This window comes from Papio anubis, chromosome 17, assembly GCF_008728515.1.
Source record: "Papio anubis isolate 15944 chromosome 17, Panubis1.0, whole genome shotgun sequence".
NCBI classification, from domain to species: domain Eukaryota; kingdom Metazoa; phylum Chordata; class Mammalia; order Primates; family Cercopithecidae; genus Papio; species Papio anubis.
This window is the reverse complement of record NC_044992.1, coordinates 27978570-28122748: the sequence shown is the minus strand read 5'-3', so window position 1 is coordinate 28122748 and position 144179 is coordinate 27978570. Positions and strand designations below refer to the sequence as shown.

General features: G+C 40.0%; 2 protein-coding genes and 1 long non-coding RNA gene across 9 annotated transcripts in view; all 3 read left to right on the top strand.

The window, feature by feature from the left end:
• The window catches only part of SLFN12 (schlafen family member 12), a 36122-nt gene extending 13110 nt beyond the window's left edge, over positions 1 to 23012 (top strand). For all 3 annotated transcript variants that reach the window (XM_009190124.4, XM_031657473.1, XM_003912623.5), the window contains 3 exons: positions 4113 to 5191; positions 6444 to 6551; positions 21338 to 23012. In XM_009190124.4, coding sequence (XP_009188388.3) covers positions 4153 to 5191; positions 6444 to 6551; positions 21338 to 21921 — 1731 coding nt within the window. In that variant the 5' untranslated portion in view covers positions 4113 to 4152 and the 3' untranslated portion in view covers positions 21922 to 23012. The remainder of the gene's footprint in view (positions 1 to 4112; positions 5192 to 6443; positions 6552 to 21337) is intronic.
• Positions 23013 to 68127: 45115 nt separating this feature from the next.
• Positions 68128 to 94753, top strand: SLFN11 (schlafen family member 11). 5 transcript variants are annotated; one of them, XM_021928933.1, is made up of 7 exons: positions 68128 to 68250; positions 74412 to 74569; positions 75054 to 75170; positions 78295 to 79364; positions 81739 to 81867; positions 90997 to 91720; positions 91918 to 92689. In XM_021928933.1, exons 4-7 carry the CDS (start codon positions 78314 to 78316, stop codon positions 92687 to 92689), a joined length of 2676 nt encoding a protein of 891 aa, XP_021784625.1. In that variant the 5' UTR covers positions 68128 to 68250; positions 74412 to 74569; positions 75054 to 75170; positions 78295 to 78313. The 5 variants fall into 5 exon arrangements, with proteins under 5 accessions (XP_021784625.1, XP_009188384.2, XP_021784626.1 ...); XM_021928934.2 differs by having other exon boundaries at positions 68135 to 68358; XM_009190120.2 differs by lacking the exon at positions 75054 to 75170 and having other exon boundaries at positions 91918 to 94753.
• A 4541-nt stretch (positions 94754 to 99294) lies between these two features.
• Positions 99295 to 103345, top strand: LOC110741596. Its single transcript, XR_002518060.2, has 2 exons — positions 99295 to 101266; positions 101369 to 103345. It is a non-coding gene; the product is annotated as an uncharacterized LOC110741596 (long non-coding RNA).
• Positions 103346 to 144179: the final 40834 nt, after the last annotated feature.

Sequence of the window (144179 nt, the reverse complement as noted above, 5' to 3'; positions counted from 1 at the left end):
TGCTCAGGAAAGCTGCAAGGAGACTATGGACCCCCAGATGCCTTAGGCAAGAGATTATAGCTAGAGACATAGAATAACCATCTAAGGCTCACAAGAGGAGGTGGGGTGAGATTCTTTGGGAAATTAAGACATTCAAAAGCAGCCATGTATGTAGAGGAATCAAGAAAGCCCCACTCAATCCAGGCAGGATAAATGCTCAGAAAAGACCTGAGAAGACCTTAAACTTTTTCCTCAAGCTGATCCCTAAGATCAGAGTATACTTAGCCAATCATTGAAGGTTTGCCTTGCCATAGCATTTGTCTGCAAAGACTGTGAGAGATCGTTGTTTTTTCAAATGCCCAGTTTCCAACAAAAATTCATAAAGCATACACACAACAGAAAAATACGATCTATCCAAAAGAAGAAAGTAAATTGGCAGAACACTTCTCTGAGGAAGGGCAGATACCACACCTATTAGACAAAGATTTTAAAACAATGTTCTTGATATCCACATGCAGAAAATGAAATTAGACCCTCATCTCACACTAAATACAAAAATCAACTGAAAATCGATTAAAGACTTAGATGTAAGAGTTGAAACTATAAAACTACTAGAAGAAAATATATGAAAAAGATCCAAGACATTGGCCTGGGCAGTGATGTTTTGGATGTCATCCCAATGGCGCACAGGCAATGAAAGCAAATGTAGACAAATGGGATTACATCACACTAAAAAGCTTCTGCATAGCAAAGCAAAAAATCAACAGAGTAAAATAATAAGCTACAGAATGAAAGAAAATATTTGTAAACTATAGATCTGATAAGAGGTTAATATCCAAAATATATAAGAAACGCAAACAACTCAATAGAAGGAAAAAAAAAAAACCAGATTAAAAAATGAGCAAAGGATCTGAATAGACTTTTCTCAAGAGAAGACATTCTAATGGACAACAGATATACGAAATAATGCTCAACATTACTAATCATCAGGAAAATGCAAATTAAAACTACAATGAGAAATCAACTCACACATGTTAAAATGGCTATTACAAAAAAGACAAGAGATAAAAAGAGATGGTGAAGATGTAGAGAAAAGAGAACCCTTACACACTATTGGTAGGAATTTAAACTAGCATAGCCATTACGGAAAATAGTATGGAGGTTTCTGAAGAAAAAAAAAGAAAGAAAGAAAAAGAAGGAAAATAACCACCATATGATTCAGCAACCTCACTCCTGGATAAATATCCAGAGGGAATGAAATCAATCTATCAAAGATATATCTGTACTCTCATGTCTATTGCAGCATTATTCACAATAGGCAAAACATGTAAGCAACCTAAGTGTTCACCAACAGATGAATGGATAAAAAAAAAAACTGGTACATAGAGATAATAAAATACTAGTTAGCCTTAAGAAAAAGAAGGAAATCCTGTCATTTTTGATAACATGGATGAATCTGGAGGACATTATGTTAAGTGAAATAAGCCAAGCAGAGAAAGACAAATAATGCATGATTTCACTTATTTGTAGAATCTATCAAAGTTAAACTCATAGAAATATAGAGTAGAATAGTGGTTACTGGGGAAAGATGGGGTTTAGGGAAATATTGGTTAAAGGATACAAAAAGTTAGATAGGAGGGATAAGTTCAAGAGCTCTATTATACAATATGATGACTATAGTTAACAATATATTGTATTCTTTATTATTTATTTATTTATTTATTTATTTATTTATTTATTTAGAGATAGGGTCTTTCTCTGTTGCCCAAGCTAGAGTGCAGTGCCATGATCATAGCTTACTGCAGCCTTGAACTCCTGGATTCAAGTGATCCTCCCACCTCAGCCTTGTAAGTAGCTGGGACCATAGGCACAAACCACTGTGCCCAGCCAATTCTTATTTTATTTTATTTTACTTTTCTGTAGAGATGTGGTCTTGTTTTGTTATCCAGGCTGGTCTTGAACTCTTGGCTTCAAGCGATCCTCCCACCTCAGTCTCCCAAAGTGCTTGGATTATAGGCATGAGCCACCGTGCTGGGCCTGTATTCTTGAAAGTTGCTAAAACAGTAGCAATGTTCACCAGAAAAATGATAAGTCTGTGAAGTAGTGCATACGGTAGTTAGCTCAACGTAGCCATTCCACAGTATATACATGTTTCAAAAAAACACATTGTAAATGATCAATATATAAGATTTTATTTATAAATTAATAAAATAAAAATCAAACGCTGTCTTAAATATCTTCAAAGAGCTAAGAGAAAACATGGACAAAGAACTAAAGGATTCAACCCCAACTGTCCAAATAGTTTGGGGCTCCAATGTTAACGTTGTTTACATGTGATCAGGAATTTATATGGACACAGGTGGTATCCACAACCTTAGCTGAGTATCTGCATGATATTGGTCTAGCAGTGGACAGGCATATTCTGACCCCTTTTACATTCCTTTTCTAGTATAGTAATTACAACCTATGATGGACTTTATTCTTAATTGTCTCTATGCCACTTGGAAAACCTACACTTCTTAAGTTAAACTTCTTAACTTAAAAGTTACACTTAAGTTACACTTAAAAAAAGTTAAACTTAAAGTTATACTTCTTACCTTAACTTAAAAGTTACACTTAAGTTACACTTTAAAAAAGTTATAAAAAAGTTACACTTTGGCCGGGCACAGTGGCTCATGCCTGTAATCCCAGCACTTTGGGAGGCTGAGGCGGGCGGATCATGAGGTCAGGAGATCAAGACCATCCTGGCTAACACGGTGAAACCCCATCTCTACTAAAAATACAAAAAAATTAGCTGGGCATGTTGGCAGGCGCCTATAGTCCCAGCTACTTGGGAGACTGAGGCAGGAGAATGGAGTGAACACGGAAGGCAGAGCTTGCAGTGAGCCGAGATCGCGCCACTGCACTCCAGCCTGGGCAACACAGCAAGACTCCATCTCAAAAAAACCAAAAACAAACAAACAAAAAAAACAAAAAAACTTCTTAACCTAAAAGTTACACTTAAGTTACACTTAAAAAGAGTTGAACTTAAGTTATACTTCTTAACTTAACCTAAAACTTCCCATTTAGAGCAACGCAGTGATCCCAATAGATTTTAAGGGAACAGAGCTAATGGATTAGGGATACACAGACTAAAGCACACTGTCTTAATTTGTTTAGGCTGCAAAATACCACAAACTGGGTGGCTTACAAGTAACAGAAATTTATGACTCACAGTTCTGGAGGCTGAGAAGTTCAAGATTAAGATGCCAGCACTGCTGGGTTCTGGTGAGGGCCCTTTTCCTGTCGCAGACTGCCTACTTTCTTGCTGTGTTCTCACATAGTGGAAGGGATGAGCTAGTGTTCTGGGGTCCATTTTAGGAGAGCACTAATCTCATTCATGAGGGCTTCACCCTCGTAACTTGATCACCTCCCAAAAACCTCATCACCTTGGGAGTTAGAATTTCAACATATGAATTTTGGGGGAACACAAACATTCAAACCATAGCACAGGTGTTTTGTATATAAGAATTTTCCTTATTGAAAATATGCGAATATTAGATTTTAAAAAGGCACAATGACTTAGCCCACTTTGCTTAAGATCAATGGCCAAAATTTGTAAATCTAATTCATTCTTACAAGAGGGAAAAATAATTAACATGACATATTGCTGGATGTCGTTAGACCTTAACTGGAAATCTTCCAAAAGATTTATCACCGTAAGTGGAGATAATTAAGGTAAAAGCTGAAATTATTAAAATAAAAAGAAAAGTATAAATAATATGTATAACTAAAGCCTGGTTCACTGAGAAGATAAAAGCATAGACTTACTCCAGGTGTTGTTTAAGAAAAGGAGAGAGAAAACAGGTTGTACAATATTAGGGACTAGAAAGGAGAAAAAGGGCAGATAAAGAGATTACATAATTAGAATACATTATATAAAACTATAGTAACAAATTTGAAAATTCAGTAAGAGTACAAATTATTAGAGTCTTAGCTCAAAATTTGTCAGTTTTCAGTTTCTTCATACCCATATACTTACCAGTCTAGTGGAATGTATACTGCACAGGATTTTTTTTGCATTTGCCTCATAATACAGAATTTGCTATCTTTCTAGTTCAGGTCCTATTCTAATGGCTCTGTCTATTTTACAGAAAAGAATTTCTGCTTGGACACTGCATAGCTGCTGGGAAAATGAACGTCAGTATTGATTTGGAAACGAATTATGCCGAATTGGTTCTAGATGTGGGAAGAGTCACTCTTGGAGAGAACAGCAGGAAGAAAATGAAGGACAGTAAACTGAGAAAAAAGCAAAATGAAAGTGTCTCACGAGCTGTGTGTGCTCTGCTGAATTCTGGAGGGGGAGTGATCAAGGCTGAAATTGAGAATGAAGACTATAGTTACACAAAAGATGGAATAGGACTAGATTTGGAACATTCTTTTAGTAACATGCTGTTATTTGTTCCTGAGTACTTAGACTTCATGCAGAATGGTAATTACTTTCTGATTTTTGTGAAGTCATGGAGCGTGAACACCTCTGGTCTGCGGATTACCACCTTGAGCTCCAATTTGTACAAAAGAGATATAACGTCTGCAAAAGTCATGAATGCTGCTGCTGCACTGCAGTTCCTCAAAGACACGAAAAAGACTAGAGGGAGATTGTACTTAAGACCGGAATTGCTGGCAAGGAGGCCCCGTGTTGATATACAAGAAGAAAGTAACATGAAGGCCTTGGCTCGGGGCTTTTTTGACAGAACAGAACTTGATCGGGAAGAAAAATTGACCTTTACTGAATCCACACATGTTGAAATTAAAAACTTCTCGACAGAAAAGTTGTTACAACGAATTAAAGAGATTCTCCCTCAGTATGTTTCTGCATTTGCAAATACTGATGGAGGATATTTGTTCATTGGTTTAAATGAAGATAAAGAAATAATTGGCTTTAAAGCAGAGATGAGTGACCTCGATAAGTTAGAAAGAGAAATTGAAAAGTCCATTAAGAAGATGCCTGTGCATCACTTCTGTATGGAGAGGAAGAACATAAATTATTCATGCAAATTCCTTGGAGTATATGATAAAGGAAGTCTTTGTGGATATGTCTGTGCACTCAGAGTGGAGCGCTTCTGCTGTGCAGTGTTTGCTAAAGAGCCTGATTCCTGGCACGTGAAAGATAACCGTGTGATGCAGTTGACCAGGAAGGAATGGATCCAGTTCATGGTGGAGGCTGAACCAAGTTGAGAGCGGGGGATTCGCAACAGAAATGCATTTGGCTTGGGTGGCAGGGAGGCTTTCTCTTTGGGATTTGGGGCAAGATCAATAGCCCTCAAATTTCAGCACCTAATCTATTAATCTCTGGTGGATACGGTCAATAGTTCCCTGCCTCGGCCGGGTGCAGTGGCTCATGCCTGTAATCCCAGCACTTTGGGAAGCCGAGGCGGGCGGATGACCGGGTCAGGAGACACAGACCATGCTGGCAAACATCGTGAAACCCCGTTTCTACTAAAAATACAAAAAATTAGCAGGGTGTGATGGCACTTGCCTGTAGTCCCAGCTACTCAGGAGGCTGAGGCAGGAAAATCGCTTGAAGCCAGGTGGCGGAGGTTGCAGTCGGCCGAGATTGCGCCACTGCACTCCAGCCTGGGCAACAGAGCGAGACTCTGTCTCAAAAAAAAAAAAATTGTTCCCTACCTCTTGTTTTCTTCTACACCCTTAGAAGAAGATAGATATTTCATAAAAGAAGCACATGATCTACTTTTAGTAGCCCTACCTGGTGCAAAGATCCAGTTAAACCCGGAAGTTTCTTCCCTACCACGTCTTTACTAGCTTTGAAGGAAAACCCGTTTAATCCTTTTCCTTTTTGTTTGTGAGCTCTATTTCAGTAAGTAACCATTGCTTTCTTTCAGGAACACTTGCCTCTTTTACTTCCTTGCTCCCTCGTGTTTCTTGTTCCCTTTCGGTTTATTTCCTATAAAATTGCTTCCTTTTTCTTCTCACATTTGAGAGCCACATGGTAGCCCTAATTTGTACCAATAAGGAAGGAATAATGCTGGTATTTTTATCTGGTTTTGGAAAAAGAAACCCTCAAATGAAATTGTACCAGTACTAGCAACTTATAAAATGTCTCAAAATGTAAGCTTCTTCCTCAGAATCTGCACAAAAGTCCGCTCTCCTTCACTAGCCATCACGTCTCATTTTAACTGCTTTAAAAATAAACCCAATTATATGGTAATATATGAAATACTATTAATGCATTTTTACCGTTAATTTTCATTCGAAATATAGAGTGTGTCAGTGGCAACAAAAGTTAATTTTGCAATTTGTATCTGACCTAAGAATCTAACCACAATATCTAACATTAATATTTTGGTTTTTTTCCAAAAACAAAATCAGTTACAAATAGACTATTAATATATAATACTATGCATTAGTTAGTTGGGGTCTCCCTTCTGCCAAATTAAGCATGTGATTTTTTTTTTTTTTCTAAGAATTTTCCAGGTCATATGAAGAGCTGATCTCTCAAATAAATATGTCATCACCTACTCCCCACAGTTGGCCTTATTTGGAAAGGCAACGGCAGAGACATCACCGTCCAGGTAGTTTCGTTCTGGCTTCTTTGGATTTGCTGGTGTGGCTGTATTCAAACCTCTTTCTCTTCAAACCAGCTCAGTGTTGAAATTTGTTCTGAAGGCACATTCTTGTGTTTATGGGAATTCTTTGTTGTTTTAAGTCATTGAATCTGTCCAATTCTATTTCTTCATATTTGGGTTAGAATTTTCTTGGTGCAATACAAACTCATGTACTTGAAAGTAAGAGCAACCCAAGTCAGTTTAGTTTAAACAAACAAAAAAAGGAAGCATATATATAATGTCACTGAGCAGTCTAGATTGAGGCCCACCTTCAGGCATGGCTATGTTCAGTTACTGAAGAAATGCCATCAGTACTCAGGATCTCTGACTGATCTTTTTTTTGTCGTTGTTGATGATGGGCAATTGAGCTATTTCCTGCTTTCTGCTACATGAACACTGCTACCTTGAACATTCTTAGTCTTCTAGCGCATATGTGCAAGATTTTCTCTTGGGTGCCTAAGTAGGAGTAGAATTGCTGGCTCAGGAGGTGTGTGAATATTCGAGTAATAAGATAACGCCAAATTGTTTTGAAAGTAGATAGGTCATGTTACTGCCATCAGCAATATATTAGAAATGCCACATCTTCTCCAATTGTCAAATTTTTCTTATTTACGCTTCTCCTTCTCTTAACCTCCTTCTTCTCAATCAAATGTGTATAAAATGGTATCTCTTTGTAATGTGTGTTTCTCTGTTATTGATTAGGTTGAGCATCTCTCCATATACTTACTGGCCGTATATATTTCATCTTTGTGCAGTGTCTATTTTGTCTTTGCCCATTTTTCTAATAAGCTTTGTCTTTTTCTTATTGATTTATAGGAGTAATTTAGAGATTCTAGAATGAAATCCTCTTTTAGTCATAGGTATTAACGATTACCAATGTCTTCTCCAAGCTGGTGGCTTGCATTTTCTCTTTTCTTAAGGTATACTCTCATAAGTAGTCATTTTAAATTTTAATGTAGGCAAAACTATCATTTAAAATGTTGTGGTTTACTGCTCTTTGCGCCTTGCTTAAGAGATCCTTCGATACCCCAGGATTATAAAGATATTTCTTTTAATTTTCTCCTAAAAATTTTAAAGTTTTGCACTCAACATGTAATATGTAAATACACAATCCAGAGGTGGGTGGATAACTTGAGGCCAAGAGACCAGCCTGGCCAACATGGTGAAGCTGTGTCTCTACTAAAATACAAAAATTAGCCAGGGGTGGTGGTATACACCTGTAGACCCAGCTACTCAGGAGACTGAGGCATAAGAATCGCTTGAATCCAGGAGGCGGAGGTTGTAGTGGGTTGAGATCACACCACTGCACTCCAACCTGGGCAACAGTGTGAGACCTTGTCTAAAATAAATAAATAAATAAATAAATAAATAAATAAATAAATAAATAAGTAAGTAAATACACAATTCATCTCAATAGACAGTAATGTAGCATGCTATTTCATTTTATTCCATGTGGATAACCACTTTCCCAGCTGCAATACTGAAAAGTCTCACTTTCACCATGATATGCCATGCCACCCTCAGCATATTACTAAGTACAATTCACCTTTGAACAAACCTGTATGCAGTCGAAAGTCTGTGTATAGCTTTTGACTTTCCAAAAAGTTAACTACTAATAGCCTACTTTTGACCCAAAGCCTTACCAATAATGTAGTCAATTAACACATATTTTGTGTATGTATCATACACTATATTCTTACAAAGTAAGCTAGAGAAAAGAAAATGTTATTAAGAAAGTCATAAGAAAGAGGAAATATATTTTCTATCCATTAGGTGTAAGAGGATCATTTAAAGGTCTTCATACTCAATGTCTTCACGTTGTGTAGGCTGAGGAAGAGAAGGGTTGGTCTTGCTATCTCAGGGTGGCAGAGGTGGAAGAAGATCCCGGCGTAAGGTGGATCCATGCAGTTCAAACCCATGTTGTTCAAGGATCAACTGTATATCTATAGATAACCCTCTTTTTAGAATCTTTATTATGTTTCCTTGACCAAGTCGTCTGTCCCTGCCATTGTAATGTTATACTAAGTATTGACATCTGGTAGGGTAAGCCCTTTAGGTTTTCTTTGAGCGTGTCTTGGCAATTTTTAGTCATTTAATCTTCTATACACATTATAGAATATGCTCAAGTGCCAAAAAAAATTCTTTTGGGATTTTGATTTGCATTTACAGTGCATCTCTAGATAGATTTGGGAAGAAATGGCATATTTATATCAGTAAGTTGTATCCTTGAGCATAGGAAATCTTTCTACTTATTTATATCTTCTTTATTGCCTTTATAGTTTCATAAATTTCTGTGTACACGTTTTGTACACCTTTTATTACACTCATGTCTAGGTTCCTTAATTTTTGTTGTAAAGATATTTTTCTTTAAAGTTACATTTTCTTGTTTATTGCTGATGTGTAGAAATGCAGTTGATTTTTACATAATGAGTTGATATAAGGCCACATTGTTAGGTTTCCTTATTATTTTAAATAATTTGTCCACAGATTATTTACATTTTGTATAAACAAATATGCAGATCATAAAATGTTTTGTCTTTTCCTTTCCAGCCTTTATGCCTTTAATGTCTTTTTTTCTTGTCCTAATGAACTGATGAAGACTTTTAGACAATTCTTAATGCAAATAGTCTTAGTTCAGATTTTAAAGAGAGTATGTCTATGGCTTTCCCATTTAAAGTGAGGTTTGCCCAACATGGAACATGTGTACCTATGTAACAAGCCTGCACATTGTGCACATGTACCCCAGAACTTAAAGTATAATAAAAAATAAAAATAAATTGAGGTTTGCCTTAAGTACTTTGAATATACTATTATCAGCCTAAGGAAGTTTAATGATATTTCTAGTTTACTAAATGTTTTTTCTTTTTTTACATGGATGAATACTGAATTTTATCGAACGCATTTTCTACTTCTGTTGACATGATTATATGTTTTTCCCTTTAATATGTTGATTGGCAAATGATGTTTAATATTTTCTATTAAGCCATTTTTGCATTCTGGGAACCAACTCAGTTGGGTCTTGCAGTATTATCTTTTTTACTCATTTTTATTTAGCTGCTAATTCTTAATTTAGAATTTCTGCATCTAAATCCATGAGTGACAAGGTCTAAGGGTAGTTTTCTCTCTTTGTCTAGTATTTGTATTAAAATTGTGCTGAACTCAGAATGAGTTGGGGATTATTTCTTCTTTTTCAATCCTTTGAAAAAATTTATATGAGATTAGAATGATATGCTTGATATTGTGGTGGAATTTGCCTGTACAATAGTTTGTCTTCCCTTTGTGGGAAGACTCCTAGTTCTTTTTTGAATCAGGAACTGGCTCTGTCACCCAGGCTGAAGTGTAGTGGTGTGATCATGGCTCACTGTAGCTTCAAGTTCTTGGGCTCAAGTGATCCACCTGCCTCAGCCTATCAAGGCGCTAGGATTACAGGCTTGAGCCACTGTGCCTGACATATTTCTGGTTTTTTAATAAAAGGATTGCCTACTCTTTCTGTTTCCTTTGGTGTTAATTTTGGTAAGATATTTTTAAAGAATCCTAAATTCAATAGCTGGCATCTCAATATTAGTCTGACTTATATTTCAGATACTGATTTCAGGCTATTTTTATTTTCTTGTGAGAACAAAGCAGATTGGTTTCAAAAATTTATTTATTTTGTGTAGTGAGTGCTTTTCCTAGGTATCTTATATGTTAATTTTTAAAATATTTATTTCACTAGTTTTTGGGGAATAGGTGGTTTATGGTTACATGAATAAGTTCTTTAGTGGTGACTTCTGAGATTTTCGTGCAGCTATCACCCGAGCAATGTACACTGTACCCAATGTGTAGTCTTTTGTCCCTCATTCCCCTCCCACTCTTCCCCTTGAGTCCCCAAAGTCTGTTGTATCATTCTTAGTCTTTGTGTCCTCACGACCTAGCTCCCACTTATAAGTAAGAATATACGATATTTGGTTTTCCATTCCTGAGTTACTTCACTTAGAATAATGGTCTCCAATCCCATTCAGGTTGCTGCGAATGCCATTATTTCATTCCTTTATATGACTGATAGTATTCCATGGTGTATATATACCACATTTTCTTTATCCACTTGATGGTTGATGGGCATTTAGGCCTGTTCCATATTTTTGGAATTGGAAATTGTGCTGCTATAAATGTGTGTATAAAAGTCTTTTTCGTATAATGACTTATCTTCCTCTGGGTAGATACCCAGCAGTGGGACTGCTGGAGCAAATGGTAGTTTTACTTTTAATTCCTTAATGAACCTCCATACTTTTTTCCATAGTGGTTGTAATAGCTTACATTCACACTAGCAGTATAAAAGAATTCCCTTTTCAGTGCACACATGCCAACATCTATTATTTTTTGACTTTTAATTACGGCCATTCTTGCAGGTGTAAGATAGTCTCATTGTGGTCTTAATTTTTATTTCCCTGATCATTAGTGATGTTGAGCATATTTTCATGTTTGTTGGCCATTTGTATATCTTCTTTTGAGAATTGTCTATTCATATCCTTTGCCCACTTTTTGATGGGATTCTTTGTCTTTTTCTTGTTGATTTTTTTGAGTTCCTCATAGATTCTGGATATCAGTCATTTGTCAGATGCATAGGTTGCAAATATTTTCTCCCATTCTGTGGATTGTCTTTTTACCCTGCTATTTCTTTTGCTGTGCAGAAGACTTTTAGTTTAATTATGTCTCATCTATTTATTTTTGTTTTTGTTATATTTGCTTTTGGGTTCTCGGTCATGAACTCTTTGCCTATGACTAGAATTGTTTTTCTGATGTTATCTTCTAGAATTTTTATGGTTTCAGGTCTTAGATTTAAGTATTTGATTCATGTTGAGTTGGTTTTTGTGTAAGGTGAGAGATGAGGATCTGGTTTCATTCTTCTACATGTGGCTTGCCAATTATCCCAGCACCATTTTTTGCATGGGGAGTCATTTCGCCACTTTGTTTTTGCTTGCTTTGTTGAAGATCCAATTGAACTGCAAGCATTAGGCTTTCTTTCAGAGTTCTCTATTCTATTTCATTGGTCTACATGTCTATTTTTATACCAGAACCATGCTGTTATGGTAACTATAACTTTGTAGTATAGTTTGAAATCAGGTAATGTGATGCCTCCAGATTTGTTCTTTTTGCTTAGTCTTGCTTTTGCTATGTGCACTCTTTTTTGGTGCCATATAAATTTTAGGATTGTTTTTTCTAGTTCTGTGAATGATTATGGTATTTTGATGGGAATTGCATTGATGTAGATTGCTTTTGTCAGTATGGTCATTTTCACAATATTGATTCTACCTATCCATGAGCATGGGATATGTTTCCATTTGTTTGTTTCATCTATGATTTCTTTTAGCACTGTTTTGTAGTTTTCCTTTTAGAGATCTTTCACCTCCTTGGCTAGGTATATTGCTAAGTATTTTATTTTATTTTGCAGCTGTTGTAGTAGGGATTGAGTTTTTGATTTGATTCTCAGCTTGATCACTGTTGCTGTATAGCAGTGCTAATTTGTGTACATTGGTTTTGTATCTTGAAACTTAATTGAATTCATTTATCAGATCTAGGAGCTTTTTGGATGAGTCTTTAGGGTTTTCTAGGTATACAATCATTTTTCTGTCAAAAATGACATAGGAATTTTGATAGGGTTTTCATTGAATCTGTAGTTTACTTTGGGTAGTTTGGGCATTTTAACAATATGATTTTTTCAATCCATGAACACAAGCTATCTTTCCATTTATTTGTGTCTTTTCCAATTTCCTTCATCAGCATTTTATAGATATCAGCATAGAGATCTTTCGTCTCCTTGATAACATTTATTATCAAGTATTTTTTGTAGCTATTATAACTGGGAGTATTTTCTTGATTTCTTTTTAGGATAATTTTTTGTTAGGGTATGGAAATGCTACTGATTTTTGTATTCTGAAAATTTACTGAATTCTTTTATTTGTTCTGATTATTTTTTTGGTGGCATCTTTAAGGTTTTCTATATATAAGTTCACATTGTGGACAAACTGTGACAATTTAATTTCTTATTTTCCAATTTGGATCCTTTTTATTTCTTTTTCTTCCCTAATTGCCCTGGCTAGGACTTCCATATTGAATAGAAGTGGTGAAATGGGCATCCTTGTTTTGTTCCTGATCTTAGATGAAAAGCTTTCAACATTTCACCACTGGGTATGAAGGTATCTGTAGGTTTTTTATATATGGTCTTTGCTGTGTTGAGGTGCATTCCTTCTACATCTAATTGGTTGAGAGGTTTTTTAAAATTACAGAATGCTGAATTTTGTCAAATGCTTTTTCTGTATCCATTAATATGAACATACAGTTTTTGCCCTTCATTTTATTAATGTGGTATATCACATTTATTGATTTTCACATGTTATACCATGCTTGCATCCCAAGGATAAATCCCACTTATTATGGTGAATGATCTTTTCCTTTTCTTTTCTTTTTCTTTTTCTTTCTTTCTTTCTTTCTTTTTTTCTTTCTTTTTTTTTTTTTTTTTTTGAGACATGGTTTTGCTCTTGTTATCCAGGTTGCAGTGCAATGGCACTATCTTGGTACCCTGCAACCTCCACCTCCTGGGCTCAAGCGATTCTCTTACTTCAGCCTCCTGAGTAGCTGGGATTACAGGCGCCTGCCACCATCTCTGGCTAATTTTATGTATTTTTAGTAGAGACGGGGTTTCACCATGTTGGCCAGGCTGGTCTTGAACCCCTGACCTCAGGTGATCCACCCGCCTCGGCCTCCCAAAGTACTGGGATTACAGGTGTGAGCCACTGCACCCAGCTGAATGATCCTTTATTTTTTATTTTTATTTTTTATTATACTTTAAGTTCTAGGGTACATGTGCACAATGTGCAGGTTTGTTACATATGTATACATGTGCCATGTTGGTGTGCTGCACCCATCAACTCGTCAGCACCCATCAACTCGTCATTTATATCAATTATAACTCCCAATGCCATCCCTCCAGCCTCCCCTCTCCCCATAATAGCCACCGGTGTGTGATGTTCCCCTTCCCATGTCCAAGTGATCTCATTGTTCAATTCCTTCCTATAAGTGAGAACATGCAGTGCTTGGTTTTCTGTTCTTGCCAAAGTTTGCTGAGAATGATGGTTTCCAGCTGCACCCACGTCCCTACAAAGGACACGAACTCATCCTTTTTTATGGCTGCATAGTATTCCATGGTGTATATGTGCCACATTTTCTTAATCCAGTCTGTCACTGATGGACATTTGGGTTGATTCCAAGTCTTTGCTGTTGTGAATAGTGCCGCAATAAACATACGTGTGCATGTGTCTTTATAGCAGCATGATTTACAATCCTTTGTGTATCTACCCAGTAATGCGATGGCTGGGTCATATGGTATTTCTAGTTCTAGATCCTTGAGGAATTGCCATACTGTTTTCCACAATGACTGAACTAGTTTACAATCCCATCAACAGTGTAAAAGTGTTCCTATTTCTCCACATCCTCTCCAGCATCTGTTGTTTCCTGACTTTTTAATGATTGCCATTCTAACTGCTGTGAGATGGTATCTCATTGTGGTTTTGATTTGCATTTCTCTGATGGCCAGTGATGACAAACATTTTTTCATGTGTCTGTTGGCTGTATGAATGTCTTCTTTTGAGAAATGTCTGTTCATATCCTTTGCCCACTTTTTGATGGGGTTGTTTGTTTTTTTCTTGTAAATTTGTTTGGGTTCTTTGTAGGTTCTGGATATTAGCCCTTTCTCAGATGAGTAGATTGCAAAAATTTTCTCCCATTCTGTAGGTTGCCTGTTCACTCTGATGGTAGTTTCTTTTGCTGTGCAGAAGCTTTTTAGTTTAATTAGATCCCATTTGTCAATTTTGGCTTTTGTTGCCATTGCTTTTGGTGTTTTAGACATGAAGTCCTTGCCCATGCCTATGTCCTGAATGGTATTACCTAGGTTTTCTTCTAAGGTTTTTGATGGTATTAGGTCTAACATTTAAGTCTCTAATCCATCTTGAATTAATTTTTATATAAGGAGTAAGGAAAGTATCCAGTTTCAGCTTTCTGCTTATGGCTAGCCAATTTTCCCAGCACCATTTATTAAATAGGGAATCCTCTCCCCATTTCTTGTTTTTGTCAGGTGTGTCAAAGATCAGATGGCTATAGATGTGTGGTATTATTTCTGAGGGCTCTGTTGTGTTCCATTGGTCTATATCTCTGTTTTGGTACCAGTACCATGCGGTTTTGGTTACTGTAGCCTTGTAATATAGTTTGAAGTCAGGTAGCGTGATGTGTCCAGCTTTGTTCTTTTGACTTAGGATTATCTTGGCAATGCGGGGTCTTTTTTGGTTCCATATGAACGTTAAAGCAGTTTTTTTCCGATTCTGTGAAGAAAGTCATTGGTAGCTTAATGGGGATGGTATTGAATCTATAAATTACCTTGGGCAGTATGGCCTTTTTCACGATATTGATTCTTCCTATCCATGAGCATGGTATGTTCTTCCATTTGTTTGTGTCCTCTTTTATTTCACTGAGCAGTGGTTTGTAGTTCTCCTTGAAGAGGTCCTTTACATCCCTTGTAAGTTGGATTCCTAGGTATTTTATTCTCTTTGAAGCAACTGTGAATGAAAGTTCATTCATGATTTGGCTCTCTGTTTGTCTGTTACTGGTGTATAAGAATGCTTGTGATTTTTGCACATTAATTTTGTATCCTGAGACTTTGCTGAAGTTGCTTATCAGTTTAAGGAGATTTGGGACTGAGATGATGGGTTTTTCTAAATATACAATCATGTCATCTGCAAACAGGGACAATTTGACTTCTTCTTTTCCTAACTGAATACCCTTGGTTTCTTTCTCTTGCCTGATTGCCCTGGCCAGAACATTCAACACTATGTTGAATAGGAGTGGTGAGAGAGGGCATCCCTGTCTTGTGCCAGTTTTCAAAGGGAATGCTTCCAGTTTTTGCCCATTCAGTATGATATTGGCTGTGGGTTTGTCATAAATAGCTCTTATTATTTTGAGATATGTTCCATCAATACCGAATTTATTGAGAGTTTTTAGCATGAAGGGCTGTTGAATTTTGTCAAAGGCCTTTTCTGCATCTATTGAGATAATCATGTGGTTTTTGTCTTTGGTTCTGTTTATAGGCTGGATTATGTTTATTGATTTGCATATGTTGAACCAGCCTTGCATCCCAGGGATGAAGCCCACTTGATCATGGTGGATACGCTTTTTGATGTGCTGCTGGATTCAGTTTGCCAGTATTTTATTGAGGATTTTTGCATCGATGTTCATCAGGGATATTTGGTCTAAAATTCTCTTTTTTTGTTGTGCCTCTGCCAGGTTTTGGTATCAGGATGATGTTGGCCTCATAAAATGAGTTAGGGAGGATTCCCTCTTTTTCTATTGATTGGAATAGTTTCAGAAGGAATGATACCAGCTCCTCCTTGTACCTCTGGTAGAATTCGGCTGTGAATCCATTTGGTCCTGGACTTTTTTTGGTTGGTAGGCTATTAATTATTGCCTCAGTTTCAGAGCCTGCTATTGGTCTATTCAGGGATTCAACTTCTTCCTGGTTTAGTCTTGGGAGAGTGTAAGTGTTCAGGAAATTATCCATTTCTTCTAGGTTTTCTAGTTTATTTGCGTAGAGGTGTTTACAGTATTCTCTGATGGTAGTTTGTATTTCTGTGGGGTCGGTGGTGATATCCCCTTTATCATTTTTTATTGCATCTATTTGATTCTTCTCCCTTTTCTTCTTTATTAGTCTTGCTAGCAGTCTATCAATTTTGTTGATCTTTTCAAAATACCAACTCCTTGATTCATTGATTTTTTGGAGGGTTTTTTGTGTCTCTATCTCCTTCAGTTCTGCTCTGATCTTAGTTATTTCTTGCCTTCTGCTAGCTTTTGAATGTGTTTGCTCTTGCTACTCTAGTTCTTTTAATTGTGATGTTAGGGTGTCAATTTTAGATCTTTCCAGCTTTCTCTCATGTGCATTTAGTGCTATACATTTCCCTCTATACACCGTTTTAAATGTGTCCCAGAGATTCTGGTATGTTGTATCTTTGTTCTCATTGGTTTCAAAGAACATCTTTATCTCTGCCTTCATTTTGTTATGTACCCAGTAGTCATTCAGGAGCAGGTTGTTCAGTTTCCATGTAGTTGAGGTTTTTATTGAGTTTCTTAGTCCTGAGTTCTAGTTTGATTGCACTGTGGTCTGAGAGACAGTTTGTTATAATTTCTGTTCTTTTACATTTGCTGAGGAGTGCTTTACTTCCAACCATGTGGTCAATTTTGGAATAAGTGTGATGTGGTGCTGAGAAGAATGTATATTCTGTTGATTTGGGGTGGAGAGTTCTGTAGATGTCTATTAGGTCCGCTTGGTGCAGAGTTGAGTTCAATTCCTGGATATCCTTGTTAACTTTCTGTCTCGTTGATCTGTCTAATGTTGACAGTGGGGTGTTGAAGTCTTCCATTATTATTGTGTGGGAGTCTAAGTCTCTTTGTAGGTCTCTAAGGACTTGCTTTATGAATCTGGGTGCTCCTGTATTGGGTGCATATATATTTAGGATAGTTATATCTTCTTGTTGAATTGATCCCTTTACCATTATGTAATGACCTTCTTTCTCTCTTTTGATCTTTGTTGGTTTAAAGTCTGTTTTATCAGAGACTAGAATTGCAACCCCTGCTTTTTTTGTTCTCCATTTGCTTGGTAGATCTTCCTCCATCCCTTTATTTTGAGCCTATGTGTGTCTCTGCATGTGAGATGGGTCTCCTGAATACAGCAGACTGATGGGTCTTGACTATCCAATTTGCCAGTCTGTGTCTTTTAATTGGAGCATTTAGTCCATTTACATTTAAGGTTAATATTATTATGTGTGAACTTGATCCTGTCATTGTGATATTAGCTGGTTATTTTGCTCGTTAGTTGATGCAGTTTTTTCCTAGCATCGATGGTCTTTACATTTTGGCATGTTTTTGCAATGGCTGGTACTGGTTGTTCCTTTCCATGTTTAGTGCTTCCTTCAGGGTCTCTTGTAGGGCAGGCCTGGTGGTGACAAAATCTCTAAGCACTTGTTTGTCTGTAAGGATTTTATTTCTCCTTCACTTATGAAACTTAGTTTGGCTGGATATGAAATTCTGGGTTGAAAATTCTTTCCTTTAAGAATGTTGAAAATAGGCCCCCACTCTCTTCTGGCTTGGAGAGTTTCTGCTGAGAGATCTGCTGTTAGTCTGATGGGCTTCCCTTTGTGGGTAACCCGACCTTTCTCTCTGGCTGCCCTTAACATTTTTTCCTTCATTTCAACTTTGGCCTGACAATTATGTGTCTTGGAGTTGCTGTTCTCGAGGAGTATCTTTGTGGCATTCTCTGTATTTCCTGAATTTGAATGTTGGCCTGCCTTACTAGGTTGGGGAAGTTCTCCTGGATGATATCCTGAAGAGTGTTTTGCAACTTGGTTCCATTTTCCCCCTCACTTTCAGGCACCCCAATCAGACATAGATTTGGTCTTTTCACATAATCCCATATTTCTTGGAGGCTTTGTTCTTTTCTTTTTCCTCTTTTTTCTCTAGACTTCTCTTCTCACTTCATTTCGTTCATTTGATCTTCAATCATTGATACTCTTTCTTCCAGTTGATCAAGTCGGTTACTGAAGCTTGTGCATTTGTCATGTATTTCTCGTGTCATGGTTTTTTATCTCTGTCAGTTCGTTTATGGCCTTCTCTGCATTGACTATTATAGTTATCCGTTCTTCCATTTTTTTTCCCAAGATTTTTAGTTTCTTTACACTGGTTACATAGTTCCTCCTTTAGCTCTGAGAAGCTTGATTGACCGAAGCCTTCTTCTCTCAACTCGTCAAAGTCATTCTCCATCCAGCTTTGATCCATTGCTGGCGATGAGCTGCATTCCTTTGGAAGGGGAGATGCGCTCTGATTTTTTGAATTTCCAGCTTTTCTGCACTGCTTTTTTCCCATCTTTGTGGTTTTATCTACTTTTGGTCTTTGATGACAGTGATGAACTGATGGGGTTTTGGTGTGGGTGTCCTTTCTGTTTGTTAGTTTTCCTTCTAACAGTCAGGACCCTCAGCTGTAGGTCTGTTGGAGATTGCTTGAGGTCAACTCCATACTCTGTTTGTCTGGTTATCAGCAGCGGAGGCGGCAGAAGATAGAATATTGCTGAACAGCGAGTGTTGCTGTCTGATTCTTGCTCTGGAAGCTTTGTCTCAGGGATGTACCCCGCCATGTGAGGTGTGAGGTGTCTGTCTGCACCTAGTGGGGGATGTCTCCCAGTTAGGCTACTCAGGGGTCAGGGACCCACTTGAGCAGGCAGTCTGTCGGTTCTCAGATCTCATCCTCCATGCTGGAAGATCCACTGCTCTCCTCAAAGCTGTCAGACAGGGTCATTTACCTCTGCTGAAGTTTCTGCTGCTGTTTGTTTAACTATGCCCTGTCCCCAGAGATGGAGTCTACAGAGACAGGCAGGCCCCCTTGAGCTGCGGTGGGCTCCACCCAGTTTGAGCTTCCTGGCAGCTTTGCTTACCTACTTAAGCCTCAGCAATGGTGGGCGCCCCTCCCCCAGCCTTGCTGCCGCCTTGCAGTTAGATCTCAGGCTGCTGTGCTAGCAATGAGGGAGGCTCTGTGGGCATGGGACCCGCCCATCCAGGTGTGGGATATAATCTCCTGGTGTGCCGTTTGCTAAGACCCTTGGTAAAGTGCAGTATTAGGGTGGGAGTTACCTGATTTTCCAGGTGTTGTGTGTCTCAGTTTCCCTTGGCTAGCAAAAGGGATTCCCTTCCCCCTTGCACTTCCCAGGTGAGGCGATGGCTCGCCCTGCTTCAGCTCTCACTGGTCGGGCTGCACCAGCTGACCACTACCGATTGTCCGGCACTCCCCATTGAGATGAACCTGGTACCTCTGTTGAAAATGCAGAAATCACCTGTCCTCTGTGTCACTCGCGCTGGGGGCTGGAGGCTGGAGCTGCTCCTATTCGGCCACCTTGCTCCGGGATCCTGAATGATCCTTTTAATGTGCTGTTGTATTTGGTTTGCTAGTATTTTGTTGAGAATTTTTGCATCTAGTTTCATCAATGACATTGGCCTGTAATTTTCTTTTTTATGTGGTGTCCTTGCCTGACTTCGTGATCAGGGTAACATTAACCTCATAAAATGAGTTTGGAAGTATTTCCTCCTCTTCAATTTTTTGGAAGAGTTTGAGAAGGATTGGTATACTCTTGTATTTGTGAGCGATATCTTTAATCAACTTTGAAAAAACTATAATTGTTTATCTCTTCAAATATTGCTTATCTTAGTTTTCTCTCCTTTCTCTTTGTGGGACTCATATTATAAATTTACTACAATTTTGACAGTTTCTGACATGTCTCTTATCTTCTGTTTTTACCTTTTTTTTTTGTCATTGAGTTTGAGTTCGGACTTTTGCTACCATCCTGTCTTCCTATTGATTAGTCCTGTTTTCTGCTATGCTCTGTCTGCTGTTAAACATTATCAAACAAGTTCTTAATACCACATACTGTGTTTTTCAGTTAAGGAATGTCCACACAATTTTTATCCATCAATTTTAGTTTTTCTAAGCCTGTAAGAGAATAAGGACATCTTCATCTTTTCATCTTTTTATTATTTTTTTGTTTTTAAATATATTACAGTTATTTTAAAGTCTCTTTTTTTTTTTTTTTTTTTTTTTTGAGACGGAGTCTCGCTCTGCCGCCCAGGCTGGAGTGCAGTGGCCGGATCTCAGCTCACTGCAAGCTCCGCCTCCTGGGTTCACGCCATTCTCCTGCCTCAGCCTCCAGAGTAGCTGGGACTACAGGCGCCCGCCACTGCGCCCGGCTAGTTTTTTTTTTTTGTATTTTTTAGTAGAGACGGGGTTTCACCGTGTTAGCCAGGATGGTCTCGATCAAAGTCTCTTTTTGATAACGACAATATCTGAAGCACTTGTCAGTCTTTTTCTCTGATCTGGTTTTTCTCCTATTTTCTAGTAATTCATTCTGATTTTTATTGTCTTTCAATTTTTCATTGTATCATGGATTACAAATTGTAGAGACTTTGATAGATATTACATTTCTCCAAAAACGGCTATATTTACTTCTGGCAGGTTGATAGAGTACCACCCATTGCTTTTATTCCTTTGAAGATTTTTTAAATGCTTTTCTAGGTATAACAGTTTTTAATTTTGCCCTTACTACCAGATCATGGCTTTTCTAGTGCCGTAATGTCTCTGGTGTTTACCAAGATCCCTCCATTCTTTTGGGACTGGAATTTTTGTCTGTGGTTCCTGAGCATCATGAGGCTGAAGAAACTTACATTCAGCTCTTTAGTCTCCCAGTTGATATTTTCTTCTGTGTTTCCAGCATCTCACCTGTATTAGCCAATGAGTTCAGGGAGATTAGTGCATAGACTTTGGCTTCTCTGCAGTTTCATTTTCTCTGAGATTTTACTTCTCATATTCCAGCTCTTCTTACTTCTTTTCCTCAGAAATAATAAGACTGATTATTTCCCCTTGGACTTTATTTACCCATGCCATGATATGGAAAATCTACTTAGGGAAAAAGCAGGAGTGAATGTGAAGCTACTTCCTGTGTTTCACATCTATTAAAGACTGTGGCACTTCAAATCCTGCTTTTATTTGCGCTTTCTAGTTCTTTAAATTATTGTTTGATCTATTTTATACAACATTTGCCGTGTTTTTGATGGTCTTTTACAAGCTACTTTGCCATGGCTTAAACGGGAAGTTCCTACTGTTTTATAATTTATTATCATTGTTTCCTTATTTAGGGCTATCAGGAAGGATAACATACACTCCAGAAAACCTTAGCAGAAAACTGTTCTTACAACATGAAGGACTTCAGCAATTAATATATGAAGAAATGGGCTCTGTCAGTAAGGGCTCACTAATTTTCTCTAGGAGCTGGTCTTTGGATCTGGGCTTGCAAGAGAACCACAAAGTCCTCTGTGATGCTCTTCTGATTTCTCAGGACAATCCTCCAGTTCTATACACCTTCCACATGGTACAGGATGAGGAGTTTAAAGGCTATTCTACACAAACTGCCCAAACCTTAAAGCAGAAGCTGGGACAAATTGGTGGTTACACAAAAAAAGTGTGTGTCATGACAAAGATCTTCTACTTGAGCCGTGAAGGCAAGACAAGCTGCCAGTATGATTTAAGGTTGCAAGTAATTTACCCTGAATCCTACTATTTTACAAGCACTCAAACAAGGAAAGACTTGCTGAAAGCCCTTTTTAAAGCCTTAAAGAGACTTGAGTCTGTGAGAGACCAGTTTGCCTTTGCCAGTGTCTCCCAGATCATCAGTATAGATTGCTTTCAGAAGAATGATAAAAAGATGTTTAAATATTGTTGAATGCTCACCTGATGGAAGATGGACTGGGCTACTGAGATATTTTTCATTATATATTTGATAACATTCTCTGATTCTGTGAAAATAGTCTTTGAAAACTTTGCAAGTTAAGCAACTTGATGTGATGTTGGAAAATTGGGTTTAGCCTATCTTCACTTCTCAGATATTGTTTGAGGGATATTAGGAAAATTAATTTGTTAACTAGTCTGTGCACAGTATTACTCTGTCTGTAGTTCCTGAATAAATTTTCTTCCATGCTTGAAGTGGGAAAAATTGCAACACTTTTATTCTTAATGATGACAGTGAAAATCTCCTAGCATATGTCTAGAAAACAATGATAACTTACAAAAGATTATCCTTGATGAAACTCAGAATTTCCACAGTGGGAATGAATAAGAAGGCAAAACTCATTTCCTCAAAACAAAAACTCCAGGAATTCTCTGGATCTTCTTGAGCTACCTTCACACTATTTTCTTGGAAGGATTGTGGATTTTCTAATTGGTCAGCTAGCACCTTTAAAGAACTCACAAGAATGGTTACTTGATTTTTCTACAAGCAGTTCTGAATAAAGAAGGTAAGTTGACAAAATGTGGAAAAATCCTCTCCTAACTAAGATTTGAAGGAAAGCAACCAAAGTATAAGTAGAAACTCTTTTAGACAATGAGAGTTCACATCAACAAGAGGAAGGAGCACCAGGGTTTGGCATTTCCCACTCATCTAAGATGAGCTAAGGGACCGAGACGAAGCTCAGTGGAGTGGGATACACCCTTGACTGGCTGTTCTGAATTCATGCCTAGGATGTTCAGTGGGATCTTGGAACAGAGACGTTCAGTGGGATCTTGGAACAGAGAATAGAGCCTAAATTACCCATCAGGGCCTCTGCCTTCTCCACCACTGTGCCCAATGCCAGACAAAGTGGATCAATGAATTCAGCATTCTGAGAAAAGTTTTACTAACACATATTTTGCCAAACCGAGATGATGTTTGACTATAAAGGAAACAGGCAGACATTCTTATCAAAGGATATAGGGAACATAGTTCTCTTCTACCTTCTTGAAAACTATGCTGCAATGAAATCCAGCCAATGAAGAGAATCAAAACGAAGAACTTAAAACGAGAGCATACTTGCACTCCTGGAGTCTCTCTCCAGCCCTGAACTGTGGCCAGCACAGTGTGTCAGTCTGTACCAGCTGCTGGTATGGGTGACCTGGGCACAGGCAAGACCATCATCATCACACACTGTGTGCACCAGAACTCCTCCTGGCATCTCCAAGCCAGTTCACCATTGTGTGAATTGTGCACTGAAGGAGCTCCACTGGGACTCAGAGGCCTTGGCGCACCTGCAGCTGTGGAACATTGCAATAAGGAAAGATTGGGGAAATGACAAGAACCTGTTGTCTGGAATTTATAGGTGCATTGATTGTCTTCAGTATCACCAGGCCAGCCCCATTTGAAGCACAGTCAAAGTGGAAAAATGATTTGGACTAAATGTTAACTCATGGCAGATCAGTTTCTGTGGTTCTGTTGGCCAAGAAATGTGACCGTGGGAGGGTGAATGCAGAAACAGTAGCCTCAAGATAGGCCAGATCTACATGGAACATAGTTTTGTAGGATGAGTTGAAACATCAGCAAAGGAAAATGTGAACTTGATGAAGCCTCCAGGTGCCTGGATGCCAAATAGACAAATACAGAATCTAAGAAAACACAGTTAAGAACCGTTGGCCCCGTTCCTATTTGGCATCATTGTAAGAAATCTGAGGTAGTGATAGTGGATGTATTTAGAGAGTGAAGCATAAGCTGACCTAAACAGCCTAGAAAATGTTTTACTATGAGAGTAAGAAGGAAGAACACAAGTGGATATATGAGGAGTCCTTGCAGGCTGGCCCATCAGTAAGTTTTTCATTTGTATGTCATTAGTCAAGAAAGTAGATCTGAAATTTTGGGGAGTCTTTAGTATAATCTTGGGGGAGTTGTAAAGTGGGTTAAAAGTCTGAATTATACATACATCAAGGTGGCAGGTCTGGCAGTCATATCGTTGAAGGGTATGGCTAATACATTAATAATGTATGTGTAGGTTAGCGTATGTGTGTATAACCAAGGGCAAGGGGTGGTCATGGTCAGAGACATAAGACAAGAGGTCGGCAGGGGGGAAGCTTGAGGGAGTGGTAGGGGAGGGCACTGGGGAGTGAGTGGGTCAAGGAGTTGACTAATAGGAAACAACTACCTCCAGGAGAAGGCAATAATCTCCATTAATTATTATTATTATTTTCAGGGACAATGTCTTGCTCTGTCGGCTGGGCTGGATTGCAGTGGTGTGATTATAGCTTACTGCAGCACTGAACTCCTGGGCTCAAAAGATTCTCTCACCTAAGCCTCCTGAGTAGCTAGGACTACAGACACATACCAACTCATCTGACTAATTTTTAAAATTTTTGTAGAGATAGGGTTTCACTATGTTGCTCAGGCCAGTCTCAACTTCTGGGATTAAGCAATCTTCCTATCTTGGCCTCCCAGAGGGCTCAAATAGGCAAAATTGAGCCATTAAATGGAGAAGCAGTAAGGATAATTATCCCTTTTCATAATGAGGTTCTATATAACAAGTCTTAATCCTTGAAGGGCCTATTCTAACTTAAATTGTGCCATATTAACTATTTTAAAGAGGGATTTATAGGGTTCCATTTTATCAAGCCATTTTTTAAGTCCCAAAATTTTAACTTTAATTTATTATTTGTTATGTCAGAGTCTGTGTCCAATATGAGATACTTTAAAGCAATGGGTACAAAACTATGGGAAATTCAACCAAGGCAGTAAAGTGAGGGATATTCATTTTTTTTTTTTTTACTTAGTTACCTTTTTAAGATTAGAGGGGGTACAATATTTAAATTTAGTGAGAACCCCAAGTATAATATATATTTTTTTGAGAAGGAGTTTCGCTCTTGTTGCCCGGGCTGGAGTGCAATGGTGCTATCTCAGCTCACGACAATCTCCGCTTCCCAGGTTCAAGCGACTCTCCTGCCTCAGCCTCCCTAGTAGCTGGGATTACAGGCACCTGCCACCATGCCTGGCTAATTTTTGTATTTTTAGTAGAGACAGGGTTTCACCATGTTGGCCAGGCTGGTTTTGAACTCCTGACCTCAGGTGATCCACTCGCCTTGGCCTCCCAAAGTACTGGGCCCCAAGTATAATTTGAGCCCCAGTATTGATTGAGTCCATGAAGTATATCAGTTTGTATATTTTAGCAAATACTAAAATTAATTTTAGATCTTATGTTGTAGAGACAAAAAACCCAATCAGTGTCCTATTTATCTTTTTGTAATATAAATTCTTTGGTATATACATTCTGGATTTATAATTGGGCCAAATTATGGACCTTTGTTTTAATTTAGTTATATATGTTATATCCGTATCTATATGTACATATACGATCTATTCCTTATGTCTATATTAAAATATTATATTGATGGCCTGACCAAAGTGTCCGCCATGGAGTCGCAGAAAGAGGCGCGAACACTCCAGGAATCCGTCGCTCGGCCGGCTGGGGCCTCAAGGTCTCAGATGCCAAACGACTAGGAGCTGCGGGAGGGCGGCGCAGTGCTGGCGACTGCTGCCCTGGGCACAGAGGCGGACGACGCTGGTGCGGACTGGCTATGGGAGCCGCAGGTGCAGCCGGCCGAGCGGAGGCCCGAGTGCAGCCGCTGCAGCTGGCCTCAGAAAGTGTGTTTGTGTCCATTTCTCCCAGCGCACCACTTGTACATAATTCAGCATCCAGCAGAGGAAAACAAAATGTTGTAGACAGTTCCTCTACTAGCAGCATGCCTCCCTCAGGACAAGTGCAAAGTAAAGATTGGTCTTCGCTTCAGTGAAGAAAAAGATCCTGAACTTTCAACTGTTTGCCAGAAATTTGGTACATTAATATTATATCCAGGGGGCAGCTGGCCTCAGAAAGTGTGTTTGTGTCCATTTCTCCCAGCGCACCCTTTGCATATCTACCCACTTGTACATAATTCAGCATCCAGCAGAGGAAAACAAAATGTTGTAGACAGTTCCTCTACTAGCAGCATGCCTCCCTCAGGACAAGTGCAAAGTAAAGATTGGTCGTCGCTTCAGTGAAGAAAAAGATCCTGAACTTTCAACTGTTTGCCGGAAATTTGGTACATTAATATTATATCCAGGGGCTGAAGCTGCTAATTTGAAAGAATTTATGTTAGATTCTCCTGTTTATCCTTCACAATCATCATCATTGATGGTACACGGAGCCAGGCTAAGGACATTTTCTGTAAAAATTCCTTGTTCTGACACCCCAAACAGGTGCAGTTAAAAACTAGCATTTCGGCTGGCACGGTGGCTCACGCCTGTAATCCCAGCACTTTGGGAGGCCGAGGCGGGCGGATCACGAGGTCAGGAGATCGAGACCATCCTGGCTAACATGGTGAAACCCCGTCTCTATCAAAAATACAAAAAATTAGCCGGGCGTGGTGGCGGGCACCTGTAGTCCCAGCTATTCGGGAGGCTGAGGCAGGAGAATGGTGTGAACCTGGGAGGCGGGCTTGCAGTGAGCCTAGATCGGGCCACTGCATTCCAGCCTGGGCGACAGAGTGAGACTCCGTCTCAAACAACCACCACCACCACCACCACCACCACCACCACCTAGCATTTCTAGTCAATATGTAATTCGGATGCAGCCAACTAATAGAGGTCTTTCTACACTGGAATGTGCAGCTGTTGCTCTTTCCATCTTGGAGAAAAATAATTACATACAAGAGACTTTGTTTCGCCCTTTTGAAGCTTTATGCTCTTTCCAACGTTAGCATGGTGCCCAAATTCGCCTCAGGAGGGAACACCTTCTGAAAAATGGATTATATCCTAAACCAATGCCAAAGAACAAACACAAACTCAGGAAAATGTAACTGTTAAAGAATAGTGTTAAAATTTAGTACAGTTGTTCTTTTGGTGCTAGCTTACCTGTCTTCATCTAACAATACCAAGTTAAGTTTTCATATAGTTTAGGTCTGTAGGTTTTTGACTTGCTAAAGTAGAATGAGAATTGCATACTAGTCTTGCCCAGAAGAAGGAAGTAAACCCAATATCCATAGAAACAAATAAACAAACGAAAATTCACTGACTCACTGAAAAGCAAGATTTCATACTGTACTTGTTTTTAAAAATGTGCCTCTAATAATACATGTTTTCAAACTCAGATTTAAAATGTGATTTGTTCTTGAGCTGGGTTAGAAGTTCTTGCTTGTAAAATAGAAGGAAATCATTGTGGTAGATTGAAACAGTATTGTTTTCATTAATGTTTATAAATAAGTAGGTGTAGACCAATAATATAAGATACCTACATCGATTTGCAGTCCTAACTTTATAGTTTGAAATAAGTAGCAAAAGAAAATTATGATAATCAAGTAATTCATTATTTTGTAAAATAGTATAAAGGGATAAGAAAACTTTGTTGTTAAGGGCTAAATTTGAATTCAGCTAATATGATTTAAGTATTCTATTAATTGTCCTGCTTTTTAAAGAGGTACATGTAATTTTGAAACAGCACACATTTTCATTTGCAATTGCTCTGGATAAATTTTTATTTTTCAGTGTTGATTGAACAGGCTTATTGACTATGGTAAACTTATTTTATTGAAGTTTTCAAATGGAAAATAGTAAGTGGAATATGATACAACTGTTATTTTCAGAACATATTTCTTTAGGGCTATTTAAAATAACCTTTTTAATGGGCAAAAACTTTCAACTTGAGAGAACAAATTCCTCTCCTCTGTGGGAAAATATTTGCTGAGATTTTGTATAGAATGAGAGACATGTAGGTAACATATATTTATATTCAACATAAGTCTACTGCAATCATGAACACCTCTTGGCAAGAAGAGGGGATTTTGTTTTCAGTCTTTGTTTATGACTTCTAGAGTTTCCTGCATCATACGTGTTAAGTTGTAAGGAAAAACTAAACATGCAATTTAAAGGTAAACTTGATAACTATTTATGGAACATAAGCATACACTGATGGTTATTTCTCACAGTTTTCATGCTTATTTGTTTATTATTTACTTGGATTAGACTCATTAAAAACCATAATGGTGGTCACAATTAGAATGCTAATATTTGGGGAAACTATGCAGAAAATATTTTAAAATATTAAAAGTTAGAGTGCTATCTTCTGTTGTTGATTTATTTTTGGATTTAAAAACAAATTAGGGCTGGGCCCAATAGCTCACACCTGTAATTCCAGCACTTTGGGAAGCTGAGAAGTGAGAATTGCTTGAGTCCAGGAGTTTGAGACCAGCCTGGGCAACATGGTAAGACCCCATCTCCACACAATTTTTTTTTTTTTAAATAATTATCCAGACGTGGTGGTGTGCACCTGTGGTCCCAGTTGCTTGGGAGGCTAAGGCAGGAGGATTGCTTGGGCCCAAGAGGTCGAGGCTGCAAGAAGCTGTGTTCATTCCACTGCACTCCAGCCTGGGTTACAGAGTGAGACCTGTCTCCAAAAATAAATAAATAAATAAACTCATTTACAATGTAAAACACCTAATATCAGATGATTACTTGGTGTACTAGAAAAGAAATAGCATATAATAATATATAATAGTTTCTTAACAAGTGGGGTTAAAATCATTTTATAGTAACTTTTCACATTGATGTTAAACTTCATGAGTTTCCTTTAGTAATTAGTATTTTTTAAAAAGAAAACTCCCCCATCCCTAATATACCATTTTGTACCTCAAAATTTTACTTTGTTGATTTTTAAAGAGTAATTTCTCCTTTTATCTTTTAAATAAAACATTTTCGAATATTTTTGAAGACTTAAAAAGCTTAACATTGAGTATTTTTGGAAATGTATAATATTTTCTTGAAGTATGTATAGTTTTCCAAATTATTTTACTGACCTGTTAACTCACTTTACTTGTTTTTTACCTATATTTTCCTGACCTCTTTACAAGGCGAGTCCATTTAATCATCTGTGGTACAAAGTGCTTCTCTAGTCACCTGTTCTCATTAAACAGTTTTAAGTAAGTTTTAAAGCCATTATTTTAATTACTAAAAGTTCTCAAAGTGTGTAGTATTATGTGAGTATTTTAACTGAAAATTTAATCAGGGTTTTAAAAAGTACTGTTTTATTGTATTAGTTGGCTTTTAAATTCAGATTCTTTATATTTGCTTGATTTTCCTGGAAGTTCCAGGCTTTATGAATTTGTAGCTGATAGTAGGTTTTGCTTGTGTACTCCAACTGCACTTTGATGTGGTGTAGATGGTTTTGTGAATTATTTGAACCATGTAACTCAGAGAATAGTATTTCCTTATACATAAAGTGACTTCAGTTTTAATCAGCCCATTATAGTATGTTGAAATCACTGTGTGTAATGAGAGATATTGAGAGTTTCTAGCATAAAGGGTTGAGAACTATATTATACAAAGTAAGTCACAGTGCATGGCAACTTTCTACAGGTTGGATTACAAGACTTCTTATGTGGAGTAGGATAATTATATTGGGAAAAATTATTTTTGCTAACTTTAAGACTCCAGAGACACTTTTCTCAGCCATGACCAATAATGTTTTTAAAAGATTTTGGAAGGAATAAGCTCCTCACTATACCACCAGTTCGTGATTTTAAGGGAGGAGACCACCCCTCCTATTGTCTTATGCCCAATTTCTGCCTCCAAAGAAAGAAGAAGTAAAACCTAAAAGGCAGAAATGAAACCCACAAGCAGACAACCCAGCGCCACACCCTGGGCCTGGCAGTTAAAGATAGACCCCGACCTAATCGGTTATGTTATCTGTAGATTACAGACATTGTATAGAAAAGTACTGTGAAAATCCCTGTCCTGTTCTGTTCTGTTCTAATTACTGGTGCATGCAGCTCCTAGTCACGTACCCTCTGCTTGCTCAGTGGATCACGACCCTCTCACGAGGAGCCCCTTAGAGTTGTGAGCCCTTAAAGGGACAGGAATTGCTCACTCGGGGAGCTCAGTTGTTGGAGATGTGAGTCTTGCCGAAGCTCCCGGCTGAATAAAGCCCTTTCTTCTTTAACTTAGTGTCCGAGGGGTTTTGTCTGTGGCTTGTCCTGCTACAATTTATTTATTTTAAAGAGACAGGGTCTCCTTCTGTCACCCAGTTTGGAGTGCAGTGGTATAATCATGGCTCACTGCGGCCTCGAACTTCTGGGCTTGAGTGTTCCTCCCGCCTCAGTCTCCCAAGTAACTAGAACCTCAGCCCCATGCCACCACACTCAGCTACTTTAAAATTTTTGTGGAGCTGGGGGTCTGACTATGTTGTTTAGATGGGTTCTGAACTCCTGACCTCAAGAGATCCTTCTGCCTTGGCCTCTCAGTTAGTAAATTATATAGAACACTTCTGTATAATTTATTCAGCTTATTCATCACATATTTCCAACTGTTGCCCAAATAGGTTTAAAAATGTGATCATGTTATTAGAAAATCCTCTCCACTGAATTTCAGGGATGCTGAATTTCAGGGAGCTAAATCATTGACCCTTGTATGTAATTGCTATTGGTACAGAAGTAAATTTTATTGATGCTACAAGTAAAAAAATTAGATCTGACTTAGTAAACTCAGAAGTTTTACATAACTATATTTTACTATGTAGATGTATTTCTTTAACATAGCTACAGATGGACATTTTTATGAATAAATAATATTGCACTATAGATGGAAAAATTGTATCTACATATAATTTAGTTGGTTATTATTTTCTCCCTGTGCTACAATTTTAATGTTTGTCTCCTCCAAACTTCATGTTGAAATTTAATCCTCAATATCGGTGGTGGGGCCTAATGGGAGGTGTTTGGATCAAGGAGGAGGATCCTTCATGAACAGATTAATGGCTTTCTTTGGGTGGGAGTGAGTTCTGACTTTACCAGTTCCCGTGAGAGCTGGTTGTCAAAAAGAGCCTGGCACCACCCCCACTTTGCACGCATTGGCAATTGTCTCTCTTCAGGAAGCGACCTGAGCTGCAACCAGATGTAGGTGCTCAATCTTGAACTTTTCTAGACAACAGAATAGTGTGCCAAATAAACCTTTTTTTCTATGTAAATTATTTAGCCTCAGGTATTGGTATACAGCAACACAAAATGGACTAACACACTAGAATTCAGGGTTTCTTTTTCCTCTTCCTCCCCCTGCCTCATCACAAGAAAAACCTGGGACAGTAATGTCCCTCGAAACTGGGCCCCCAAACTGGGAAGGAGCTGAGAAACGAAAGAATGGCACAGACAAGTAAAGCCTGGTGAGTAGATGAGTTTACTAGGACTTACATACAGGGGGCTCCTGTGTGACAGCAGGACAGCTCCAGAGATCTGTCCAGCTACCCGTCTTTAAGATGCTTTTAGTTAATTTTCTGGCTTGTTGACTACTGCATGTAATGAGACTGTTTTCCTTAATATGTTCCCAGATATATTCCAGGATATTTGGGTTCTCAGGGACACCTGTTCCTTGGCTGGGCACCATGGTCTTGGCTTACTGCTTGGCCTTCGGGGTTCAAGCAGTGGATATACACTGGAGGAGGATGGATCACACCACCCCCTCCCTGCCATTTTAGGCTGTTTTGGTTTTTGTCTCTGGATGACAAGAAGAAAGGACTGTAGAAGAAAGGGGCCCGGTTTCTCTAGGCAGTGCCTTTCCGTGGACAATCCCCTCCAGTCCCCTTTCTCCCCCCTTTTTTTCTTTATTAAACAAAATCTTTTAGAATGGCTGGTATCTCTAGGGTAAAATTTTCCTCGTCTCTCACACCCTTTTTGTCTCCTCTTTCCCAACCATTTTTTTTTTCCTTTTTCTCATTTGAATATTTATCCAATACCTCAGGTATCAGATCCAAGAAGCTGATGAAATCCCAATTAGGATAAACCCAACAAAATTTGTGCCAAGACACATTGTAATTGAATTTCTAAAACTAAATTTAAATGCCAAAAATCTTTAATGCTACCAGTGAAAAATAACACCTTCTTCATAGGGAACAACAATTCGAATAACAGTGGAACCATGGAGACCAAAAGGAAGTGGTACAATATTTTTCAAATGCTGAAAGATAAGGACTTTCAACCTGGAATCCTATGCACAGAGAATATATTCTTCAGAAATGAAAGGGAAATCAAGACATTCTCATATGAAGGAAAAACAAGAGAATTCATCACCAGAGGACCTACCCTAATAGAACAGCCAAAAGCAGTTAGCTAAAGAGAAAAAAAAAAGGCAAAAAGAAGGAGTCACGGAACATCAGGAAGGAAAAAGAACACAGTAACTACAAAAAAAAGTACGCTTTCCTTCTCTGCTTAAGTCTTCTAAATTATGTTTGACAGTTGAAACAAAAATTACAATACTGTCTGATGTGATTCTACATGTTTATAGAGGAAATAGTTAATACAATATTATAAACAAGTGAAAATGATTAAAGAGACGTAACTGGAGGTAAGATTTCTATACCCTACTAGGACTGGTAAAATGATGACACCAGTACACTGTGAAAAATTATATATATATATAATGCAATATCCAGAGCAACCGCTATAAAAACTATACAAACAGATACACTAAAAACATAATAGAGACATCATAATGGAATTCTAAATAATATTCACATAACCCACAGGAAGACAGGAAAAAGTAAAGAAAAACAGAAAGAAGAAATATGAATCAAAAAATAAAAGGGGATACTTAAGCCCAAACACATAAATAATTACAGAAAGTGTAAATGGTCTAAATACACTAATTAAAAAACATATTGGTAGAGTATATTTAAAAACATGACCCAACTACATGCTGTCTAAAGAAACTCACTTCAAATGTATGGAAATTGAAAGTAAATGGAAAAGGAATTATGCAAGCAAAGGAAAGCAGGAGTGGCTATGCTAATTTGAGATAAAGTTATATCTGATACTACTTTAAGTAATATGTGATATTACTTTTAGTAAAATTGCCAGAGACAGAGAGGGACATTATATAATGATGAACATCAGTCCATCAAGAAGATATAGTGATTATATGTGTGTTTCAAACAACAGAGCTGCAAAATATGTTACACAAAGAGTGTTAGAACTGAAATGAGAAACAGACTCTATGATTATAGTTGGGGACTTTAACACCCTTCTATCAATACCTGCTAGAAAAAGTAGACAAAAAATATGCAAAGGGAGCCTGGGCAACATAGCCAGACCCCATCTCTACAACAACAACAAAATTAGCTGGGGAAGACGGTGTGCACCTGCAGTCCTGGCTACTTGGAAGGCTGAAGCAGGAGGATCACTTGAGCCCAAGAGTACAAGGTTGCAGTGAGCTATGACTATGCCACTGCTCAACAGCCTGTGTGACAGAGTGAGAACCTGTCTCTAAAAAAAAAAGGAAAAATATACAAGGATATAGAAGAACGTAACACCATCAGTCAACGGAAGTCAACAGGATCTAACTGACATATACAGAACACTCTACCTAACAGCAACAGAATATACATTCTTTTCAAATGCCATGGAACGTATACCAGGATAGATCATAACCTGAGCCAGAAAAGAAACCTAAACAAATTGTAAAGATTAAAATTTTAAAGATTAAAATTAAACTCAAAGGGTGTTCTATGGCCTAAATGGAATCAAACTACAAATCAATAACAGAAAGATAACAGTAAACTCTCCAAACACTTAGAAACTAAAAACACACTTCTAAATAATCCATAGATCAAAGAGGAAGTCTCATGGGAAAATTTAAAAATGCACTTAAGTGAGTGAAAATGGAAATACAGTATATCAAAATTTGTGAGACATAGGTAGTGACAGTAAGGAGATTCAATGATGAGAGTGAAATTTAAGCACCAAATGCACAGATTAGTGTGGTAGGCTGAATTATAGCCCCCCTAATGATGTAAATCTCCTAATCTCTAGTACCTGCGAATGTGTTGCCTTAACACAGTAAAAGGGACTTTGTAGATGTGACTAAATTAACACTTTTGTGATAAGATTATCTTGGATTATCTAGGTGGATCCAGTATTATCACAAGGGTCCTTATAAGAGGGAGTCAAGAGAATCAGCCACAGAAAGAGGAAATATATAAGAATGGAAGCACAGGACAGAGCCAAGAGAAAGTGCTATGCACTTCTGGCTTTGAAGATAGAGGAAGGGGCTACAAACCAAGGCATGCAGTCAGCCTCTAGAAGCTGGAAAAAGCAAGGAAATGGATTTTCCCCACAGCTCCAGAAGGAATACAAGCCAGCTGATACCTTGATTTCAGCTCAGTGAAACTGACTTTGGACTTCTGATTTCCAGAACTGTACGATAAATTCATGTTGTTTTAAGCTGCTAAATTTGTGGTAATTCGTTGCAGCAGCAATAGGAAACTAATACAATTAGAAAGCAAGAGGCCGGGTGCGGTGGCTCACACCTGTAATCCCAGCATTTTGGGAGGCTGAGGCAGGCAGATCACTTGAGGTCAGGAGTTTGAGACCAGCCTGACCAACATGGTGAAATCCTGTCTCTACTAAAAATCCAAAAAAATTAGCCAGGCATGGTGGCACGTGCCTGTAGTCCCAGCTAGTCAGGAGGCTGAGGCAGGAGAATGGCTTGAACCCCGGAGGCGGAGGTTGCAGTGAGTCGAGATCACACCACTGTACTCCAGCCTGGATAACAGAGCGAGACTTTGTCAAAACAAAACAAAAGAAAACAAAAAAAAAGAAAAGAATAGTTGCTATGCTGCCCCTTTAAGATCATAGAAAAAGTAGAGCAGAATAAACCCAAAGCAAGCGGAAAAGAAGGAAATAAACAGCAAAAATCAATAAAACTGGAAACAGAAAAATAGGAAAATCAATAGAACAACCAGTTGTTTGAAAAAAGACCCATAAGACTGGCAAATATCTTGGGAGATTTACAACGAAGGAAAATAGCATATAAACTACCAATATCAGGAATGAAGTAGGGAATATCAATACAGACTGTTAGTCTAAACGGCACCATTTTGTAAGTACCCCTCCATTTCGCAGACCTTGGTGAAAGTGAAACATTTCATGGGGATTGGAGCCATGAGACACAGCCTGCCTCATATTCTGCTGGGAGCAAGTGCAAGGAATACCGTATTCTGCCGGTACAAGGGCCAGAACCACCTCATCCTGGGAACACATTATCAATGTTCTCCACGGAAACAAGCCGTACTACCCAGACCCCTTCCACCTATACCTATAAGTAACCCAACCTGTAAGCAGCAGTGGCCACTGGCATTACGCTGGTTCCCCACTTCTGTAGGTCTTATGCTGGACATAAAGCCTGCATTTGCTGTAGAGCCGCCACTTTCTCTGTGTCTTTCTTTAACCCTTGCTTTCCCTTCAAAACCTAACACAGACTATGTAGACATCCAAAGGATAATGAGGGAATATACAAACAACTCTGCATTCATAAGTAAGACAACATGAAATGAACCACTTCCTCAAATTGAATTTGTCTTTTACAAGCTCCCAAAAAAGAAGTATCTGTGCCTGAGTGATTTCACTAGAGAAGTCTGCCAGACATTTAAAATAAGTTAACATCAATTATACATATTCTTTTCCACAAGACAGAAGAGAGACCACTTCTCAATTCATTTTGTGAATTCATTTATGGTATTACCTAATATCAAAATCAGACAAAGACAGTACAAGAAAAGAAAACCACAGACCAATAGCCCTTATAAATATGAATGTAACAACACTTTTTTGTTGTTATTTTTTTGAGGCAGGGTCTCACTCTGTCACCCAGGATGGAATGCAGTGACATGATCACGGCTCACTGTAGCCTCAGTCTCCCAGACTCAAGCCATCCTCCCACCTCAGCCTCCCAAGTAGCATGGGTCACCATCCCTGGATTTTTCTTTTCTTTTTTTTTTCTATAGAGACAAAATCTCACTATGTTGCCCAGACTGTTCTCAAACTCCTGGGCTCAAGTGAGCTTCCCACCATAGCCTCCCAAAATGCTGGGAATTCAGACATAAGACACCATGCCTGGCCAAAAACTCTTGATAAAACACTAGCAAATACTATCAGCAATACATAAAATGACTTATATACCAGGATTTATTCCAGGAATGCAAAGTTGGCTCTATTATTTGAAAATTGATCAATGTAATCCACCATATATTACCAGGCTAAAGAAGAAAAATCTACATGACCTTGCATTTGGTGATTACTGTTCAGATGCAACACCAAAAGCATAATTCATGAAAAAAAAATAAGCCATTGGGTTTCATTAAAATTAAAAATTTCTGCCCTGAGAAAGACACTATTAAGATAATGAAAAGATAAACCACAGATTGGGACAAAGTATTTGGTAAACACACATCTAATAAAGACTTGTATCCCAAATACACAAAGAGCTCTAAAAACTCAATAACAAGAAAACAATCCAACTGAAATGGGCAAAAGATCTGAATAGACACCTCATCAAAGTGATTTATGGATGGCAATTAAGCATAGGAATAAATGGCCAACATTATGTGTCGGTAATTTTTAAAATTTATTTATTTATTTATTTTTGAGATGGAGTCCCACTGTTGTCAGCCCAGACTGGAGTGTAATAGTGTGGTCTCAGCTCACTGCAACCTCTGCCTCCTGGGTTCCAGCAATTCTCCTGCCTCAGTCTCCAGAGTAGCTGAGATTACAGGCGCCTACCACCACGCCCGGCTAATTTTTGTATGTTTTAGTAGAGACGGGGTTTCACCATGTTGGCCAGGCTGGTCTGGAACTTCTGACCTCAGGTGATCCACCCGCCTCAACCTCCCAAAGTGTTGGGATTACAGGCATGAGCCAACACACCCGGCTGGTAATTTTACATTAAAACAATGAGTTACCACTATACAACTCTATGGCTAAAATCCAAAAAAGTAAATAAACAAAACCTCACAAAAAACCTGGCAATACCAAATGCTGGTAAGGATGTAGAGCAACAGAAACTCTCACTCACTGCTGGTTGGTGGCTTCTTACAAAAATAAACACAGTCTTACCATATGATTCAGCAATCACACTCCTAGGTACTTACATAAAAGAGTTGAAAACATATATCCACATGCAAACCTGCATGTGGATGTTTATAGCTGCCTTATTCATAATTGCCAAAAACTAGAAGCACTCAAGATGTCCCTCAATAGGTGAATGAATAAACAAACTGTGGAATATCCAATGGAATATTATTTCTGAGATGACTGGATAGCAGCTTCCACCTCTCAGCCTGGACTCTGCCAGGACTCTGCCAGGACTCTGCCAGGTGCGGATTTTCAGGCCCAACACTGCTGGGCCTAGAGGAAGCCCTGCAGCCTGTTTAGGTCATGGAGCCACACAGATCTGGGTCTTGGGGTGACCACCCTGTCCCATTTGGGCTAGACCTACTTAGTCCTGATGACACTGGACAAAGGCCTTAACCGCAGGAAGGTGAGTGGAGTCCTCCAAGCACAATGGGTGGAACGGTTGGCACCCATTGGTGAGGGCTGGTCTTGGTTCTACCTACCAGACGTTGATGCTGGAAAAATGGTAGAATAACATGGTAGAATAACATGCCACAGTCGACCCACTGAAAGGCCCATCACACTTTGGGAAGATTTACTGGCCATTTATAGAAGTCCTATGTATTTAGATGAAAAAGCTGTTCTCAACTTTCCTCCCAACCTTTTATAAGAAAACATTTGCTAAATCTGGCCCTTCTAGATGTAAATAGGTTCCCAAGGTATGACAGAGTTAGAAATCACACATCTTGCATATTCCCATTTGTTTAAAAAGAAATCATAGAAAATAAATGTCTTTTGTAGATGACTCTTTGAAATGGAGTTGTCAGACCACCTCTGGAAGTGACACCAAGAGTGACAAGTCCACATTTATTCAGGGGCTTAGAGGACATGGAGCGGAAGACCTGAGAAGGAAGAGAAGGTTCTATGCCTGACTGGTTATATTTAGAAGACATTTTCATATTCTAACCACTGTTATGTGTGTGTGTGTGTTTTATTCACCACTACTGTATACATAGCTAACAATGCTAAGAACTTTCTTGAAATATTAATATCTAGTCTTTCTAGATGTTCTGAAGTGCCTGAGATTTGTTAAAATTAGAGGTAGTAAAATAACACATTTTGGTAAACGTCTCTGGTGTTAAAATTCATGTGAAATGTTGTTTTTGAGAGGAATGGCCAAACCACATCTTGTGTAATACACATTGTGTTTGTGTACTACTTTGGTGGGGAGGGAGAAGGAGGAAGTGTATGAGCTCTATGCCAGGGTGCTTATAGTGAGGCAAGATTAACCATTGTCTCTTATGTCTGTGCATTTTGTTTTATTTACCTGTGTATGTAAAAGACAAATGACTCCTAATTTACAACATGTAGTCTTTCTTGAGAGTTGAAGAGGTTGCCAGGGTATGAAAAACATAGAGTTAGTAAACAAACATATTTAGTTTACATTTACATTTTATAATTTACATTTTGTAATTTACATTTGCATTTTGTTTTAAAATTCCTAGGAAAGATTGTCTTCTGAAAAGTTGAGCATTATTGCTCAGTGGGTTGATGGAGATGGGAAGGGTTTTAAGTCCAAATGTTCATGTTTGGAAGGTTCTATCAAATTATAAAGGGAACTGCCCTTTATAAAACCCTACAGGCCACTCTCCTTTATAAAACCTCTACAGCCACCCCTCATTGGGGCTATCAAGCCAGTAGCAGCTTGGCAGCTCTCTGGGACAGAGCTCCAAGTGGGAGGGGTAGGTTGCTGTCTTGCAGCCCTCGCCCTTGCTGTCTCCAGGATCTGGAGACTCCTTGGTGGTCAGGGGCCGGTCTAGACCCCCAGCACAGAGCACCCACCTCATGGAAAAGTGGCCGTATTGTTCTCCATGCAGGTCCTGGTCCTCACTTCTCCTCAATGGGCAGGGCCACCTGACCTGGGACTCCAGCACAACCACCCTGCCCCTGCCTGATCACTTCAGTCAGAGGCATCTCAACATTCTTTTGAGGAGGAAATCCCAGAGTCAACCTGCAATTCCTCTACCACTGCAGTTGCAGTGTTACCGACCTAGCAAGACCTCAGGCTGGAGAAAGAAAAAAGCACCTAGTCACTATGCTGGCAAGACCCAATGGTATTCTGTCTCCAAGAAAACCATTTCTCAAGCATCCATTGGCTCCAAAAAAAAAAAAAAAAAAAAAAAAAAAAAAGGGATGGAGGAAAATCTACCAAGCAAATAGAAATCAGAAAAAAGTGGGAGTTGCAGCCCTAAGATCAGACAAAACAGACTTCAAGCCAAAAAAGATAAAAAAGACAAAGAAGGGCATTACATAATGGTAAATGGTTCAATTTAACCAGAAGACCTAACCATCCTAATATATATGCAACCAACATAGAAGCATCCAGATTCATAAAGCAAGTTCTTAGAGATATGCAAAGAGACTTAGACTCCCACACAATAATATTGGGAGACTTCAACATTCCACTGACAGTATTAGAAGATCCTCAAGGCAGAAAATGAACAAAAATATTCAGGACCTGAACTCAATATTGGACCAAATGGATCTGATAGACCTCCACATAACTCTCTACCCCCCAAAAACAGAATATACACTTTTCTCATTGCTACATGGCACATACTCTAAAACTGACCACACAATCAGACATAAAACAATCCTCAACAAATGCAAAAGAACCCAAATCATACCAAACACAATCTTAGACCACAGTGCAATACACATAGAAATCAAGACTTAAAAAAATTACTCAAAACTATGCCATTACATGGAAATTAAATGACCTGCTCCTGAATGACTTTTGTTAAATAAGAAATCAAAGCAGAAATCCATCAGTTATTTGAAACTAATGAGAACAAAGATACAACATACCAGAATCTCTGGGACACAGTTAAGGCAGTGTTAAGAGGGAAACTTATGGCCGCGTGCGGTGGCTCATGCCTGTAATTCCAGCACTTTGGGAGGCCGAGGTGGGCGGATCACAAGGTCAGGAGATCGAGACCATCCTGGCTAACACGGTGAAATCCCCTCTCTACTAAAAATAGTGAAACCCCATCTCTACTAAAAATACAAAAAAAATTAGCCAGGTGTGGTGGCGTGTGCCTGTAGTTCCAGCTGCTGGGGAGGCTGAGGCAGCAGAATGGCATGAGGCGGAGCTTGCAGTGAGCCAAGATTGTGCCACTGCACTCCAGCCTGGGTGACAGAGCAAAGCAAGACTCCATCTCAAAAAAAAAAAAAAAAAAAAAAAAAGAGGGAAATTTATAGCACTAAAATCCCACATCCAAAAGTTTGAAAGATGGCAAATTAACAACTTACTGTGAGAACTAAAAGAACTAGAGAAGCAAGAGCAGACCAACCCTAAAGCTAGCAGAAGATAAGAAATAACCAAAATCAGAGCTGAACTGAAGGAGATTCAAGACATGAAAAACCATGCGAAAGATCAATGAATCCAGGGATTGTTTTTTTAAAAAAATTAAAAGATAGGCGCTAGCTAGACTAATAAAGAAAAGAAGTCGGGCATGGTGGCTCATGCCTAATCCCAGCACTTTGGGAGGCTGAGGCAGGCGGATTACCTGAGGTCGGGAGTTCGAAACCAGCCTGACCAACATGGAGAAACCCCGTCTGTACTAAAAATACAAAAATTAGCTGGGTGTGGTGGCGCTTACCTGTAATCCCAGCTACTTGGGAAGCTGAGGCGGGAGAATCACTTGAACTGGGGAGGCGGAGGTTGTGGTGAGCTGAGATCACACGATTGCACTCAAGCCTGGGCAACAACAGTGAAACTCCATCTCAAAAAAGCAAACAAACAAACAAAAAAACCCGAGAAGAAAAGATAGAAGACCCAAACAAACACAATCAGAAATTACAAGGGGGATGTTACCCCTGATCCCACAGAAATGTAAATAACCATTAGAGACTAACCTATATGCACAAAAACTAGCAAACCTAGAAGAGATGGATAAATCCTGGACACATACACCCTTCAAGACTGAACCAGGAAGTTGATTCCCTGAACTGACAAATAATGAGCACTGAAACTGAATCAGTAATAAATAGCCTACCAATCAAAAAAAGCCCAGGACCAAATTCACAACCAAATAATACCAGATGTACAAAGAAGAGCTGGTACCATTCCTAATTAAATTATTCCAAAAATATTGAGGAGGAGGGACTTCTCACCAACTCATTCTATGAGGCCAGCATCATCCTGATAACAAAACCTGGCAGAGACACAACGACAAAAATGGAAGCTTCAGGCCAATATGCTTGCGAACACTAATGTGAAAATACTTTACAAAATACTTGCAAACCGAATCCAGCAGCACATCAAAAAGCTAACCCACCATGATCAAGTAGACTTTATATCTGGGATGTTAGGTTTGGTTAACCTATGGAAATCAATATATGCGATTCATCACATAAATAGAACTAAAGACAAAAATTACATTATTGTCTTAATAGAAGCAGAAAAGGCTTTTGATAGAATTCAACATCCTTCATGTTAAAAACTCTCAATAAACTAGGTATTGAAGGAATATACCTCAACACAATAAGAGCCATCTATGACAAACCCACAACCAATATCATAATATTGATATTGATATGAATGGGCAAAAGCTGGAAGCATTCTCCTTGAAAACTAGCACAAGACAAGAAAGCCCTCTCTCACCACTCTTCTTCAAGATGGTATAGGAAGTTCTGGCCAGAGCAATCAGGCAAAGGAAAGAAATAAAGGCATCCCAATCGCAAGAGAGGAAGTTAAACTATCCCTGTTTGCAGATGACATAATTCTATACCTAGAAAACCCCATAGTCTTGGCCTAAAAGCTCTCTTAGCTGATAAACAACTTCAGCAAAGTTTCAGGATACAAAATCAATGCACAAAAATCACTAGCATTTCAATACACCAACAACAGCCAAGATGAGAGGCACAACAGGAATGAAATCTCATTCACAATTGCCACAAAAAAATAAAATACCTAGGAATACACCTAACCAGGGAGGTGAAAGAGCTCTACAATGAGAATTCCAAAAAAACTGCTTGAAGAAATCAGAGATGACACAAATGGAAAAACATTCCATGCTCATGAATTGAAAGAATCAGTATGATTAAAACGGCCATACTGCCCAAAGCAATTTACAGATTCAATGCAATTCCTGTCAAACTACCAATGACATTTTTCACAAAACTAGAAAAAAACTATTTTGAAATTCATATCAAACCAAAAAAGAGCCCAGATAGCCAAGGCAATCCTAAACAAAAAGAACAAAGCTGGAGGCATCGCGTTACCCAACTTCAAACTCTACTGCAGGGCTACAGTAACCAAAACAGCATGGGACTGGTACAAAAACAGACACACAGACCAATGGAACAGAATAGAGCCCATAAATAATGCTATACACCTACAACCATCAGATATTTGACAAAGCTGATGAAAATAAGCAATTATAGGACTCCCTATTCAATAAATGGTCCTGGGATAACTGGCTAGCCATATACAGAAGATTGAAACTGGACTCTTTCCTTACACCATATACAAAAATCAACTCAAGGAAGATTAAAGACTTAAATGTAAAACCAAAACTATATAAACCTTGGAATACAACCTAGGCAACACCATTCTGGACATAGGAACTGGCGAAGATTTCCTGACGAATATGCCAAAGGCAATCACAACAAAAGCAAAAATTGACAAATGGGATCGAATTAAACCAAAGAGTTTCTGCACAGCAAAAGAAAATATCAACAGAGTGAGCAGACAACATACAGAATGGGAGACAGTATTTGCAATCTATCCATCTGACAAAGGTCTGATATCTAGCGTCTATAAGGAACTTAAACAAATTTACAAGAAAAAAACAACCCCACTAAAAAGTGGGCAGAGGATATGAACAGACACTTTTGAAAAGAAGACATACATTGAGCCAAGAGGCAGATGAAAAAAATTCAATACTATTTGTCATTACAGAAATGCAAATCAAAACCACAATGAGGGCCAGGCACAGTGGCTCACACTGTAATCCCAGCTCCTTGGGAGACAGAGGTGGGTGGGTCACTTGAGGTCAGGAGTTTGAGACCAGCCTGGCCAACATGGTGAAACCCCTTCTCTATCAAAAACACAAAAATTAACTGGAGGTGGTGGTGCACGCCTGTAGTCTCAGCTACTCTGGCGGCTGAGACAGGATAATTGCTTGAACCCTGGAGGAAGAGGTTACAGTGAGCCAAGATCGTGCCATTACATTCCAGCCTGGGTGACAGAGTGAGACTCCATCTCAAAAAAACAAAAACAAAAACAGAATGATACCATCTCACACCAGTCAGAATGGCTATTATTAAAAAATCAAAAAATAACGGATACTGGCGAGGTTATGGAGAAATGGGAACACTTATACACTTTTGGTGGGAGTGTAAATTAGTTCAGCCATTGTGGAAAGCAGTGTGACAATTCATCAAAAAGCTAAAAACAGAACTACCATTTGACCCTGCAATCTCATTACTGAGTATATACCCAAAGAAATATAAGTCTTTCTACCATAAAGACATAGATGTACATGTTTCTTGAAGCACTCTTCACAATAGCAAAGACATGGAATCAACCTAAATGCTCATCAATGGTAGACTCGACAAAGAAAATGTGATATATATACACCATGGAATACAATGCGGCCATAAAAAAGAATGAGATTATGTCCTTTGCAGGAACATGAATGAAACTGAAGACCATTATCCTTAGCAAATTAATGCAGGGGCAAAAAACCAAATATGGCATGTTTTCACCTGTAAGTGGGAGCTAAATGATAAGAACACATGGACACAAAGAGGGGAAGAACAGACACTGGGGCCTACTTGGGGCCTACTACAGCTGATGCTTTCTGGAAAGTGCTACCTCCTGGCAGAAGGCCAACCAGCACAAAAATAGAGCATTAAACCACCAAAGCTCAGAACCCTCATGGAGTCCATTGCACCCTCTGCCACCTCCACCAGAACAGGCACTGGTATCCACGGCTGAGAGACCCATAGATGGTTCACATCACAGGACTCTGTGCAGACAAACCACAGTGCCAGCCCGGAGCTAGGTAGACTTGCTGGGTGGCTAGACCCAGAAGAGAGATAATAATCACTACAGCTCAGCTCTCAGGAAGCCACATCCATAGGAAAACGGGGAGAGTACTACATCATGGGAAAGCCGATGGGACAAAAGAATCTTATCAACAGCCTTCAGGCCTAGACCTTCCCTCTGACAGAGCCTACCCAAATGAGAAGGAACCAGAAAACCAACCCTGGTAATATGATGAAACAAAGCTCTTCAGTACTCCCCCAAAATCACACTAGTTCACCAGCAATGGGCCCAAACCAAGAAGAAATCCCTGATTTACCTGAAAAAAAAAAATTCAGGAGGTTAGTTATTGAGCTAATCAGGGAGGGACCAGAGAAAAGGCAAAGCCCAATGCAAGGAAATCCAAAAAATGATAAAAGAAGTGAAGGGATAAATATTCAAGGAAATAGATAACTTAAAGAAAAAGGCAATCAAAAATTCAGGAAACTTCGGGCACACTTTTAGAAATACAGAATGCTCTAAAAAGTCTCAGCAGCAGAATTGACCAAGTAGATGAAAGAAATTGAGAGCTCACAGACAAGGTCTTTGTATTAACCTAATCCAACAAAGACAAAGAAAAAAGAATAAGAAAATACGAACAAAGCCTCCAGGAAGTCTGGAATTATGTTAAATGACCAAACCTAAGAATAATCGGTGTTCCTGAGGAAGAAGAGAATTCTAAAAGCTTGGGAAACACATTTGGGGGAATAATTGAAGAAAACTTCCCCAGCCTTGCTAGATAACTAGATATCCAAACACAAGAAGCACAAAGAACACCTGGGAAATTTGTTGAAAAAAGATCTTCGCCTGGCACATTGTCACCAGGTTATCTAAAGTTAACATGAAGGAAAGAATTTTAAGAGCTGCGAGACAGAAGCACCAGGTAACCTATAAAGGAAAACCTATCAGATTAACAGCAGATTTCTCAGCAGAAACCCTACAAGCTAGACGGGGTTGAGGCCCTATCTTCAGCCTCCTGAAACAAACAATTATCAGACAAGAATTTTGTATCCAGCGAAACTAAGCATCATATACGAAGGAAAGATACAGTCATTTTCAGACAAACAAATGCTGAGAGAATTCGCCATTACCAAGCCACCACTACAAGAACTGCTAAAAGGAGCTCTAAATCTTGAAACAAATCCTGTAAACACATCAAAACAGAACTTCTTTAAAGCATAAATCACAGAGGACCTATAAAACAAAAATACAAGTTAAAAAGCAAAACCAAAAAACAAAGTTCACAGGCAACAAAGCACAATGAATGCAAAGGTACCTCACATTTTAATACTAACATTGAATGTAAATGGCCTAAATGCTCCACTTAAAAGATTCAGAACCACAGAATGGATATGAACTCACCAATCAACTATCTGCTGCCTTCAGGAGACTCACCTAACACATAAGGACTCACATAAACTTAAAGTAAAGGGGCAGAAAAAGACATTTCATGCAAATGGGCACCAAAAGTGAGCAGGGGTAGCTATTCTTATGTTAAAACAAACTTCAAAGCAACAGCAGTTAAAAGGGACAAAGAAAGATATTATATAATGGTAAAAGGCCTTGTCCAACAGGAAAATATCACAATCCTAAATATATATGCACCTAACACTGGAGCTCCCAAATTTATAAAACAATTACTAATAGACCTAAGAAATGAGATAGACAGCAACACAATAATAGTGGGGGACTTCAATACTCCACTGACAGCGCTAGACAGGTCATCAAGACAGAAAGTCAACAAAGAAACAATGGATTTAAACTATATCCTGGAACAAATGGACTTAACAGATATATACAGAACATTTCATCTGACAACCACAGAATATACCTTCTATTCAACAGCACATGGAACTTTCTCCGAGATAGAACATATGATAGACCATAAAACGAGCCTCAATAAGTTTAAGAAAATTAAAATCATATCAAGCACTCTCTCAGACCACAGTGGAATAAAACTGGAAATCAACTCCAAAAGGAACCTTCAAAACCATGCAAATACATGGAAATTAAATAACCTGCTCCTGAATGAGCATTGATTCAAAAATGAAATCAAGACGGAAATTTAAAAATTCTTTGAACTGAATGACAATAATGACACAATTTATCAAAACCTCTGGGACACAGCAAGGGTGATGCTAAGAGGAAAGTCTGAAAGAGCACAGACAATTTAAGGTCACACCTCAACTGGAGAAACTAGAACAAACCTAACCCAAACCCAGCAGAAGAAAGGAAATAACCAAGATCAGAGGAGAACTAAATGAAACGGAAACAAAAAAATACAAATGATAAATAAAACAAAAAGCTGGTTCTTTGAAAAGATAAATAAAATTGATAGGCCACTGGCAAGATTAACCAAGAAAGGAAGAGAAAATCCAAACAATCTCATTAAGAAATGAAACAGGAGATGTTATAACTGACACTACTGAAATACAAATGATCATTCAAGGCTACTATTGTAGCAGGACAACTGCAGACAAAACCCCTCAGACACCGAGTTAAAGAAGGAAGGGCTTTATTTGGCCGGGAGCTTTGGCAAGACTCATGTCACCAACAACTGAGCTCCCCAAGTGAGCAATTCCTGTCCCTTTTAAGGGCTCACAACTCTAAGGGGGTCCACGTGAGAGGGTCATGATCAATTGAGCAAACACAGGGTATGTGACTGGGGGCTGCATGCACCAATAATTAGAATGGAATAGAACACGACAGGGATTTTCACAATGCTTTTCGATACAATGTCTGTAATCTATAGATAACATAAGCAATGAGGTCAGGGGTCGATCTTTAACTGCCACGTCCAGGGTGTGGTACTGGGCTGTCTGTTTGTGGATTTCATTTCTGCCTTTTAGTTTTTACTTCTTCTTTCTTTGGAGGCAGAAATTGGGCATAAGACAATATGAGGGGTGGTCTCCTCCTTTAGTCCCCCCTTTGAAAATCTCACTCAATAGTGGTAGTTCTCACTTTTATTCTCATTACCCATGTATTCTTGCAAGACAGATCAATAGTGATTCATATAGTACACTTTTGCTGAAGCATTTTGGTGAACCAAGGTAGCAATGAAGCTTTTTATAATTTGAAGAAGTACAAGTAGCAAACAAGGGAGCAGTAAGCACGTTCCTATTATTATAACTCCTATTATAAAAGTTTTAAATCTTTTTAGCACTGGGAACCATTTTCCAAACATGGCCCCAGGATCAAATCCATGCCACATTTGCATGGGCACATGTGCCAGTTTTGTTATATTTCTATGTCTTCAACTACTTGCCCTTGATCATCTATGTGTAGACAGCAATTATTAAGGTTAAATTTTCTACAGACCCCTCCTTCAGCTGCTAGCAAGTAGCTGAGAGCCAATCTATTTTGATAGATAGCATTTCTCATCTGAGTTTCTTGCCAGGCCAGAATAGTCAAGGCTCTGCCAGTCTTATTAGTGATTATCTGTAAGACAGCTTCTAACTGTATGATTTGGTTGAGCATGTAAATGGGGGTCGAGTATTCCCACAAGCTGTCTTATGCCTAAGTACCAGGCTTGTAATATTGTATGATTCTCTGAGGGGGCCTTTCATCATCTTTTCAATTTTCTATAGCTATGCTTCTCCTTTTGCAGGAAGCACAGACAGGGAAGCCCAGGAGTTCACCTGTCTTTATGGGCAGTAGGAAGAAAGATGGTTTAATAGTGCCAATAACACAACTACCTGCCCACTGGTCAGGTAATACGGTGTAAACTCTATGCCCACATATCCAGTATAATCCAGTGGGGGCTGTCCAGTCCTGGTGGGACTCCAGGTAGGTTCACAGTTTGCAACTTTGGGAATTTACTAAATGGATTTTTCTTAGTGTAGTTTGAACTCCACTCGGTGGCTCTTTTTGTAGCGTTATTATACAGTTTTTGCCCAAGGCAGCTGAGTCCTCCCATGGAAGACTGAAATCCTTCCCCACCCTTGCTATACAGTATTGTCTAATGATTGAGGCTTTTAGGACCTATAAGTTACCAGGGCGATTCTTTTGAGTTGGGAATTCATCAGGAACTGGGTCTGTAGGTACTAATTCTTGGGCTTCCCATGGCCATTGATCTCCTACTACAGTTCCTCTACATACATAACATGAAGTGATATTGAGAGACTGGGCTACATACTTAGCTAATTGCAAAAACAAATTTCTTGTTTTTCCTGGAATTTCTGATATTGGCACATTCAGTTTATCATAGCAGGTTTGAAATACTTGTTCAGGAGAGCACTTATAAACTTCTCCTCAAGCCACAATATTTACTCCAGGATCCAGTCCAGCCCCATTGATTCCTAGGGTTACACGCTCCCCCCCCTTTTTTTTAGTGAGGATCAAGGGGGTTGGTTATTACTAGTTCTAAGGAGTTACACTGACCACTGGTCAGGAAGGGTCACTTTTCCCTTTCTGAAGGTGGACAGGATCCTTTTCATTTTTTATCCAAATAGCCTAAATGACACAAGACCAGTATCCACATTCATTTCCACATAGTCCTAATTCATGACAAATGTATTTATTTTCTGCCACATAGCCTCTTTCCTAATTAAGAGAACCACATCCTATTTCTAAGTTATTACTATTAATGACAGCACAGGCATCAAACTTCAAGGTGACCTGTTTGGGCACCCCTTTTCCTTTGTTTTGGCTAACACTTTACTTTTATTGTTTATGAGCCCCCACCAGTCCTCAGTCCTTAATATTATTTCAAAAACTGTGGTCATGGAAGGCTCAGATGGGTCATAACACACATCAGGTTGGTCATTTCCTGGGCTACATACCTTGCATAGAATAGCATTATACAAACAATTTTTTTTAGAGTCCTGGTACACTTATAATAATCATAAAATAATAGGACTGTAGCAACTTTTTGTCCTACCTCAGTGACTTGATGTATACACTGGGAACAGTCCTCAGTCTGAGGAAGGTCAGTTAAAGTCCTTACTGTACAAGTCCAAATTTTAAGGAAAATGAGTCCCGCGATGAGTTTTCTCATGCTTCAGCTGTGCGTGGACCAGTCAGCTTCTGGGTATGACTGGAGCAGGGCTTGTCATCTTCTTCTGAGTCACTTTGCAGGGGTTGGCAAAGCTGCTCCCATCTACATACTGCTCACAGTCTACTGATGTTCAAGGATGGTTTCAGAGGTTGGGGCCTGCTAGAATAAATGGAGTCCAACACCTCTACACAGTTATATTCAACTGGGCTCTCTGATACCAGGAGCAAGGTGGTGGGGTTTAGGGTGTTGCACACTTCAGTGGTTATGCGGGGATTTACACATAGCAAGCTTTGGTACTTGGTTAATGTAGCATTTGTCAATGAATGATGTCCTTTGGTAGTCATTAAAGTTACCACAGCATGGGGGGTCTTTATATTCAGGTTTTGCCCAAGGGTTAGTCTATCTGCTTCTTGTGCTAACAGAGCCATTGCTGCCAGGGCCCTTAGACATGGAGGCCAGCCTTTGGAAACCCCATCTAGTTGTTTTGAGAGATAGGTCACTGGCCTTGGCCAGGGTCCCACAGTCTGGGTTGAAACTCCAACTGCCATGTTTTCTCTTTCTGACACATAGGATGTAAAGGGTTTTGTCAGGTCAGTTTGCCCCAGGGCTGGGGCCGACATGAGTTTTCCTTTTAACTCATGAAAAACTCATTGCTGTTGGTTGTAATAGATGTAGTTTATCCAATTTACATTTTTATTAACTGGTACCCACCAAAATATTGACTCAAATCCTGCAGCTGTTTGATTTCAAGTTTTAAATTGATCTGGTATTCCCTGTGGGACTCCAATTGCATCTAAATAGACGTGAGAGTCAAAAGACCCATAAGAGGCTTTCAATGTCTTATTTTTCCTCCCTCTGGTTGATGAAATGCCAGGGTGAAAGGGATAGCCAATCAGACTAAAGTACAAGTGCCATTCTAGTTATTTGGCAGAGTGTGCAGTAAATGTCCACCACAATGCTACCATACATCTGCTCAGGGATGAACATGGCCTGACTGATTGATAAGCTCTTGAAAAATTTTAAGCTCACTGCATCCCTTCAGGTCTCCAAGGAATCCTAAGTTTCCTCCCTGTGGTGAGAGACAAGAAGTGAATTTAGTGTTGGGAGATGGAGGCTGGATGGCCCTCAGGGGCTGACCCGCAGGGTGCTGGACTCTGGGATATAGCAGAGAGAGCTTGGCACGACTTATTACTCCAGGCTGTAGAATCCTGGAAAAGAACTACCATGCAGCCCATGCCTGGTGGACTGAAGGACCACCTTAGTGGAAAGGGGACAATCTGAGCCTCTGGCCTGCCATGTGCACAAGCATAACAATTCCTTTTGTTTAATGTGCGGATGGAATATTTGATCCATTCCAACCAGGCACTTGCATCTTGGTATGCTGTCTTAATTGCCAAAGCTTGTTTTAAGTCTTTAACTTCTATGATCCTCTAGTAAAACGAATGTATGATTTTGGGAAGTTACAAAAACCAGTTGAGGCATTCCATTCTTGCTTTTTAGTGGTCCATAGAATGTTGGACCAACTATGCCATAAAAGCTCTACATTGGGGAGCAAGACTCCTGGTTGACACTGGAGTCTTTATTGAAATTTCCCCAGATTAAATGGTCCTAATTTACTAATGCCCAGTCTAAGGAGAGTCAGGAGGGACAGAGGTACTTTTCTGAAGTAGAAAGCTGTCTTTGACTTGGCAAGTCCCCACAGGGTAGAACAAGGCAAGCATTAAATGCAATACTTTGAGGTGAAATCAACTTGGTTATGTTAATAACCAGATGGTCAGCAATAGACTGAGGAAAGAAGAAAGAGTAATAGAATAGATGAAAGAGTTAAATGTTTCTTAGCTTTAGTTTGGTAGGGTTTTCCCCTGGGTCTGTGGCCTACAACTCTGGAAGGGGTGGCACCTTGACTCGGTTGTGATGAGTCCATCCCTTTTCTGCTGTATGAACGGCAGTCTCGGTGGCTAGCAGCACAAGGTAGGGTCCTTCCTAGGCTGGCTTGAGTTTTTCTTCTTTGCACCTTTTGATAAGAAGTACCTTCACGCTGGTGCTGGATTACTGGAAATTCTAGGGGTGGTACCTGTGCTAAAAGCCTTTTAGTTTTGAGGGAAAGGAAAGTGGAAGATAAACCAAGTACATAATTTCTAAGAAAATGACTTTTTGTTTTAAATGTGGGGACATCAGCAGTGGACTTTATAGTCTTTGGTGCCTTCTTATGAGAAATTTCCTTTAGCACCTATTTTTATTAGTTTTTAGGCCGAAGGAAGCCTAACACCATTTTATATTTAATAATGCTTCCTGTATGATGTTTATACTAGATAAACTAAATTTCACATTTATATTAGTGTGCTATTAAGGTTAAACTTAGTTTTAATAAAACTTTGTATACATATTTATTCAATTTTTAATGTCAGACCATAAGGTAAGATTTTTACAGACTCTTTTTAACCTTTTATAATCTTTGTTAAAGAGCAGGTTAGTGCTTTAAGAAAAACCACTTGTGTTTTTACTTTAATGTCCACTTCACAGAAAAACTGGATGATACCCCTTTAACTTTAGCTAATATGTTTACACACAGAATTTTTTTTTTATAATTAATGTTTTAATACTTGCTTAAACCTTCAAAACAAATTTTTTTAACCTTTTATTGTAGGTAAAAATTTACATTCTTACACCTCCTGATAATCCTTTTACCAAAGATATATTTTACTTTTCTTATACACCTTGCACATAAACTGTTTTTTTTTTTTTCAATAGTTTTCCATTCAGGAGGCCTAGTTATTTTTAAATTATACAAAATTTCTTGCATAAATTTTTTATAACATTTTTCTCTTTCATGACTTTCACAGACAATTCTTCAACATGCCTCAACTTTCTGACTTATTACAAACATTTCTTTCTTTAAAAAGCCATTTATTTCAGGACAAGAATCTACCATATAACATTCTTTTTACATAAATTCTGCCCCTCCTTCCCCCCCCTTTTTTTTTAAGATGATAACCATTCTTTTTCAAAGCGAATTTCTTTTATGTCTGTGGACTAGACTGTCTAAGGCCACAAGATTAGAAGTTACTATAATACATGTTACACTGTTAACTTTCAGCAAACTTTACTTTTGTTGAAAATCTTGTAAGTTTGGGATTTTAATTATCCTTTGGTATTAATAAGACTTTGTTTTGTCCAAATTAACTCAGAATTGGTAGAGATGGCCTTTTTTTCCCTTCACTTACCTGGGAGGAGACATGGATCATCTTGTCCTGAAGGGAGTTCCTCCTAGAGTCTGGTCGGACTTTTGTATTGTAATTAAGATTTAGATCCCCTGTTAGGAAACCTGCTAGGTTAAGGGAATTTTCAGTGGTTAATGTTAAATAATCCTTTATTTATTTATTTTTTTCCCTTAGGATACTTCTGGTGAGATGTGCTCACAATGAGGTTTCCTCTAAAAGTTATTTTTTTAACTTTTTTCTGTTAGCAAAGCAGTTGCCACTACAGATTGAATTCATTTGGGCCATCTGCGGGTTACTGGGTTGAGGATTTTTGATAGGAAGGCCTCAGTGCTTTCAGGATATGCCCTTGTTTACACTGACAACAAAGTGGTATTGGAGCGTTATAGGGTTATGGAGAATACCTTCAATGATCAATTATAGGTTTTAAATTTCCCTTGACTTTTAAAGGAATAGGGTATACTGTTTTTTCCTTAACTACTTGTATGTCTCTTTCTTTCTTTCTCTCTTTGATTTTCTGTCTCATTTTCTCTTTGACTTTTCTTTTGCCTCTCTTTCTCTCTCTCTGTCTTTCTCTTTCTCTTTCTCTTTCTCTCTCTCTCTCTTTCCTTTACTCCCTCTTTGTTTCTCTTTCTCTTCCTCTTTCTCTCTCTGCTGGTCTTTCCTTGCCTCTGCCAGCCACTTATGCTGCTGTTCTTTCAACCACTGTTGGGGCGGGGTGTCTAAAAACAGCTGTAACCAAGTGTCTATGTATGGAAACTGGTCTGGGTGCCCTGGCTTACAGGTTACCTTGTGCCATACCTTTGAAACAAGGGACCTGTCCAGGCTTCCTTCTGATGGCCAACTCACCTGTAATGCTGACCAGTCTATCTTAAACAAAGTTTTAAGTTTTCCTGGTGTCATAGTACCCCATAGTCTCCCTTAAATCCTTTCTTGAAATTTTTCAACATAGTTTCTAGTGGGGTGGGCTTACTTTGTGCCTGACCCATGCTTCTTCGAGACAAAACACGACACTCACCCCACACGCACACCACAAAACAAAGAACGGGTAAAAAAAGGCACACACACACACATTTACAGTTTACAACAAACCAGAATCAAAACCAAAATCAGAGCATCAAGAAATCCCAGCTGAGTTGGAGGTGGATTCCAAGATGGCCGAATAGGAACAGCTCCTGTCTATAGCTCCCAGTGTGAGCAATGCAGAAGACAGGTGATTTCTGCATTTCCAACTGAGGTACCGGGTTCATCTCACTGGGATGTGTTGGATAGTGGGTGCAGGACAGTGGGTGCAACCCACCAAGTGAGAACCGAAGGAGGATGAGGCATCGCCTTACCTGGGAAGCGCAAGGGTTAAGGGAACTCCCTTTCCTAGCCAAAGGAAACTGTGACAGACAGCACCTGGAAAATTGGGACACTCCCGCCCTGATATTGCGCTTTTCCAAGGGTCTTAGCAAATGGTACACCAGGAGATTATATCCTGCACCTGGCTCAGAGGGTCCCACAACCATGGAGCCTCACTCATTGCTAGTACAGCAGTCTGAGATCTAACTGCAAGGTGGCAGCGAGGCTAGGGGAGGGGTGCCTGCCATTGCTGAGGCTTGAGAAGGTAAACAAAGCAGCTGGGAAGCTCAAACTGGGTGGAGCCCACCGCAGCTCAAGGAGGCCTGCCTGCCTCTGTAGACTCCACCTCTGGAGGCAGGGCATAGCCGAACAAAAGGAAGCAGAAATCTCTGCAGATTTAAATGTCCTTGTTTGACAGCTTTGAAGAGAGTAGTGGTTCTCCCAGCACCGAGTTTGAGATCTGAGAACAGACAGACTGCCTCCTCAAGTGGGTCCCTGATTCCCAAGTAGTGTAACTAGGAGGCATCCCCCAGTAGGGGCGGACTGACACCTCGCACGGCTGGGTACCCCTCTGAGATGAAGCTTCCAGAGGAACGATCAGGCAACACCATTTGCTGTTCAGCAATATTTGCTGTTCTGCAGCCTCTGCTGCTGAAACCCAGGCAAACAGGGTCTGGAGTGGACCTCCAGCAAACCCCAACAGACATGCAGCTGAGGGTCCTGACTGTTAGAAGGAAAACTAACAGAAAGGACATCCACAGCAAAACCCCATCTGTACATCACCATCATTAAAGACCAAAGGTAGATAAAACCACAAAGATGGGGAAAAAACAGAGCTGAAAAGCTGAAAATTCTAAAAATCAGAGTGCCTCTCCCCTCCAAAGGAACACAGCTCCTTGCCAGCAATGGAACAAAGGTGGACAGAGAATGACTTTGACAGGTTGAGAGAAGAAGAATTCAGATGATCAAACTTCTCTGTGCTAAAGGAAGAAGTTCAAACCCATTGCAAAGAAGCTAAAAACTTTGACAAAAGGTTAGACGAATGGCTAACTAGAATAACCAATGTGGAGAAGTCCTTAAATGACTGATGGAGCTGAAAATCATGGCACAAGAACTACGTGATGAATGCACAAGCTTCAGTAAGTGATTCGATCAACTGGAAGAAAGGGTATCAGTGACTGAAGATCAAATGAATGACATGAACTGAGAAGAGAAGTTTAGAGATAAAAGAGTAAAAAGAAACGAACAAAACCTGCAAGAAATACGGGACTATGTGAAAATACCAAATCTACGTCTGATTGGTGTACCTGAAAGTGATGGGGAGAATGGAACCAAGTTGGAAAACACTCTTCAGGATATTACCCAGGAGACCTTCCCCAACCTAGCAAGGCAGGCCACCATTCAAATTCAGGAAATACATAGAACGCCATGAAGATACTCCTTGAGAAGAGCAACTCCAAGACACATAATTATCAGATTCACCAAAGTTGAAATGAAGGAAAAAATGTTAAAAGCAGCCAGAGAGAAAGGTCAGGTTATCCACAAAGGGAAGCCCATCAGACTAACAGTGAAAGTCTCAGCAGAAACTCTATAAGCCAGAAGAGAGTGGGGGCCAATATTCAACATTCTTAAAGAAAAGAATTTTTAACCCAGAATCTCATATCCAGCCAAATTAAGCTTCATAACTGAAGGAGAAGTAAAATCCTTTACAGAAAAACAAACGCTCAGAGATTTTGTCACCACCAGGCCTGCCTTATGCGAGCTCCTGAAGGAAGCACTAAACATGGAAAGGAACAACTGGTACCAGCCATTGAAAAAACATGCCAAAATGTAAAGACCATCGATGCTAGGAAAAAACTGCATCAACTAACGAGCAAAATAACCAGCTAATATCACAATGACAGGATCAAGTTCACACATAACAATATTAACCTTAAATGTAAATGGGCTAAATGCTCCAATTAAAAGACACAGACTGGCAAATTGGTTAAAGAGTCAAGACCCATCAGTGTGCTGTGTTCAGGAGACCCATCTCATGTACATAGACACACATAGGCTCAAATAAAGGGATGGAGGAAGATCTGCCAAGCAAATGGAATACTAAACAAAAAAAAACATGCAGGGGTTGCAATCCTAGTCTCTGATAAAACAGACTTTAAACCAACAAAGATCAAAAGAGACAAAGAAGGCCATTACATAATGGTAAAGGGATCAATTCAACAAGAGAGCTAACACCCTAAATATATATTCACCCAATACAGGAGCATCCAGATATATAAAGCAAGTCCTTAGAGACTTACAAAAACACTTAGACCCCAACATGTAATAATGGGAGACTTTAACACCCCACTGTCAATATTAGACAGATCAATGAGAGAGAAAGTTAACAAGGATATCCAGGAATTGAACTCAGCTCTGCACCAAGCAGACCTAATAGACATCTACAGAACTCTCCACCCCAAATCAACAGAATATACATTCTTCTCAGCACCACATCACACTTACTCCAAAATTGACCAAAAAGTTGGAAGTAAAGCACTCCTCAGCAAATGTAAAAGAACAGAAATTATAACAAACCATCTCAGACCACAGTGCAATCAAACTAGAACTCAGGATTCAGAAACTTGCTCAAAACTGCTCAACTACATGGAAACTGAACAACCTGCTCCTGAATGACTACTGGGTACATAACGAAATGAAGGCAGAATTAAAGATGTTCTTTGAAACCAATGAGAACAAAGATACAACATACCAGAATCTCTGGGACACATTTAAAGCAGTGTGTAGAGGGAAATTTATAGCACTAAATGCCCACAAGAGAGAGCAGAAAAGATCTAAAATTGACACCCTAACATCACAATTAAAAGAACTAGAGAAGCAAGAGCAAACACATTCAAAAGCTAGCAGAAGGCAAGAAATAACTAAGATCAGAGCAGAACTGAAGGAGATAGAGACAGCAAAAACCCTTCAAAAAATCAATGAATCCAGGAGTTGGTATTTTGAAAAGATCAACAAAATTGATAGAACACTTGCAAGACTAATAAAGAAGAAAAGAGAGATCAAATAGACACAATGAAAAATCATAAAGGGGATATCACCACCGACCCCAGAGAAATACAAACTACCATCAGAGAATACTATAAACACCTTTGCACAAATAAACTAGAAAATCTAGAAAAAAAGGATAAATTCCTGGACACATACACTCTCCCAAGACTAACCTAGGAAGAAGCTGAATCCCTGAATAGATCAATAACAGGCTCTAAAATTGAGGCAATAATTAATAGCCTACCAACCAAAAAAAGTCCAGGACCAGATGGATTCACAGCCGAATTCTACCAGAAGTACAAGAAGGAGCTGGTACCATTCCTTCTGAAACTACTCCAATCAATACAAAAAGAGGGAATCCTCCCTAACTCATTTATGAGGCCAACATCATCCTGATACCAAAGCCTGGCAGAGACAAAACAAAAAAAGAGAATTTTAGACCAATATCCCTGGTGAACATCGATGCAAAAATCCTCAATAAAATACTGGAAAACCGAATCCAGCAGCACATCAAAAAGCTTATCCACCATGATCAAGTGGGCTTCATTCCTGGGATGCAAGACTGGTTCAATATATGCAAATCAGTAAATGTAATCCAGCATATAAACAGATCCAAAGACAAAAACCACATGATTATCTCAATAGATGCAAAAAAGGCCTTCATGCTAAAAAGTTTCAATAAATTAGGTATTGATGGGACATATCTCAAAATAATAAGACCTATTTATGACAAACCCACAGCCAATATCATACTGAATGGGCAAAAACTGGAAGCATTCCCTTTGAAAATTGGCACCAGACAGGGATGCCCTCTCTCACCACTCTTATTCAACATAGTGTTGGAAGTTCTGGCCAGGGCAATCAGGCAGGAGAAAGAAACAAAGGGTATTCAATGAGGAAAAGAGGAAGTCAAATTGTCCCTGTTTGCAGATGACATGATCGTATATTTAGAAAACCCCATCGTCTCAGCCCCAAATCTCATTAAGCTGATAAGCAACTTCAGCAAAGTCTCAGGATACAAAATCAATGTGCTAAAATCACAAACATTCTGATACAGCAATAACACACAGAGAGCCAAATCATGAGTGAACTCCCATTCACAATTGCTTCAAAAAGAATAAAATACCTAGGAATCCAATTTACAAGGGATGTGAAGGACCTCTTCAAGGAGAACTACAAACCAGTGCTCAATGAAATAAAAGAGGACACAAACAAATGGAAGAACATTCCATGCTCATGGATAGGAAGAATCAATATTGTGAAAATGGCCATACTGCCCAAGGTAATTTATAGATTCAGTGCCATCCCCATCAAGCTACCAATGACTTTCTTCACAGAATTGGAAAAAACTACTTTAAAGTTCATATGGAACCCAAAAAGAGCCCGCATTGCCAAGACAATCCTAAGTCAAAAGAACAAAGCAGGAGGCATCACGCTACCTGACTTCAAACTATCCTATAAGGCTACAGTAACCAAAACAGCATGGTACTGGTACCAAAACAGAGATATAGACCAATGGAACACAACAGAGCCCTCAGAAATAATACCACACATCTACAATCATCTGATCTTTGACAAATCTGACAAAAACAAGAAATGGGGAACGGATTCCCTATTTAATAAGTGGTGCTTGGAAAACTGGCTAGCCCTATGTAGTAAGCTGAAACTGGATCCCTTCCTTTCACCTTATAGAAAAATTAATTCAAGATGGATTAGACTTAAATGTTAGACCTAAAACCATAGAAATCCTAGAAGAAAACCTAGGCAATACCATTCAGGATATAGGCATGGGCAAAGACTTCATGTCTAAAACACTAAAAGCAATGGCAACAAAAGCCAAAAATGAGAAATCGGATCTAGTTAAACTAAAGAGCTTCTGCACAGCAAAATAAACTACCATCAGAGTGAACAGGCAACCTACAGAATGGGAGAAAATTTTTGCAATCTACTCATCTGACAAACGGCTAATATCCAGAATCTACAAAGAACTCAAACAAATTTACAAGAAAAAAAAAAAAGAACCACATCAACAAGTGGGCAAAGGATATGAACAGACACTTCTCAAAAGAAAACATTTATGCAGCCAACAGACACATGAAAAAATGCTCATCATCACTGGTCATCAGAGAAATGCAAATCAAAACCACAATGAGATACCATCTCATGCCAGTTAGAACGGCAATCATTAAAAAGTCAGGAAACAACAGGTGCTGGAGAGGATGTGGAGAAACAGGAACACTTTTACACTGTTGGTGGGGCTGTAAACTAGTTCGACCATTGTGGAAGACAGTGTGGCGATTCCTTGAGGATCTAGAACTAGAAATACCATTTGACCCAGCCATCCCATTACTGGGTATATACACAAAGGATTATAAATCATGCTGCTATAAAGACACATGCACATGTATGTTTATTGTGGTACTATTCCCAATAGCAAAGACTTGAAACCAACCCAAATGTCCATCAATGATAGATTGGATTAAGAAAATGTGGCACATATACAACGTGGAATACTATGCAGCCATAAAAAAGGATGATTTCACCTCCTTTGTAGGTACATGGATGAAGATGGAAACCATCATTCTCAGCAAAATATCGCAAGAACAGAAAACCAAACACTACATGTTCTCACTCATAGGTGGGAATTGAACAGTGAGAACACTTGGACACAGGAAGGAGCATATCACACATCGGGTCCTGTCGTGGAGTAGGGGAAGAGGGGAGGGATAGCATTAGGAGACATACCTAATGTAAATGACGAGTTAATGGGTGCAGCACACCAACATGCCACGTGTATACATATGTAACAAACCTGCACGTTGTGCACATGTACCCTAGAACTTAAAGTATATATATATATATAAAAAAAAAATCCAAGCCAAGTCAAAATCAAAACCAAAGTATCAAGCAATCCAAGTCAAGTCAAAAACAAAAACTAAAGTTCTGGTACAGGAATGCTGTGGGTGAACAGGTCACGCTTCCACTCAAATGGAGTGGTTAAGTCTTACCAAGTTTCAGATGTCTGGACTCCAAGTTCCAGTTCCTTCCTGGTGTTCAGCCACTGTGTTGATCCTTCATGGGGGCCTGCCACGCACTGCTCTGGCGAGGCGTTCCACCAGGGCAATTGCCTATCCCAGAGCGCTCTCTGGACCTGGGTCACTCAAGCTGGCTGGAGTCCCCCGCAGTGATGCTCCACAGGGCAGGCCTAAGCTGCCTAAGGGGCAGCCTTGACTGTCTGTTAATCATCTCGCTTCCTGGTCAGGGAACCAAGAAATGTATCAGGACAAGCTGCAGACAAAACCCCTCAGACACTGAGTTAAAGATGGTAGGGCTTTATTCAGCTGGGAGCTTCGGCAAGACTCATGTCTCCAAAAACTGAGCTCCCGGAGTGAGCAATTCCTGTCTCTTTTAAGGGCTCACAACTCTAAGGGAGTCTGCGTGAGAGGGTCGTGATTGATTGAGCAAGCACAGGGTAAGTGACTGCGGGCTGCATGCACCAGTAATTAGAATGGAACAGAACAGGACAGGATTTTCATACTACTTTTCTATACAATGTCTGTAATCTATAGATAACATAATCGATTAGGTCAGGGGTCGATCTTTAACTGCCAGGCCCAGGGTGTGGCGTCGGGCTGTCTGCTTGTGGATTTCATTTCTGCCTTTTAGTTTTGACTTCTTCTCTCTTTGGAGGCAGAAATTGGGCATAAGACAATATGAGGGGTGGTCTCCTCCCTTACTATGAACACCTTTACACACATAAACTAGAAAACCTGGAAGAGATGGATAAATTCCTGGAAAAATACAAGTCTCCTAAATCAGGAAGAATTTGATACCCTGAGCAGACCAATAACAAGTAGCAAAATTGAAATGGTAATTTACAAATTACCAACAATAAAAAAGTCCAGGACCAAATGGATTCACAGCAGAATTCTACCAGACATTCAAAAAAGAATTGGTACTAATCCTTTTGACACGATTCCACAAGATAGAGAAAGAAGGAACCCTCCCTAATTCATTCTATGAAGCCAGCATCACCCTAATACCAAAACCAGGAAATGACATAACAAAAAAGAAAGCTACAGACCAGTATCCTTAATGACCATAGATGCTAAAATCCTTAACAAAATACTAGCTAACCAAATCCAACAACATATCAAAAAGATAATCCACCATGATCAAGTGGGTTTCATACCAGGGATGCAGGGATGGTTTAACATATGCAGGTCAATAAATGTGATACACCACATAAACATAATTAAAAACAAAAATCACATGATCATCTCAATAGATGCAGAAAAAGCATTCTACACAATCCAGTGTCATTTTACAATAAAAAATATCAGCAAAATCGGCATACAAGGGATGAACCTTAATGTAATAAAAGCCATGTATAACAAACCCACAGCCAACATAATACTGAATGGGGAAAAGTTGAGAGCATTCCCTCTGAGAACTGGAATAAGACAAGGAGGTCCACTCTCACTACTCCTCTTCAACATAGTACTGGAAGTCCTGGCCACAGCAATCAGACAAAAGAAAGAAATAAAGGACATCCAAATCGGTTAAGAGGAACTCAAACTGTCACAGCTGATGATATAATAATTTACTTTGAAAACCCTAAGGACTCTTCCAGAAAGCTCCTAGAACTGATAAGAGAATTCAGCAAAGTTTCCGGATACAAGATTAATGTACACAAATCAGTGGCACTTCTATATACCAACAGCGACCAAGCAGAGAATCAAATCAAGAACTCAACGCCTTTTACAATAGTTGCAAAAATAAATAAATAAATAAATAAATAAATAAATAAATAAATAAACAAACAAACAAAATACTTATGAATATACCTAACCAAGGAGTACAAAGACTTCCATAAGGAAAACTATAAAATACTGCTGAAAGAAATCATAGACAACACAAACAAATGGAAACACATCACATGCTCATCGATGGGTAGAATCAATATTGTAAAAATGACCATATTGACAAAAGCAATCTACAAATTCAGTGCAATTCCCATCAAAACACCACCATCATTATTCACGGAATTAGAACAAAACAATTCTAAAATTCATATGGAACCAAAAAAAGAGCCTGCATAGCCAAAGTAAGACTAAACAAAAAGAACAAATCTGGAGGCATCACACTACCTGATTTCAAACTATACTATAAGGCTATAGTCACCAAAACAGCATGGTACTAGTATAAAAATAGGCACATAGACCAATGGAACAGAATAGAGAACCCAGAAATAAATCCAAATACTTACAGCCAACTGATCTTTGACAAAGCCAACAAAAACATCAAGTGGGGAAAGGACACCCTTTTCAACAAATGGTGCTAGGATAATTGGCTAGCCCCATGTAGGAGAATGAAACTGGATCCTCAGCTCTCGCCTTATACAAAAATCAACTCAAGATGGATTAAGAACTTAAATCTAAGACATGAAACTATAAAAATTCTAGAAGTTAACATTGGAACAACCCTTCCAGACACTGGCTTAGCCAAGGATTTCATGACCAAGAACTCAAAAAGCAAATGCAATAAAAACAAAGATAAATAGCTGGGACCTAATTAAACTAAAGAGCTTTAGCACAGCAGAAGGAACAGTCAGCAGAGTAAACAGACAACACACAGAGCGGGAAAAAATCTTCAAAATCTATAAATCTGACAAAAGGCTAATATCCGGAGTCTACAATGAACACAAACGAATCAGTAAGAAAAAAAAAAAAACAAAAAACAAAAAACTCCATCAGAAAGTGGGCTAAGGATATGAATAGACAATTCTCAAGGAAAGATATACAAATGGTGAATGAACATATGAAAAAATACTCAACATCACTAACGATCAGGGAAATGCAAATCAAAACCAAAGTGCAATACCACCTTACTCCTGCAAGAATGGCCATAATAAAAGAGTCAAAAAACTCTTTAGATGTTGGTGTGGATGCGGTGAACAGGAAACACTTCTACACTGCTGGTGGGAATGTAAACTAGTACAGCCACTATGGAAAACAGTGTGGAGATTTCCTAAAGAACTAAAAGTAGAACTACCATTGGATCCAGCAGTCTCACTCCTGGGTGTCTATCCAGAGGAGAAGTCAATTATTCGAAAAAGATACTTGCACACGCATGTTTATAACAGCAAAATTCACAATTGCAAAATCATGAAACCAACCCAAATGCCCATCAATCAATGAGTGGATAAAGGAACTGTGATATCTATAGATATACATATAACAGTAGTATTCCATCGTGTGTGTGTATATATATAATATGTGATATGTATATATGATTATTCCACATATATACGGATATATATATGATATATGATATATATTCCATATATATTATGTGGAATTATATATGTGGAATAATATATGTGGATAATATATGTGGAATAATCATATATATGAATATTCATATATATCACATATAATATGTGATATGTATATATGATGGAATATATGTGATATGTATATATATGATGGAATAGATATATCATATATCACATATTATATATATACACACACATGATGGAATACTACACGGCCACAAAAGGAATGAATTAACAGCATTTGCAGTGACCTGGATGATATTGGAGACTTATTCCAAGTGAAGTAACTCAGGAGTGGAAAACCAAACATCATATAATCTCACTGATACGTGGAAGCTAAGCTATGAGGAGCAAAGGCATAATAATAATGCGGTGGACTTTGGGGACTCTGGGGGAAGCATGGGAAGGGGACAAGGGATTAAAACACAACAAATACGGTGCAGTGTATACTGCTTGGATGGTATGTGCACCAAAATCTTACAAATCACTGCTAAAGAACTTACTCATGTAACCAAATACCACCTGTACCGCAATAACTTATGGGGAAAAAGTCTATTGCATGTTTATAAAGCAAAAACAGGTAGGACAAATAATATTTTTATAAAAACAGGAAGAATATAGGAGTCATAAGGAAAAGTCCTTTTTTGGTTTATTATCTATGTTTTTGTTCCCATTTCTTCAGTGGTAGCTCTAGGGCTTACAATTTGCACCTTCAACTTACCACAGTTTAGTCATAGTATATGACTTTGTGAACTACGTAAGAGCTTTACAACAATACACACCCATTTCCTCTATTTCTTAAAATAAAATATTTCTATTATAAGCACCACAATACATAGCTTTATTCCTTTAAAAAATTAATTATTTTAAGAATAATTTTCAGCACAGTGGAGGAAGTAATGCTACCCCGCAGAGTTGGCGTGTGTTCTAGATTCATCCCGGCACCATGTCGAAGGTTTCCTTTAAGATCATGCTGACATCTGACCTGATGTCTGATGCCATACAAAGTACTCTGTGTTCCTGAAAGTACACCTTTCACAGCAGTCTTAAAGTTTGCAGCCGAAGAATTTAAAGTTCATGCTGCAACAAGTGCAGTTATTACCAATGATAGAATAGGAATAAATCTTGCACAGACTGCTGGAAATGTTTTTCTAAAACAGGGTTTAGAACTGCGGATTATTCCTAGAGATCATGTTGGAAGTTGTGAATATCTACTACTTGGGCCGGGCGCGGTGGCTCACGCCTGCAATCCCAGTACTTTGGGAGGCCGAGGCGGGTGGATCACGAGGTCAGGAGTTCAAGACCAGCCTGGCCAAGATGGTAAAACCCCATCTCTACTAAAAATACAAAAAAATTAGCTGGGCATGGTGGCACGCGCCTGTAATCCCAGCTACTCTGGAGGCTGAGGCAGACAACTGCTTAAACCTGGAGGGCCGGAGGTTGCATTGAGCCGAGATCGCGCCACTGCACTCCAGCCTGGGCGACAGAGCGAGACTCTGTCTCAAAAAAAAAAAAAAAAAAAAAAAAAAAATCTGCTACTTGGAACATACAATTTGGAACTTACGATTGCCTTTCAGAATAAATATTGGTATTTTTGTGGAAATCAGGCATTTAACATACTATGAAAACACCAAGAGTCAATGAATAATGAAAGGTGACTCATCTGGTTTTTTTTTTTTTTGTCCATACTCTTCATATGAAGAGCTAATGCATAAGAATTAAGGCTCCTACCCTCACAGAAGATCATAGTCTTTGATTGCTACCTCACAACACAAACAGGTAGTTTAAGGGGGGGGGGGGGGGGGGAGGTGGGGAAATGAATTAGCGGAACTGTGTTAACTGGAAGCTTCTGATAATTTTATTTTTTAGAACAATTTGGAACATTAAAATGTTCTGAGTCTTATATATTCATCTGAGTTAAAATATAAAAAGAATTACGGATCTTAGATGGCAATTTGCTTGATAGCATCTGATTTGCACACTCATAGTTTGATTTTTAATTAAATATATAGGTTATGATGAAGTCAATAGACATATCAGTGAACAGTTAACTATATTAAATTTTTATAATTTACTTTTTAAAGATTCAGACCTCATGTATTATATAAATTTCAGTTTAATATCCATCAAAAAAATTAAAATTATAATCTAACTCTTATATGTATAAATTGATGTCTCATACCAGGTTTTAATGTTGGACTTGCAGAATCCAGTACTTGTAATGGTGGGAATTCACAATAAAGTAGAAGCATCCTTTGCTGAGTTATAGATTCCTTTATCAATCTCTTTTGATACAACTTTTAAAACAAGTATCTTTAAGAAACCACTGGTGTTTTGAGGATAATATTTCTAAATAGCATTCAGGAAGATAATATTGTACAGAAGATCTGATGATTAAAAAAGCAACAACAAAAGCTCAAGGAAATGCAGATCGAAAGTGCTGATGAGTTATATTTACTGAAGATCCAACTTTTAAGGAAGTTCTGAGATTAGTCACCCATGTGAATAAAAAGCCAGGAAAGGAAAGATGGGGAAGTCCAGATGACCAGGCTTCTGTTAAGGAGGAAAGCAACAGAGGAAAACAGTGAAGGGGAACAGAAAGGTGTAGCAAAGTGTTACAGAAAAGCCGACTGGATAGACAAAACTGCAGAAGGTAGAGGTTAGGGAGAACTGAAAGGGAAAACAAAATACTTGACATAGTCTGAAGTAGTAGAAGGCAATTAGAGAAAACTAAGTATCTACTGGCCTTGTCAACATACAGACTTCAAACTACCCCTTATGAGAATCCAAAGAATGATGTAAGGGAAGATTTTATTTGCCCTTCCAGAAGAAATCAGTATCTATGTAAATCCTGAAAGATGAAATCAAAGCTCATAATGATTCAGAATCAGTGCTTGCCCTGCTGTATTCTGAATGGTGAACTCTGGAAGCAGGGATTGTGTCTGTCTGGCTCTTTTTTAGAGCTGGAAATGTAGCGGCTTTCATTAAACACTTGCTGTGAAGTCTCTCTAAGACCAATTGGTACCTTAGTATGTTTCAATATCTTCTCTATCATAGGCCCTAGGTTCATTGGGGGAAAAAAATATATAAGAAAATTCAACAGAATCAGCATTTGAAGTGTGCCATTGGTAGTTGTTTATGAAGTTACCAGATATTCATAAAAGTGACAAATGAACAGCAGGATTATGAATTATCAAAGGAAAAAACATTTGCTGAGGTGAAAAAATCTGACGTTTGAGGAAGTTTTTATTTTTATAAACAAAATCTGATGTTCAAAGGCTCCTGTTTCTTACAATAACTATTGAGCCTCAGTTAACCAGAAATTTATGAACACCCATTTCCTGACTTTTTGCTTTAAATTTTTTCTCCACTCTGCAAACACAGCAGTTTGCCTGCTGTGTTGCAGAAATAAATTTATGTTGTCCTCTGCCATAAAGTGATGTATTTAATATTTTTATTCTTTGTTTTTGAAAATTATATTGTGAGTTTCTAAAAACGTTTTATTAAACTAGACATTTTGTTATTAAATAAATGTGATCTGTAATTTGTGCAGAATGATTTGAGGTATTGTATTTAGTTTACATGCATTATGGGTTCATAATTAATATCCGATGAAAATACATTTTGTCGTATTGAAAAAAGAATAATTTTAAGTGCAAAAGGATTTTTTATATTTATCTACATATTTACTATCATCTGGGCTCTTCACTGTTTTTTGTAGGTCTGAGTTTCATTCAGGTATCATTTTCCTTCCACCTAAAACACTTCCTTTAATATTTTTTCATAAGAAAGATCGGCTGGTGACAAATTCCCTCAGATTTTCAGAATTCCTTTTTTTTTGTCTGAAGTCATTACTTTGCCTCCATTTAGGTAGGTCTCTTTTTTTTGTGGTTGTTATAGGTTGTTATAGGATCCTAGGTTGACAATCTTTTAGCATGTTGTAGATGCATAGTTCCGGATTCGGTACAGGTTTGCACAAACTATCTGTAAACAACATGTTAAAGAAAAATGGAGAAGCTGGAATGTGAGAATACGAAGATTTACTGAAATGAAAAGGTGGTCATTGAAAGAAAGTGGGTTATGAAACAGCATGAACATTATGACCTCATTGTAACAAACGTGCGTTACATACACATATGTGTAATATATACGTACGTGTATCCATATACACATTGTGTATATATACTGCAATTCGTTTTACTTACTTACTTTCGCCTCCACTGGAGCCTGTATTAATCAGCCCAGCATTAACCGCTGCTCGCACCTTTGGGCTACTCAGCATCAGCGAGAACTGGGCCTCAGATAGAGCCGCCCGGGACATACGCGAGGGTCCCGCAAGGCTGGCAGCACGGAGCCCGGCCAAGGGCGAGCTCTCGGCCAAGGATGGGGAGTTGACCAAAGAGAGGAGGATTGCAAAATCCAAATACTCGGACAGGTGCTAAATACTCGGGCGGGTGCTAAAGACTGCAGTAGGGCAGAAAAGCAGAACGCTGGCTGGTTTTTTTCGTATCACGAGCAGTGTGACGGTTACCGGGGTTGACCAAACACAGCGCACCGGCCGCCGTTAAATCCTACTCTGGCTCGGGGTCCGCGGAGCCTGCCTCGGCCGCAGGCTCCATAAACCCAGCCAGGAACCAAGAGTGGACCAATCTGCACACCTGCCGCATTTGGCAAGGGAACAGAAGCGGAGGTCCGAAACAGAAGCCGAGGCCCAAATTTTTGCCCCGGTCTCCAAGACCCACTTTCTGGCGCGTTGGGGAGAGAAACTCAGCTTGGGTGTCTGGGCAATTCGAGCGAGTTGGAAGGGGAAAGCTCTAGCGAGAGCTCAGGTGGACTCTCCGAGGGGTACCTGGAAGGTGGGACCGCAGGCACCGGGATAGAAGAGGGTGCGAGGAAGGAACCCGCCCACCCCGTTGGAAGCGCAGGAGCAGACGGCTGCGTGGGCCTGGGAAGCTCTTCTCTTTCTTCATAATGTTCATTCTTTGTTTTAGTGTAATCCAGATAGATGAATAGACAGATGTTAGGGAGGGAGGGTTGGATGGAGGGAGCGAGGAGACGGAGGAAGGGTGGCAAGAAGAGGGAGGAAAAAAATCCCCAAATTTCCCGAAACTAAGACACGTGGCAACAACCAGGAAGTTGGGAGCTTCCAGAAAATCAAACACTGCAAAGAGTTCGCGGGCTTAGTAGACCCGCCCATTGGCGCGTGCATCCTCTGCGTGGGACGTGCACAGGATGGCGCCAACCCGCTAATATATAAGGACCCGACCTGGGCGCTTCCAGGGAAACGCGAAGGTGGTTTCGGACCCGCTGGAGCTTGAGAGGTCAGAGAGGGTCCCGGCCCCTAGCCTGGGACTCCGGAGTTCCGTTTCTACCCGTGCTTCAGGGTCTAGTCCAGCTGAATCCGCATTGGGCTGTAACTCGAATGCCAGGTTCGAGAAGAGAGCAGCACCCGCCCCACCTTACTCCAGCCAGGGTGTGGGGTGTTGGGGGTGTGGGGAGGGGCTGGAGGGGTGCGGAGGGTCTGGGGGTGGAGTGGAGTGGGGGTATCTGTGCTTTTCTCCCCTGCCTGGGGGCCCAGCTAGTTTGCTCAGCAGGTGCCTGAAAAGCGGGCTATGGAGGACTGGGAGGCGGGGCGGGGGTGGATAATGGCTGCGGAAGGCATTGGGGGCCGGGCGGGCCTGACCTGTGCACCTGCTCCCGCTAGAAGTTGGAAGAGCCCCTGGCCAGCGAGCAGCGGTTTCTGGGGGGCGCGGAGCAGGAACCGAAGCCTGGGAGGTCACAGGGTCAAGTGCACCTTGGTGGCTCCCAGGGCTGCAGGTCTCAGGCTTCAGAGTTCTTGGTATTGTAGACTTGAGAAACTAGTTCTACAGGTTTCGTGTGACCGACCAACCGCTCTAAGCTATGTTCCTTAATATAGAAACTTACAGCAGAATTAGAATTGCCATTACCCTGCGGGGAGGTTTATAATCTAGAGAGGGGAGAAATGAGAAAAATGTCTCCCTGTGGACAAGATCTGTAGAATACACGTGCTACCCGAGAAGGACAAAGAGCTCTATGTTTTAGTTTTCCAAGAGGGCACGTCTGTCGCAGCCCACTTTCCTTTCTTTTCTTTTTTTTTAAATTAATTTTTAATTTCTGTGGGTACATAGTAGATGTATATGTTTATGGGTTACATGAGATATTTTAATACAGGCATGTCATGTTTAATAATCACCTCAGGGTAAATGGGGGTATCCATCACCTCAAGCATTTGTCCTTTGTGTTACCAGCAATCCAATTATGCTCTTTAGTTTTTTATCTTATTTTATTTTTGTAGGTACGTAGTGGATGTATATATTTATGGGGTACATGAGATGTTTTCATACAGACATGCAATGTGAAATAAGCACACCATGGAGAATGGGGTATCCATTCCTTCAAGCATTTATCCTTTGAGTTGCAAACGATGCAGTTACACTCTTCAAGTTATTTAAAAACGTACGATCAAGTTATTATTGACTGTAATAACTGTTGTGCTATCAAATAGTAGGTCTTATTCATTCTTTCTATTTTTTTTTTTTTTCGAGACAGAGTCTAGCTCTGTCGCCCAGGCTGGAGTGCAGTGGTGCGATCTTGGCGCACTGCAAGCTCCGTCTCCCGGGTTCAGGCCATTCTCCTGCCTCAGCCTCCCGAGTAGCTGGGACTACAGGCGCCCACCACCACGCCCGACAAATTTTTTTGTGTCTTTTATTAGAGACGGGGTTTCACCGTGTTAGCCAGGATGGTCTCGATCTCCTGATCTCGTGATCCGCCCGCCTTGGCCTCCCAAAGTGCTGGGATTACAGGCGTGAGCCACCGCGCCCGGCCATTCTTTCTAATTTTTTTGTAGGCATTAACGCTCCCCACCTCACCCCTTCCCTTCTACCACCCTTCCTCAGGTAGTCATCCTTCTGCTCTTAGAATAAAATTGTTTTGATTTTTAGATGCCACAAATAAGTGAGAACATGCGATGCTTGTCTTTCTGTGCCTGGCTTATTTCATTTAACCTAATGATTTCCAGTTCCATTCGTGTAGTTGCAAATGATTGGATCTCATTCTTTTCTATGGTTGAATAGTACTCCACTATATATATGCACATCATTTTCCTGATCCATTCATCTGGTGTTGGATGCTTAGGGTGCTTCCAAATCTTAGCTATTGTAAACAGTGCTGCAAGAAACATAGGAGTGCAGATGTCTCTTGGATACATGATTTCCTTTCTTTTGGGTCAATACTTATGAGTAGAATTGCTGAATTTTGTGGTAACTCTATTTTTAGTTTTCTGAGGAACCTCCAAACTGTTATCCATAATAGTTGTACTCATTTACACTCCCACCAACACTGTATGAGTGTTCCCTTTTCTTCACATCCTTGCCAACATTTGTTATCGCCTGTCTTTTGGATAAAAACCATTTTAACTTGGATGAGATGATACCTCATTGTAGTTTGGATTTGCATTTTTCTGATGATCAGTGATGTTGAGCACCTTTTCACGTGTCTGTTTGACATTTGTCTTCTTTTGAGAAATGTCTATTCAAATCTTTTGCCCATTTTTCAACAGGATTATTGCATTTTTTTCCTATAGAGTTGTTGGAGCTCCTGTTCTATTCTGGTTATTACTCCCTTGTTGGATGTGTAGTTTGCAAATATTTCCTCCCATTTTGTGGGTTGTCTTTTCACTTTGTTGATTGTGTTCTTTGCTGTGCAGAAGGTTTTTAACTTGATGTGATCCCATTTGTCCGTTTTTGTCCATTTTTGTTTTGGTTGCCTATGCTTATGGGGGTATTGCTTAATGAATTTTTGCCCAGATCAATGTCCTGGAGATCTTCCCCAATGTTTACTTGTAGTAGTTTCACAGTGTGAGGTCTTAGATTTAAGTCTTTAACCCATTTTGATTTGATTTTTGTATGTGACAAGAGTTAGGAATCCAGTTTCATTCTTCTGCAGATAGATGCCCAGTTTTCCCAGTGCCATTTATTGAAGAGAATGTCTTTTCCCCAGTGTATGTTCTTGGCACCTTTGTGAAAAATGAGTTCACTGTAGGTGTGTGTATTTGTGTCTGGGTTCTCTATTCTGTTCCATTGGTCTGTGTGTCTGTTTTTATGTCAGTATCATGCCATTTTGGTTACTACAGTTCTGTAGTATAATTTGAGGTCAGGTAATGTGATTCCTCCAGTTTTGTTCTTTTTGCTTAGGATAGCTTTTGCTATTATAGGTCTTGTGTGGTTCTATATAAATTTTAGGATTTTTTTTCTGTTTCTGTGAACAATGTCATTGGTATTTTAATAGAGATTGCAGTGAATCTGTAGATTGCTTTGAGAAGTATGGATATTTTAACAATATTGATTCTTCCAGTCCATGAACATGGACTTCCTTTCCATATTTTGGCTCTTCAATTTCTTTCATCATGATTTTACAGTTTTTATTGTAGAAATCTTTAATTTATTTGGTTAATTCCTAGGTATTTAATTTTATTTGTGGCTATTGTAAGTGGTATTACTTTTTTTATTTCTTTTTCAGATTGTTCACTGTTGGCATATAGAGATGCTATTGATTTTTGTATGTTGATTTTGTATCCTGCAACTTCACTGAATTTATCAGTTCTAATAGTTGTCTGGTGTAGTCTTTAGGCTTTTTCCAAATGTAAGATCGTATCATCTGCAAACAAGGATAATTTGACTTCTTCCTTTCCAATTTAGATGCCCTTTATTTCTTTCTCTTGTCTAATTGCTCTAGCTAGGATTTCTATGTTGAATAACAATGGTGAAAGTGAGGATCCTTATAGTGTTCCAGATCTTAGAAGAAAGGCTTTCAGTGTTTCCCCATTCAGTATGCTACTAGCTGTAGGTCTGTCGTATGTGGATTTTATTATGTTGTGGTATGTTCCTTCTATACCCAGTTTTTTGAGAGATTTTCCATGAAGGGATAATGAGTTCTATTAAGTGCTTTTTCAGCATCAGTTGAAATCATATGGCTTTTGTCCTTCATTCTGTTGATATGATGTATCACATTGACTGATTTGCATTTGTTGAACCATCCTTGCATCCCTGGAATAAATAGCACTTAGTCATGATAAATGATCTTTTAAATGTATTGTTGAATTCAGTTTGCTAGTATTTTGCTGTAGTGTTTTTTCTTTGATATGTCTTTGGTTTTGGTATCAGTAATACTGGCCTCATAGAATGACTTTGGAAGTCTACCCTCCTTCTCTATTTTTTGAATAGTTTGATAAGGTTGGTATTAGTTCTTCTTTAAATGTTTGGTAGAATTCAGCAGTGAAGCCATTGGATCCCAGCCTTTACTTTGCTGGGAGACTTTTTATTATGGTTTTATTCTCATTACTTCTTATTGGTTTGTTCAGGTTTTGGATTTCTTCATGGTTCAATCTTGGTAGGTTGTATGTGTCTAAGAATTTATTTTCCCTAGATTTTCCAATTTATTGGCATACAGTTGCTCATAGTAGCCACTAATGATCCTTTGAATTTCTGCAGTATCAGTTGTATTGTCTCCTTTTTCATCTCTGATTTCATTTATTTGGGTATTCACCTTTTTTTCTCAGGTAACCTGGGCAAAGGTTTGTCAATTTTGTTTATCTTTTCAAACAATAAACAGGTGGTGAAGCCAGCCAAGCTGTGTTCTTTTCTTCAGAGTGGCAAGTTCCCTCAGGACCTAGGTGGGTTCATAGATGCTATCCAGGAGCCAGGGACTGGAGTAAGAAAAACCTTAGAAATCTACCTGGTGTTCCATTCTACTGTGGCTGAGATGACCCTCAAATCGTGAGACACAGTCCTTCCCACTCTTCCCTCCTTTTTCCACAGGCAGAGGAGATCACCCTGTGACCATCATGACCATGGGTCCACAGGGAGTACTGTTAGCTATTGCTGATATTCACTTAAAGCCCAAGGGCTCTTTAGTCAGCTTGTGGTGAATGCTACCAGGTCTGGGACTCACTCTTCAGGACAGTGGACTACCCTCTGACCCAGGGCATGTCCAGAAATGCTGTCCAAGAGCCTACTTGGTGCTCTACCCCTGTGGCTAAGCTGGTATCTACAGTGCAAGACAAAGTCCCCTTTACTTTTCCCTCTGCTTTTCTAAAGCAAAGGCGTCTCTGCCTGTATGTGCCACAGCTGGGATTGTGCTGAGTCTCACCTGAAGCCAGCAGATTCTCACCCAAGACCCACGGCATATTACCTGGGTATCATTGCTGATTACTCAGGGACCAAGGGCTCTTTAGTCAGCAGGTGATAGATCCTGCCAGGACTGGGTCCTTCCCTTTAAGGCAGCAGTTTCCCTTCTGGCTCAGAGTGTGTCTAGAAGTGTACAGGAGATAGGGTCTGGAATGGGTGTCTCATGACCCTGACCAGTGTCCTATCCTACTGTGCCTGAGCTGACATCCAAGATGCAAGAGAGAAGTCCTATTTAGTCTTCTCTCTTGTCTCCTCAAGTGGAAGGAAGTGATCTTTTTGGAGCTGAGAGCTACACTATCTGGGGTTGGCAGGGGTGTGGTGCAAGCACTCTCTTAGTTGCCACAGCTGGTATCTCAGTAGGTTGTGTGCCCTTCAAGCTTACTGGCTCTGAGCTCAGCTCAGCACTAGGACTTGCCTAGGAGTTTCAGTCCTTATGGCCTAGAATGCTTTTCAAGTTTATTTAGAGCACAATAGCACTTCAGCTACAGTGGCGAGGCTTGCTGGAACTCAGGTTTCAATTGCTGGGATGGACAATTTCTATCTCACTAGGGCTGGTCCAAATTCTGCCTTCATGGGCAGGTATAAGCTGGATTCAGCCTGGTTTTGCTTTCCACTGTAACAGGGCAGCACTGAGTTCAATGCAAAGTCTTAAAATCGCTGTGCCCTCTCTTCCCAAGCACACAGATTTCTCTGCACCACGTGGTCACTGTAGGAGAAGGGGGATGGTGGGTGGAGCCTTCTATTACACAACCTTGTTCTGCCCTCCCATTTCCCTTTCTGTTCGGTTTCTATCTGAGGCTAGCCAATCCCCTGTGATCTAGGGGAGATGGGTGGGAGGATGGAAGGAAAAGGGAAGTAAAACAAAAAAATAAGAACCACCCAGAAGCATACAGAAAATTGGGCACTACTAGACAATTTGACTTGCAAAGTTTTCCCAGGCTAATTCGTCACCTTTTAGGGAGTTTGCTGAGCAAATTAGGTAAGCCTTCCTGGCAGGGGAGAAATGCACAGATGCTACCCACTCAGCCCCCTGTTTGGGGGTGGTTGTCCCTGCGTGTTCATGTCAGACTCACTGTTCCATCAGGGGTCCTGCAGGACTAGATCCTGGGGCATGGGGAGAAATGGGGACAGCTAATAAATGGAAACCATACAGCTAATAAATGGAAACCGTACAACTAATAAATGGAAACCGTACAGCTAATAAATGGTGGAACTGGGATTTGAACCTAGGAAATCTGAGTCTTAATCCTTGAACTCTGCTACCTCTGTCTATGTAGGTTTCTGTATACAGAGCCTTCAGGACTGCTTTTGGTGGAAAGAGAGCATTTGGCGCTAATTCACTGTGTTGGTGGGAACACTGGCTACACTGAAAAGTTTGAGAAAGTTATCCTGTAAACCGACTAGAATCAGGTGCTTTTGTTTCTGAAGTGCTTTGGTAAGTGTCCTGAGTTTCTTTTCTGAATTCTGAATTTCTTATTAACTTAGTTTAATTTTATTTAGGATTTCAAATTTGTATGGGACAATATCTCTACCTTACAAAGAATGTGCAAGTGATGCTGATTATAATTCCTTTAATCCTAAGGAAAGAGCTAGGGATAGAGCTCCCTAAGCCTTTTTTGCTTGCAAAAGAATCTAAGCAGATGGTGGGGTTGCTGTTTAAATACAGTTGCCAGTGAAAAACTATCAGCATCTATTGGCTTTGACAATAAAGTTTAAAGGCAGAGAAAGTATTTAACTATGAAATCCCTATATATCAAAAGGAATATTTTACAAATAACTTGATAAAAATGTTTCAATGGTCTTGGAATGCAGAATGGAATTTTGAGAAATATAAATTTGTAGGCAAGGATCTAAAGTAGGCAAGGTGGTCAGAATGTGGATGTGCCAGCCTTCTTTTTTTTTTTTTTTTTTTGAGACAGATTCTTACTTTGACCCCCAGGCTGGAGTACAGTGGCACGATCTTGGTTCACCACAATCTCATCTCGAGGGCTCAGGTGATTCTACCACCTCAGCCTCCTGAGTAGCTGGGACCACAGGTGAGCACCACCACACCTGGCTAATTTTTGTATTTTTTGAGGAGACGGGATTTCACCATGATGCCCAGACTGGTCTCAAACTCCTAGGCTCAAGTGATCTGCCTGCCTCAGCCTCCCAAAGTGCTGGGATTATAGGCGTGAGCCACCGAACCTGGCCCAGCCTTCACTTTTATCTAACAAATTTCTTCTAAATGTCTTCATACCTCAGTCATCTCATTCCTTCTGTCACCTGCGTCAACATCCACCTTATCTGTTCAGAGTTACTAGCACCCACTCAGACTTGTAATTTCAAGCCTTTAGTATAGGATGGATTTTTGTAGGAAGGGAAAATAAGGCTGTGATAGTCTGCTTCTACATATTGTATATATCCTTGATGACTTCAAAATAGGTTATGAATATACTGATTGCTTTAAGTTTTATTTTATTTTAATAATTTTCCAATAATGATGCAAGGTATTTGTTGATTATATTTAAAATATTTATTAAAAAATAATTTTCAAATAATGATGTGAAGTATTTGTTGATTGTACTGGTTTTTTACAATTTCATTTTAAATAATAATTTTCAAATAATGATATCAGTTATTTGTTGATTATATTGATCTTTTTGAACAATTCTTAATCTTGATTATTCGTAATTTTTATTTCAAAGTTCACTCTCCTTCTTTTTTATTTCCCTTATTGAGACCTACAATCCATTCACCTTTTTACTTTGTTCCTATCAATGAGATCCCTGCCACCCTCACTCCCTGACCTATTTGTCTTAGAATGTGTAGTCCAGATTTCAGTTACTTCCGTGATAAAATCCTAGCCTTCCCCCGACTACCCTTTTAATTCGAAGGAGGATGACTTTTTTAAAAATGTTGTAATAACTCAGAATTCCAGAAATGCAAAGAGAAGAAAACAACAAAAATTTATGTCCCACTCACCTCTGAGATGTATTTAGTACAGGTGCTTTTTCTTCTGAACTTATAGCATTGTATGTACAGCTAAAGGTTCCTTAATTCTCTAATCTCATTCTTTTCCATACTTATTTGTAACCTCTGTAAAAAAAAAAAAAAAAGGTGCATTTTCACAATGTTTTTCTCCTTTTACGAAACATAAACATATTTATTATGGTTTTTAAAATATTTTAATCTAAATGCTATTCTATTGTGTGTTATCTTCTGCAAACCTGCTTTTAAAATTTATCATCATGCTTTGTGAGTTTATCTATATTTATACTTGAAGATATGATTTACTTATTTTGTCTGCTGTATTAATCTTTCATTGTAAGTTGTTTGTTTCCCATGTGAAATATCTATCTTGTTCTTTATAATGTCTGTTTCAAACTGTCTCTGTTCTGTTATTAAAATGATTTTGTCAGCTGGGCATTGTGGCTCATGCCTATAATCCCTAGCACTTTGGGAGGCCAGGGCAGGGGGATTGCTTGAGCTGGAGTTTGAGACCCGCCTGGGCAACATGGGGAGACCTCCATCTCTACAAAAAAAATTTTTTTTTTAAGAATTAGCTGGGTATAGTTGCTGTGCGCCTGTAGTCCCAGCTACTCGGGAGGCTGAGGTGAGAGGATTGCTTGAGCCCCAGAGTTTGAGGCTGCAGTGAGCTGTGACTGCACTCCAGCCTGTATGACAGAGCGAGACCTCATCTCACACACACAAAATGTTTTTGTCCTGTTTTTATACCAAGTGCCTCTGTCTCAGGGGGTGACTTTATTTTCTACCTCAAAGAGAAAAGTGAAGCTATCAGAAGGGGACTCTTTCAGCTTCCTCCCACCAAAGCGATACGCCTACCTTCGCCCACGCCAATTATCTCCGTTTCTCCTCCTCCTGACCTTCTTCTGCATTCTGGATCACCTTCCTTCCTTACCTCTCTTTTCAGGGCCTTCACTGTTTCAATCATGCTAACTTCCTTCTATCTCTTTAAATTTTCACTTCCCTACTAGCTTCTTCCCATCTAAATATGTTTAGACCTTTCCCATCTTAATAAAATTCTTTAGCTTCTTCTTTTCCTCCAGCTACATTTCTTTTTACCTCTCTCCTTTATAGCTTCATATAGTGAACAAGTTGTATATATGTGGTGATACTATTTCCTAACCTCCCATTCATTCTTTGACTCATTGTGAAATGGACAGTTAATACAGATTCCTTTACTAAACACCTGTGAACCAAAGCATAGTGTTAAATCCTTTTTGAGAATTATTCTCAATTAATCCTCATAATAACAGGCATATTAACGTGGATGCACCATGTTTTATAGGTAAGAAAACAGAGTTAGAAAGATTAAATATCTAGGTTAATGTTATAATACATTTAATGACAAGTGGAATTCAAGCCATCTCCATTAACTCTAGTCTCTAAGACCTTAGCCTGTGATTTATTGCCTCCTGGTGCCCACTGCCCAGGTGTCTGAATAGCATTTTTCAAAGTCACCAATAATCTTAATTTTACTAAACCTAATAACATGTTCGAGTCATCACCTAGCTGTACCTGTCAGCAGTATTAGACACCTTGGCTGTGTCACGCCCCACCTTTGCAGCCTCCGTTTTTCATTATATCATAGATCTGAGACCTCTGCGCAGGTGATTTTGTTTTGGGCTTCCTTAATACCATATGCCCTTGGTTTTTCTCCTACCTCTGGTTTTTCACAGTCAGTCCTTTCTACAGTCTCCTTTTCTATGCTGTCTTCTTTTACTCATCCCCTAAAGTCAATGTTCACTGGAACATCAACAATCTGAACTGAGATAGTCTCATTCCGTTGTACACATGCCCTTCATGTGATCCACCGCTTCCATTCTTCAATGCTGATAACTTCACCCGGCCAATTCAAAGGCATCCTTCAGGTCTTGATTAAATGTCACCTTTGCCTTGGAAGTCTTGTTGAACCATTGTCTCCAGATTCGTTTAGATACCCCTTTAGTGTATTTTTCTTCTCATAACTCATATAATACATGATGTTAAATGCCAATTTCATTAGCACCCTTCCTTGCCAACCATTCTCCTCCTAAAGAGAAGGGATTGCTCCTGTCTTGCTTGCTAGTTTATTGCCTTCTCTCAGCACATATTAGACAGAAAATAATATATTAATAAATGAATTGCATGCATGTAACAATTCATGTCTTCTAATAGTTTCAGCTGTGAGTTCAACATGGAGGCAAATCAGTGCTCCCTGGTGGTGGAACCATCTTACCCAGACCTGGTCATCAATGTAGGAGAAGTGACCCTTGGAGAAGAAAACAGAAACAAGCTGCAGAAAATTCAGAGAGACCAAGAGAAGGAGAGAGTTTTACGGGCTGCGTGTGCTTTATTAAACTCAGGAGGAGGAGTGATTCGGATGGCCAAGAAGGATGAGCATCTCGTGGACATGGGGCTGGATTTAGAAAAGTCTTTGAGAGAGCTTATTCAGTCTTCAGATTTGCAGGCTTTCTTTGAGACCAAGCAACAAGGAAGGCGTTTTTACATTTTTGTTAAATCTTGGAGCAGTGGCCTTTTACCTGAAGATGGCTCTGTCAAGCCCCGCCTTTGCAGCCTCCGTTCTTCATTACACCGTAGATCTGGGACATCTGAACTTCTCATGAACTCAAGAGAGGCATTCTGTTTCCTGAAGAAAAAGAAAAATGATGCAAAAATCTTGGAAGAAGGACCTTTTCACAAAGTTCACAAGGGTATACACCAAGAGCTCCCTCATTCGGATCCTGCTGACCCAATTTTCCAAAAAGACTATCTCGAATATGGTGAAATCCTGCCTTTTCCTGAGTCTCAATCAGTAGAGTTTAAACGGTTCTCTACAAAACACATCCAAGAATACGTAAAAAAGATAATTCCAGAATACGTCTCTGCATTTGCAAACACTGATGGAGGCTATCTTTTTATTGGAGTAGATGATAAGAGTAAGAAAGTTCTGGGATGTGCAAAAGAAAATGTTGACCCTGACTCTTTGAGAAGGAAAATAGTGAAAACAATACACAAACTACCTTGTGTTCATTTTTGCCAAGCCCAGTGCCAGATAACCTTCACACTCAAAATTGTGAATGTGTTAGCTAGGGGAGAGCTATATGGTTATGCTTGTATGATCAGAGTAGAGCCATTTTGCTGTGCAGTGTTCTCTGAAGCTCCCAATTCATGGATAGTGGAGGACAAGTATGTCTGCAGCCTGACAACTGAGAAATGGGTAGGCATGATGACAGACACAGATCCAGGTAAGAGGGAGAAAGCTCCTCCCTTCCTGTCCTTTCTACATCCTTGGGACCTCCCATATTAAATTTTCCTTTGCTGCCTATGACTTTGAATATCTTACATCCACTAAGCACTTTATTTTGAATCCCCAAGTATCCTACTTTTCATACATGAGAAAATTTTGTTGGGTGATTAGAAACCTAACTCACGTGTCTGTAAGTGGTGATTTTCTACATTCGTAACTGAACAGAAAATTATTTGAGAATGGCCACCCTTGCAGTGGTGTACTGGAATGGCTCTTACTGGCTTTAGAATCAATTATTAAATTTTCAGGAATTTTTGAGGTAGTTGTTAAACATATTTATTACTAAAAATTAGGTTATATATACTTGCACCTAAATAAATTGTATCAGAAACAAATGTAATAAATTTAAACTCACCACTTCCTAATTATTTGCTACATTTTACTATTATCTTTGCTTGAGAGATTATTTACATCTATTGTATCTTTGTGGTGGTAATACTATAAAATGGAGTGCTACTGTGCATTGCTTTCCAACTCTGTATTTAGTGATAATCCATTAGGAGCTTGAAATTGTCTGTGGTGGGAAGATTTATAACACCGAAACTGGCAGTTGGCTATGAACGAGGGATCTCTTCTCAACTAGATCTGTTTATTAAACCATCACCAGCATAGTACTGCTTTCTGGGGTTGCTTGTTTGAAGTATTAAAAGTCCTTTGGGCTGGGCTCAGTGGCTCACACCTCTAATCCCAGCATTTTGGAAGGCCGAGGTGGGTGGATCACCTGAGCAGTTCAAGACCAACATGGCGAAACCCTGTCTCTACTGAAAATAGAAAAATTAGTCAAATGTGGTGGTGCGTGCCTGTGGTCCCAGCTACTTGGGAGGCTGAAGCAGGAGAATTGCTTGAACCTGGCAGGAGGAGGTTGCAGTGAGCCGAGATTGTGTCACTGCACTGCACTCTAGGTGATGGAGGGAGACTGTCTAAAAAAAAAAAAAGCCCTTTGGATTGAAGTTTGCTATCACCTCATAATAGTACACTGCCTAAATTAAGACGTAGTTTATCTCTTGATCCTTGAGGACATTGTTGATTTTGCAGCTCAGAAAAATTTGAAAGCAGCTCAGGGCCAAGCGTGGTGACTGACGCTTATAATTCCAGCACTTTGGGAGGCCGAGGTAGGAGGATCACTTGAGCCCCAGAGTTTGAGGCTGCAGTGAGCCATGATTACACCAATGCACCCCAGCGTGGGTGAGAGTGAGACCCTGTCTCAAAACCAAAAGAACAGAAAGTATTTCAGGGTGATGAGGGTCATGGGGATAGAGGTGTATTCAAGGTTTGTCCTCAGCACCCTTTCATATTGTTCTGTGTCTCTGTTTATCCTGTTGATATTTTGCCTTTTCTTCCACTCATCACCATGTACCCATTATGCTCTATGCCAGCAGCTATAATCTGCTCTACCCCTCTGCTCCTAACAGTTTGAAGTATTTCTTGCCTTGCATCACTACTGCTTCCCAAACATATTTCTGTATATACCCCATCATGCTATAATTTGGCGGGCTGGTGGGCTATCTCAGTGTCTCTGGAACACCTGAGAACACCCTAAGCCTGCAGAAATACAGAGAGAACATAAAAATTGGGACACAGTCTTCTGAGTAAAGTGGATATGTACTTGGAAAGGAGATGTTATAAAGCTGATTCCAATCTCCAAAGCACATGAAAAAGTTAATGCACTCTATAACGTCCTTTGATTTCACACAGTGTCTCATTTTAACATCAGGAATAAGCATAGGTGTCAGAATGTCACCCAGGCTGGAGTGCAGTGGCACGATCATAGTCCACTGCAACCTTGAACTCCTGGGCTCAAGTGGTGCTCTCACTTCAGTCTCTTGAGTAGCTGAGACTACAGGTATAAGCTACTGTGCCCAAGCTCTGAGCTATTTGTTAAGTGTGAGTAATGGTAATTGCAAATCAGTGATGAGATGCTGTTTAACAGGGATGAGAGTTGGGTTCAGGAGAGGTGGTGACGGTTGGAGAGGGGATGTAAAATAAGATACATGCACAGACAGCAGTACTAAAAGAATGTGCTAGGTATCATAAGAGGTGTGCAAACAGAATGCTGTCCAGATACAGAGAACAAAGAATTACACTGAATGGAGAAATACATTTAAACTTCCAAATAATGGCTTTTCAGGGTGGGTTTTGGCAACCTTGATATGCAATAAAGGCACTTATCTAGACAGAGTGAGTGGAGAGTTATTTTGATATTATCTCTCAAGTCACACTATTTAGAAAGTCAGACATTCCACCTACTGATAAGGCCTCTTTCAGTATGAAGAGTTTAACATGTCAGAATAATGTGAATTTTCTTTCTTAAGATCTGCTACAGTTGTCTGAAGATTTTGAATGTCAGCTGAGTCTATCTAGTGGGCCTCCCCTTAGCAGACCGGTGTACTCCAAGAAAGGCCTTCAACATAAAAAGGAACTCCAGCAACTTTTATTTTCAGGTAATTATGGTTTGTCTTCTCAACACCAGCCAGTTTCTATGTCAGGATAAAGGGAGATTAAACTGTTTTGTTTTGTAAAATCCTGAAAGTGCTCTGCAAACCCATAGATAGGATGTGATGATGTTACAATCCTCTTGGTGATAAGTGGGTTAGAAATGAACCCTCACTGACCCCACTGGCTAAGGCAGTACCACACATAGAATCCAGGAACATTATTTCCCTTGAAGATTATTTGTTCTTGTAGTTCCCAACTCTGGCTGATCATCAGTGTTTCTGGTCATTTTTAAAAGGACACATATCTGAGTTCCTACTCCACTCATAACAAGTTGGAATACCTGGGAAGAGTGGCTTGCAATATGCACTTTTATCAAACTACTCTCATGATTTTATGCTAATCTAGATTGGAAACCTTTTATCTAGTCAAACTAGTCATACACTGCACCAGAGAGCAGCCAAAAATCTGCCTACCCTTGCCAGATTTTCCAGAGGAGTGGTGGTTGTAAATATGAGAAAAGAATATAAATCTAGGTCAAGATGGAAAACAAAACATTTAAAATGGAGATGGATTATGCATTTCTTCCCATGTTTTGGGTTTAGGACAATCATGTAGCAGCACAAACACAATAATTCAGGACCAAGGTCAACGCCTTTTCTCTACTCTTATCCCTTGCTGCCATGATAGGCTTTGTTTAGGAATCCATTGCTGTCTTCTTTGTAGAATCCCAGAGAGGGAAAACCACTTGCTTAAATCTGTGCAGTAAGTCAGTGGCTTATCTGGCACTGTAATTGATACATAAATGTCCTATATATGTGTAAATATCTGTCAAGGATCATTAAATTAATAGATAATGACTGCCTCACTACAATTTCATTTTTTCCCTTATCCAAGGTCCTTGCATTCGTTTACATATCAAATTTATATTTTAGAAACTGTCCACAATAAACAATATAAAATCTAAGAGTAAACCTATTAAGCGCTGCTAATCATTTTTTAAGCTCAATAGATTCATTTTAGTAGAGCTTATTACCATGGAATAAATTATAACTAAGACAAAATAATAGGCTATATGCCCATAGAGGAGCAGCCTATTATTCTGGTATTTAAAAAAATCAATTTTCTAAAACTTCTACCAAACTTTTGAAGAATAGGCATATTTTACACTATTTGCATTGTTCTAGATTCATAGAAAAATAACAAAAATTCCCAAGTCATTGTTTTTTGAGACAGGGTCTTGCTCTGTCACCCAGGTTGGAGTGCAGTGGTGTGATCATAGCTCACTGCAACCTTAAACTCCTGAGCTCAAGTGATCCTCTAACCTCAGTCTCTTGAGAAGCTAAGACTATAGGCCTGAGTTACTGTGCCCAACCCTAAGCTATTTTTTAAGTGTGAGAAATAGTAATTATAAAATTTGTTAAAGATAGAAAAAAAAGAAAAAGGAAAACTCAGACTAATCTTATTTATTAATGAGGATGCAAAGACAGAATTCCAGAAATACAAAGATGTATCAGCATTTGGAGAGTTAATGTAATTCATCATTTCTATGTATCTATGCAGATAAATTATATATTTGTCTTCTAATACATCAAAAAGGTATTTGTAAAGCTCAATACATGTTTTTTTTTAAAGGTCCTCAATAAAACAGTAACCTATAAATAGTGCTTTAACATTATATTTATATTTACATATATATGTATATATGTCCACCAAGAACATCATGTTAATTGGGAGAGATTATAGGCATTTTATTAAATTCAGGAACAAAACAGCCACTTGCATATTACAAGTACAATGTAATATTAATTGGCCAACACAGTTAGATAAGAGAAAGAAATTAGAGGGATTAAAATGGAAGAAGATAGGACTATATATCTGGAGAATTCATGAGAATCAAATGAAAAGCTACTGTAAAGAGTAAAAGAATTCAGAATGAATATAAGAACTTATATTAGTATTATAAGAAACAACTATAAAAATTAATATGCAGAATTCAGTATCTTTAATATAACGTATAATGAAAGAAAACACCCAATTTTCAATAACAACAAAAAGGTAAAATATCTGCAATAAACCTATCTAAAGCAAAAGTTAAATTAATATTGAAGGACACAGAAGAATAAGTGAATCAGGGAATGTTATGTACTTTGAAGGAAGAATCATCATCACAAAGTTGTCAATTCTGAAATTATTTTATATATCAATTTTAAAAGAGATTATTTAAATCTAAACATAAAAACTAAATGAGCAAGAACAGGTGGAAAATTAAAACCTGAAAAACAAGAGAGGCTATCTATAGATAACATATATTATTTATAGATATATAAATACATATAATATATAATTATATAACTATAATATATAGATATATAAAATATATTATATATTTATATATTATATAAATAAGTATACATTTTAATTTTATTATTTCATATTTATATGTTATATACTTATTTATGTATAATATATATTATTTATATATATTTAAATATATAGTGTATATATATAAATAATAAAAAGAGTTGTATTGGCATGTAATTAGTATATATATATAAATAATAAAAAGAGTTGTATTGGCATGTAATTAGACCAAAGTTATGGAATGTAGGATCTGGAAATACACAGAAACATAAATTAAAATTTAGTTTATCATGAAACTGGCCTTGCAAATAAGTAGAGAAAAACAGAAATGTTCATAAATATATAGGGTAGCTTGGTGGCAATTAACTTTTTAAAAGATGAATTCATACTTTACTTCATATACTAATATAAACTCCAAATGGATCAAGAATTTAAAACAAAAAGCCAGAAAAGTTCTAGAAGAAAACATAGGCAAACATCTTTGTAATTTTTGCATTAGACTTAAAAATATCAAGATTCAAAATCTGTGAACCATAAAAGACTGATATATATCACTGCATACAAATAACTATTGTGCATGACTAAAGCCACTAAGAACAAAGTCAAGTGACCATGACCAAGTAGAAAAAATATTTGCAACCCATATCACAACCAAAGGGCCAGTGTCTCTAATATATAAAGAGCTTCCAGAAGTTGATAAGGACACACACACACACACAGACACACACACACACACACACACACACACAAACAGAAAAATCAACAAAGGTAGTCCAGAGAAAATAAAATTCATACAGCTCTGAAACATTTGAAAAGATGCTAAATATTAATCAAAATAAGAGACATGTAAATTAAAAGGAGATATTATTTCCATCTACTAGATTGTTAAAAAATGAAAAACCTGACATTATCTCTTATTTGCTAGATTGTGGGGAAACACACCTTCTTGTACGTTGCTAGTGGGAGTCCATATTCGTACAACTCCATTGGAGGACAATTTGGCAATATATTAATATATTGGAATCACAAATGTGTTTAACTTTTAGGATTTTATTATATGTGTGTGTGTGTGTGTGTGTGTGTGTGTATGCTACGTATGCTTGCATACATACCAGACATACAAGGTTACTCGCTGTAGTGTTAACATAATAGCAAAAGATTGGGGGGAAAACTAAAGGGCCCATCAATAGGGACTGGTCAAGCAAGATATGGTACATCCATATCTGTGTTAATAGCTGTAAGAAAAGAATAAGAAATTGTGCATTGATACGGAAAGATCTCCACAATACATTGCTAAGTGAAGAAAAGTAGTTGCTGAGTGGTTTGCTACCTGTTGGGAAAGAAAGGGCAGAATATTTGTTTGTATTTGCATAAAGCAATTTTGGAAGAGTAGGCAAGAAACTTAAAAGTATCTGTGATAAGGGAGAAGGGTGAGATTGGGAAGGCAGGAAATTAAGAAAATGGGAGTAGGAGTGTTTGGGTATTTGGTAGAGGAATATATTAACTAAAGTTTTTTTTAAAATGACATTTTTCACTTTTGGAACATTGTTATTGTTATTAGATTTTGAACATTAATAGTGGTAAACAAATTATGTTTATAGTTTTACAATTAGGTTCCAGATATTAAGAATAAAGATGTTCTGGTTTTTTGAAAAGATCAACAAAATTGATAGGCCACTAGCAAGACTAATAAAGAAGAAAAGAGAGATCAAATAGACACAATGAAAAATCATAAAGGGGATATCACCACTGACCCCACAGAAATACAAACTACCATCAGAGAATACTATAAATATCTCTATGCAAATAAACTAGAAAACCTAGAAGAAATGGATAATTTCCTTACACTCTCCCAAGACTAAACCAGGAAGAAGTTGAATCCCTGAATAGACCAATAGTAGGCTCTGAAATTAAGGCAACAATTAATAGCCTACCAACCAAAAAAAGTCCAGGACCAGACGGATTCACAGCCGAATTCTACCAGAGGTACAAGGAGGAGCTGGTACCATTCCTTCTGAAACTATTCCAATCAATAGAAAAAGAGGGAATCCTCCCTAACTCATTTTATGAGGCCAACATCATCCTGATACCAAAGCCTGGCAGAGACAAAACAAAAAAAGAGAATTTTAGACCAATATCCCTGATGAACATCGATGCAAAAATCCTCAATAAAATACTGGCAAACCGAATCCAGCAGCACATCAAAAAGCTTATCCACCATGATCAAGTAGGCTTCATCCCTGGGATGCAAGGCTGGTTCAACGTACGCAAATCAATAAACATAATCCAGCCTATAAACAGAACCAAAGACAAAAACCACGTGATTATCTCAATAGATGCAGAAAAGGCCTTTGATAAAATTCAACACCCCTTCATGCTAAAAACGCTCAATAAATTCGGTATTGATGAAACGTATCTCAAAATAATAAGAGCTATTTATGACAAACCCACAGCCAATATCATACTGAATGGGCAAAAACTGCAAGCATTCCCTTTGAAAACTGGCACAAGACAGGGATGCCCTCTCTCACCACTCCTATTCAACATAGTGTTGGAAGTTCTGACTAGGGCAATCAGGCAAGAGAAAGAAATCAAGGATACTCAGTTAGGAAAAGAAGAAGTCAAATTGTCCCTGTTCGCAGATGACATGATTGTATATTTAGAAAACCCCATTGTCTCAGCCCAAAATCTCCTTAAGCTGATAAGCAACTTCAGCAAAGTCTCAGGATACAAAATTAATGTGCAAAAATCACAAGCATTCTTGTACACCAGTAACAGACAAACAGAAAGCCAAATAATGAATGAACTCCCATTCACAATAGCCTCAAAGAGAATAAAATACCTAGGAATCCAACTTACAAGGGATGTAAAGGACCTCTTCAAGGAGAACTACAAACCACTGCTCAGTGAAATAAAAAAGGACACAAACAAATGGAAGAACATACTACGCTCATGGATAGGAAGAATCAATATTGTGAAAATGGCCATACTGCCCAAGGTAATTTATAGATTCAATGCCATCCCCATTAAGCTACCAATGACTTTCTTCACAGAAGTGGAAAAAACTGCTTTAAAGTTCATATGGAACCAAAAAAGAACCTGCATTGCCAAGACAATCCTAAGCCAAAAGAACAAAGCTGGAGGCATCACGCTAACTGACTTCAAACTATACTATGAGGCTACAGTAACCAAAACAACATCGTACTGTTACCAAAACAGCATGGTACTGGTACCAAAACAGAGATATAGACCAATGGAACAGAACAGAGCCCTCAGAAATAATACCACACATCTACAGCCATCTGATCTTTGACAAACCTGACAAAAACAAGAAGAAATGGGGAAAGGATTCCCTATTTAATAAGTGGTGCTGAGAAAATTGGCTAGCCATAAGTAGAAAGTGGAAACTGGATCCTTTCCTTACTCCTTATATGAAAATTAATTCAAGATGGATTGGAGACTTAAATGTTAGACCTAAAACCATAAAAACCCTAGAAGAAAACCTAGGTAATACCATTCAGGACATAGGCATGGGCAAGGACTTCACGTCTAAAACACCAAAAGCAGCGGCAACAAAAGCCAAAATTGACAAGTGGGATCTAATTAAACTAAAGAGCTTCTGCACAGCAAAAGAAACTACCATCAAAGTGAACAGGCAGCCTACAGAATGGGAGAAAATTTTTGCAATCTACTCATCTGACAAAGGGCTAATATCCAGAACCTACAAAGAACTCAAACAAATTTACAAGAAAAAGCAAATAACCCCATCAAAAAGTGGGCAAAATATATGAGCAGACACTTCTCAAAAGAAGACATTCATACAGCCAACAGACACATGAAAAAATGCTCTTCATCACTCGCCATCAGAGAAATGCAAATCAAAACCACAATGAGATACCGTCTCACACCAGTTAGAATGGCACTCATTAAAAAATCAGGAAACAACAGGTGCTGGAGAGGATGTGGAGAAATAGGAACACTTTTACACTGTTGGTGGGACTGTTAACTAGTTCGACCATTGTGGAAAACAGTGTGGCGATTCCTCAAGGATCTAGAACTAGAAATACCATATGACCCAGCCATCCCATTACTGGGTATATACCCAAAAGATTATAAATCATGCTGCTATAAAGACACATGCACACGTATGTTTATTGCAGCACTATTCACAATAGCAAAGACTTGGAATCAACCCAAATGTCCATCAGTGACAGACTGAATTAAGAAAATGTGGCACATATACACCATGGAATACTATGCAGTCATAAAAAAGGATGAGTTTGTGTCCTTTGTAGGGACATGGTTGCAGCTGGAAACCATCATTCTCAGCAAACTATTGCAAGAACAGAAAACCAAACACTACATGTTCTCACTCATAGGTGGGAATTGAACAATGAGATCACTTGGACACAGGAAGGGGAACATCACACACCGGGGCCTATTGTGGGGAGGGGACAAGTGGGAGGGATAGCATTAGGAGATATACCTAATGTAAATGACGAGTTAATGGGTACAGCACACCAACATGGCACACGTATACATATGTAACAAACCTGCACGTTGTGCAAATATACCCTAGAACTTAAAGTATAATAAAAAAATTAAAAAAAGAATAAAGATGTTCTTAGCACATTAATTATTAGCATTGATTGACAATAAATTAGGTTCGGATTCAATGCTGTCAGTGCTTCTCTTGGAAGAAATGCAATGATTGTCTCAAATAGAAATTTTGTCTGTAATGGGGTTACTGGCACTAAAGATATTCAGGGCCTGGTGTAGCAGATCGGAATCAGCCAGCCCCAGTGTTCTTCCTCTTGGTATCCTAAACCTTTAGGCTCCCTCACCTGATTGATTTCTTATGGTTTGAGAACAACTGCTCTGGACCCTTAACTGCTGTTTCTAAAGATTCCCTAGATCCATGGTTGAAATTAGTTCCCAGAATGGATACGAGGTGGGAGCTCCAAGGACAGAAGGATGAATATGGGAGTTCTGGGGAGGATGAGGAGTTTATCAAGTGATCAAGGTGGAAGAAGACATCAGAGTTTCAGAGCACACCTGTGCAAAGGCACAGAGTCCTCAAATCACATGGAGAGTGATGACTACTCTGGTGAACCTGGAATGGTGGCATTAATTGAACATCTAGTCTGGTCCCTATCATTACTGTTATGTGGAATATCAAAGAAATGAAAGAGACACTTCTGATCTTCCCATAATTTCCTTCAGAAGCATGTTCCATTATACAATTAAAGAAAAAGAAGACCTATGCAATAATGAGGTAAATAAACATCAAGTGTTTTAGTGACTTTTACCATTTATCAGGCAGGAGTAGTCTGTGACTTGCCAGGCAGGGCAAAAACAGTAGAGGATCTGATATCCAAGAGACTTGGGTTCAGACTCTGGCCCTGTCATTTCCTAGTGGTGTGATGTTGGGCAAGTCACTTGATTTTTTTTATTTTTTATTTTTTGAGACACTATCTTGCTCTGTCGCCCAGGATGGAGTGCAGTGGTATAGTCATAGCTCACTGCAGCCTTAAATTCCCTGGCTCAAGCAATCCTCCTACCTCAGCCTCCTGAGTAGCTGCACCCAGCTCTCACTTGACCTCTTTGAGTCCTTATCTACTCATATGAAGATGGGAATAAATATATCTTCCTTGGAAAATTTGTGAGGATCAGAGAGATACGTGCAAATTCCCTGGTGCAATCAACAAATGGTGTATTTCCTTATTTTACATTTCTTTGGTTTCCAAAGCTTCATTTTAAACATATGCTCAGTTATCCTATTTTATCCATTCTAAGATGTGTGTTTCCCCCTATATTTTAACATCTCTAAAATCTGGATGTGTCTCATGATAGATGCCATCTCCTACTCACTGTCATCCAGGTTGCAGGCATAATCAAGTTGTATGAGCACCTGGTACGAAAGAGAAAGCACCAGCAACAATGAACAATAAACAATCACCAATAAAATCTGGGTAATTTCATTTGAAATTACCACTGCAAATTTTGATTTGGGTTTGTACTCTAACACTACCACAACAGGACAACAGTTATCTTCCCCCCCACTTTGGAACCCATGATCATTGAAATAAGTTCATAATCCTCCAATGCAAGTATATTCTCATGTCACAGAATTATTTCTTGTTTGTGTGTGACAAAGGGAAGACTTTTGTGATAGTGGGGAGCCATACGTTGATCTTTAAGTGATGCAAGAATTCTGCTCCAGGAGAGATAGCTTTAAGGATCTTCCAGTCCAGGACTGCAGGAAATTCGCTGCCAGTAAAGGCTTTAATATGACTCCCTCTCCCCTGCAAATATGGAGTTAATGAATACCTTCTTCCTGGGGCCGGGGGAGGGGCTCCTGCTACTCCCAGCAATGGGGCATTTTGAGATTCAGGTACTTCGAAAGTAGAAAGGGGAGGAAGAGAACCAACATTTCTCAAGCAGCTACAATGAACCAAACATTTTATGTTATTTCATTTATTCCTCCTCATAGGAAATGTGCTATTCTTAGTTCTGTTTTACAGATGAGACAGCAAAGTCTTAGGTTAAGGAATTTCCCAAGGTTGTAAGTTTTAAAAAACACATGGATTTAGATGAAGTATACCAGGTATTCCAAGCGTTCTTTTCCTTTATAATTATAATAATATTTATAAAATAATATTTGAAACTTCCATAAGTAATAATCCAGTTAATCAATTAGTTAATCATAATTAGTCATCATAATCAATAGGGTTATTTCTCTTCCCTTAATTTATCATTCTTTTCACATACAGTCCCACCAGGACATTTGCGATATACTCCAGAGTCCCTCTGGAGGGACCTGACCTCAGAGCACGAAGGACTACAGGAGTTAGTAAACAAGCAAGTGCAACCTTTCTCCCAGGGAATTGTGATCCTCTCTAGAAGCTGGGCTGTGGACCTGAACTTGCAGGAGAAGCCAGGAGTCATCTGTGATGCTCTGCTGATAGCACGGAACAGCACCCCCATTCTCTACACCGTTCTCAGGGAGCAGGATGCAGAGGGCCAGGACTACTGCACTCGCACCGCCTTTACTTTGAAGCAGAACCTGGTGAACGTGGGGGGCTACACCGGGAAGGTGTGTGTCAGGGCCAAGGTCCTCTGCCTGAGTCCTGAGAGCAGCGCAGAGGCCTTGGAGGCTGCAGTGTCTCTGATGGATTACCCCGCGTCCTATAGACTTGCAGGCACCCGGCACATGGAAGGCCTGCTGCAGTCCCTCGTGATTGTCTTGCGCGGCTTCAGGTCTCTCTTGAGTGACCAGCTTGGCTGTGAGGTTTTAAATCTGCTCACAGCCCAGCAGTATGAGATATTCTCCAAAAACCTCCGCAAGAACAGAGAATTGTTTGTCCACGGCTTACCTGGCTCAGGGAAGACCATCATGGCCATGAAGATCATGGAGAAGATCAGGAATGTGTTTCACTGTGAGGCAGAGAGAATTCTCTATGTTTGCGAAAACCAGCCTCTGAGGAACTTTATCAGGTAAGCAGTTGGATCTTATGTCTCTAAGTATTATTTAATCTGGGTTTAATTTTTTCTGCTAAGTCACCTTCCTTCTTGAGAATTGAGTGGTAAAATAATCTGTGATAACATACTGTGCTCAGAGGAACATGATACATTCATTTTCTCCCCTTGCTTTTTTTGGATAAAACTTGAGTGTGTTCTTTTAATTTTTACAGTGATAAAAATATCTGCCAAGCAGAGACCCGGAAAACTTTCATAAAAGAAAAGTTTGAACACATTCAACACATCGTCATTGACGAAGCTCAGAATTTCCGTTCTGAGGATGGGGACTGGTATGGGAAGGCAAAAACCATCACTCGGAGAGCAAAGGATGGCCCAGGAATTCTCTGGATCTTTCTGGACTACTTTCAGACCAGCCACTTGGATTGCAGTGGCCTCCCCCTTCTCTCAGACCAGTATCCAAGAGAAGAGCTCACCAGAATAGTTCGCAATGCAGATCCAATAGCCAAGTACTTACAAAAAGAAATGCAAGTAATTAGAAATAATCCTTCATTTAACATCCCCCCTGGTTCCCTTGAGATACTTCTTGAAGCTGAATGGTCCCAGGGTGTTCAGGGAACCTTACAAATTAAGAAACGCTTGACTGTGGAGCAAATAGTGACCTTTGTGGCAGACACCTGCAGGTTCTTCTTTGAAAGGGGCTATTCTCCAAAGGATGTTGCTGTGCTTGTCAGCACTACAAAAGAAGTGGAACGCTATAAGTATGAGCTCTTGAAAGCAATGAGGAAGAAAAGGGTTGTGCAGCTCAGAGATGCATGTGACATGTTGGGTGATCACATTGTTTTGGACAGTGTCCGGCGATTCTCAGGCCTGGAAAGGAACATAGTGTTTGGGATCCGTCCAAGGACAGCTGACCCAGCTATCTTACCCAATATTCTGATCTGTCTGGCTTCCAGGGCAAAACAACACCTATATATTTTTCCGTAGGGTGGCCATTAGGAAGAACTCCAAACCAAAATGCTCTGTAAATGTCTATGGGTGACAGTCTGCTGATGGTAGAAACCTTTCTTTTTAGTTTACAAGTCAGAGATTTGGACAGAGCTGACACAAAGAGTTTGGAGCTGCCCCATTTCTGGCCTTCCTTTCAGGGTTCCTCACCCAACTCTTTTCAGCAGCGGTGGTTGGCCCCCGTTCTGACCCCTGACTCTTTCAGCCAGAAAGATGGTGGCTTTCTAAAGGAACTTTAGCTGCCTTGCACGACGCAGATCTGTGTCTTGCACTTTGGGTAAAAGCCATAAAAATAAGAAACTCAGTGTGTGGCCTTTCTTTCTTCCAAGGCTGGGCTTCTTTTTTTAAGTCCCTTCATGTAGTTTGTTGTTTTTAAAAATTTATCCAGAATTGTTTTCTGCAGAAACCTGGTCTGTTAGGAGCTTACAGGCCATAGCAGAAGCAATTGTTCCTGAATTCTTCACATTCATCTTTGCTGTATCCATTTAGTGCTTGGGAGAGTCCGAAGATAATTCAGTCACTGTCAGATTAATAATTTTGTCAGAACAAAGAATACCGTTGTGAATATTTAATCCTTTAAAATTGTGATCTCCAGAGCTTGTTCTCAGAATGGCGCAGACGAAGCCTTAATTGTGATAGTGAACATTAATGGTCACTTTAAAGAGAAATTATAGGCCAAAATGAAATGAACAGAAACCTGTTTGCCCTGGCTTTCAGTGGAAGATAATATTAGAGACCAAAATCTGGTTCTGAAGGTGTGTATCAGCCCTAAGGTGAACCGAACTTGGGAAAGATTGTCTTTAAAAACCAATGAGCTTATGTTTTTAACTTCTCAGTTTAGTTCTATGCATTGCTCTGTAACACACCTAGTGAAGTTTTATGTCATTCTTGAACTATGATTTTTTTTTTCCATTTACTTTCATGGTTTGGTGGGCCATTGTTATGGACTGAATGTTTGCATCCCACCCTTCATCCCCAAATTCCCATGTTGAAGCCCCAACCTATAGTGTGGAGCTGGGGCTGTTAAAAAAGTAACGAAGGTTACATGAAGTGATGGTGGGGCTGTGATCTGCTAAGGTTGGTGTCCTTATAGGAGGAGACCCCAGAGAGCTTATTCCCTCCCTCCTTGTGCATGCAAACAAGAGGGCATGGGAGCACACAGAGAGATGGCAGCCACCTACAAGCCAAGAGGAGAACCCTCACAATGAAACTCTTGCTGCTGGCACCTCTGTCTTGGACTTCCAGCCTCCAGACTGTGAGTAACAAATTTCTGTTGTTTCAGCTGCTCAGTCTCTGGTGTTTTGTTATTGCAGCCCGAGAACACAGCTGTATGATTATTTGTCAAACAGAAAACACTGATACTTAACAATGCTAATGCAATTATTTATTTGCTTTTCAGTCTCTACAAAACATTCTAAAACACTAATCTAAATACTAACAATAAAATATTTGTGTAACTAATGGAAATTAAGAAATCTTATGTCCAACATTTCACTTATTAATAATCTTACTCTGCTGATTTCCCCCCAGATTGTGAGTTTTGAACTTCCCTGCCTTTCTCCTGTCTTTCTGTGTTAACTCATGGAATTCCAGTTATCTAGCCTTGAAATTGTAGGCTCTCCTAACTTAAGTAAAATCTGACAGATCAGCAAAATAAGAAGAAAAATGCTTCTTCTTTCTTTCTGACTGCATTAAATCAGGTACAACTCAGCATTAAAAAGCTATCTTTGTAAATGTTGTTCCTAATAAATTAGTCTTATAAGATCCCTGGACTTTGGAGTTGTTGTAATGTCTTTGAGAGTAATTCTTTAAAAGTCTAATTTTGACTGGTTGTATCTCTTTATGATTTATTGCCCCACTAACAATATTTGAAACAATATATATTTTTAAATGTATAAATAATTATGAATTTTTGTTTAGACCAAAGAGGATTACTGATATTTGTTTCCATATGAATGGCAAAAGATTTAGCTTACAGATCTACTGCATTTCTGTTTTAAATAAAAAGTTGAGAGTTTGTGTCTCATTAAACTGGAAAAAAAATGGTCTTGTAAAATAATTGATTAAATGGGGGAAAAGGAGAAGACAGAGGCCAGTGACCCCATGCGAGAGCCAAAACGAGCCAGTAAAAGATTAAGCAACATTAACTTTCAATTTTTTTTTGAGAGACAAGATCTCACTATGTTGCCCAGTTTGGAATGCAGTAGTGCAATCATAGCTCACTATAGCCTCAAACTCCTGGGCTCAAGTGATCCTCCTGCCTCAGCCTCCCAAATTGCTGGGATTATAGGCGTGAGCCAGTGCACCAGGCTCAACTGGGTGCCTGCCCGTCTCTGGACTCTGCCTCTAGACATCTGGGACGTACTTCATTAAAGATCTGAAAACCTACCCAGCCATTATAAAATGAAACAAAGTGTTTTTATATTTTAAATTAACTTTTTATTTTAGAGTAGTTGTAGAATTACAGAAAAAGTTACAAAGATAGTACAGAAAGTTCCTGTGTCCCCTTCATTTAGTTTCCTCTTTATTTTATTTTATTTTATTTTATTTTTTTTTGAGACGGAGTCTCGCTCTGTCGCCCAGGCTGGAGTGCAGTGGCCGGATCTCAGCTCACTGCAAGCTCTGCCTCCCGGGTTCACGCCATTCTCCTGCCTCAGCCTCCAGAGTAGCTGGGACTACAGGCGCCCGCCACCTCGCCTGGCTAGTTTTTTTGTATTTTTTAGTAGAGACGGGGTTTCACCGGGTTAGCCAGGATGGTCTCGATCTCCTGACCTTGTGATCCGCCCGTCTCGGCCTCCCAAAGTGCTGGGATTACAGGCTTGAGCCACCGCGCCCGGCTTATTTTATTTTATTTTATTTTGACAAGGTCTTGCTCTCTCACAGAGGCGGGAGTACAGTTGGGTGATCACAGCTCACTGCAGCCTTTAACTCTTGGACTCCAGTGATCCTCTCACCCCAACTAGCTGAGAAGCTGGAATTGCAGGTGCATGCCACTACACCTGGCTAATTTTTAAAAACTTTTTTGTAGAGGACCGGGTGTTATTATGTTGCCCAGGCTGGTCTCAAACTCCCAGGCTCAAGCAATCCTCCTGCGTGGGCTTCCTACAGTGCTGGGATTAGGTGTGAGCCATTGCAGTGGTTAGTTCCCTTTCTTATTACGGTACTGTTGTGATTCACTCATCACAACTAAGGAACCAACCTTACTTAGTACATGACTATTAACTAAACCCCACATTGTGTTTGGATTCTCTAGTTTTTTGTTTGTTTGTTTGTTTTTGAGACAGAGTCTCGCTCTGTCGCCCAGACTGGAGCTGGAGTGCAGTGTCGCGATCTCGGCTCACTGCAAGCTCCGCCTCCCGGGTTCACCCCATTCTCCTGCCTCAGCCTCCCGAGTAGCTGGGACTACAGGCACCCACCACCACGCCCGGCTAATTTTTTGTATTTTTTTTTTTAGTAGAGACAGGGCTTCACCATGTTAGCCAGGATGGTCTTGTTCTCCTGACCTCGTGATCCGCCGGCCTCGGCCTCCCAAAGTGCTGGGATTACAGGCGTGAGCTGCCGCGCCCGGGCCTGGATTCTCTAGTTTTTCTCTAGTGTCTTTATTCCAGGATCCCATCCAGGACACCATACTACATTTAGTGGTCATGTTTCCTTACGCTCCTCTGACCTGTGATGCTTTATTTTTGATGACCTGGACACTTCTGAGGAGTATTGGTCAGGTATCTACAAATAAAATGTCCTTCAGTTTGGGTTTGTCTGATTTTTTTCTCAGACTGGGATTATAGGTTTTCAAGAGGAAGACCACAGAAATGAAGAGTTATTCTCATCACATCACATCAAGCGTATATGCTATCAACATGCCTTATCACTGGTGATATTAACCCTGGCCAGCTGACAGGGGAAGTGTTTGCCAGGTTTCTCTACAGTGAAGTTACTTTCCCTTCCTCCCATGTTGCTAAGGGCAGCTCACACTCAAAAGGGTGGGAATTGAAGCTCCACTTTCTTGAGGGGGCCAATATCTGCATATCCTGCAAAATAATTTATCTACATAAATGATATTTTATCATTTATATATTTTTTTCTATTTACTTGATTTTCTCTCCGTGTGCTCCCAGGCCCTCTTGTTTGCATGCACAGGGAGGGAAGGAACAAGCTCTCTGGGGTCTCTCCCTATAAGGACACCAATAGCAGATCAGAGCCCCACCATGACTTCATGTAACCTTAATTACTTTTTTAGCAGCCCCAGCTCCACACTAGAGGTTGGGGCTTCAACATGGGAATTTGGGGGTGAAGGGCGGGACGCAAACATTCAGTCCATAACAATGGCCCACCAAACCATGAAAATAAATAGAAAAAAAATCAAGTAAATCAGGACACAAATATATATATATATATATAAAATAATTTATCAATTATGTAGATAATTTATCTACATAAATTATTTGGAATTATTCCTTTACTTGTAAGAATGGACTTATAGATATTTATTTAATACTTTGTGTTATATTCCAATGCTACATTGTTTATTTGGTTGCTCAGATTGTTCTAGTATTAGGCATATACAGGATATCTGGCAAAAACCACAACAGATCAAGTATGGTGGCTCATGCTTGCAATCTCAGCACTTTGGGGGGCTGAGGTGGGCAGATCACTTGAGGCTAGGAGTTTGAGACCAACCTGACCAATATAGTGAAACCCCACCTCTACTAAAATTACAAAAAAATTCAGCCGGGCATGGTGGCACAAGCCTGTAGTCCCAGCTACTTGGGAGGCTGAGACATGAGAAAGGCTTGAACCTGGGAGGCGAAGGTTGCAGTGAGCCGAGATTGCACAACTGCACTCCAGCCTGGGTGACAAAGCAAGACACTCTCTCAAAAAAAAAAAAAAAAAAAAAAACCACAACAGTCAATATCAACAAATTAAACAAATAAATAACAATGAGGATCCAGATCTTGGTTTCTAATACCCTTAAGTATACAATACATTATTATTCTCTATACTCACCATGCTGTACAATTGATCTCAAGAACTTATTCATCCTAACTGAAACCTTGTATCTTTTGACCAACATCTCCTCATTCCCTGACCTCTGTCCCCCATCTGGCCCCTGGCATTCTTCTACTCTCTGCTTCCATTAATTCAACTATTTTAGATTCCACATATAATTGGAATAATGCAGTATTTGTCCTTTTGTGCCTAGATTATTCCACTTAGCCTAATGTCCTCCAAGTTCATCCATGTTGTTGCAAATGACAGGATTTCCTTCTTTTCTAAGGCTGAAGAGTATTTCATTTTGTGTGGCGTGTGTTTGAGAGCGAGAGAGTGTGTGTGTGCATATGTAACACATTTTCTGTATCCATTCATGCATCGATGGACAGTTTAATTGCATATCTTGGTAATTATTAATAATACTGCAATGAACACGGGAGTGTAGATACCTCTTTGACATACTGATTTCACATTTTTTAGATACATACTCATAAAAGAGTGCTAGAAAATTGAAATTTAATATAAAACAAGATATACACCCAGAAATGGGATTGCTGGATCATATGATAGTTATTTTATAACTATGGTTGCTACTTCGGAGAACATGGTTACTTCCTTGACTCACCAGCAGTATGCATTGACTTTTCTTTTCTTTTCTTTCTTTCTCTCTCTTCCTTTCCTTTTTCTTTTTTTTTTTTTTTTTCTTTTCTTTTCTTTTTTTTTTGAGACAGGGACTTGCTCTTTTACCCAGGCTGGAGTGCAGTCACTCCAGCCTGAAAACTCTGGGCTCAAGGGATCCTCCCACCTCAGCCTTCTGAGTAGTGAGGACTACAGGCGCAGGCCACCAGGCCTGGCTAGTTTTGTTTCTCTTTTTTGTAGAGAGGAGGTCTCCCTTTGTTGCCCAGACTGGTCTCAAACTCCTGGGATCATGTGTTCTTCTCACCTGAGGCTCCTCAGTAGATGGGACTACAGGCGTGCTCACCATATTCGGCTAATTTGTTGTTGTTGTTGTTGTTGTTGTTGTAGCTATGGGATCTCTCTGAATTGTCCACGCTCGTCTTAAACTCCCCTCAAGCGATCCTCTCACCTTGGCCTCCCAAAGTGCTGGGATTACAGGCATGAGCCACTCCACCCATAGTGGCTTTCTATACCCTCAGAAAACAGCTAATTATGTGCGCCTACGGAGTTAATCCGTTTGTACCATCAGGGTAACATTTTCAGCCGTCCTAGTTCTCTGGCAAAACATTTTGGGCCCTCGGTGACTTTTTGCTGAATGGGTGACCCCCTCCCAGTGCAGGGCCATCAGAATCACTGGAGAGCTGAGGGTCTGGGGAGGCGCAGAGAGAAGGCTGAAGGCGGTCTCGCTTTCCTGCAGCAGGAAATGGAACGAGGAGCGCTGCACTCTCCCAGTCCCGGGGAGGACAAGAAAACGCTGCCACCGCGGAGACAGACGCCTACTGCGTGGGCTTTAAATCCAGCGTGGGTGTGGAGCAGCGCTGAGGCTCGATCTTCCGCCCTGCCCCTTAGACGGAGAAGGGAAGGAAGTCGAGGTCAGGAGGGGAGGGAGGGGAAAGGAGGGGCCGGAGGGAAATCGGAAGAGGGAAGGGCCTGGGAGGGAGGGAAAGAGGCCCGGGAGGATACGCCTGACGCTTCGATTGTAGTGGGGCTTCACTTGCTAAGGTGGAAGTGGTTGCGCCGGTGGGTACACTTTTTTGTACGTCTGAAATATTTCATAATTAACATTTGAGGAATTGTTTCTTTTTTGAAACAGGAACTAGCTCTGTCGCCCAGGCTGGAGTGCAGTGGCGCGACCACGGCTCACTGCGGCCTCCAACTCTTGAGCTAAAGGGATCCTCCTGCCTTAGTTTCCTAAGTAGTTATCACTACAGGTTAGGGCCACCAAGCCTGGCTAATGTAAAAAAAAAAAAAAAAAAATCCTCCCGCCTCTGCCTTTGCCTGTGAATTTGCTGGGATTGCAGGACTTAACCGCAGTGCCTGACCTAAGGAATCACTCAACCTCATTCCCGCAGGGATGACCACAGGTGTCCAGGACGTTTCCCTGGTAACTGGACGCGTCTTTGGTTCCCTGGGCTGCTCTCCTCCCGCGGTGACAGCCATTCCCGGGTTGACCTCACTGTGCGCCCTGGAAAGGGTGAGACCGACCTCAGTACCCGACTCGGTTTCCTTGCGGAGAATTTAAACCACATCTGAGGGCCCTGTAGACACTTGTACGTCTTCCCCCCCCCCCCCAATGAGCTTTCTCCAGCCTCTTTCGCAGACCCTGCGAACTTCAGATTCTCCCCTCATCCCGGCGGGTCTGGGGGTCCTCACCCTGACCAGTTGTTGGTGGGCGTGAAGGCCAGCGTCCCCTGGGGCTGGACCCTGTCTAATCCTCGCCTGCCCGGAAAAGGAGTTGGTGGGCATCAATCTCTGCAGCGCGCGAGTAGCAGGGGGTTGGGGAGGCGCATAGGGTAGGGAGGTGGGTGCGGGCCTAAGCTTCTGAGCGCAGCACCCCGCCTCAGGAGGAGCCAAAGAAGATGCCTGCAGCAGGAGTCTCAGGTCCCGCGCCAAGGGCGTTGCCCTGGGGGATTGTCTTGGCCTCTGGGTTCTGGAGATGCGACAAACTAGGCCTGAGACCACGGCTGCAGGGAAAGGCGACCAGTGCACAGAGCCTGTGCCCTATTGCTTTATATATTACTATAAAAATAGCTGTATTGAGCTGTAATCGACGTACATGAAATTGCACTTGTTTAAAGTGTACAAAATGATGGATATCCACCTATGTAGAATCCCTTGAAATCATCACCGCACTTAAGACAATGAGCCTATGGGGAGGGCTGGGTAAGGAGAGAGAGGCAGGAGAGTGAGGCACCTGCTAGTGCAAAATGGAAGGGGGCACCAAAGAAACACCACCTCTCAGTGAACAAGATGCAGAATATTTTAAAATCAAAATTAATGCAAACATTTTTGATGAATGAAATATAAAAATGTTAAATGAAGAACGGATCCAACTTTGCATTTGCCAGGCCCTGTGTCACTCCTCTCACCCCAGTCACACCTGTTGGGATTACAGGCATCAGCCACCATACCCTGCCAATTCTGGGTTTTAAACTGTACTTTATTTATTACTATTCTCTTTTTAAAAAACTGATCAACCATGAACATGCAAAAGTTCTCTGAATGAATGGAACTGTTTTCATAACACACTGTATATTAATAGGCAAATTTTGAAGGTCATTCGATTTGGAATTTTCTTTTTTATAGCACTTCTAATCAGTGTGTGGGACACACCACAGAGGTAGGAAAGACCATTTTTAGTAAATTATCTTCTTAATTGTAGAGAATTTCTGAAAATAAAACTGATGAAATTGTAAATTCTGCTTTTGAGGAGTTCCAAACGACAGATCCATGGTGTCCTATTTGAAGAATTAATGCCCTGGAATGTTCCAGCCTTTGTTGGACACTTGATAACGAGATCCACCAGGGGTCAGGACAAGTGCACTAAGAAAGCCTTCTACTACTCTCCGTCTCTGATTCTTCGGACCATCCAGTCTTGCTGGCAGAGAGGTCAGAGATGGCTCTGTTGTACCCATAGGAACATGCAACAGTTGTGGAAGGAGTGATTACATTCTCCTCAGATGACAACACAGTTCTCTTGCTTGTTTTCAGCTTGACACCCAATAAAGGCATCCATCACCTGGACCCTGCAGATGGCAGTTGTGTGGCACTCCATGTCCCAGCTCTACATGCCCACTGTGTTTCACATCTGGAGACAGAACATTTTTGTTGCCGTTTTAACTCACAGCCTGTGCTCCCAGAGTGAGAAGACAAGGCACGGGGCTCCTTGCCATCTTCCAACAAACATCTGGATTGTTTTTATTTATTCAATAGTGTTGAGACTAAATTCCAAGTAAGACACAATTATTGGACCAGATTAAAAAAAAAAAAAAAAAACAGAACAAAACAAAAAACCCACTATCGGGGTGCCCAGGTAAGAACTGTGTGATTTTGGGGGTAGTGGGGAAGATAGACCAAAAAAAAATACCCCAAAACAAAAAACCACAAACTATATTTCCTATGCTCCAAAGCAGATAGATATGGCTTGTTCCCAAGGCCTGGCCAATGGAATATTGGAAGGTAATGTGTATAATTTTCATATTGTGCCCTTGAAAAGAGTGTGAATTCCTTTCTGCTGGCTGAAATGTGGACGAGATGCCAGATTCTGGTACAGTCATCTTGGAGCAAAAGATGGTGTGGTAAATTGAAATATTGTTTGGTAAGGTTGATGTCCCTATGCAGAAGTAGATCATATTCTGTGTCCCATTGGTGTCAGGCTTGGCAATGTGACATGTTATGATCAATGAAATATAAGCAGGCGTAACGTGTGTTACTTCCAAGAAGAATTCTGAAGAGCCATTGAGTGTTTCTGCCATGTTCTTTTTTCTTCCTGGTATAAGATAGGCAATGACCCAGATGTGGCTGCTTTGTCTGGGTCCTGGAATGAAAACAATGAAGAGTAGAGCCAAATGGGATCCACAACAGACATGTCGTTTAAGAAAGAAATTAACATTTGTTATTTTTAAACAGTCACGGAAACTTTGGGGATAATTTGTTACCACGGCAAAATCTGGCTAGTTCTGATTTATACAGAAATTGGTGCTTAGAGGGGGATGCTGCATAACAAAATAACTTAAATTGTGGCTTTTGTTCCAGGGCTGAGTGGTGAGCAATGAGGAAAATATTATTGGAGGCTGGGAAGACAGCAACCCCTGTTTTGTAGTAGTGAAAGACTGGACAAAGCAGTCACCTTTAATAACTTAGAATGAAGATAATGTATTAAATGAGCCTGTGGATTTGAGTGAAGAAGTAAGGAAACAGATTCTAGTAATATAGTTTGATTGCTAATAGGTAGGGTAATACAAAAGGTGGGAGGAACAATAAGCTTGGAAAAGCACTAAACTCTCTGCAAGCAGGAAGGGAAGAAAATGGTCTACACATTTTTGGACTTTTAGAATAAGAAGTTGCAAATATTTCTTTTCTTCAACTAATAAAAAATCTGAGAATGTCTTTGGGTAACAAAGACAGAAATTCAAACTCAGTGTTTGGCAAAGAGGCAGTTAATAAGTAGCTATTAAACCTATGGTGGAAACCTCTGAATCAACTAAGATGTCAGTCAATAAATCCTTTCAGTGGACAAAATTGCTCAGAGAAAAGAGCTTGAGTGCATTGCTTTCTGATGAAAGCCTGCTAATTCAAGGTAATATAATTAAATCTAAAGAGAAAAGCACGTCTCAAAAATATTGAATTGTATTAGCACACAGAGTTAACTGGGCCCATACAGATTTGAAAAAAAAACCAACAAGATGTTTTTGATAAAGTTAAATTGCCAAGGAGCCAGACCTAGATTTTTAAAATCCAGAAAGCAAAAACTGTGATGCTTTGAGACCTAACACAGCCCTTGGACTCCAACATTCTTTGGGCAAGCAGTAGGTTGAGACAGATGGTGAGCTCTAAAGGAAGGTATAGTCCCCAGTTCCTGCTTTAAATGTGGTTGAAGAAAATAATAGAAAAGGGAAACCTTCCACTTTAAAAGTGGAAGAAGGGCGACTGAGCGAGACTCTGTCTCAAAAAAAAAAGTGGAAAAAGTTAATGACACCCTCCTGAAAGTGAAAGCAGGAACCATGGGTTCTATTCAAAAGATACTGAATTCCTAGCCAGAGCAATTAGGCAAGAAAAAGAAATAAAAGGCACCCAAATTGGAAAGGACAAAATGAAATTATCTGTGTTTGCAGATGTCATGATATTATATACAGAAAATATTGCGGGATCGGGCCAGCAGCCCACAATGCAATGGGGCTCTTTCTTTGTTCCCAGACAGATCGGCAGGTCAAGAAATAAAAGACACACATGAGATAGTGAAAGCTGGGTCCAGGGGAGTCACTGCTTTCTGGTCCTGTGATGCTGCCAATGCACTGGATATGCCAGCATTTATTATTAAGTTTAGTGAGGGCAGCGGTAGGTTAGTGAGGGATTTAGGTCATTTGATTATGAGGTGAGATGGTCACATGGGGATGAAGTAATTCTTTAACAGTATGCAAAAGTGCAATATACAGAGATAAGAAGTTAGAATATAGTGTGTGCATCAGCAATTTTTAACAGAGCCTTAAAACAGAAACACAGTCTATTCATAACCTATGTTTAGCAAGATATTAATCAGCAGTAACAGTTGCAGCAAAAGCTGGCTGCAAACAATCAATAGAAACAGGACGTGAAGCTAGACAACTGGTTAGACCACAAATTCTCAGACGGGAGTATGCCTTAACCCTAAAGATACCTAGAAGAGCCATGGCAAGATAAGGGTGTTTATAACCCTAGCTTATTCATATGAACAGGCACCCTCATGTGTCCGTTTATAGGCTCTCCACAGGAGTCGCATTCCATTCCCAGGGCTATGAACATCTGCTTTTCTGGGATAGGAATCTTGGTGATGTGAAACCTCCCTGACTACATGTCCGTTTATAGGTTTTCTGCAGGGGAAGCACATCATGCACTGTTGGCTCATTCTGGCAGCCCAATATTGCATTGTCTTTACACAATCCTGCATGCAATTTTATATTTACAATAATCAGGAGCATTTCATCTTTTATTCCGTAGCAACGGTTTCAGGGGGTTTCCCTTCAAGAAAACCCTAAAAACTCCACAGGAACTGTTAGAACCAATTAACAAATTCAGTAAAGTTGCAAGGTACAAAACCAATAATGCAAAAATCAGCAACGTTTCTGTCCGATAACAACTATGCAAAATAGAAATCAGCCAGTCATGGTGACTCACACCTGTAATGCCAGCACTTTGGGAGGCTGTGGTGGGTGGATCACTTGAGGTCAGGAGTTTGAGACCAGCTTGGCCAACATGGTAAAACCCTATCTCTACTAAAAATACAAAAATTTGCTGGGCATGGTGGTGGACACCTGTAATCCTACCTACTCAGGAGGTTGAGATGGGAGAATCACTTGAACCCAAGAGGTGGAGGTTGCAGTGAGCCAAGATCAAGCCACTGCACTCCAGCTTGGGTGACAAAGTGAGACTCTGTCTCAAAAAAAAAAAAAAAAAAAAAAAAAAGGAAAGAAAAGAAATCAAGAAAACCAATCCCATTTACAACAGCTACAAAAAAAAAAATAAGTTGAACAAAGGGAGTGAAAGATCTGTACATTAAAAATTATAAAACATTGATGAAAGAAATTGAAGAAGACACTAATAAATGAAATGATATCCCATGATCATGGATTGGAAGAATTAATATTGTTGAAATGTTTATTCCACCCAAAGTGAACTACAGATTCACTACAAATTCTATCCAAATTCCAAGGACATTTCCCACAGAAATAGAAAAATAGTCTTAAAATTTCTATAGAACCACAAAAGACCCCAAATAGCCTAAGCAATCTTGAGTAAGAAGAACAAAGCAGGAGACTTTACACTACCTGATTTCCAAACGTAGTACAAAGCTATAGTAATCAAAACAGCATGGTACTGGCATAAGGAGAGTCATATAGACCAATTAAACAGAATAGAGATCCCAGAAATAAATACATACATTCATAGGCCAAACAACCTTGAAAAAGATACCTTGAACATACATGGTGAAAGGATACTCTTTTCAATAAATAGTGTTGGGAAAACTGGATATCCAATGCAGAAGAATGAAATTGGGTCTTTATCTCTTACCATATAAAAATAAACTCAAAATTGATTAAAGACTTACATGTAAAAGCTGAAACTGTAAAACCACTGGCAGAAAACCCAAAAGATAATTTATTGATGTTGGTCTTGGCAATGAATATTTAGAATATGACCCCAAAAGTACAGACAACAAAAGCAAAAAAAGACATATGAATGACACAAAACTAAAAAGTTTTGCACAGCAAAGGAAATTATCAAAAGAATGGAGACAATCTACAGAAGGAGAGAAAATATTTGCAAACCATACATCTACTAAGGGGTTAGTATCTAAAGTATAAAAAGAACTCAAACAATTCAATAGCAAGGAAACAAATAATTCAATTTAAAAATGAGCAAAGGATCTGAGTAGACAAATATCTCAAAATAAGACATTTCAATGGCCAATAGGTATATGAAAAAGTGTTCAATATTACTAATAATCAAGGAAATATTAATTAAAAACACAAAGAGGTATCATCTCATACCCATATAGCTATTACTAAAAAGACAAAAGATAAGTGTTGGCAAGGATGTGGAGAAAAGCGAGTATCTGCACACTGTTGGTGGGAACTTAAATTAGTGCAGCCATTAGAGAAAACAATATGGCGGTTCCTCAAAAAATTAAAAATAGGCCAGGCTAAGTGATTCACACCTGTAATCCCAGTACTTTCGGAGGCTAAGGCAGGAAGACCACTTGAAGCCAGGAATCTGAGACCAACCTGGGCAACATAACAAGATCTTATCTCTACAAAACATTTTTTAAAATTACCTGGGCATGGTGGCATGAGCCTGTGTTCCCAGCTGCTCTGCAGGCTGAGGCGGGAGGGTCACTTGGGCTCAGAAGTTTGAGGCTGCAATGATCTAGGATGCCACCACTGCACTTTAGCCTGGGCAACAGAGTGAAATTGAATTTCTAAAAATAATTAAAAATAAACATAACCGTCATATGATCCAGCAATCCTATTTCTGGGTGTATGTCTAAAAGATATGAGATCAGTAGGCCAATGAGGTATCTACAATCTCATGTTTGTTGTAGCATTATTAATAATTGCCAAGATATGGAATTAACCAAACCGTCCATTGATGCATGAATGGTTAAAGAAAGTATGACACACAAACACACACACACACACACACACACACACACACACACACACGGGAATACTATTCCGCCTTAGAAAAGAAGAAAATTCTGTCATCTGCAACAACGTGGATGAACCTGAAGGACATTATGCTAAGTGAAATCAGCCAGCCATAGAAGGACGACTACCACGTGATTCCACTTACATGTGGAATCTAAAAAAGTCGAATTCATAGAAGCAAAGAAAGAATGCCAAGGGCTGGATGGTGGACAGAGGTTGGAGCACGGGGAAATGTTGGTCAAGTGGTCAAAAGTTTCAGTTACACAAAATGAATAAGTTCTGGACATCTATTGTACAGCATGGCAACTACAAGGAATAATAATGTATTGTATACTTAAAAATTCCGAAGAGAGTAGAAATTAATTGTTCTTATCACAAAACATACCTATGTGAGGTGATAGATATGTTAATTAGCTGGGTTTAATCATTCCACAGTGTATAAATGTATCAAAACATCATGTTGTACACTGTGAATATATACAATTTTATTTGTCAATCATACCTCAGTAAGGCTGGAGTGAAATGGAGGAAAAAGCCATCGGGAACCACTGACTAGAATCAGAACCACTCAGAGAACAGTCCCCACCCCTGGGTAACAGTGCCTCACAGTGTCTGCCCAGCAGCATTTCAAAATTTCTATGGACCAGGGACTATTCTGTGCCTCCCATTCTTCCCCTTCCCAGATGAGAGGTGATTTTTTTTTTTTTTTTTTTTTGAGACAGGGTCTCACTCTGTTGCCCAGGCTGGAGTGCCATTGTGCAATATCCATCCCACCTCAGCTTCCTGAGTAGCTGCGATCACAGGCATACACAACCATGCCTGATAATTTTTGTAATATTTTTTAGAGACAAGGTTTTGCCATGTTGCCCAGGCTGGTCTCAACTTCCCATACTTAAGGGATCCATCTGCCTTGGCCTCTCAAAGTGCCGAGATTATAGGCATAAGCCACCACTCCTGGCCTATCAAATGAGAGGATTATTAAATGTTATTCTGTTACTATTTATTTCAATATTGTATAAATATTTCACTATTGTACTATTTATTTCACATATGTATATTGTGTGTATGCATGATAACTTGTATTTTTAAGTCATACATCTCCAAAGGAGTCATACCCAGGCCTGATAGAAGGACCACCACATGATCTGGACTTTGTCTATGATGGGGCATCGCATTGGAATGGAATTTTTGTTATTTCTCTAAGGAAGGAAAGGTATATAAAAGGAATAAAAGTGATTATTTGTGAGTAAGTATTCTTCATAGTTTTTTTTTTTCTTAAGAGACATGTTGCCCAGGCTGGACTTAAACTCTTGGGCTCAAGCAATCTTCCTGCCTCAGTCTTCTGAGTAGCTGGGACTATAGGCATGGGCCACTATGCCTGGCTGACTGTATTTGTTCCCAAAATATTTTCTTACACTCTTAGGATTACACTTCCTACTCCACTGCAATCAAGCTGGGCCATGTGATTTGTTTTGGCCAAATAAATGTGAGTAGAAATGATGTGTGCTACCCTGAACAAGAGCTTTCAGAGCCACTATTTAGATTCTCCATACACTTGTTTCTTTCTGCCTCAAGACTGACAATGTCTCAGACAGGGACCTTCTGTCAACCTGGATCCCCATGTGAGGAGGAATGTAGCCCTGCTCAGGGCCCAGTTGTGAACTTTCTGGGAAGGGATTGTGACCCCAGGCAAGGTGGCTCTGCAGTTGAGGCAGATTTCAAAGGAACTGACACTTTCAGGCTGTTTGCTGAGCGCCCTCTCCATATCTGGGTAGCAAGTACTTTAAAAGGGGATCTAGGGAGTGCATCCCCACGTCTATCACACTCCATTCTCCTACAGCCTTTTATTTTCTTTTGCATAAGGCTGTAAATACCTCATTCCCCAAAATGTACTTCTTAGCTATTTCCCTGTTCAAGGCATTGATCACATTTACATGTATATGATTTGGTTCTGAACACCAGGATGAACTTCTCCTTGTTTTTTTGGGAATCTATATGACCAACAACTCCACAGCACCTGTTTCCTCTTTCTCTTACTTCTAGATTTGACACAAGGGGCAATGGAGGGAGGGTCCAGACATTTGTTTAACTTATTCTACTTCATAGGAGAAAAAATTAGTTATTTGAAATTGGAATGTATCTAAATTCTCCAGGTATCAGTGTCACTGAGATATTTAGTACCCACTAATATTGTCTGAGCTCTCATTATGTGTAAATAGACAAAGGTTTTTGTTTTTTAAACCTAGCTTCTTTCTATTAAGATTTCTGAGAATTCCAGGAACACTTCTACGTTCCACAGATCTGTCCTGGTAGTCTCCGGCCACTTCTTGCAATAAAGTGCTGTACCAATGCCTCTGATAGTTTCTAGTTGGCTTGACATAATGGCTTTTCTAAGCTTCTGCTCCTCTATGCTCCTCTGTATCCCAAGCATGGAAAGAAGTCACATCTTTCATTTCACAAATTAACAGTCAACACCTGGTCCAACAAAGCTAAGTAAAGCTTTGAGCATAGTGAAAGGCAAATATTTACATTATATATTAGCAGGAGGCTGAGGTGGGAGGATCATATGAGGCCAGCCTGGGCAGCATAGCAATACCCACCCCCCAGAAGACAAAAACAAAATATTATCTGGGTGTGGTGGTGTGCTCCTGCAGTCCTAGCTATTCTAGAGGCTGAGGCAAGAGGATCGCTTGATTCTTGGAGTTCAAGGTTGTAGTGAGTGATAATCGTGTCACTGCATCCTAGCCTGGGCATTAGAGTAAGACCCCATCTCTAACAAAATAATAATAAAACAATCAAAAGTTTAAAATTGGGTATTGGATGTCAGTGTGCCCAGAGTCCTTTGACAACAGATGATCCTGATGGCCTTCTCTTGCCTTGTCCCTGTGCCTCCTTCTACCATTTTTCTTCCTGAGACATTTGAAAATAAGTAGCAGACAGGGTTCCCATTTACCTCTAAATATTTCAGTAGGCATTTCCTTAAAAGACATTTATAGTACCATCATCAAAATCAGTAAATTAGCCCCGATAGTATTATCTAATCTGTAGACTTTATTGAATTTTATCAGTTGTGCCACAAATGTCTTATGGCAAATAAGAAAAAATTCTGGTCTAGATTTGATCTAATACCACGCGTTGTATTGAGCTTTCTTTTCTTTTAAGTCTCATTTAATCTGGAGATGTTAATCAGTCTTTGTCATATGTTTGCTGCTATTGAAGAGGATTGGCCTATTATTTTGCAGAGTATCTGATTTGGGGTCATTTCATGTGTTCTTATGATTAGATTCAGGTTATGCATTTTTGGCAAGAATTCCATAGAAGGGCGATTATGGGCCGGGCGCGGTGGCTCAAGCCTGTAATCCCAGCACTTTGGGAGGCCGAGACGGGTAGATCACGAGGTCAGGAGATCGAGACCATCCTGGCTAACACGGTGAAACCCCGTCTCTACTAAAAAATACAAAAAACTAGCCGGGCGAGGTGGCGGGCGCCTGTAGTCCCAGCTACTCGGGAGGCTGAGGCAGGAGAATGGCGGGAACCCGGGAGGCGGAGCTTGCAGTGAGCTGAGATCCGGCCACAGCACTCCAGCCTGGGCGACAGAGTGAGACTCCGTCTCAAAAAAAAAAAAAAAAAAAAAAAAAAAAAGAAGGGCGATTATGGTTCTCAGTTCATGGTATTAGAAGGCATTTGACAGTGATTAGTTCCGTTCCTGATGATGTTAACTCTGATCATTTGGATAAAGTGGCGTCTGCCAGGTTTCCCCACTGTGCAGTTACAATTTGCTCTTTGCAATTAATAGATTTCTTTTTTATTCTCATTTAAGAAAGAGTTTCTTTAACACATTGAAAAAATCACACAAGCTCACCAGCAATGGACCCAAACCAAGAAGTAATACCTGATGTATCCAAAAAAGAATTCAGGAGGTTAGTTATCAAGCTAATCAGCAGGCACCAGAAAAAGGCAAAGCCCAATGCAAGGAAATCCAAAAAATGATACAAGAAGTGAAGGGAGAAATATTTAAGGAAAAATGTAAATAAAAAACAATAAAAGCTTCAGGAAACGACGTTCCTGAAACACTTCTAGAAATGCAAAGTGCTCTGGAAAGTCTCAGCAATGGAATTGAACAAGTGGAAGAAAGAAATTCAGAGCTCGAATACAAAGTCTTTGAATTAACCCAATCCAACAAAGACAAAAAAAGAAAATATGAACAAAGCCTCCAAGAAGTCTAAGATTATGTTAATCCCAGCACTTTGGGAGGCTGAGGTGGGCGGATCACGAGGTCAGGAGATTGAGATCATCCTGGCTAATACAGTGAAAACCTGTCTGTACTAAAAATACAAAAAATTAGCTGGGGGTGGTGGCGTGTGCCTGTGGTCCCAGCTACTAGGGAGGCTGAAGCAGGAGAATGGTGTGAACCCGTGAGGCGGAACTTGCAGTGAGCCGAGATCGCACCACAGCATTCCAGCCTGGGAGACAGAGGGAGACTCTGTCTCCAAAAAAAAAAAAAAAAAAGCTCCTAGATCTTATAAATGAATTCAGTAAAGTTTCAGGATACAAAGTCAATGTACATAAACCTGTAGCACTGCTGCACACCAACGGTGACCAAGCTGAGAATCAAATCAAGAACTCAACCCCCTTTAAAACAGTTGCCAAAAAAAAAAAAAGTTAAATACTTAGGAATATACCTAACCAAAGAAGTGAAAGATCTCTACAAGGAAAACTATATAACACTGCTGAAAGTAATCATCGATGATACAAACAAATGGAAACACATTCCATGCTCATGGATGGGTATCATTCAATATTATGAAAATGATTACTTTACCTAAAGCAATCTACAGATTCAATGCAATTCTCTTCAAAATACCATCATCGTCCTTCACAGAACTAGAAAAAACAATCCTAAAATTCATATGAAATAGAAAAAGAGCACACATAGCCAAAGCAAAACTAAGCAAGAAGAACAAATCTGGAGGCACCACATTACCCGACTTCAAACTATACTGGTATAAAAATAGGAACGTAGACCAATGGAACAGAATAGAGAACCCAGAAATAAAGCCAAATACTTACAGCCAACCAATCTTTGACAAAGCAAACAAAACATGAAGTAGGGAAAGGACACCCTATTCAAGAGATGAGGCCAGGATAATTGGCAAGCCACATGCAGAAGAAAGAAACTGGGTCCTCATCTCTCACCTTATATAAAAATCAACTAAAGATGGATCAAAGACCTAAATCTAGGACCTGAAACCATAAGAATTCTAGAAGATAACATCAGAAAAACTCTTCTATACATTGGCTTAGGCAAATAATTTATGATCAAGAACCCAAAAACAAATGCAACAAAATAAAAAATAGATGGGACTTAAAGTAAAAGGCTTCTGCACAGCAAAAGAAATAATCATCAGAGTAAACAGACAACCCAGAGTTGGAGAAAACATTTGCAAACTATGCATCCAACAAAGGACTAATATCCAGAATCTACAAGGAACTCAAAAAAATTAGCAAGAAAAAAAATCCCATCGAAAAGTGGGCAAAGGACATAAACAAACAATTCTCAAAAGAAGATATATAATGAAAAACAAACATATGAAAAAATGCTCAACATCACTAATGATCAGGGAAATGCAAGTCAAAACCACAATGTGATCCCACCTTACCATTCTTATTTCTGCAAGAATGGCCATAATTTAAAAATAAAAAAAAAAATAGATGTTGGTATGGATGTGGTGAAAAGGGAACACTTTTACATTTCCAATGGGAATATAAACTAGTACAACCACTATGAAAACAGTATGGAGGTTCCCTAAAAAACTAAAAGGATAGATATACCATTTGATCCAGCAATCCCACTACCTAATATCTGTCCAGAGAAAAATAAATCATTATATGAAAAAGACACTTGCGCACACATGTTTCTAGCAGGAGAACTTGAAATTGCAAAAATATCGAACCAGCCTAAATGCCCATCAACCAACAAGTGAATAAAGAAAATGTGGTATATATATCCCATTGAAAAGTGGGAAAAGGACATAAATATACAATTCTCAAAAGAAGATATACAATGGCCAAGAAACGTATGAAAAAATGCTCAACATCACTAACGATCAGGGAAATGCACATCAAAACCACAATGTGATACCAGCTCACCATTCTTAGTCCTGCAAGAATGGCCATAATTTAAAAATTTTAAAAAAAGTAGATGTTGGCATATATATACACATGTGTATATATATGAGTTACATATATATTATATACATACTATGGAATATGACTCAGCCATAAAAAGGAACAAAATAATGGCCTTTGCAGCAACCTGGATGGAGTTGGAGACCATTATTCTATGTGCAATAACTCAAGAATGAAAAGCCAAATATCATATGTTTTCACTTATAAATAGGAGCTAAGCTATTAGGACACAAAGGCACAAGAATGTTACAATGGAATTTGGGGATTTGTGGGGAAGAATGAGGGTGGTGAGGGATAAAAGGCTCCACACTGGGTACAATGAACACTGCCCGGATGATGGCTGCACCAGTAATTCAGAAATCACCACTAAAGAACTTATCCATGTAACCAAAAACCACAATAGTTCCGTAGAAAACTATTGAAATGAAATTAAAAAAATAATTTGTCCAAATCCATAGAACGTACAACACTGAGAGAGAAACCTAATGTAAAGTATGGACTTTGGGTGATAATGATATGTCAATGTAGGTTCATCAATTGTAACAAATGTATCACTCTGGTAAAGATGTTGACTAAGAAGTAGAGGGTTGGCGGCAGAGTCTGCATGTGCTGGGCAGGGTGTGTACTGGAACTCTGTACTTCCCCTCAATTTTGCTGGGAATCTAAGATTGCTCTAAAAAATAAAAGTCTATTTTTTTAAAAATGAAAAATAATAAAAGATAAATGAGAAGATAGTTCATGGATTTTCAGTGTATATATAATTGGAGTCCGTCAAAGAGTCCATCAAAATAAAGCACTAGAATGGAGCAAATATTTAAAGTGGTAATTGAATAAAATGTGTTCAAACTAAAAGAACACCCGAATCTATATATCCTAGAGCCCTACCATGTGTCTGAGAAGCTTAACACTGAGTAGTCAACACTGGGACATAACCCAAAATATACTTGTCGGAATGCAAAAACAGACTCCATTGGCAGTCACACAAAAAGACTGAGTCATTTATAAGAAAAAGAGCATCAGCCCCTCTCTGTAATCCCAGCAATTTGTGAGGCTGAGGTGGGTGAATCACTTGAGCCCAGAAGTTTGAGCCCAGCCTGGGCAACATGGGGAGACCTCGTCTCTAAAATAAGTACAAAAATTAGCTGGGGATGGTGGTGTCTGCCTGTAGTCTCAGCTACTCAGGAGGCTGGGGTGGGAGGATCATTTGAGCCTGGGAAGTTGAGGCTGCAGTGAGCTGAGATCACACCACTGTACTCCAGTCTGGGTTACGGAGCAAGACCCTGCCTCAAAAGAAAAAAAAGAAGGGCATCAGCTTCTGGCTGAAGACGACTGAGTAGAAGCAGCTAGTGCCGGCCTCTCTCTCAGAGAGGAACACAAAGCAGTGAGAAAATACTAACTCTACAAGTGAATAGGCTGAGATCATGCTAGGATTTTCACCAAGGAAGTGATGGGACCTACAGAGAACAGAGAGAAGCGAAGCTGGAGCAGGGAGAAGCTTCCTAAGGCAGAGAAAGAGTCCCTGGGGAATCCACACTTAACCACAGATCTTTGCAATTCGGGGTATGGGAGAGTCCCTTGACCAACCCCCGCCCCACTGTGTAGGCCTCCAGACCTACACAGAGTCTGTGCAGAGGCACACTTAAGCCCACGTGGAACCCCATGGGCCTTTGATCCCCAAGCAGCCCTGCCAACAAGTGGGGCCAGGCTCTTCTGCACAACCCTAGGATACATGCTGCAGCTGTGATGCTGAGGAGAGGCAAAACTGCACACTGCACAACCCCCGCATCCCCACTGCTCCTCACTAGACAGGGTCCCCGGCTTGGGCTCCCAGCACAGCTGCCCTGACCCCGCCTGAACACTGTGGCTCCTAACGGCTCTGCGTTCCTCCAGGATCAAGTTCCCCAGAGGTAACTGTCAAGCCCTCCATCGTTGCCACTGCCACTGCCTCCGCTTTTGCTGCCCTCAGGCCAAGGAGGGAACAAGAAGACTGGACACATTTGAGTGTACCTCCAGCATGGATGCCACAGCCAAGATATGGAGGAGTAGTGGACAGACTGCACACCAGGCAACTCTCCGCATACACTGTGAGGCTCACCACCTTCTGGCACCCAGCGCACCCGCCCCTTTCCTGCTGGAACAGGGAGGTGGAGACTGGGTGTTCCTCTGTGTGAGAACTCACCGAGGTAGCTGACAGGCCCTTTTCTATCTCTGCTGCCTCTGCCTCCCCCTCCACCCCTGTTGCTCCCGGGTTTGGGAGGGAACAAGGAGACTGGACACCTTCGTGTGCCTTCAGCACTGATGCCTCAGCTGAGATAAGAAGGAGCAGACGGTGTAACCGAGGACTCCTCGCATCTGCTGTTCCCTGCCAAATGGGGCTCGCTGGTTTCCGGCCCACAAAGGCCTTCCTGCCCCCACCTGAAATTATGGCCATGGCTCGGTTCCTTTGAGAGCCCAATTCCCTGAGGCCAGCAACAAGCTTTTTGGCTCCATCCCTACCACCCAGGCCAGGATGGGAAGAGGAGGCTATGCACCTCTGTGTGCCCGCAACAGTGAAATCCAGCATTGCTTGTGTGGGAGGGAAGTGCAAGAGTGCCCTGTCCCCATTGCCCCAGCTGAGGGGTCCTGCCCTCCCCGGTGGAAGACCCACAGCACAGCCACCCTGCCCCATCTGAACATTTTCAGCTGCAGCCTAGAGCCCTTCTGAAAACCTAACCCCTCAAGCTTTTGATCTTCCCTTGGGATTCCACCGCCCAAGTGTTCTGCCTGCCCTCACCTGCGAGTTCAGCTGGTGACCCACTAGGGGACTAGACCACTCCTCCTCATCACAGCCAGTACCTGAAGTCTGGGCTAGTCTGACCCTGGTCCAGCCCTTTCCGGACTCATACGCACTGTCTCAGCAGGCCGTCTAGGGTCCTGGAAACTGGGGAACTACCTATCCCATTCCAACTCTGCTGCCACCCGACAACTTCCTTCGGGGCCCAAGGTCAGGTCGACCCCATCAGCGGACACCGCCGTAACCAACCACGTAAGGGGTTGGGGTGGAGCGCTCCCCGTCCCGCCCTTCAGGTGAAGCAGCAGCGCTACCACATCGGAAAACAGAAGAGCCACAACGCTACCTCTATTGGGCTGAGTTATAAGGTTCTGCTCCAAACCACTCCCATGGAGACTCACGTAACAGTTTCCTGTGGCTCTCAACCTCATAGGGGTCCAGAGATTGACTATGTGTGTCTGAACTAGGAGTCACCAACCCCGCCCAGAACAGGGGTGTGATAGGGAAACAGATCATGTTCCCGCCTATGTAGGATGGGGAGCCAGTACAGCCCCCTAACATCCTCACCCCACAGAGACCTCAGCGCATTTCACCAGGAGCCACCCAGTCACTCTTATCAGGGCTGGTGCCTGCAGTCACTATTGGGGCCTTCATAGGCAAGCCAGGGGCTCCAGCTACCCTCCAAGAACAGGAAAGCTTAGGGTAGGGGGCTCTTCACTGCCCAGCCCACCTTCTGAGACAATAGAGAGAACTTCACTGTAAAGAAAGAACAGATACACACTCATCTGCTTGTGCCGCAGCTGAAAATTACACTTAAGCGCCATCTACTGGCCTGTAGATCAAATCTCACAGCCCAATATAAAACCTGCCAACGGAAGTGCATAGGGTTACAGAAGCAAAGCCAGAAGGCCCCATTCAACATACTCTACAGCTATACCCTCCTAGAGATGGTGTGGCGGGGAAAGGGAAAGACAAAAAATTATTTCCACATGAAAATAATTACAAAAATTATAAGTGCTAGCCTCTCCAGATAAGAAGGAAACAGTGTAAGAATTCTAGCACCATGAAAAATCTGAATGTTGTGACACCACCAAAAGATTACACTAGTTCTCCAGCAATGGACCCTAACAAAGAAAGGAAGCTCAGAGATGATAGAGAATTCGAAGTATGGATTGCAAGGCAGCTCAACGAGATCCAAGACAAGGTTGAAAATCAACACAAGGAAACTACTAAAGCAACCCGGAAAATGAAGGAAGAGATAAGAATCTTTTTTTTTTTTTTTTAATTATACTTTAAGTTCTAGGGTACATGTGCACAACGTGCAGGTTTGTTACATATGTATACATGTGCCATGTTGGTGTCCTGCACCCGTTAACTCGTCATTTACATCAGGTATATCTCCTACTGGTATCCCTCCTCCCTCCCCCACCAAAGGACAGGCCCCGGTGTGTGGTGTTTCCCTTCCTGTGTCCAAGTGATTTCATTGTTCAATTCCCACCTATGAGTGAGAACATGCGGTGTTTGGTATTCTGTCCTTGCAATAGTTTGCTGAGAATGATGGTTTCCAGCTTCATCCATGTCCCTACAAAGGACATGAACTCATCCTTTTTTTATGGCTGCATAGTATTCTGTGGTGTATATGTGCCACATTTTCTTAATCCAGTCTGTCATTGATGGACTTTTGGGTTGGTTTCAAGCCTTTGCTATTATGAATAGTGCTGCAATAAACATACGTGTGCATGTGTCTTTATAGCAGCATAATTTATAATCCTTTGGTATATACTCAGTAATGGGGTGGCTGGGTCAAATGGTATTTCTAGTTCTAGATCCTTGAGGAATCGCCACGCTGTCTTCCACAATGGTTGAACTAGTTAACAGCCCCACCAACAGTGTAAAAGCGTTCCTATTTCTCCACATCCTCTCCAGCATCTGTTGTTTCCTGACTTTTTAATGATTGCTATTCTTTTTTTTTTTTTCGACGGAGTCTTGTTCTGTCGCTGGAGTGCAGTGGCGCGATCTCGGCTCACTGCAAGCTCCGCCCCCTGGGTTCACGCCTTTCTCCTGCCTCAGTCTCCCGTGTAGCTGGGACTACAGGTGCCGGCCACCACGTCCGGCTAATTTTTTTTTTTTTTTTTTGTATTTTTAGTAGAGACACGGTTTCACCGTGTTAGCTAGGATCGTCGCGATCTCCTGACCTCGTGATCCACCCGTCTTGGCCTCCCAAAGTGCTGGGATTACAGGAGTGAGCCACCGCCCCCGGCCATGACCGCTATTCTAACTGGTGTGAGATGGTATCTCATTGTGGTTTTGATTTGCATTTCTCTGATGGCCAGTGATGATGAGCATTTTTTCATGTGTCTGTTGGCTGCATAAATGTCTTCTTTTAAGATGTGTCTGCTCATATCCTTTGCCCACTTTTTGATGAAGTTGTTTGACTTTTTCTTGTAAATTTGTTTAAGTTCTTTGTAGATTCTGAATGTTAGAGCTTTGTCAGATGGGTACATTGCAAAACTTTTCTACTATTCTGTAGGTTGCCTATTCACTCTGATGGTAGTTTCTTTTGCTGTGCAGAAGCTCTTTAGTTTAATTAGATCCCATTTGTCAATTTTGGCTTTTGTTGCCATTGCTTTTGGTGTTTTAGTCATGAAGTCCTTGCCCATGCCTATGTCCTGAATGGTAGTGCCTAGGTTTTCTTCTAGGGTTTTTATGGTTTTAGGTCTAATATTTAGTCTCTAATCCATCTTGAATTAATTTTTGTATAAGATGTAAGGAAGGGATCCAGTTTCAGCTTTCTACATATGGCTAGCCAGTTTTCCCAGCACCATTTATTAAATAGGGAACTCTTTCCCCATTTCTTGTTTTTGTCAGGTTTGTCAAAGATCAGATGATTGTAGATGTGTGGTATTATTTCTGAGGGCTTTATTCTGTTCCATTGGTCTATATCTCTGTTTTTGTACCAGTACCTTGCTGTTTTGGTTACCATAGCCTTGTAGTATAGTTTGAAGTCAGGTAGTGTGATGCCTCCAGCTTTGTTCTTTTGGCTTAGGATTTTCTTGGCAACGTGGGCTCTTTTTTGGTTGCATAAGAACTTTAAAGTAGTTTTTTCCATTTCTGTGAAGAAAGTCATTGGTAGCTTGATGGGGATGGCATTGAATCTATAAATTACCTTGGGCAGTATGAGTATTTTCACAATATTGATTCTTCCTATCCATGAGCATGGAATGTTATTCCATTTGTTTGTGTTCTCTTTTACTTCATTGAGCACTAGTTTGTAGTTCTCCTTGAAGAGGTCCTTCACATCCCTTGTAAATTGGATTCCTAGGTATTTTATTCCCTTTGAAGCAATTGTGAATGGGAGTTCACTCATGATTTGGTTCTCTGTCTGTTATTGGTGTAGAGGAATGCTTGTGATTTTTGCACACTGATTTTGTATCCTGAGACTTTGCTGAAGTTGCTTATCAGCTTAATGAGATTTGGGGCTGAGACGATGGGGTTTTCTAAATATACAATCATGCCATCTGCAAACATGGACAATTTGACTTCCTCTTTTCCTCACTGAATACCCTTTATTTCTTTCTCCTGCCTGATTGCCCTGGCCAGAACTTCCAACACTATTTGAATAGGAGTGGTGAGAAAGGGCATCCCTGTCTGGTGCCAGTTTTCAAAGGGAATGCTTCCAGTTTTTGCCCATTCAGTATGATATTGGCTGTGGGTTTGTCATAAATAGCTCTTATTATTTTGAGATAGGTTCCATCAATATCGAATTTATTGAGAGTTTTTAGCATGAAGGGGTGTTGAATTTTATCAAAGGCCTTTTCTGCATCTATTGAGATAATCATGTGGTTTTTGTCTTTGGTTCTGTTTATATGCTAGATTACATTTGTTGATTTGCTTATATTGAACCAGCCTTGCATCCCAGGAATGAAGCCCACTTGATCACGGTGGATAAGCTTTTTGACGTGCCGCTGGATTCCATTTCCCAGTATTTTATTGAGGGTTTTGCTTTGATGTTCATCAGAGCTATTGGCCTAAAATTCTCTTTTCTTGTTGTGTCTCTGCCAGGCTTTGGTTTCAGGATGATATTGGCCTCATAAAATGAGTTAGGGAGGATTCCCCCTTTTTCTATTGATTAGAATAGGTTCAAAAGAAATGGTGCCAGCTCCTCCTTGTGCCTCTGGTAGAATTCGACTGTGAATCCATCTGGTCCTGAACTTCTTTTTGTTGATAGGCTATTAATTATTGCCTTGATTTCAGAGCCAGTTATTGGACTATTCAGGGATTCAACTTCTTCCTGGTTTAGTCTTGGGAGGGTGTATGTGTCCAGGAGTTTATCCATTTCTTCCAGGTTTTCTAATTTATTTACATAGAGGTGTTTATAGTATTCTCTGATGGTAGTTTGTATTTCTGTGGGGTTGGTGATGATATCCCCTTTATCATTTTTTACTAAGTCTATTTGATTCTTCTCTCTTTTCTTCTTTATTAGTCTTGTTAGTGATCTATCAATTTTGTTGATCTTTTCAAAAAACCAGCTCCTGGGTTCATTGATTTTTTGAAGGTTTTGTGTGTCTCTATCTCCATCAGTTCTGCTCTGATCTTAGTTATTTCTTGCCTTCTGCTAGCTTTTGAATGTGTTTGCTCTTGCTTCTCTAGTTCTTTTAATTGTGATGTTAGGGTGTCAATTTTAGATCTTTCCTGTTTTCTCTCATGGGCATTTAGTGCTATAAATTTCCCTCTACACACTGCTTTAAATGTGTCCCAGAGATTCTGGTATGTTGTGTCTTTGTTCTCATTGGTTTCAAAGAACATCTTTATTTCTGCCTTCGTTTTGTTATGTACCCAGTAGTCATTCAGGAGCAGGTTGTTCAGTTTCCATGTGGTTGAGCAGTATTAATTGAGTTTCTTTATCCTGAGTTTTAGTTTGATTGCACTGTGGTCTGAAAGACAGTTTATTATAATTTCTGTTCTTTTACATTTGCTGAGGAGTGCTTTACTTCCAACTATGTGGACAATTTTGGAATAAGTGCAATGTGGTGCTGAGAAGAATGTATATTCTGTTGATTTGGGGTGGAGAGTTCTGTAGATGTCTATTAGGTCCGCTTGGTGCAGAGCTGAGTTCAATTCCTGGATATCCTTGCTAACTTTCTGTCTCATTGATCTGTCTAATGTTGACAGTGGGGTGTTAAAGTCACCCATTATTACAGTGTGGGAGTCTAAGTCTCTTTGTAAGTCTCTAAGGACTTGCTTTATGTATCTGAGTGCTCCTGTATTGGGTGCATATATATTTAGGATAGTTAGCTCTTCTTGTTGAACTGATCTCTTTGCCATTATGTAATGGCCTTCTTTGTCTCACTTGATCTTTGTTGGTTTAAAGTCTGTTTTATCAGAGACTAGGATTGCAACCCCTGCCTTTTTTTTGCTTTCCATTTGCTTGGTAGATCTTCCTCCATCCCTTTATTTTGAGCCTGTGTGTGTCTCTGCACGTGAGATGGGTCTCCTGAATACAGCACACTGATGAGTCTTGACCCTTTATCCAATTTGCCAGTCTGTGTCTTTTAATTGGAGCATTTAGCCCATTTACATTTAAGGTTAATATTGTTATGTGTGAATTTGATCCTGTCATTATGATGTTAACTGGTTATTTTGCTCATTAGTTGATGCTGTTTCTTCCTAGCATTGACGGTCTTTACAATTTGGCATGTTTTTGCAGTGGCTGGTACCGGTTGTTTCTTTCCATGTTTAGTGCTTCCTTCAGGAGCTTGCATAAGGCAGGCCTGATGGTGACAAAATCTCTCAGTATTTATTTGTCTGTAAAGGACTTTATTTCTTCTTCACTTATGAAGTTTAGTTTGGCTGGATATGAGATTCTGGGTTGAAAATTCTTTTCTTTCAGAATGTTGAATATTGGCCCCCACTCTCTTCTGGCTTGTAGAGTTTCTGCTGAGACTTTCGCTGTTAGTCTGATGGACTTCCCTTTGTGGGTAACCCGACCTTTCTCTCTGGCTGCCCTTAACATTTTTTCCTCTCATTTCAACGTTGGTGAATCTGACAATCATATGTCTTGGGGTTGCTCTTCTCAAGGAGTATCTTTGTGCCATTCTCTGTATCTCCTGAATTTGAATGTTGGCCTGCGTCACTCGGTTGGGGGAAGTTCTCCTCAATAATATCCTGAAAAGTGTTTTCCAACTTGGTTCCATACTTCCCGTCACTTTCAGGTACACCAATCAGATGTAGATTTGGTCTTTTCACATAGACCCCTATTTCTTGGAGGTTTTGTTCATTTCTTTTTACTCTTTTTTCTCTAAACTTGTCTTCTCGCTTCATTTCATTCATTTGATCTTCAGTCACTGATACCCTTTCTTCCACTTGATCAAATCGGCTACTGAAGCTTGTGCATTTGTCACGTAGTTCTCGTGCCATAGTTTTCAGCTCCATCAGATCATTTAAGGACTTCTCTACATTGTTTATTCTAGTTAGCCTTTCATCTAATCTTTTTTCAAGGTTTTTAGCTTCTTTTTGATGGGTTCAAACATCCTCCTTTAGCTTGGAGAAGTTTATTACTGATCATCTGAAACCTTCTTCTCTTAACTCATCAAAATCATTCTCCATCCAGCTTTGTTCTGTTGCTGGCAAGGAGCTGCATTCCTTTGGAGGAGATGGCGTGCTATGATTTTCAGAATTTCCAGCTTTTTTGCTCTGGTTTCTCCCCATCTTTGTGGTTTTATCTACCTTTGGTCTTTGATGTTGGTGACGTACAGATGGGGTTTTGGTGTGGATGCCCTTTCTGTTTGTTAGTTTTCCTTCTAACAGTCAGGATCCTCAGTTACAGATCTGTTGGAGTTTGCTGGAGGTCCACTCCAGACCTTGATTGCCTGGATATCACCAGTGGAGGCTGTAGAACAGCAAATATTGCAGAACAGTAAACATTGCTGTCTAATCCTTCTTCTGAAAGCTTCATCTCAGAGGGGCACCCAATTGTATGAGATGTCAATCAGCCCCTACTCAGAGGTGTCTCCCAGTTAGGCTACTCGGGGGTCAGGGACCCACTTGAGGATGCAGTCTGTCCATTGTCAGATCTCAATCTCCGTGCTGGGAAAAGCACTACTGTCTTCAAAGAAAGGGACATTTAAATCTGCAGAAGTTTCTACTGCCTTTTGTTCAGCTATGCCCTGCCCCCAGAGATGGAGTCTACAGAGGCAGGCAGGCCTCCTTGAGCTACGGTGGGCTCCACCCAGTTCAAGCTTGCCTGCCATCTTGTTTACCTACTCAAGCCTCAGCAGTGGTGGATGATCCTCCCCCAGTCTCACTGCTGCCTTGCAGTTCAGTCTCAGACTGCTGTGCTAGCAGTGAGCGGGGCTCTGTGGATGTGGGAGCCTCTGGGCCAGAAGAGGGATATAATCTCCTGGTGTGCCGTTTGCTAAGGCCATTGGAAAAGCACAATATTAGGGTGGGAGTGTCCCAATTTTCCAGGTACTGTCTGTCATGGCTTCCCTTTACTAGGAAAGGGAATTCCCTGATCCCTTGTGCTTCCCAGGTGAGGCGATGCCCTGCCCTGTTCCATGGGCTGCACCCATTGTCTGACAAGCCCCAGTGAGATGAACCTGGTACCTCAGTTGGAAACGCAGAAGCCACCCATCTTCTGCATTGCTAACCCTGGGAGCTGCAGGCCGGAGTTGTTCCTATTTGGCCATCTTGGAACCTTCACTGATAAGCATCTTTTTAAAACTAAGCAGATCTTGAGGAATTGAAAAACTCACGGAGTTTCAAAATACTATTGAAAGCTCTATCAATAGACTAGATCAAGCAAAAGGAAGAATTTCAGAACATGAAGACCAATATTTCTAGTAACTCAGTCACACAAAAATAAAGAAGAAAGAATTGTTTAAAAATGAATAAATTTTTTTAGAAACATAGGATTATGTTAAGCAACCAAATCTACAAAAGATTGGAATTCCTGAGAGAAGAAGAAAAAGTAAACAACTGGAAAACATATTTGAAGGAATAATTCAGAAAAGTTTTCCTAATCTTGCTAGGGAGATAGACATCCAAACACAAGAAATCTGAGGAACACCTGCAAGATACTATACAAGACAAATGTCACCAAGGCACATAGTCACCAGAGTATCCAAAGTCAATACTAAAGAAAAAATGTTAAAGATACCTAGAGAAAAGGGTCAGATCACTTACAAGGGAACCCCATTAGGCTAACAATGGATTTCTCAGCAGAAACCTTACAAGTGAGAAGAAATTTGGTACTTATTTTCAGTATTCTCAAAGAAAAGGAAGTCCAACCAGGAATTTTATGTCCTCCCAAACTAAGCTTCATAAACAAAGAAGAAATAAAATATTTTCTGGGTAAGCAATTGTTAAGGGACTTTATTTTTTACCACTAGACTAGCATTATAAGATACCCTAAGAGAGTTTTAAATATGGAAATGAAAGAATGATGCCTGCTACCACAAAAGCACACTTAAGTATTATACATAGCTCACAGACCTTATAAAGCAACTACATAATTGGGACTACAAAGAAACCAGCTAACAACATCAGAACAGGATTAAAAACCTCACATATCAATATTAACATTGAATGTAAGTAGTCTAAATGTTCTACTTAAAAGGCACAGAGTGGCAAGTTAGATAAAGAGGAGTCAGTGAAAGAGATAGGGGTAAAAAGTTTATTCAAAGGGATAATAACAGAGAATGTCCCAAACCCAGAGAAAGAAATCAACATCCTATTACAAGAAGGTTATAGAACACCAAGAAGATTTAACCTAAAGAAGACTACTTCAAGGCATGTAATAATCAAATTTCCAAAGCTCAAGGTTAAAGAAAAGCTCCCAAAAGCAGCAAGAGAAAAGAAACAAATAACATACAATGGAACCCCAATAAGTGTGGCAGCAGACATTTCAACCTTACAGGCCAGGAGAGAGGTGGCATGACATATTTAAAATCCTGAAGGAAAAAAAACACCTACCCTAGAATCATATATCAGGTGAAAATATCCTTCAAACATGAAGGAGAAATAAGACTTTCTCAGACATACAGAAACAGGGATTTCATAAACACCAGACCTGTCCTACAAGAAATGCTAAAGGCAGTACTTCAATCATAAATAAAAAGACATTAATGAATGAGAAAAAATAATCTGAAGGTACAAATCCCATTGGTAATAGAAAGTACACAGAAAACCACAGAATATTATAACACTGTAAATGTGCTGTGTAAACTACTCTTATCTTAAGTAGAAAGATTAAATGATAAACAAATAAAAAATAATAAAAACTGCTACTTTTCCAGACATAGACAGTACAATAAGATGAATAAAAACAACAAAAAGTTAATTTTTTTTGAGACAGGGTCTTGCTCTTTCACCTAGGCTGGAATGCAGTGGTGTGATCTTGGCTCACTACAACCTCTGCTTCTCAGGCTTAAGTGATCCTCCCACCTCAGCCTCCTGACTAACTGGGACTACAGGCATGCACCACCATGCCTGGGTAGTTTTTCTATTGTTTGTAGAGAGGGGGTTTTTCCATGTTGCCCAGGCTTGTCTCAAACTCCTGGGCTCAAGCAATCTGCCCATCTAGGCCTCTGAAAGTGCTGGAATTATAAGTATGAGCCACTGCACCTGGCCAAAAGTTTTGTCTTGTAATCTATTTTGTCTGATACAAGTATAGCTACTCCTGCTCTTTTTTGGTTTCCATTAGCATAGAATATCTTTTTCCCTCCCCTTATTTTCAGCCTATGTGTATCTGTATAGGTGAAGTATATTTCTTATAAGCAACAGATCATTGAGTCTTGCTTTTTATTTATTTATTTTATTATACTTTAAGTTCTGGGATGCATGTGCATAACATGCTGTTTTGTTACATAGGTATACACGTGCCATGGTGGTTTGCTGCACCCATCAACCCATCACCTAATTAGGCATTTCTACAAATGCTACCCCTCCCCTAGCCCCCACCCCCTGACAGGCCCCGGTGTGTGATGTTCCCCTCCCTGTGTCCATGTATTTTCATTGTTTAGCTACCACTATGAGTGAGAACAGGTGGTGTTTGGTTTTCTATTCTTGTGTTAGTTTGCTGAGAATGATGGTTTCCAGCTTCATCCATGTCCCTGCAAAGGACATGAACTCATCCTTTCTAGTGGCTGCATCATATTCCCTGGTGTGTATGTGCCACGTTTTCTTTATCCAGTCTATCGTTGGTGGGCATTTGGGTTGGTTCCAGGTCTTTGCTATTGTGAATAATGCTGCAATAAGCATACATGTGCATGTGCCTGTATAGTAGAATGATTTATAATCCTTTGGGTATATGCCCAGTAATGGGATTACTAGGTCAAATGGTATTTCTGGTTTTAGATCCTTGGGGAATTGCTAAAGTGTCTTCCAGAATGGTTGAACTAATTTATGCTCCCACCAACAGTGTAAAAGCATTCCTATTTCTTCACATTCTCTCCAGCATCTGTTGTTTCCTGACTTTTTAATGATTGCCATTCTAACTGTCCTGAGATGTTATCTCATTGTGGTTTTGATTTGCTCTTCTCTAATGACTAGTGATGAGGATTTTTTCATGTGTTTGTTGGCTGCATAAATGTCTTCTTTTGAGAAGTGTCTGCTCATATCCTTTGCCCATTTTTTGATGGGGTTGTTTTTTTCTTGTAAATTTGTTTAAGTTCCTTGTAGAACCTTGATATTAGCCCTTTGTCAGATGGATAGATTGCAAAAATTTTCTCCCATTCTGTAGGTTGCCTATTACTCTGATTTTTTGTTTGCTTTTCTTTTGTTTTTTGTTTTTGCTATGTAAAAGCTCTTTAGTTTAATTAGATCTCATTTGTCAGTTTTGGCTTTTGTTGCCATTGCTTTTGGTGTTTTAGTCATGAAGTCTTTGTCCATGCCTATGTCCTGAATGGTATTGCCTAGGTTTTCTTCTAGGGTTTTTATGGTTTTAGGTTTTACATTTAAGTCTTTAATCCATCTTGAGTTAATTTTTGCATAAGGTGTACGGAAGGAGTCCAGATTCAAGTTTCTGCATATGGCTAGCCAGTTTTCCCAATACTGTTTATTAAATAGGGAATCCTTTCCCCATTGCTTGTTTTTATCAGGTTTGTCAAAATCAGATGGATGTAGATGTGTAGCGTTATTTCTGAGGCCTCTGTTCTGTTTCATTGGTCTATAGATCTGTTTTGTCACCAGTACCAGGCTGTTTTGGTTACTGTACCCTTATAGTATAGTTTGAAGTGAGGTAGCGTGATGCTTCCAGTTTTGTTCTTTTGGCTTAGGATTGTCTTAGCTATATGGGCTCTCTTTAGGTTCAATATGAAATTTAAAGTAGTTTTTTTCTAATTCCATGAAGAAAGTCAGTGGTAACTTGATGGGGATAGCATTGAATCTATAAATTACTTTGGGCAGTATGGCTATTTTTACAATACTGAATCTTCCTATCCATGAGCATGGAATGTTTTTCCATTTGTTTGTGTCCTCTCTTATTTCCTTGAGCAGTGGTTTATAGTTCTCCTTGAAGAGGTCCTTCACAACCTTTGTAATTGTATTCCTAGGTATTTTATTCTCATTGTAGCGATTGTGAATGGGAGTTCACTCATGATTTGGCTCTCTGTTTGTCTATTATTGGTGTATAGGAATGCTTGTGATTTTTGCACGTTGATTTTGTATCCCGAGACTTTACTGAAATTTCTTATCAGCTTAAGGAGATTTTGGGCTGAGACAATGGGGTTTTCTAAGTATACAATCATGTCATCTGCAAACAGAGACAGCTTGACTTCCTGTCTTCCTATTTGAATATCCTTTATTTCTTTCTCTTGCCTGATTGCCCTGGCCAGACTTCCAATACTATATTGAATAGGAGTGGTGAGAGAGGGCATGTTTTTCTTGTGCCAGTTTTCAAAGGGAATGCTTCCACCTTTTGCCCATTCACTATGATATTGGCTGTGGGTCTGTCATAAATAGGTCTTATTATTTTGAGATATGTTCCATCAATACCTAGTTTATTGAGAATTTTTAGCATGAAGGGGTGTTGAATTTTATCAAAGGCCTTTTCTGCATCTATTGAGATAATCATGTCATTTTTGTCTATGGTTCTGTTTGTACGCTGGGTTATGTTTATTGATTTGGGTATATTGAATTAGCCTTGCATCCAAGGGGTGAAGCTGACAAGATCGTAGCAGATAAGCTTTTTGATGTTCTGCTGGATTCGGTTTGCCGGTATTTTATTGAGGATTTTCGCATCGATGTTCATCAGGGATACTGGTCTGAAATTTTCTTTTTTTGTTGTGTCTCTGTCAGGTTTTGGTATCAGGATGATGCTGACCTCATAAAATGAGTTAAGGAGGAGTCCTTCTTTTTCTGTTGTTTGGAATAGTTTCAGAAGAAATGGTACCAGCTCCTCTTTGTACCTCTGGTAGAATTCAGCTGTGAATCCTTCTGGTCCTGGGCTTTTTTTGGTTGGTAGGCTATTAATTACTGCCTCAATTTCAGAACTTGTTATTGGTCTATTCAGGGATTCGACTTCTTCCTGGTTTAGTCTTCCAAGTGTGTATGTGTCCAGGAATTTATCCATTTCTTCTAGATTTTCTAGTTTATTTGCATAGAGATGTTTGTAGTATTCTCTGATGGTAGTTTGTATTTCTGTGGGACCAGTGGTGATATTCCCTTTATCATTTTTTATCGTGTCTATTTGATTTTTCTCTCTTTTCTTCTTTATTAGTCTGGCTAGATGTCTATCTATTTTGTTAATCTTTTCAAAAAACCAGCTCCTGGATTTGCAACGCCAAAGATTCTTGCCTTTGCCACGCCAAAGATTTGGTGTGGCAGCAGCCTGCGATGAGAGACACGGATCAGACAAAGAGAAAAAACGCTGTAGTCTTTATTAAGCAGAGTGACAGTACAAAGCTTCCACAGCATGAAAGGGGTCCTGAGCGGGTAGCCAGTGTTAGATTTTTCAATCACCTTTTAAACTCTTTTTTTTTTTTTTTTTTTTGAGACGGAGTCTTGCTCTGTGCCCCAGGCTGGAGTGCAGTGGCGCGATCTCGGCTCACTGCAAGCTCCGCCCCCCCCGGGTTCACGCCATTCTCCTGCCTCAGCCTCCCAAGTAGCTGGGACTACAGGCGCCCACCACCTCGCCCGGCTAATTTTCTTGTATTTTTAGTAGAGACGGGGTTTCACCGTGTTAGCCAGGATGGTCTCGATCTCCTGACCTCGTGATCCGCCCGTCTCGGCCTCCCAAAGTGCTGGGATTACAGGCTTGAGCCACCGCGCCCGGCCTAAACTCTTTAAGGTGGGAAATACGTGCAGCAGGAAGATGTTACCAGAGCGAGAAACAAAGACAATTAACATGTCTCAGATCTTGAGGAAAACTGGAATTGTAATTTAAGTTTTATATACTTTATAACCTTGCTGTGGCATGACAAAGGAGACAAGATCTCATAGGATTTTACAAATTGTGTTTACAAGGAGTTGGAATTGGGAGCATAGATAAGGTCTGCTGGTCACAGAAAAATGGGCTTTTAACATTCCTTTTAGTTTCACGGGAGGGGGAAGGGAGAGAGGGAGAGAGGACACCAGGAAGCATACAGCAAAATTTTCGCTGTTTATAGCTTTCTTGGGGAAGAAAACACATGCACAAATTCTGATGTTAGGAATATTTTAAGCGTATGTCTTCAGTATTATTCATGCAGGACCAAAGTAAGTCCCGATGCAGGAAATGAGTGAGTTTCATAGCTTTCTGAGCCCCTACTTGACCCAGGAAGCCCAGCAGGCACCTCCTGTCAGTCCCCCGTCTAGACAGGACACCCCGACTGCTGTTGGGAACTGAGCAGCGGTCGTTCTGGCTACTTCCTGTTGATTAGGGGAGAAGAAGCGCCCTGTAGTTGTGGTGTCCTCCAGAGGGGAACTTTTTAGGCTAGTGAGGGACTAGTGGGTCAATCCAGGGTCCTCGGTAGAAGCTGTGAGTTGAACTCTTTTGAGGTTCCATTTGTAAGTCCATTTGTAGCTTGATGGCCTCGATTCTGGAGGAAACAAAATTGACAGTGAGGTTAAAGATGCAAGGCCCCAAAGCAAGTAATAGTAGGATGGCTGTCCCACGGCCTAGAAAGGAGAGGAGCCAAGGTATCCATTGGTTAAACATATTCCGGGGCCCTGAGTGTTCAAGCTCCTTTTTTCTACTTTCTATCTGTTTTCTTATTTCTTTGACTTTTTAGTAATGACTCCTGACTGGTTAATGAAATAGCAAAATTTTTCTCCTAAGAAGAGGCAGGTTACTCTTCTTTGAGCTGTTAATAAGTCTAGGGCTCTCCAGTTTTGAAGGACTACTGCAGCTAGAGAATTAAGCTGGTTTGTTTGTTTTGGTTTTTTTTTGTTTTGTTTTGTTTTTTTTGAGACGGAGTCTCGCTCTGTCGCCCAGGCTGGATTGCAGTGGCCCGATCTCGGCTCACTGCAAGCTCCGCCTCCCGGGTTCACGCCATTCTCCTGCCTCAGCCTCCGGAGTAGCTGGGACTACAGGCGCCCGCCACCACGCCCGGCTAGTTTTTTGTATCTTTTAGTAGAGACGGGGTTTCATCGTGTTAGCCAGGATGGTCTCGATCGCCTGACCTCGTGATCCGCCCGTCTCGGCCTCCCAAAGTGCTGGGATTACAGGCTTGAGCCACCGCGCCCGGCCAGAATTAAGCTGGTTTTGTAGGGTCACCAGGGAGTTGGCAACTTGTTCCATGTCATCATTTAATTCTCGTGATAATTTATAGTATAATTGGGTGGAGGAGGTTATGCCTCCAATTTCAGTCCCAAGCCCATCCAGTATTCCAGCTCCTACAATAAGGGCTCGCGTGTGGCAAGATTGGGGTATAAGCAGACTTTGTAACTCTTGTTCAGTATATATGGACATGAGAGGTGCTAGAAAGGAGAGAAAGCATAGTTCTTTTGGAGTGCCGTTTAAGCATCAATAGGCTGTGTTATCACAGATGAAAAAAAATGCCTGAAATTAAACAGGTGAAACCTGAGGTTATTGATATCCAGGACTGATATTGGGAGGTATTCTCGAGAGCCGTGCTTAAGTTTATGCTTGTGAGATTTGAGGCCTGTGTGACTGGTAAATTGGTGATTATGGGATCGATTAATTTGGTGGTGTTTAGGACTCAGGTGGATAATGGCCCCAGCTTTGGCTAATATGTCCCTCCCTAATAAGGGCGTGGGACTTTCGGGCATAACAAGAAAGGCATGTGAAAAGAGCAAAGTCTCCCAATTGCAGCTGAGGAGGCGAGAGAAATCCCTGATTACAGGCTGTCCTAAGATTCCTCAGATAGTAATGGACTTTGAGGACAGTCGTCTGAGGCATGAGATTAAAACTGAGAAGTCCGTGCCAGTGTCCAGGAGGAAGTCCACTTCCTGGCCCTCAATGGTCAAAAGTACCCAGGGCTCTATGAGGGTGATGGCATGAGCTGGCGCTTGCCCCGGGCACCCTCAGTCCTGTTGCTGAATCATCTGGTTGGGTGCTTCTGGCCTAGGAGGCCTTCGTCCTCTGGGGCAGTGTGCCTTCCAGTGATTGCCTTGGCATATTGGACATGGGTGAGGGGGTGGTTTGTTTTTTGTTGGACGGTCTTTCCTAAAGTGTCCTTGCAAACTGCACTGATAACAAGCCCTGCTAGGTAATTGGCCTGCTCCTCTCTTGGTTCCCTCTGAGCCACCAAGATCTGCCTGTCTGAGGGCCGTGACTAAGGCTGCAGCCTTTCTTTTATCTCACTTTTTCCTTTGCGCCTGTTCCCCTTGGTCCCTATTATAGAACACCGAGGTTGCCAGGTTTAATAATGTCTCCAAATTTTGTTCTGAACCTAAAGCAGACTTTTGGAATTTTCTCCTAATATCAGCTGCTGATTGGGTGATAAATTTATCTTTTAAAATAAGTTGGCCTTCTACAGAATCTGGAGTTAGGGAGGTGTGCTTTCTTAGGGCCTCTCTTAACCTTTCTAAAAAAGCGGAGGGGTTTTCCTCTTTTCCCTGTGTAATTGTGGATAGCATTGTGTAGTTCATTGGCTTTTTCCTATTCTTCCTCAACCCTTCCAAAATGCAAGTTAGCAAATGCCTGTGACTCCAATCTCCATGATCTGAGTCAGTATCCCAATGAGGGTCTACAGTGGGGACTGCCTGTTGCCCTGTGGGGGATTTTTCCAACTCCTCCAGGGTCATTCAATCGTTTACTTGGCTAAGGTACCACAGATCCCCAAATTGCTGGGCTGCTGCTAAAGCTTCTTCTTTTTCAGTAGAACTTAAGGTCTGATCAAGAAGTGACATGATATCTCTCCATGTTAGATCAAAGGACTGTCCCAATCCTTGCAGGACATCTATAGAGTTATCAGGATCATCCAAGAATTTCCCTAAATCTACCTTTGTTTGTTTTCTGCTCTTTATTTGTTTTAAATCTGAGTGTGAGAAGGGGGCATGCATGTGAATGGGCCCAAATACTCCTCCTACTGCTTGTAAGAGACATAGTTTGGGTGCCTGGCTCACAGAGTTTAAGTTCTCTTTCTGGTGTGCTTTTAACACTTTGGTGGGGCCAGATGCTTCTCTAGTTCTTTTAATTTTGATGTTAGGGTGTTGATTTTAGATCTTTCCCACTTTCTCCTGTGGGCATTTAGTGCTATAAATTTTCCTCTAAACACTACTTTAGCTGTGTCCCACAGATTCTGGTGTGTTATGTCTTTGTTCTCATTGGTTTCAAAGAACTTATTTATTTCTGCATTAATTTTGTTATTTACCCAGTAGTCATTCAGAAGCAGGTTGCTCAGTTTCCGTGTAGTTGTGTGGTTTAGAGTGAGTTTCTTAATCCTGAGTTCTAGTTTGATTACACTGTGATCTAAAAGACTGTTATGATTTCCATTCTTTTCCATTTGCTGAGGACTGTTTTACTTCCAATTATGTGGTCAATTTTAGAATAAGTGTGATGTGGTGCTGAGAAGAATGCATATTCTGTTGATTTGGGGTGGAGAGTTCTGTAGATGTCTGTTAGGTTCACTTGGTCCAGAGCGGAGTTCAAGTCCTGAATATCTTTGTTAATTTTCTGTCTCATTGATCTGTCTAATATTGACAGTGCAGTGGGGTGTTAAAGACTCCAACTATTATTGTGTGGGAGTCTAAGTCTCTTTGTAGGTCTCTAAGAACTTGCTTTATGAATCTGGGTGCTCCTGTGTTGGGTGCATATATATTTAGGAGAGTTAGCTCTTCTTGTTGCATTGATCCCTTTACCACTATATGATGCCCTTCTTTGTCTTTTTTGATCTTTGTCAGTTTAAAGTCTATTTTATCAGAGACTAGGATTGCAATCACTACTGCTTTTTTTTTTTTTTTTTTCCATTTGCTTGGTAAATATTCCTCCATCCCTTTATTTTGAGCCTCTGTTTGTCTTTGCACGTGAGATGGGTCTCCTGAATACAGCACACCGATGGGTCTTGACTCTTTATCCAATTTGCCAGTCTGTGTCTTTTAATTGGGGCATTTATCCCATTTACATTTAAGGTTAATATTGTTATGTGTGAATTTGATCCTGTCATTATTAATGCTAGCTGGTTATTTTGCCCATTAGTTGATGCAGTTTCTTCGTAGTGTTGATGGTCTTTACAATTTGGCATGTTTTTGCAGTGGCTGGTACTGGTTTTTCCTTTTCATATACAGTGCTTCCTTTAGGAGCTCTTGTAAGGCAGGCCTTGTGGTGACAAAATCTCTCAGCATTTGCTTGTCTGTAAAGGATTTTATTTCTCCTTCACTTATGAAGCTTAGTTTGGCTGGATATGAAAGTCTGGGTTGAAAATTTTTTTCTTTAAGAACGTTGAATATTGGCCCCCACTCTCTTCTGGCTTGTAGGGTTTCTGCAGAGAGATTTGCTGTTGGTCTGATAGACTTCCCTTTGTGGGTAACCTGACCTTTCTCTCTGCCTGTCCTTAACATTTTCCTCTCATTTCAACCTTGGTGAATTTGACAATTATGTGTTTTGGACTTGCCCTTCTCGAGGAATATCTTTGTGGTGTTCTCTGTATTTCCTGAATTTGAATGTTGGCCTGCCTTGCTAGGTTGGGGAAATTCTCCTGGATAATATCCTGAAAAGTGTTTTCCAACTTGGTTCCATTCTCCCTGTCACATTCAGGTACACAAATCAAATGTAGGTTTGATCTTTTCACATAGTTTCGTATTTCTTGGAGGCTTCATTCATTTCTTTTCATTCTTTTTTTCTAATCTTGTCTTCACACTTTATTTCATTAAGTTGATCTTCAATCTCTCATATCCTTTCTTCCATTTGATTGATTTGACTGTTGATACTTTTGTATGTTTCACAAAGTTCTCATGCTGTGTTTTTCAGCTCCATCAGGTCATTTGTGTTCTTCTCTAAACTGGTTATTCTAGTTAGCAATTCCTCTAGTCATTTTTCAAGGTTCTTAGCTTCCTTGCATTGGGTTAGAACATGCTTCTTTAGCTCGGAGGAGTTTGTTATTACCCACCTTCTGAAGCCTACTTCTGTCAATTCATCAAACTCATTTTCCATCCAGTTTTGTTCCCTTGCTGGTGAGGAGTTGTAATCCTTTGGAGGAGAAGAGGCATTCTGGTTTTTGGAATTTTCAACCTTTTTGCGCTGTTTTTTTCTCATCTTTGTGGACTTATCTACCTTTGGTCTTTGATGTTGGCGACCTTTGGATGGGTTTTCGTGTGGACATCCTTTTTGTTGATGTTGATGCTACTCCTTTCTGTTTGTTAGTGTTCCTTCTAACAGTCAGGCCCCTCTGCTGCAGATCTGGTGGAGTTTCCTGGAGGTCCACTCCAGACCCTGTTTGCCTGGGCATTACCAGCAGAGGGTGCAGAAGAGCAAAGATTGCTGCCTGTTCCTTCTTCTGGAAGCTTCATCCCAGAGGGGCATCTGCCAGATGACAGCCAGAGAGCTCTCCTGTATGAGGTGTCTGTTGACCCCTGCTGGGAGGTGTCTCCCAGTCAGGAGGCATGGGAGTCAGGGACCCACATGAGGAGGCAATGTGTCCTTTAGCAGAACTTGAGCACTGTGCTGGGAGATCTGCTGCTCTCTTCAGAGCTGGCAGACAGGAATGTTTAAGTCCACTGAAACTGTGCTCACAGCTGCCCCTTTCTCCCATGTGCTCTGTCCCAGGGAGATGGGAGTTTTATCTATAAGCCCCTGACTGGGGCTGCTGCCTTTCTTTCAGAGATGTCCTGCCCAGAGACAAGGACTCTAGAGAGGCAGTCTAGCTACAGCAGCTTTGCTGAGCTGCATTGGGCTCCACCCAGTTCAAATTTCCCAGAGGCTTTGTTTACACTGTCAGGGGAAAAGTAGCTACTCAGGCCTGCGTAGTGGTGGATGCCCCTCCTCCCACCAAGCTCACACATCCCAGGTCAACTTCAGTCAGCTGTACTGGCAGTGAGAATTCCAAGGCAGTGGATCTTAGCTTGCTGGTCTCCATGGGGGGTAGGATCTGCTGAGCTAGACCACTTGGCTCCCTGGCTTTAACCCCCTTTCCAGGGGAGTGAATGGTTCTGTCTTGCTGGGGTTAGAGGTGCCAGTGGGGTATGAAAAAAAAAAAACTTCTGCACCTAGCTCAATGTCTTCCCAAATGGCCACCCAGTTTTGTGCTTGAAACTCAGGGCCATGGTGGTGTAGGCACCTAAGGGGATTTCCTGGTCTCCAGGTTGTGAAGACCATGGGAATAGCATAGAATCTGGGCCAGAATGCACCATTCTTCATGCCACAATCCCTCACAGCACAGTCCCTCATGGCTTTCCTTGGCTAGGGAAGGGAGTTCCCTGACCCCTTGTGCTTCCTGGATGAGGCAACGCCCCATCCTGCTTTGGCTCACCCTCCATGGGCTATACCCACTGTCTAACCAGTCCCAATGAGATGAGCCAGGTCCCTCAGTTGGAAATGCAGAAATCACCCGCCTTCTGCACTGATCTCACTGGGAGCTGCAGACTAGAGCTATTCCTATTCATCCATCTTGTCAATACCCTCCCTTTTATAAAATTTTTCATGACTTACACGGATAATTTCTGACATGCCTCGACTTTCTGACTTGTAAAGATCCCTCTCCTTAAACAACCAGTTAATTTACTTTAGGACAAGAATTTACCATGTAAGATTCTTCTTTATATAAATTCTTTTTTCTTTACTATCAAGATTAGAAGTTAGGGTATTTCACTAAATAGTTCAAGATATAGCTATCTTTATTAAACCAATATTAATGTTTCATTTATTAAAAAATTATAGAAGCAAAGATTATTGTGTTTGGACTGAGTTATAGTTTTGTGGCCTCTATGCCAAATTTTGACACCTTATAGTATTTGGCAGAAATAACTATGAAATTACTTGATTAATAAATGTAAACAAAAATGTTTGCTGGCAACTCTTAAGACATTTCTAATCTTACTGTACCAGTAAGTTTTAAAGATTCAAGTCACGTGAACTGAAAGGTCCCACAGGTTTTACTTTTCCATTAAATATATTTGATTTAAGTGCTTATTTTTCTTAGGTCAATTAATTAGAGCTTTTTAAATAAGCATTGCACATATAACACATATATAGCCACACAGACAACCAGAAGAAGATCCAGTAATTAGATTTTTTTTTTTTTTTTTGGCTAATTTCCCAATTGGATCACTGGCCTTTGGGTGAGACCCATTAAGAACAGGGCTAGGAAAACAGTTTCCCGGGCCTAATAAACAAGTCTAGTTGCAAGACAAAGACAGATTTTGAGAGGTACTTATTCATCTTTAATTCCAGGGGTTCCATAAGGAAAACAGATTTTTCCCAAAATGGGATTTGTGGCACTTTTTCTGTTTTCCCAAGGAATCCCAGGCCACCAGAAGTCATTTTAGGATTTTTCATATATGCACCAAGAGTGGCAAGACAGAATGTAGAAAAGTAATTCAGTTGACTGGGAAAACCTTTTCTAGGAAAACAAACATAGGAAGAGAAAAACATAAAGACCTTTTGAATATACTCATAGTTTGAATATTCATTTTAATTAAATCGAGTGCTCTTTTTCTTCAGGGGTGAGGGTGGAGGTTAGAATTATATAAATATCATGCCACATTAAATTAAAGGATTGGGTTATGTGCAGGAATTCGCTGCACTAATGAGGGGGATTTTCAGAGAAAGATCTCAGGCACTGTTTGATCTGCGACAAAATCAGACGTGGAGAAAGGGCATGAACACAAGCAATGCCTTCAACCCCAGCCACTTCCTGGAGAGGGAGAATGACAGAGGTGGTTTGACTGGTTGGAGCAGTTTTTGAACAGGTAACAAATGGAGAAGGCGGAAGAGTGGGGTTTGGGGCTGAGACTTGGGGGCAGGAGAGGTCACTGAAGTGGAGGGTTCAGACAGGTTGAGGAGCAGATGCACGGGGATAAGAATATGGAGGGAGTTCATCTGCAGGATCAAAGGGGTTTCAGGGGAAGGGGTTTTGGAGGAAGGAGTTTCAGAGGAAGGAGAGACCTAGGGAGGGTTTTCATTAAGAAGAAAGATTTCATGAGGGGTGCAAGTTTAGCACAGGGAAGGTTGGGATCTAAGGTAAAAGAAAACCTGAATATAGAGAGCCTCTTGCCATTTGCTGTTCCTGGTTATAAAGTTGTCAAGGTCCCTGAGAATTTGAAAGTCAAAGGTGCCATTTTCAGGCTATTGGCTGTCATTATCTAATTTGTACTGGGGCCAGGCCATGTTGCAATAAAAAAGCAAATGCTTTGGCTTTATGCTTCCCATAAGCCAAGTTTGGCAACATTGTGAAGGAGACAGCCCAATGGAGAGGACTTAGGAAAGTGGGATTGTTTGACACCCATGTGGACTGGTAAGAGGAAGCTGAGGGTGTCCGTTTTTGTTCTAGGCATCCCCAGATAAAAAACAGAAACCTGGAATCCTCTTATAAAGAGGATGATCAAGCTGAGAAGAAACTGGGCATCTCTAGGATTTCTTCTAGCTTAGTCCCACTGGTCCTCCAAGGACCCAGGACAGCTGACCTGACTTTCCCTGGTACTGTGAGAAAACCAGGAGAGGGTGGATCTTACCAGTCAGCTGGATTAGTATCCGATGTTGGATGTTCTGATTGGAATTGGCAAAGGGCCCCTTGGACTGGAGCTGCACAAGGAAGAGAGAGAGAGAGAGAGAGAGAGAGAGAGAGAGAGAGATGAGGATGAGGGAGGAGGGAAGAGAGCAAAATACCCATTGTGGGCAACCAGAGGTGGAAGAGTTAAAGAAAGAGGAAAGAAACACGAAAAGTGACTCACCCGTCAAAGACACAAAAAGTGACTCACCTGTCAAAGACGGTTTATTTTGGAGAATAAACCTGAGAGGGGCTTCTGGCTGATTTTGGTCAGGAGCACATTCTCTCACAGACTAAGAGTATTTATCAGTTTTAGGGTGAGAGAGCTTGTCATAGGCTTGGAATGTTTCTGTTTGGAGGAGAAGTTTATTGTGGGATTGGAATGTCTCTGGTAGAAGGGGAGGTTATCTTGGGGCTGACATCCCTCTGGGGAGGGGTTTATCTTATGGTTGAAATGTTTGGTCGGAGAAGTCATTTATGGTTTATGGTCATGCTGACCTTAGCCATTAGGCTGATGCCCTTTGGATTTAGGCAGTTTTTGATCAAGGGGAACTTTAGAATGGTGGTGCTTATCCACGATGGTGATGTTCCTGCTCTGTCAAAGTCCTAAGCTGCACACAGCACAGGAATACTGGGTCCAGCCCAGTAAACTACTTTTTCCTCCTGGGACTCCAGGCCTGTGATGGGAGGGGCTGCTGTGAAGGTCTCTGACATGGCCTGAAGACATTTTCCCCATGGTCTTGTGGATTAACATTAGGCTTCTCACTGCTTATGCAAATTTCTGCAGCTGGCTTGAATTTCTTCCCAGAAAATGGGTTTTTCTTTTCTATTGCATAATCAGGTTGCAAATTTTCCAAACTTTTATGTTCTGCTTCCCTTATAAAACTGAATGCTTTTAACAGAGTTCAAGTCACCTCTTGAATGCTTTGCTGCTTAGAAATTTCTTCCACTAGATATCCTAAATCATCTTTCTCAAGTTCAAAGTTTTACAAATCTCTAGGGCAGGGGCAAAATGCCACCAGCCTCTTTGCTAAAACATAACAAGAGCCACATTTACCCCAGTTCCCAACAAGCTCCTCATGCCCAACTGAGACCACCTCAGCCTAGATCTTATTGTCCATATCACTGTCAGCATTTTGGTCAAAGTCGTTCAACAAGTCTCTAGGAAGTTCCAAACTTTCCCACGTTTTCCTGTCTTCCTCTGAGCCTTCCAAACTGTTCCAGCCTCTGCCTATTACCCAACTCCAAAGTCACTTTCACATTTTCTGGTATCTTTTCAGCAATGCCCCTCTACTGGTAACAATTTACAATATTAGTCTGTTTTCATGCTGCTGATAAAGACATACCCAAGACTGGGAAGAAGAAGAGGTTTACTTGGACAGTTCCACATGGCTGGGGAAACCTCAGAATCATGGTGGGAGATGAAAGGCACTTCTTACATGGTGAAGGCAAGAGAAAGTGAGGAAGAAGCAAATGAGGAAACCCCTGATAATCCCGTCAGATCTCATGAGACTTATTCACTATCATGAGAACAGCATAGGAAAGACTGGCCCCCATGATTAAACTACCTCTCCCTGGGTCCCTCCCACAACACACGGGAATTCTGGGAGATACAATTCAAGTTGAGATTTAGATGGGGACACAGCCAAATCATACCAATGACTGTACTAATTTACATTTCACCCAACAGTGTACAAGGGTTTTCTTTTGTCCTCATCCTCTCCAACACTTGTTATCTTTCACCTTTTTTGTAATAGTCAATCTAACAGTATGAGGTAATATATTATTGTGGTTTTATTTACATTTCCCTGTTTAGTGATGTTGAGCATTTTTCTAAGTATCTATTGGCCATTTGTGTGTATTTTGAGAAAAGTGTATTCAGATTATTTGCCCAGTTTTTGATCAAGTTATTTATTTCTTTCTATTAAGTAGTTTGAATTCCTTGTGTATTTTGGATATTAGCCCATTTTATGCTGTATAATTTGCAAATATGTTCTCCCAATCTGTGGACTGTATCTTCACTCTGTTAATGATTTCCTTTGCTGTGCAGTAGTTTTTTTGCTTCATGCAATACCATTTGTCTATTATTGTTTTCATTGCCTGTACATTCAGGACCTATCAAAGAAATCACTGCCCAGAACAAGCTCACGTTTCTTACGGTGAGAAGGAAAAGTCTATATTCTGAAAAGATGGCAGATGTTTTATTTAACCAGAAATTAACTCCCTTCAAGGACCCATTTTTAGATTCTTCCTGAGATTCTTCCTGAGGATCCTTGAAGGGGAGTTAATTTCTGGGAAATTAACTCAGGAAATGGAAGTTTGAAGGACTGTGATTCTTTAGGCATGAGTATAGTCTAGAGGAAGATGTGACAAATCACATAATTGGGCTTCAAGCAGTGATGGCCCAGGAAGGCCTAACTGGACTCCTAAGGACTCAGCAGAGCTGAACAGACTCAGCATTTGAGAGCACTCACTCCTTCTGTCAGACTCTTTCCAAAATTAAATCAAGGAGAAATATTGTTTTCCCCATGATGCTGATGAAGCCTGACTACTGTGAGGAAGGTGGGACTTTACAAGGATGATGTTAAAAGTAGAGATAAACAGGCAAAGGAAAGGAAAGAAAATGGCGCTATAAAAATATATTAACTAAACAGCCAAGGTAAGTGAAAGGAGAGAAAAAAAAGAAAATTCAGTGTTGCAAAAGTGATAATTTGCAACTGACAATGTTTGCTCTGATTCTGTTTTTCTACCCTGCCCCTGCCTCTGCCTCTCTTGGCCTCTCCAAGACGTTACACGATGCCCACCACCACCACCCCCAACACCATCCTTCATATCCACGCTCCATCACAGTGTGAATGTCAACACTGAGAAGCACTTTCCCTAGGGTTTCACATGGCAGCTTTTTGCTTACTGAGGCCTCCCTCACTTCCCAGTCTAATGTACCAACCCCTCTTACCAGATAGACAAACCAGACAGACACATATTTGCAGATATCAAGAGCCTTTCTGTTGTACTGTCTTGCTTTACAACCATATTATCCCTTTTCATGTTCTGCCATTCTGTGTACCCATGTTTGTTCACATATTCCAGAACTTTCCTGTCATGTCTGCCTCTGGACTCCCAGCACCTAGATCACACACAGGCTGGAGTGGGAGCTACTTCTCTCTTCTTAGATGGAAAGCCTTCCAATCAGTTATCACCCTTTAGAATATACAGTTGTGTCTCACCCTGGAGGCTGGAAAGAGTGGAAGATTCTGTACAACAATTGCTTCAGCTGCCCTTGGAGGGGTCTGAAATGTGACCTGCATCTTTGCCAATATCTGTTAGGATTTTTGACTTTTTAATAATAACCATTCTGATTCATGTAAGATGATATCTCACTGTAGTTTTAATTTGCATTTCCCTGATAATTAGTGATGTTGAGACTTCTTTATATGCTTGTTGGTCATTTGTATGTCTTCTTTAAAAAAAAAGTCTATTCAAATCCTTTGCCCACTTTTGTTGTTGTTGTTGTTGAGTAGTTTGAGTTTCTCATAAATTCTGGATACCAGTCCCCTGTTGAATGGTTGAATGGATAGTTTGCAAATATTTTCTCCCATTCTGCAGGTTGTCTGTTCACTCTGATTGATTTTTTTTCCTGTGCAGAAGCTTTTTAGTTTCATTAAGTCCCATTTGTCTATGTTTGTTTTTGTTGCTTGTGCTTTTGAGGCCTTAGTCATAAATTCTTTGCCTAGATCAATGTCCACATGGTTTTCTTCTAGAATTTTTATAGTTTCAGGTCTTATAATTGAGCCTTTAATCCATCTTGTATATTGTGAGAGATAGGAGTCCAGTTGCATTCTTCTGGATGTGGCAATCCAATTTCCCTACCACCATTTATTGAAAAGGGTGTCCTTTCCCTAGTGTATGTTTTTGTCAACTTTGCCAAAGATCAGTTGGCTGTACATGTGTGGCTTTATTTCTGAGTTCTCTGTTCCATTAATCCATATGTCTATTTTTATACCAGTACCATGGTGTTTTGTTTACCATAGTCTTGTAGTATAGTTTGAGGTCAGGTAATGTGTTGCTTCTGAGTTTGTTCTTTTTGCTTAGGATTGCTTTAGCCATTTGGGCTCTTTTTTGGTTCCATGTGAATTTTAAGATTTTTTTTTTCCAAGTCCGTGAAAAACAACATTGGTATTTTGATAGATATTGCATTGAATCTGTAGATTGCTTTGTGCAGTATGGTCGTATTAATGATATTAATTCTTCAGATCCATGAGAATAAGATGTTTTTTTATTTGTTTGTGTCATCTACAACTTCTTTCATCAGTGTTTTGTAGTTTTCCTTGTAAAGATCTTTTATCTCCTTGGTTAAATATATTCCTGGGCATTTTATTCTATTTTACTTATTTTTTTGTAGCTATTGTAAATGGGATTGCTTTCTTGATTTGGTTCTCTGCTTGATCATTATTAATGCATAGAAATGCTAATGACTTTTGTACATTGATTTTGTATTGTGAAACTTTACTGAATTCATTTATCAGATCTAGAGGTTTTAGGAGAAGTCTTTGGCAATTTCTAGATATAAGGTTATATTGTCAGGGAAGAGAGATAACTTGACGTCCTTTTTTCCAGCTTGGATACCTTTTATTCCTTTCTCTTGCCTGATCGCCCTGACTATGAGTTCAGCACTATGTCGAATAGGAGTGATGAGAATGGACATCCTTGTCTTGTTCCAGTTCTTAGAGGGAATGCTTGCAACTTTTTCCTGTTCAGTATGATGCTGGCTGTGGGTTTTTTGTATATGGCCTTTACTATTTTAAGGTAGTTCTTGTTAAGTTTGATGAGGATTTTTATCATGAAAGGATGCTGACTTTTATCAAATGCTTTTTCTGCATCTATTGAGATGATTCATGAAGGATTTTTGTATCACTGCCAGGCAGATGTTTTTCATTCTGTTAAAATTTTTAGAAACCAAGTCATGTTTTCCCAGTTAACAAAGAAGCAAAGTTAAATACTAAACTGCAATGTATTGAGAATATGTAACATTACTTTTACCAATTAAACCAGAAAGAATCCTCTAAGTTATTTAGGAAAATGAAATGGATAGCAAATAAGTACTAAGATTTATTTGTTATCATCGCAGTCAAATTGCTTACCTAACAAACTTACTTGAAAGCAAATTTCCACAAATGCTGAGAATGCTGCCACAGTAAAGCACATTCTTAATCTTTTCCATGATCTTCATAGTCAAAACTACCTCAGATAAGCCACAAATTCTTCATTTGTCTTGAAGCAAGTCTTTAAAGGCAATTCATGCTGTTTGTTTATGAGTAAACTTATACCTCGGATCCAAACTGGCCACATAAGAATTTGCTAAACCCAAGCAAGACTGTCAGAAGGAACATTAGCATAGCTTCATGTTTTAGGTGGCTGTAAGCTGATAAGACTCAAGATAAATTATTTGCAAGCCTGAACCACTTAGGAGCTGTGTGTTTCTCTCAGATCCCAGAGTGAAAACCATAATCAAGACACATACACTTCTATGTTTCATTCATATTCACTAGCTTCACTAGCGAGCATAGGATGGCCCCTCCACCCTGCATCATTCCATACTCTAGACCCAGGTCTACAGCCCCACTGCTTAAAAAAAAATCAATGCTTTTTGAGAAACAAAGCACATTTCCTTATTTATTTATTTATTTATAATAACAGCTGTATTGAGATACAATTTACATACTATTAAGTTCACTCTTTTAAAGTATACAATTCTGGGATTTTTAGTATTCTCATAGAGTTGTGCATCCATCTTCACTACCTAATTCCAGAACATGTTCATCACCCCAACAAGAAACCCCCATACCCAGAGCAGTCACTCCTCAATCTCCCCTTCCCTACCTTCAGTTCCCGGCAACCACTAATCTACCTTCCGTTCCTATGGATTTGCCTTTTATGGATATTTTATATAAAGAAATACATACAATATGTGTCTGTACTCTTTCACTTACTCAGCATAATGTTTTCACAGCTCATCTGTTGTAGCATGTATCAGTACTTCATCCGTTTTTGTGAGTGAATTTCATTGTGTACCACATTTTGCTCATCCATTCATCAGTTGATTGATGTTTGGACTGTTTCCACTCCAGACTATTACGAATAATGCTGCTATGAACTTTTGTGTACAAATTCTTCCGAAGACATATGGTTTTGCTTTCCTTGCTGAGTCATATAACTTTTTGAAGCACTGCCAGACTGGTTATTTGTTTTGTTTTGTTTTCTTAGAGACAGGGTCTCTATCACCCAAGCTGGAGTGCAGTGGTGCAAACATATCTCTCTGCAGCCTCCAACTCCTCAAGATCTTCCTACCTCAGCCTCCTGAGTAGCTAGGACTTCAGGTGCACCGCCACATCCAGATGATTTTTTATTTTTATTTGTTATGGAGACAAGGTCTTTCTATGTTGCCCACGCTGGTCTTAAATTCCTGTCCTCAAGCAATCTTTCCACCTCAGCCTTCCAAAGTGTTGGGATCACAGGCATGAACCACTGCACCTGGCTATCTTTTCACTTTATTAATGATGTCCTTTGAAGCACAC

Coding starts and splice junctions, on each gene's coding strand:
- SLFN11 (XM_009190120.2), top strand. CDS start 78,314: ATGGAGGCAAATCAGTGCTCCCTGGTGGTGGAACCATCTTACCCAGAC. Junction 79,365..81,738: donor GATGACAGACACAGATCCAG/GTAAGAGGGAGA, acceptor TTCTTTCTTAAG/ATCTGCTACAGTTGTCTGAA. Junction 91,721..91,917: donor CCTCTGAGGAACTTTATCAG/GTAAGCAGTTGG, acceptor TAATTTTTACAG/TGATAAAAATATCTGCCAAG.